This window comes from Dipteris shenzhenensis, chromosome 15 (assembly GCF_047967505.1).
Source record: "Dipteris shenzhenensis isolate YYH24624 ecotype China chromosome 15, Dip_SZ_1.0, whole genome shotgun sequence".
Classification (NCBI taxonomy): domain Eukaryota; kingdom Viridiplantae; phylum Streptophyta; class Polypodiopsida; order Gleicheniales; family Dipteridaceae; genus Dipteris; species Dipteris shenzhenensis.
The window spans coordinates 13,242,810-13,386,988 of record NC_141610.1 but is presented as its reverse complement, the minus strand read 5'-3'; the positions used below and the strand labels follow the sequence as shown (position 1 = coordinate 13,386,988).

Below are 144,179 nucleotides of genomic sequence, written 5' to 3'. Positions count from 1 at the left end.
CTTCCCCAATCAAATATCTCTTTCCAAGAAAATCATATACATGCAACTGTTCACTTTGACACCTTTTGGTATGAGAAGTGGGTATTGGGTTTTGCTAAGTGAGGAGTAATCTAGTGTGGAAAGGGAGGGCACTTCTAGTAACCAAGCAACAAGCAAGGGATCTCCAAGGTGGACGATGAGAGAAAACGTGTGAAGCAAAGCAACAAAAGCAATCTAAACTCGACATGAAAGTTGCTAAGCAATGGGAGTGTACTCCTGGCTGAAACCTGTGGAGTTGATCGGGTTATTAATTTAGAAACTCGTTGCTATTGAACACCATGGTGAACATGGCCTTGGAAAGAAACATCGAGGTCATACCTACACCTTGCAAGAGTGGTGGCAATTCCTAGAGCGTGTTCTTAAAGTTCTGTGTCTAATGTTGAGGGTCTTACATAGTTTTTGCCAGATGCATCAAGAACACCACCAAACTCCAACATTGTTATCAACAGAGCATGGATTCTCCTTCCCAAGTACTCACAACATTTCTTAACAACAGTTGATTACAAAATAGACCTCGTACCAGATGGATTCTGATACTTAGGGGCCAAATTGGCACAAAATCTCAATGTGTTACATGGTGCTAACTAGCAATAGTCCCAACGATACTAGATAAGGAACCAAACAAGGACGTTGATTCAAGACACACAATTATTCCAAGACCTCAGTTTAGCATCTTGAGTCTGTTCGTGCAACTTAGTATGGAACACACAATCAGATCATATGTTAGTTCTAAAATCTCACAAGACCGACCTTGCTTTCTTCAACTTAATCCGAGTATGTATCCTTGGTAAGGATGTACTGCTCATCTGCAGACCTAAAACCTTCAGGAATTAACTTAGTTTTTTTGTAGCTTCGATGTTGGTTTTGCTGATCCCCTCTGACCTGCCAGGCTCGCTGCATCAGACCCTTTTATGATGCGCAGCCTCCTCACCGTGGTGACAAACATTCTGCTCGACAAACAACATTCGTGTTATGAACCTTACAGAATTACAGAGAAAACCGGCAACATTCAAATACAACATTTGTTGGCTGAAACTTATGACAGACCGATCATGCAGAACTGGACATCTGAATAGCTCCTTCAAGATCTATATTGTCAAGAGTACATAAAAAACCAAGCTCGATATAGTTTCCAATGTGTATGCTGAAAGTCATTAACGAAGTCATTTGTCTTGCAAGCCGACAGTCTCTGCCGCTCTGTCGATGATCGAGAGGAAGAAGAACTATCAATTCGTGATCCCTGATTGTATGAATAAGGTTGCCCTGGAGAGAAATCGAGTCCTTCCGCCACACTGCAGATGATCTTGCTTGAAAAGATGGCCCTTTCGATTGAGGAGCCGCTGATGGTGAAGGAAGACACTTCCCGAGGAACACTGTGTAGGACTCCTTGGAAACCAGCACAGCAAGCAACCCCAAAAAGGACGAAGGCGGAGCCGACGACGGCGACGGCAAGGAGGAGCTCGAAAGCCAAATGCCTTTGGTGTAAGTCCATCGCATACATGTCGACCCATTACGCGTGGACAAGCATCGAAATCCTGCATGCACCAATGAGCCTCTTCCACGCGTCGAAACCCCGCATGCCCCAATCAATCGAGCACAAAATCATTTTAAATAACATCATTTTGGCTTCTCAAAAACGCGTTGTCTTCACTTCGGCCTTCACGTAGCAGGCCAAAAACTCAACCCCGCCCTTTTTTGAGCCTATCTCTCGGTAGGCAGGCCGCACCCTCTTTACCGTCCCCTTGCCTTCCCACTCCCTTTTTCACATTTTTGAATTCTTTTCAATTTGGGCGTGTATGGTCCTCCCATATGCTCATAGGATTGAATCTTGTAGCTCAGGAATGGGTGTTACAGAAATGCAAAAGTTTTTTGCTCATCGAGTATACTGATACAAAGACGGCGCTGTGGACTGACCTCTCTTGGAAAGTGAGGTTCGCGTGTACAATGGCAGACGCTGTGAGGTATCGTACTGCACCAACACCTTAAATTGCCTAGAGCTTTCGTAGAGGACGTGTTAACTACCGTAGACTTGCTGTTTGTATTGCTATATTTCTCGCATCTTCATATCTCACTCTTGAAAACAATGTGCCAACCTTTGAAAATTACAGAATCGCTGACGATGGTGGTACCTTGGGATGTGTGGGAAATATACGAAGATTGTGTAAGGAGGAACGGCTGGAAGAGTCACTTCACGCGATCGACATTATGCACCAGCAGGGGTTGCCTATACCCAGGGACATCATCTACCGCCTTCTGCAGGGTTGCATTAAAAAGAAAGATCTTGCAGCTGGTACCCAAATACATTCTCTCCTGACTAGCACAGGAATGGATTCTATTACTTTTTTTGCGGATCATCTTATCCGCATGTTTGCCTCATGCAGCAACTTGCTGGAAGCCAATCGAGTTTTTCGCAAGGTTTCCAAACCAAGCTCATATACATGGAATGCAATTATTTCAGCACATATCAAGCTTGGAGATGGTAAGAAGGCTCTTGAATTATATCACAAAATGCAGCAAGAGGATGTACAACCCAACAAAGTCACATTCCTGGGTATATTGAAAGCATGCAGTAGCATATGGGCCATAGAGCAGGGTAGGCTGTTACACGAACAAATTATCAAAGCTAGACTTGAATCAGATGTGATGGTTGGAAGCACCCTCATCCACATGTATGCCAAATGTGGGAGCCTAAAGGAGGCAGAAAGAGTGTTTGAGGACTTGCCGATTCGAAATGTAGTGTCATGGAATGCAATGATTGCAGGATATGCCGAGCATGCAACCAGTCTTGGGGTTCTTCATCTGTTTGAGAAAATGAAAGAAGAGGGAATCATGCCAAACAGAGTCACATTTACATGCATTTTGAAAGTCTGTAGTAGTATACCAACCACAGAGCATGGGAAGGAGATCCACGATCAGATCATCAGAATTGGACTTGAATCAGATATTGTTGTAGGAAATGCCCTGGTTGACATGTATGCTAAATGTGGAAAGCTAGATGAGGCTTATAGAGTGTTTGTGAAATTGTCAACTCGAGATGTGGTGTCCTGGAATGCTTTAATAGCAGGATATGTCCAGCATGGAAGGGGTCTATGTGCTCTTGCGCTTTTGGATCAAATGCAACAAGAGGACATACAGCCTGAAAAGGTCACGTTCTTGTGCATTTTGAAGGCATGTGGCAGCATTGGAGCCATAATGCAGGGCAAGCTGATACACAAGCAGTTAACGAAAAGTGGGCTTGAATCAGATGTGGCCATTGCGAATACTCTTATTGATATGTACGCCAGATGCGGAAGTGTAGAGGAGGGGCGCAAAGTGTTTGACGAATTGCCAAATCGAGATGTGGTGTCCTGGAATGCAATGATTGCAGGATATGCAGAGCAGGGCAAAGGTCTTTTGGCTCTTGAGCTTTTTGAGAGCATGCACGCAGAAGGTGTAGAGGCAGAAAAGATTACATTCTTTTGCACCTTGAAAGCATGTGGTTGCATAGGTGCCCTCTCGCAGGGTAGGTTGATTCATGACCAGATCATCAGAATTGGACTTCAATCAGCTGTGGTCATTGGTAATACCCTTGTTGACATGTATGCCAAATGTGGAAGTATGAAGGATTCACGCAATGTGTTTGAGCAGCTACCGTATCAAGATGTGGTGTCTTGGAATGTGATGATTGCAGGATATGCCCGACACGGCAACTGCAGCCTTGCATGCCAATGTCTCATGGACATGCAGCAACAAGGCTTGAAGCCTGATGCTAAGACATACACTAGCATTCTTTCGTCCTGTGCCCATGCAGGCCAGGTAGAGGAAGGCCACAAACACTTCAACTCTATGAGAGAAGATTATGGCATCACACCGAGTATTGAGCATCTAACCTGCATGGTCAGTCTCTTTGGCCATACAGGATGTTTGAATGCGGCAGAAAAGTTACTCCAAACCATGCCAAGCCCCCCCTTCCCCACTGGATGGTCATCTCTGCTCTCTGCCTGCAGAACCTATGGCAACTTGGATCTAGGGAGACAATGCTATGATCAAACTATCCATTTGGATCCTGACAATGCCATTGGTTATGTGCGCATGTCAAACATGTATGCTGATGCTTACATGGGGCAGGATGCCCTTAGAATACAAGACGAAAGAAAGTGTGCAGGTGCATGGAAGAAGCCTGGGATAGCTTGGATTGAGCTAGAAGACAAGGTACATGAATTTATTGTTGGAGAACCAGTATTCACACAAAATGTCAGGATTTTTGCCAAGTTAAGGAGCCTAACAAGTTCAATGAAGGAGGAAGGGTATTTGCCACAGTTGGATCTAGTGTTAGCAGATACCAATAAGGAATGCACTCCCTGAGAGGTCAGAGCTTCAGCACCTGCAGCGTAACGATCTAAGCACGAAGAATAGCCATTTATGGATCAGAAATTCAATATCATTGTTTGTTAGTGCTTGCAAGTCTCAAGGGAACATGTGATATAAGGGAGGCAAGGCTTTGCTTAGGCTGCCCAGCAATTGGTTATTGATATTGTCTTGTTGGTTAGGTGCTCATGCCAAAACATCTATTGCGATGCTCACATGGGAAAGTTCAAGAGGCAAGAAACTGTGCTGGTTGATGGGAGAAGCCTGGGATAGGTAGCTTTTGCATGGACAAGGGTACTGATAGAGAGCAACATTCGACAAAATTAGATGTATGTCCAGTTAAAGAAGGTAACTCTAACAACTGTGGAAGGATATTTGCCACAGCTGGGGTGTAATGTCAACAGATACAATAGTAAGGAAATTATATATATATATCGATCACCACAAATTTAGCATCATGGTATGGTAGTATGGCATGCAAAGGAGAGCATGGAGTCGTGGATCTAGCAAGACAATCCTTTGATCAAACTGTTTGATTGGATCTCAGTATCAGTGCAGGTCTTCACATGACCCATGGAAGATTGTCTGTAAAATACAAGCAGGAAAGAAATGTGCCGATCCATGGAAAAAGCCTCAGATAGCTTGCATTGATTCCAGGCACAAGGCCACGAATGCATTGTCAGAGAACAAGACTGCTCGTACAGAGGCTAAGAAATCTTATGAATATGCGAGCAGACGCTGAAAAGGAACGTACTTCTGTCAGACACTGGGAAACAGTTCATGGCTTTGTACTTCCCACCACACCAAAAGTGTAAAAAATACAGATAAAGAAACAGGTGAAAGAAATAACCCTTTGCAAAGCCAATATAATGTGGTGCTTGTATGGCATTTAAGCAAATACAGGGCAGCATACACTTCGGAAGGAAATGCTTTGTTCAAGACGTCCAGTTGTTCTTGACAATGCTTTTATCTTATGTGCACACCAAGCATCCATGCTGATTCCACATGGAAGAACTTCCTTAAGGGAAGGAAAAATGTGCTGGTGCATGGAAGAGGTCTGAGATGATCTTGAATCGAAGTAAAGGACAAGCTACATGAATTTATCTTCAGACGAAATCTGCTCAAAAGATGATGAATAACAAGTCTAATGAAGGAGCGGTAATATTTCCTGCAGTGAAAGCTAGGTGTTGAAGTTCTAAAGGGTAGCAACGTCACATATGGGTCCCACATTACCAACAAAAAACATTAAGTACAAGTTTCAGAAATATGTGTGTGGACAATGTCCCAGGCCCCCCAACAAGGATGAGACTTGTGGATGTTTATCCTTTATTCCGAATAAGAGATACAAACGGACATGATTCTTTGAACATGATTATCTAGAAAGAACTAAACCCTATTGCTTAGTAGACGAAACAAACAGTTTCAAAATGGATTCCTTGCGTAAGAATTGTTTACAACAATGTACAATATCCCAAAACTGAAGATTCAACCAAGAACTTATGCCAAGAAGCACCAATCTCAGTCCAACGGTGATTGAATCAGCAATGATTTTGCAAATCCCCTTCATTGTAGTTTCCACATGCAAACGTAAGCTTCTACAATACCCCCAACCACCAAGGATAGGAAAGTCCAAGCAAATATATCCATTGCAGAGGTTGATGATCCAAGTAGAAACAGAAATCAACATGTAGAAGTGTTGGGGGCAAATCCCAATTTATAGACTACAAATTGTCAACCATTTCAGCATAGTTACGAAGAAGTGAAGTTGAGCACGCACTCCAGAAAACGTATCAAGAATTTAGCGAGCAGGGAGCTACAAGTAAGTTGTCCTGGAAGTGTAAGCGAGGCAATGGACGCTTGCCGAAAGCGGAAAATAGAAAGCTGAGAGCTAATTTGTGCTCCTACTCAACTTTATTGAGCTTTGTAATTTGTATGTGGTTACATAATGGAACTAAAGGTTAACTTTAGTTAAAGGCTAGATTGGATTAACTAGATCTTTAAAAACTTTCCCCACAAAGTTAAGAGTTGACCTAGCTTTTTAAAGCCTAACCAAACGTGACTCGTGAGCTTATGCTGTCACTACTGTGCGACATTGACTAGGATTCACTCGAACTTTTCCCAAGTCCTTTGTAACGTGTGCTAAGTGCTTTAGACTGAGTGAATGCCTAGTATGCGAGAATCACTAGGAGTCACTCGATCAAACATCTCGGAGACCATGTTTGCTAAACTCACATACACTAATGGTCTCGAGTCCTCTCGTAAAAACTGTCTCTCTCCCAAGGTTCACATCCCAAGCCATTGAAGAACGATAGCATAATGAAGCAATGAGTAGTGCAGTCTATACACATGTACATCTGAGTGGCTTATGGATGTATCCATAGCTTGAACTTTACTAAGGGTCGTGTTGTCTGATGTTCGCACTCAAAGATGACAACTCTCTTGGCATAAAATAACAAAATCGGATGTTACATTCCCTCCATCCTTGAAGCCAATATCCTAGCTACCCGCGTTCTTGCACTCCTAGTAGCTTCCGTAGAGCCCTAATTCTGAGATCAAGTCTCTTCCACCCGCCTAGGCCTCATTGGTCGTTCCACTCTCCTTGTTGCAGGAGTAGGTATAAAGTAAGTAGATGGTGTTGAACCTGCATATTCCTTTGCACGTTTCCTCAATACTCAACAGAGCCTCGCAGCCCAAAAGCATGAAAATAGGAACAGACGCGCTCAACCACTCCTGGAAAAGAGGAGGGGCGGGGATAGTGCCACTTGGAGCCAAGTCTCATGGCCCCATGGAGGGGTGCGAGTATCCTGAAATCTCAGGATTCTAGCCTAAGCATTCTCATTGGCCCAAACAAACTTGACACCCATGGGATCGGTTGTGACTGTGTGCCAAACCCTCATTAAATGAGACTAGGGCTGCAATTTTACAAATGCTTTGTGGGCCGAGGGATGCCAACATTTCCAACAGTGGGAGCAGCATAGGGAAACCCTCTAAGAAGGGAAGTTGTCTTAGTTTCATTGGTGAAACCAACTTAGACAACATTTTAAAAGTTACATAGCTTTCATCTAATGTCCTCTCTCTCTCTCTCACTCACACACACACACACACACACACACACACACACACACACACACACACACACACACACACACACACTCTCACACACAATTCTTTTTGTCTCTTTTCTCACTTCATCCTCCTTATCCTCATTGCAACCCTTTATGTCCGTCTATGTCTAACTTGGTCACATCTCTCTCTACCCCTCTCTCATGCTCTCTCTCTCTCTCTCTCTCTCTCTCTCTCTCTCTCTCTCCCTCGCCTTGGTGATTTGTCTTTTTGTCCCACCATTTTGGGAAAAAAAATTAGCACTTTGGGCATTTGTGTGTGTGACTCTCTTGCCTTGATGATTTGCCTTTTTTCCCCACCATTTTGGGTAAAATTTTTTGCATTTGGGCGTTTGTGAGAGAGAGAGAGAGAGAGAGAGAGGGACTAAAAAAAAAAATCAATAAAATTTCTTAAGCTCGAATTGGCATCTAGATGAGGGCGCCGGCACCCTCCTCTAGACACCACTTTGGGCTTTAAAAAATTCACAACTTTGCTAGAAATATCCAAATTTAGTCATGTCTGGTATCAAAACGATCGGAACACATCAAATGATCTCATTTCTCTTGTTAGTTTCATCAAATTCTATCTCTAGTGTGATTCTGTGCATGCTACCTCTCGTCTAGAAGCCCTTTTGGGCTCAAAAATTTACCCACAATGGTGGAACAAAAAGACATAATCATGGATGGAGAGAGAGAGAGAGAGAGAGAGAGAGAGAGAGAGAGAGAGAGAGAGAGAGAGAGAGAGAGAGAGAGAGAGAGTAAAAAAAGAAATCAAAGAACTTTTTAAAAGCCCAAATTGGCATCAGAGGAGGGCTCAATGCCCTCCTCTAGATGCCAATTTGGGGTTTAAAAAAATTCACAACTTTTGCTAGAAATATCCAAATTTAGTCATGTTTGGTATCAAAAGACTAGAACACATCAAATGAGCTCATTTCTCTTGTTAGTTTCATGAAATTCTGTCTCCAGTGTGATTCTATGCACGCTAGCTCTCCTCTAGAAGCCCTTTTGGGCTAAAAAATTTACCCAAAATGGTGGAAAAAAAAGTCAAATTATGATGTAAAAAAGGAGAGAGAGAGAGAGAGAGAGAGAGAGAGAGAGAGAGAGAGAGAGAGAGATGTCATAAGTGGAATAGGTGGAATAAAATATGCTGGTGGCAAAAAAAAACTCGCTTCTTGCCCTTCCCTTTTTGAAAGAATCTCTTGTCTATTGTTTATTGTTCTTCATTTTACTACAGAAAGCTCCATCGTTTGAATTAAGCATGCAACTTTGACCAAGTTGGGTAGCTAAGTATAAGACTAGACACCATCAACAAAGGACAAACATGATTTTAAAAATAGGCAATAACATATCACAAAAAAATAGAGTATTATGAGATTATGGCCCTTTAAATGGAATTTTGAGTAGCACAATGCCCCAAAAGACTGTCACAAATCAAATCTACTTATCATCACATCCCTTGTTCGTCCTTGGCATTCATTCATTCACTGAACGCTCTCCATACTTCACATTCCTTGGCATGTATTCATTTGTTCATGCATTGCTCGCGCCCTATACTTCAGAGTCCCTTTGGAGCACCTAACCTACTGACTTGAAATTGAAATTGAATCCTACCATTTAATGAAATGTTTTAAAAGGAAAAAAAAAGATTGAGTAAAAATTATGGACATGAGACACAACACAGGGCCCATTAGCACCCGATGCTCCTTGCAAATGTGTTTCATTACTTGACTTGGTGATGTGCAAATATTTATGCTTTTTGGCAATTGAAGGCCAACAAAATATGAATGAGGATATGCTCAAAAGAGCTCAAGGGTGGTGTTTTATTATACTGTCTTGGTGATGTGCAAAGATTTATGCCTTTTGGGCCAACAAATATGAATGGGGCTATGCTCAAAAGAGCTCATAATTCATCCTTGGTTGCAACCTATTAAATATTGTTTTTTAAATTAAAAAACTATAAAATATTGTAACATGGCCCAGAACCATATGAACTGTCATCTTTTGATCTTGTATCCAACTTGGCTACCTCTCATGTCTTGCCATTTGATTTGATATGCTAGATAACCCAATTTGGATTTGTCAATCAAATAATACAGGTTGTCATAATTTTGGCTATTTTTAGCAATCAAAATGGAATAAAAATAAAAAAATGAATATCGTCATGCACCTTTTGTCCAAAACCCAAATAAGTGCCTAATTTTGCCTAAAAGAAAAACATTGATGGGATGGTTGGTGGATGCTAACTTGCTTTTTTACAAATAAAAAATGACTGATCAGTTATAGCTCATAGAGAGCAAGGTATGCTAATAAATGAGCAATGTGAACTTGTACAAGCTTCCACTCAACTTGTGAAGGCCATATCCAATTAAATAAGCTGAGAACAACAGTTATTCATCGAGAACATGCATCGCAAGAGAGGGACCCCAATTGCATAGTGCAAGTAAATGCAAATGCTTATATGCATGCATGTGTGCAAGCGCATGTGTGTGTTACAATATAGAGTGTGGAGAAAAAGGTGAAACGTTTTCTTTCTCCATTTATCTATAAGCTGAGGGATTGAGCCCTTCATTGGGAGTCATAATTGATAATGTTGTGGATAATATTCTCATAAAGAATGTCTTGGATAAAGTGTCATCTGACTCCGTCAAGAAAATGTTACTTTGAACGATCTCCCCTTCTTCACCAGCTAGGTCTTTAAGATCAAAAGGATGAAGGCCTTCATTATACACCTGCACTGACGCGAGTACATGATCATATCATTGCAAATGTTGACACTCGAGTGGAGGAGAGGTACAAGGTTGAGTTTCAGAGGTACCCTTACCTCTCCTATGAAGGCAGGGGTAACATGGATTTTAGTGAAAAATGCATAATCTCATACACAATTATTTCTTATTGTTTTCATTAGAAGGCTAGAGGGGGGGAAATAGTCAGATGAGCCTACATGACGGATGAAGCTAGACATGATCGGTTTGATGCACAGAAATCGAATTAAATGAAAGAACATATGCGATCAATTATGTAGGTGTAATTATGATCATGTTGGAGTATGTATATATGGGCTTGGCTCTTGGTCCACCAGCCTGATAGGCTAGCTTGGGCATTGTTGCTTTTTGATGCGCTTATAAGTGCTCGCCTACTACTACAAAGGTCTTCAGGCTTTGATGTGCTTTGGACTTATGATCTTTGTGCATGATCGTTGTTACCTCAAGATGACAAACTGAGAATACATCATGTTCTTCTTGCTGGCAACATAGTAATACAAACTTTTCAAGCAAGCTTCCTCAGCTATGTTAGACTAATCTCATTAAACACAAAAGAATGGCTCGGTCCTTATGATCAACACGCATCAAAAAATTAGGACTAGGTCTGCCAGCTACACCCAATACCTAATGTGCATGGTAACCATAGGAAATCTATAACCGTAATCAAGATTGTCATCACACCCAATGGTTGGTATAATGTTCTTCTATTTGATACTCCCTGCACTTGTCCCCTCACAGATATCGATCAAACTTACAAACATATTAGCTTCATAAGCATATGAAGAATTGTAAGAATGATGATGATCGAAGCTATCAATGATATGTTGAAGAGCACCAAATTAGTGAAGAGTTACAAGAATGATGGTGACCCAAGCTATCAATGAAAGCTATCATTACAGAGATAAAATCTTTGTGTGATGGTTGTCAAGATTACCCCTTCAAAGACAAGGTAGAACCCAATGACATCACTAGATTTTCTATTCTCTGCCATATTAGTACATTGATCAAGTAAGGTTGTGCCATTTGAAGCTAACTAAGAGTTTGTTGAATCAGTTCAAAACCCAATACTATATCCATTTTGGTTGACAACAATTTTGAATCATTCCATTGCTAGAGCTGCTTATTGTGTTATGTGGATACAATGTTCCCAAATCAAAGAATGCGAGGCTATATGAGGTTGCTTATGAGATTAATTATTCCACCTTTGATGAATAAGTTGCAGCAAAAGCTTACTATTCCAAATCTTTTGGAAGGGACTACTTAATTTTTTTGTCCTAGGTTGGCATGTGGAAATGACATGTTTCAATTGGATAGGCCATTGAATAATCGATAGATAATCTAGATCACATAATCACTAGATTAAGTTGAGAGATGAGTTTGTGAGGAACAGGCGTGGAGATCAGACTACTAGTTTTTACAATCTTACTCAAGCCTACCTTCTGATGCAAGTAGATGGTCTCAACAAGAGTTGCTTCTTGCAGGTAATGTAGGGTCTATATTGCTGTCATAATCTTAAGCTCAAGGGCATGAGTCAAGATGCTTGTAGTTGCAAGTGTTATTTTTTGATCCACCACTACCACTATCACGCTCTGAGTTGAGCTCATCCCTGCATCGCAAGAATTCATAGCACCGCTTCCATTCCTTCCCACTTTGTAAGCACGCATTCTTCTAATATTGGCTTGGAGGTTGATGGTTTTTAAGTCTCAAAATCTTTCAAAAATCTATACATCTCTGTGATCCAAGTCTTATTTCTTAAAATGCACAAGATCTCATCTAAGGCCATGGAGTCATACAATACTTACAAATTATTAATGCAACATTCATTATATGATCTCACATTCACCCAAAAGTGCATACTTCATGGACCATAACTACTGGTTCAAGAAGCATGGAAAAATGGTGCGAGGCATTGGAAGATCCTTTATAGATACATCGATGATAATGCCGATATGGGTTATCTTTAAAGAAAACATCTTGCGATCATTCTGTCTCAAGGAGTCTCAACATGCATCCTGTTATGCTTAATATCATTATATAAGTTTGACATATGGAACAACCAAGAAATTGTGATGTATAATGGACCAAAAGTAGCTATGGATGCATTCCATTGAGATTACAATGCTTTTTCAATGAAAAGACTTTTATTAAGTATGAAAAAACCCCAAGAGCAAAAGCTCATGCCAAGAGTACTACATGAAAAAACAAAATACCCCAAGTGGGTCAAAAAATTAGCTCATCAAGAAGAGCCAATACGGCTCCAAGTTTGAGGCTAAAAATGTCACCTCAAAAATATGGTAGCTCCAAGGAAATATGGGAGCTTCTTCACTCCTAAAGATAGTCCTCCTAAAGGAGGATGCTCGGGAAGACCCCTGCATGCTCAATCGAATAGGTATATAGTGTCTATCCAAATATTAGCAAGTGTGAGATAGGTGGATCATGGACCCATCAAGTGCCTTGTGCATATGGATCTATGTCACCCTTAAATGCTTGCTATGATCTCTAGAAAATTATCAATGGAGGAATGTGCGACTAACTCAACGGCGAAAAGTATCAAAGGAGAAGTTTGAACACCATTCAACTAACTCTCCTTGAATCAAAAAAGCCCAAGAGGAGCTATGCATCTCATAAAACCTAAGGCCACAAAAAAGAGAGCCAAGCCACCTAGCCCCCGATCATGAAGAAGGGGGAGGGAACAAAAGTACTCAAAAGTCTAGCTATCCCCTTCTAGATTAACTTTGCTTGCCTGCAATCTCAAAAGAAATGTTGAATGGACTTTTGTACAAAAAGATACTAAGCAAGACTCAACTAACTATCCTCAAATCAAAAGAACCCAAGAGGAGCTATGCATCTCATAAGAAAACTAAGTCCACAAAAAAGAGAGCCAAGCCACCCAACCCCTTGTCATGAAGAAGGGGGAGGGAACAAAAGTAGTCAAAAGTCTAGCTATCTCCTTCCATATTAACTTTGCTCATTTGCAATCCTAAAAACAATGTTGAATGGACTTTTCTACAAAAAGGTAGTGAGGGCAAGTAGGGGTTGACCCCAACTTAGATCTTCACAGGTTCACTCTGATCTCTCCATGATTTGAAAGCTAAAAGAAAATGTGATTTTTCTATTTCCGAGGGACTTCCAGAGCCTTCTCCAAAAGATATTTGCAAGACCGTAAAAGTTTTCTTTGGTGCACTTCTAGCCCCTAAGACTGAACTAAAATGTCCTAGCATCACTAATCGTGTAGCAAAAGAAAGGGTCGCTCTTCTCACGGTTTGATACATTAATCCACTCCCACTTCTTGGAGTCCCACTACAAATATTTTATGGGGACACCTCCATGAAACCAAATCCCCCATGAACCCAAGGGAATGTAATCCATGCTTAGGTTTAACTTTCAACCTGAACTTGAGAAGCACTACTCCACATGACCCAAAATCTAACAGGCTCAAAAACAATGTCCAAAAGGATATTATCATCCCTAGACCTGTTTACTCTACTCCTATAGCTAGCATAAAAACCAAGGCATAGCCATTTGATCCTCATTGAAGCGCTGTGACTTGAAGCAAGGTACCTGATCTCCTAAAGGCACCAAGCCACATAGAGCAATAACGAGGCCTGTCATCTGTGAGAAAGCAGTCCAAGGGGTATGGTTGCCTTAATCTGCTCAATTCTCCTTTTAGTTCCTTGAGGCGACTTACCAATTCAATCTTAGGTTCTTTAGGTCTACCATGATCATCAAGTATGAGGTCATTCCTCCTGACAAGCTTTCGACTATCAATCTCTTATTGTGAAAAGGTTAGGATTCTCTAAAGATTAATCCTAAAGCTGCACCAAGATTTTAGGATAGTAGCCATATAAAAGGGGGGGAAAGTATATGAAAATGTGTAGAGGGAAAGATCCACCTAGTATTGTCCATCCAATCACCACCTGAGGAGGGGGAATAGGTCCAAGGCTCATATTTTGGCAAAAGCCCCTTGATGCAAGGAGAATCAAGGTCTCCTAAGCCACTCTGGTGTTGGTATCTATAGAACCATCGGATTCACTCCAAAGAAATTCCTTATTGGCCCTTTTGAGATCAGTGATGTGTTCCCTAGAGTGGCACCAACAAGAACAAATAAATCAAGGTATGAGTAGCAATATTTGGTTAACAAGTACCACTTTGGATGCAAAGTCAAATTTATCTTAGCTCCAAAAAATGAGTTCTCTCCTAGTACTCTCCAATGGGAGAGGGAATTGCTCTATGAAAAAGAGAGATTCATGCTAAAGTAGCATCCTAACTATCTAAAAGAAACACTTCTCCGAATCCAAATCACACCAAAATTAGCCCCCCATTGTGGGGTGTCCTTGTCACTAATCTAAGAGCCATTGGATTTATTCAAATTGATATGTACATGACATGATACATAACTAATGAAGAGGGCTTCCAATTGCATTACTAGTTATCCAACTTGTCCTATCATCTCTTCCCTAGTATTCTCTTGAGGGATGTGAAGCTCCCTCTAGAGTTCTCCCCTGAACCCAGTGCTTTCCACGTGGAGTTTACTTGGGTGCCATGTGTCCACAATGGACCTTAGTACTTCTATGCCCCTTTAGGTATTGGTATTGCACTCCATTATATTACTTAGGCCTAGGATTATTCCTAAACCCCAAACCTCTAAGCTCCCTTTTATGAAAGCACAACCGAGCCCTCCATTTTCCCACCTCACTATAACCAAGCCTTAGGCTTCCACAACTATGGCTAATGTAACATTCCCTTCCCCTTAAGAATGGTTTATGTCCTTGAAAACAATATTGGGAAATAACCTCTAGAGATTGCTTACCCATTCCCATGTTGAACTCTCTTCAAGTCTATATTTCCACTTTACCAGACATTCTCATGTATGTCTCGTTCATTTTTATTGTCTATCTAAAATTCTTTCTAGTTAATGTGGTAAAGTAGCAGCTTGAATGAGTTCAACTAGGACTTCATTTCCAATGAGATTTTCATCTCCTCCTTTTTTTTTGTGCCTACTTACAAGAAAAACTCGATGCACTCTACATCCCTCTAGTGAGGCTAATTTGTAAGCAGGTTCTCCAATTCTCTTAAGTTTTATGAATGGTCCTTAATACCTAGAAGACAACTTTGGACATTTACCTATTTTTAGGGATTTTGAATATTTGGGCATCCTAAGATAAACTTCCTCAATTTTTCATTTTCTTCAAGCTCCAACCTTCTACGGTGATTTGCATAACTTTTTGCTCTATCTTGAGCCTTTCTCATGCTATCTTTAACTATTTTTAAGAATTTGGTTCATATCCTTAAGAAAGTATCTGGCTCCTTGAATCTTCTCTTTTTTGAGTCCCAGCATAATTGTGGCTCTAGATTGAAATCAATACATCACCATGAATGGACTAAAACCTATACTTGAATGCTTGGCATTGCTATATGCAAATTCTAATATGGGAAAATAATGTTCCCAATTAGTTTTCCTTTTACTTACATATGCTAAAAGCACATCCTCAATGAGATGGTTGACCCTGTCACTTTGACCATCACCCTATGGATGATCCATAGTGCTCATATTCAAAGTAGTTTCCAACCTCATAAGGATAGCCCTCCAAAAATGGATTTAAAATTTAGCAATACTGGCTGGTAGCCCATAAAATCTATATATATTCTCCACAAGTAGCTTTTCTAGTTTAAGAGTTTCAACCTCTTCGATGGTTGTGATAAGCTGAGCCATCTTGGTAAATCAATCCACAATTACCCACATAGAGTCGTGCCCCCTTTATATCCTTGGTAATCTAACAATAAAGTCCACAGAGATACTTTCCTGTTTTCCAAACAGGAGCTCCAAGAGATGTGGAAGACCTCTGACCTTAAGGCATTTTGGAATTTTTTCCACTTCAATAGATAATATTGGACATCCTTATCATTCTAGGCCAAAAGAATTGTCTTTTCAAAAGTGCTTACATATTTGGGATTCTCAAGTGTCTAGCACTTGGACTCTCATGACACTCAAAAAGTATTTGGCACCTGATGCTATTTTTATTTAGGACACATATTCTACCCTTGTAGCCATCTTCAATATTGTATTTTTTCCACTCGAGTACTTTATCACCAACCTATTGTGTGCTACCATTTTCATGTGACTCCTAGATGAAAGCTCCTCAATGTGTTGGATCCCTCCTCATAATTGCTTCTTATATTTCAAAAAGGAGAGGATCAAACTCACATTTTCCTTTTAAGCACTCTTAGAAATCATTTTGGAATTGAATAAAACTCAATTAACTAACCAATGGAATTCAGCTCAGGGAATCTACTATCACATTGAACTTCCCCTTTTGATATGTCAAGTGGATATCAAACTCTTGGATTATTTTAGCCCACCTGGACTTTTTTCCTTGAAACTTTATTGATTCCAAATTCACTTAATGCTTTCTTGATAAAAAATGATTTCAAAGTTAGCAGTTCCTTCTCATATGCCGAGTAATTTTGTTGGGCATTGCCTAACATTTTGCTTTTAAAAACCACTAGTTAACTCTTTGTAAAAGCATCGCCCTACATATAAGTCATTGACATTTATTTCAACCATGAATGGTTCATTGAGATCCACTAAAGTTAAGACTAGAGCTGATGCTATAGCTACTTTTCACTTCTCAAAACTCTTCTTTTAGGGTTCATCCCATAGGAGGGTACTCACCATCCAAACATTAATTTTAGCATAGCCTTGGATTAATCTCCTATAAACTTTAGACAAACCTAAGAATGTATGCAATTCTTCTAGGTTTGTACCAATCTGGAATATTGACACTTCTCAGAGGCTCCCTAACGAGAATTTGCTTCCTGGGGGATTACACAAGGGATTATGCGAGAAGCTGTAGGAATGGCTTCAATGCCCAAGATTCTACCCGTCAAACTTTGAATCTCGAAATAGTGCTCAAGCCAGGATGTGGCCATTCCAAGATGTCCCATACCTTCTCATGATCCATATGAATCCCTTCTTGGGATATAATGTGTCCCAAGTATGTTACTTCTTTTGCAAAGAGTTCACACTTGGATTCTTTAGCAAAATGAGAGTTATCCCTAAGCAATCAGAATACTTTTGTCAAATGTTCCTTCTGCTTTTCTTGGTGTTAATATACAAATGCCCATGATGCAGCAGTATGGCTTGCATCTAACTTATGTACAAGGACACAATTGACATACAATAAATAGAGTCTCAACAATAGCTTAGTGTGAAAAGTGTTCCATCAAGTGAAGGTATGATGAAGTAGGAAGGAGAAACAAATATGACTATAAAATCATCAATGGGACACCATCTACATAGCATATGGGGCTTTTTAAACAACCACCTTTGCTTCAAAACACGATAGCTTTCCTACTTTTGTAGTGCATGCAACTTGGGAGAGTTGTGAGGACATTGCAACTATGAAATAATGGAAGCTATGCTAATAGAAAGCACCAAACTAGGTCGTATAACCAAGGCCATAGCAAGCTGCAAAAGAGTCATGGAATCTGTCCCATGATCTTGTGTGAAAGTGCCTCTAGGCTAAGTGCCATCTTTGAATACTACCATCTGGATTGTACTTCACTTTGTATACCCACTTGTTTGCTATGGCCTTCTTTCCTAGTGGAAGGTCACATAATTCCCAAGTATTATTCTTATACAAAGCATCCATTCTTCATTCATAGCAGTATTATTCTTATACAAAGCATCCATTTCTTAATTCATAGCAGTTTGCCATTCTGGCTTGTTTACTGCGTCTTCAAAGTACACTGGCTCTTTTGTAGCCACGATGGTAGTCATAAGAACATAGTTGGTGGTTTCCACCTGAATTGCTTTGCCTTTCTGAGCATATGTTAATCTAGCTGGAGGTCTGCTTTCCCTAGTAGATCGTCTGAGCTGCTGTGGCTCTGCTTGAGGTATTTTTGGCAATTCTTGCTCTTCTTCATCATCAACCTTTTCTATAGATGACTCTGAAGTCGATGCTTCTTGCTGTTGTAAAAACTCTGGTTGATGTGGTTTCTCAATGTGAGAATCCTGGAAGTGTTCTTTGACTTGTAGAGAGCTGCGAACATATCCCATGCTTCTTTCGATGTCTTGACTATGTTGAGTTGTCCTAGCATGACATCTTGCACATTTTGCTTGATCAGATGATAGGCATACTTATCTTTCTTATCCCATTCTGCTTGAGCTAGGGCAATGGCAGGATCTACTATAGGTGTGAAAACTGTTTGTGTAGCTGTAGATCCCGCTGCTGCTGCTACTGCTGATGCTGTGACAACAGGTGGAGTAGAGCTACCGCTAGCTGGATCGTCCAATGTTCTAGGTGTAGACCCATCAACATAGTCCCACTTGTCCTAAAGTACAAGAATGGTCTCCATTTGGTATTTGCATGTACCATAATTAGAGTTGTCTAACTTAGTAGATGCCTCCAGATTGAGGTTGCTAGTCATAGACATGGTGCAAGAAATGCACTCAAACGTGTCATGAAAATCTCTGTATGAATCAACTGCAAATACAGTGACTGTGCCAAGTGGAATCTGAACTGTTGGTGAAGAATTGCAATATATAAAATCTAATATGTGTTACAATGCTTGTGGCAAATGATGCCGGGAATAGCCAAGAGGCTTTACAAGGCTGAAATGATGTGCACAATGTTGTGAAATAGCCGTGTAGGCTTTACAATAGTGGCATGTGTATGTGAAATCAAATGCTATCTGCCCACTGAACAATTAGCAATGCCTTTGAACTCTAAAGTCTGCTCATTGAACTAATGAACGTCAGGTTTTAGGTAATGTAATGATGTGAAACCATATGTGAGCATATGGACTTAGGTACTAGTCGGGAATTTCGGGCATGGCTTAGATTGGCAACTTGGGGAAATTCAAAGTGTCCCCTCTATGGCGATCTAGTCTACTCTGATCTAGATCTATACCAATCATTGATTGATGAAAAAACAACAAATAATGCATTTTTGTTGTTCTTTTTAAGTGTTGGGTCAGATGCGTCAATGTAGAGGTTGATGTGCATGTAGGAAGTGGATTTGTCGACGAAGCTCAAATGTGAGTGTAACTTGCACCGAAATGTGCACATGATGTTACGAGCATGTAGAGCATAATAAATCGAGCGACTTTCCTTTTTGGAGCACCCTTAAATTCTTCCTGGATCAAGAGCACGACTTGATCTAAGTGGAGGGGCAAAAGGAGTGCAATGGTGCTCAATGATGATGTGTCACTGTGGGTCACATGCAGTGATGATGTGGTACTGTGCCTAGCAAGAGGTGTGCCAGTGGAGCCCTGTGCTGAGGTGGCAGGAGTGGTCACATGCAGTGACTGTGAAGCACTTTGTGTGCCTGCAGAGGTCAGTGATGATTGTGCTACTGATGTGGCACTGGTTGACCTAACCGAAGGTCAGGTAACAGGTTGACCTAACCATGGTTTGATGATGTCAGCAAGGGGTCACATTACCACGTGGTAATGATGACATGGCACAGGTGACATAGCAGATGATGTGGTACAGGTGATGTGACAGCTGATGTGGTAGATCTGACGTGGTAAGGGTGACGTGACTGCTGAGCTGGCAAGCTAACGGGGCACTGAGGATCAAGTTGATGATGTAGCAGATTGGATTTACTTACTGACATGGCATGATAAAGTGCTTATGTGGAGGGATAAGGCCGATGTGGCAATCGATTACCACATGTCAGTGAAGGATGATGTGGCAATGATAAGGTGCCATGTGTTGCCTTTATACCCAATTGTGTATCGACAAAATCTTTGGAGATTTTGTCCGTCAGTTTTGTGATTCCGTTGGCTGGACGTGAGGCCAGTGTGCAACGTTGATGGAGGAGCCCGTTGTCTGTAGGTCCTTGCTCACTGTCATCCGTTGATGACCAAGAGATCGTTGGACTCATGGTGGTTGTGCGTCTAGAGCAGGGAGCCTTCAATGGATGAGGTTGAGTTAGAAGTTGGTGCTATGATGGGTAGATTGTTGGAGCCGAGGTAGCCGAGAGCTTTAGAATCTTCAGACTAGTTGGACATTCGGAGCTTGTTTGCTAAAGAGGCACCGTTGCTAAGGCGCTGCAGCTCGGTGATGATTGGAGTAGGCCCATTGAAGCATGTACCGTCGATGGGTGCCAGGGTTGTAGGTGCCTCGTGGTTGAGCTGGCTGGAGAGGAGGCGACTCGCTAGCTCATCGGGAGCTAAAGAAGATGGAAGTTGATGGCGGTTGCATTTGGAGCTTTGGAGTATCCCGTTGGCGAAGAGCTTTGAAGTAGGAGCAGCCTATTTGTCTCGTGCCTTGCCTTTGTTGAACGTGGAGCAGCCCATGGGCATTGCTTGCACTGACTTCATTGTATCTTTTTTTGGGAGACTTTTCAAAGGCTTCGGTTCATATCATAAAGCTATAAATGTGGTAGGGATTACCTATTCATTCCTTGATATTTGAATAATCTTTGCCACCCAAAATGAGCCACATTGTTCATCCAAGTTTGATGTCCAAACTATATCAAAATGGCCCTCTTGAGTGGCTTGTCACCCTTCCTACCACATTATCAGATTTGAGCAAGAGGCTACATTGCACACAATGTGTTACTTCAATAACAAATAGTGTGTTTCACCAACCTATTGGTTGAGCAAAAGTTTGTGGCGCAACACAGCCTCTTTCTCAAATCAAGAGATTTTGTCAATTTAAGCAACAACTTTTGTTTCACTCCAAGGTACTACTTGAGCAACAAGTTTCATGCAACACACACTAGAGACAACCTATTGTGTGAGGAATAGGTTGGCATATCAAATCAACTTTTCTTTTAAATTTTGAGCACCAACCTATTTCTCATGCAATAGGCTATGCATGTAACCTATTGCTCAAGCAAGACCTTGGAGTGAAGGAATAGGTTGTGCATGCAACCTATTGCTCAAGCAACACCTTGGAGTGAAACAAAGATTATTACTTACATCAACAAAATCTCTTGAAGAGCTTGTGTTGCATCCCAAATTGTTGCTCAAGAAATAGGCTCATGAAAGACCCAACCTTTTTCTCAAGCAAGGTGCAAAGCAACTACTTGCTCAAGTCATGATATTTTGCAAACTATTGTAAGCCATGTAGAGTTTAGGGTTTAGAGTGCTTAGGGTTCCTAGGGTTTTTGATTTAGGGTTTCCAAGGTTTACGATAGTGTTTCTAGGGTTTTGGATTTAGGGTTTCCAAGGTTAGGTGGTTCAAGGGTCAACTCACTGTATAAACCGTCGTGTCACACTATTCAAGGAGATCTCTTTCATCCTTTGGGCATCATCTTGAATTTAAGAGTCCTTTATTTTTTATTGATCATTATATAATCATGGGCATGGTGAAGATATCCATATGTGAGGAATCTGAAAACTTCCCATTACCAAGTTTATTACAAGGGTCTCTATGAAATTATATTGTATGATATAAGGATGATTGATGATAATCGTGATAGTCTATAAAATTATATTGTATGATATAATGATGATTTAATTGTCATGATAGTCATTGAAAATCATGATAGTCGTCATGAATTTTTACACTAAAATATATATCCTAAAAATTTCAAATTTGTAAACCTAAACCTTGGAAAACCTAGAAACTTAAACTTGAAGTAGTAAACCCTAGCTAAGGAATCAAGATAACTTAAGTAGATCAACTAATGAATGAGGCAAGCATAGAATGATATGGAAAAAGTGCTCTAAATGAGTATAACTATATTTAGGATCATAAAGATAAGTCCAAGATACTTCTTTTCCTTTCTTAAGATGGTTCCATTAAATGAATTAGAAAGAGCACATATTATTAGACCCTATATTATGTAATGATCTAATGAAAGACGTATTCTTTTACCCATAAACAACCATAAATTAGAACAGGGTTTGAAGTTGTAGGGATCGTATCTTCTGCTAGCATAGCCTTATTTGCAACAACGGGGCACTAAGGGTATGGATTACCCCCCTTTTCCTAATGTTATGCTGATTTGTTTCTTTCAATTCTTGAGTGCTTGTAGCTAGTATTTATTTTCTTACAGATCTAATTGTTTAGTGATTCATATATTACATATCTTGCCTCTAGTAAAATGGCTTTTCTTCTTATGATATGACATTGAATTATATTTGTACTATTTGCATGTTTGGTATCTAATTTTGTGCACTTCGTTCCCTAGTTAAAATTCATTTTAAGTTCTTTGCTTTGCTATTTGCCTTTCCATATTATGATCTCTTTTTGAATGGGATGGTGTTCCCAAATGATTTTGACAAGTTCTACAAGTTCTCTCTCTCTCTCTCTCTCTCTCTCTCTCTCTCTCTCTCTCTCTCTCTCTCTCTCTCTTCTCTCTCTCTCTCTCTCTCTCTCTCTCTCGACATTCTTCAGGCTCCCTATACCAACATATTGTCCTAGGCTACTTTGATGGATAGTTTCTAATAGAAGATTATCTCAACCATCTCTTAATGGATCTAGTGTGCTTCTTGTAGAATGTCACCATAGGGGAGCTAACGAAAGACACCTATGGCCTTTGTCACAAATCTATATCAATATTATGCTTACTTTAAGCAATGAGTGGGACAATGCATATGAGATTCTCGACGAACTCTATGTAAGGTAGAACATCTCTCAAGGTGTGAGATGGTGGGGACGAGCATTTTCTGAGCGAAATCTTCCGAGCGTCCGAGCGAAGGAAAAAAAAAGCTTCCAACTATTTATAAATATGGCAAAAATCGATCAGAAGAAAACATAGTTTCACTTAGAAATATGCAAAGTATTATAGCAATGCCTATTTTATACAAAAATCTTTAGGTGAATCTGTAGGAATGGTGAGAGCATAATGGGATGGCTTTTGAAGAAACCCACATGTAGAGTAGACTTCTCTATGAAAATTCCCTTATGATCCTTCTTACAACTTTTACTTAATAGGGGGTGACATTGAAAACCCTCTCTCAACCTATCTTCATGAAAGAGTTTCTTCAAAGAAAACTCATTGAAGCAAGCCATCCAGGTAGTTTCGCCAGCGAAACCCCTTTGAAGCAAGTCTCCCAAGGTAGTTTCGCTGGCGAAACTACCTTGGACAGCACTTTTAAAAGTGACATAACTTTCATATCCAATGTCCAAATATAGTCATTCAACCACTCAAATTGATCGGAACACGCCATTTGAGCACATCTATGGACTTATATTTTGGAAAATCTTTCATATATAGTATTAAATATTACATGTATTTTATGAGAGTGATATATAAGCCCAAGTTAATACTTATTTATAGTAATTTAAACTTCTTTAGAAACATGTCCATAAATATGCTATAAAAACACTAAAAAGATATTGCCATATGATATAAATGTGTTAATAAGTAATTATATATGCATAGTATTATTACATTGAGAGTGATTATGAGGAATGTTTCTTAAAGGAATCAACACTTTTTTAAGGTAATAACAGGGGTACAAATGGATGTCTCTAAATAAGAAAATTATGTTGTGTAAAAATGAATGAGTGACTAGTCTGTATATGTTTATGATGAAGGGATCTAGTTCTAGTGAAAATAAAAGTGTAAAAACCATGTTTCCTAAAGAAAAACATTTTTAAAAATCTCTTGAAAAAACGCTCGGATAAACCTGCTCATAGGTTTTTGCTCGTAAAATTGACGCATCCTGAGATGGTTGGTTCAATGACTATAACATAAGAAATTATGTATTCTCCTCATTGTTTCTTGATATTGCTCAATATCAAGAACTCCTATGTGTAGCTCTCAAACCTAAATCACTCAATTGATTTCTCATGCATGTACCTCTCCAACTTGATATACTCAATTGATTTCTCATGCTTAAGTTGGGTTCTACCCCCCATTATATTGACTTTGGGTTTTGAGACAAATTATTGAAGGCTTGCTTGTCACATCTAAGAAAAGGTTTTCCAATCCAATTCTCTTAATCTAGCACATATGAGTTGCCTATGAGTACAATTTCCTTCATTTTACACATCCTAAGGTCTCTATGCATGCTTTTGAAACCTACTATGCCTTTTTGTAGATGATGGAAGTCGAGTTTGGGGCCCTTCTTGTAGCAACAATGGCATTTTGTAGGCTATTAAATTCTGTGAGTTGAAAAAACATAGCAAACTGATACTACTACATATTGTGCAAGGCTTGAATGGAGATTGATATGTAATCACATCATTTCTCATGTCATAGGGGATGCATGGTACACATTCAAATTTTCCTTGTAACATTGTTTCCATGGTCCTATTGATGGAGCCAAATTTTTCTATATTTGCACATGTATTATAAATCATATCTAATAAGTAATAATAATAAAAAAGTTATCTATACATCAATAAAAATACATGCACAATTTCTTGAAATCGTAAAGAAGCATGTCACCATAGAATACTTCTTGTAACATGAATACATGTATGTATCATTTTGATTCTATGAATAAATTCTTGCAAAACCATCAAAGAATGAGAATATAAGGTTGCATTATGAACCTAATTATTTATTAATAAATTTGATCTATACAAACTGGTCTTAGAAAAATAATCCCTTAACAATAAACCAAGCTATAAGAAGCTTTGCAACAAAGACCAAACCCAACCTTAACCTCATCAAGGAGAGAGAAATCATAACTAGTGCACATTATCTATGCATAGTCTAAATGAGCCTAGTTATCTTGCATAATAGGCAAGGAAATACACAAAGCAAAGTTGCAAAAAGATAACCCAAGGTCTCTTATTAAAAGCAATAGGTATGGTGCTAAAATTAAACCTTGTCTCTCATTAGGTATGGTGTTGAAATTAAACCTTGTCTCAAATTATTTGGCTTACTGATCCCACCTACGAGTCATGAAACCTAGCATAATTTTAAAAATGAGGTAGTCAAATGCTTAATGGAGGCATCAAAACCTTTGAGAGCCATGCCGCACATTAAGAGCTCTAAAGAACACTTGATAGTGAATTCACCTCCTAGATCCCTAAGAAGTGCTACAAATGACATCTAGCTAAGATCCACAAGTCTTGATTCAAGAGCTCCAAGGCATTGACTCTAAAACAAAGTTGTTGATGTAAGAAGAAAGTCCTCCTATACAATTTTGTCTCCGTACGTTTATATAACTCTAATCAAAGCCTCTATACTCCCCACCACAAGCCAAACTTAATTGATTAAAAGCAAATCTCATGCCCAAACGACTTCGATGTTTCAAAGTATAGATCTTGAAAGATAAACTTAGGAAACATGGATTGCTTTACAAGAACCCAAAGAAGTGGCCTCTTAAGTTTTTCCATGAATAGAGAAATCTCAACATGAGAGTGCTCTGAATGGAAGCAAGAATGGAAGAAGGAGAGAGAGAGAAACAGAGAGCCACACAAGTTTTTGGTGGGTGCAGAACCACCCTAATCTTCTTTTTCATTCATTTATATATGTGTTTGAGTATTGTACATAATCGGGGTAAAGGCACAGTGACCTTTAACCCCCACAACCTCCCACTTAAAGGACAATGTGCCTTTAAGGGAGAACAACCAGTGTGCATACTATCCAATGCCCATCAATACACGACAATACTCAAAACGCTGACTAGGTGGACTCTTCGTCAACATATTTGCAGGGTTATCATCTGTATGAACCTTGAAAAGATCTACGCGCTTGTCCTCAAGTACCTCCCTGATGAAATGGTACTTGACCTCAATGTGTTTGGTCTTTGCATGAAAGACCGGATTCCGTGCTAGCTGAATAGCACTCACGGAATCACTATGCAATGTCAGTACACCTGTATGAATCCCCAAATCTCCCACTAGCCGATCAAGCCATATAGCCTCCTTGCAACCCTCTGTGGCTGCAACATACTCAGCCTTTGTGGTAGACAAAGCAATGCACTTCTATGCGTGAGACATCCACGACACTGCACCACCTGCAAAGGTGAACACGTAACCAGAAGTGGATCTCCTACTATCCACATGCCCTGCATAGTCTGAATCTGTGTACCCAAGTACACGCATGTCTCCTTTACCAAAGCAGATGCACATCTCCTTGGTACACTTTATGTACCTCATGATGCACTTAACTGCCTCCCAATGCCTTTTTCCTAGATTAGCCATATACCGGCTAACAACTCCCACTGCAAATGCAATGTCTGGTCTAGTAGCTATCATAGCATATATAAGACTCCCAACTGCTGATGCATAAGGAACCTTGGCCATCATGGCCCTTTCCTCATCTGATTTGGGACTATCTGTATGACTCAATTTCACATATGGAGGCAATGGAGTACTCACTGCCTTCCCCCCCTCCATATTGAAATGCTGCAATACTTTTGTAACATACTCTTTTTGTGAAAGCCAAAGGAGTTTTCTACTCCGATCACGCATGATGCGCATACCAAGAATATGACCTGCAAGTCCCAAATCCTTCATATCAAAGGCCTCATGCAACTTGGCCTTTAATGCATCTAGCTCATAAGTATTCTTGCTAGCCAATAGCATATCATCCACATATAGTGCCAAGATTATCAGGCTATTATCCTTAGCCCTTTTAGTGTAGAGGCAGTGATCAATTTCACTCCTTCTAAAACCCTGGGACCGAATGAAAGCATCAAACTTCTGATACCATTCTCTAGGCGCTTGCTTAAGACCATAGAGACTGTTCTTCAGCTTGCAAAAACTAAATGCTATTTGCCCTTTTCTTCAAAGCCTTCCGACTGAACCATGTAAATTTCCTCATGCAAATCCCCATGCAAGAAAGCTGTCTTGACATCCATCTGCATAAGTTCCATATCCTCTGCTGCCACTAGTCCAAGCATGCATCTAAGTGTGGTCATCTTCACAACCGGAGAGAATATGTCATCAAAGTCCACACCCTTCTCTTGTTTGAATCCTTTAGCGACCAAATGGGCCTTGTACCTAGGCACGCCATCACCTGTGACCTTCATTTTGTAGACCCATTTACATGGCAATGCTTTCTTTCCATGTGGCAAAGAAACCAAGTCCCAAGTCTTATTCTTCATAAGTGAACTCATCTCTGATTGCATAGCATACTCCCACTTGCATTGATCCTCCGCATCATAGCCCAATATATAAGCAAGAGAGCATACATCTGTGACATCATCAATGATCTCAGGATGGAATCCTTAGATCCTATAATCACCACTTGATTCTCTCAATCACACTAGAACCTTCTAGCACACCTACACTCACACACTCCTAGCCCATAGGCACACACACCCATACATCAATTTGTCCTTCAATAACATAACGATGTCAATGGTCTACTTTGAGGGATCAATCATGGTTGTCTCTTTCAATTCCTCAATGCTGGATCCAAGTAGGCTAACTTCTCAGAACATATATGTGGGTGTAGATTATTCAAAACTAACCGACAAGCTTAACCTAACTATTCAATATTGCATTCTTGAATAGATTTAGTAAAACCAATTCATAATCAAAATTAGGCATCACAAAACCTTGCTAGTGTAGGAAACCTTGAACTTTTTAAGTCTAAAATACATTTTATGTTTTCCATCATAGTGCAAAGTGTCATCAAACTCCCTTGTTAGTCCCAACTAGGCTATCACGTGTTGGAATAGAGAAGGACTCCCTTGTAATAGAAAGTTGTTTGATGATATAACAAAAAGTACTTCTTCACGTTTGGGATCAACATTCCCAAATATGGTACTAACATTCTTGGGTATGGACTTCAATGGTTTAAGGGTTGCCATTGCATGCCTACAGCACCCGATCATATATCAAAAGATTGTTGAAGGTGGACCAACTCACTTGTATGTAGTAAGAAGGCTCCCCGCAATCAGTAAGCCTCACATAGTCTACCCCTGGAACAAACCTATCAGGTGGTCTAGACACTCTAGATGATCTTCTCAAAGGCATTTCAGCTTGCTATCCCATTTGCATATCAGCCACATTTGGCTCATTATTTCCACTAATAGATGATTCATCATCTACCCTTGATTGTATACCTGTGGGAGTACTTGGTGGTACCATTTCTTGCACATTTGGTGCATGGACAGCTTGCTGTCTATCAACATATGCAGGTGGATTCACATCCTGGAAAGTGATTCTCCTCATTTCCACATCCCTCATCATGCATCTTCTTCTCATTGAAGACTACATCATGGCTGCGTATGATCTTCTTTGCTTCTGGATCCCAGAGACGATAGCCCATCCCTCTACTTTCACCATAACCTAGAAAGATGCATATCCTAGACTTAGGATCTAGCTTCTTTCGAAGCTCTTTTGGCACATGTGCATATGCCTCACACCCAAATATGTGCAAATGAGAGTAATAGGGCTTCTTGCCACTCCATACCTCTTCAGGAATACCACCATCCAAACTCTTACTAGGTGATCTATTGATCACATGCACTGCAGTCTTCATTGCCTCAGCCCAAAAACCACCAGAAAGACTTGCATTGGAAAGCATGCATTGCAACCTTTCTTGAATGGTACGGTTCATCTTTTCTCTGCAACTGGATTTTGCTTTGGAGTACGAGGGGATGTGAGCTCCCTCTTAATCCCACGTGTATCACAGAAATGCTGAAAGTCATGAGAGAGATACTCTCCACCATTGTCAGTCCATAAACATTTAAGCGTTCTACCTGACTGATTCTCAAGCAAGGCCAGCCATTTCTGAAATACCTGGAACACATCACTCTTCCGAGCTATAGCATAAGCCCACACTTTCCTAGTTGCATCATCAATGAATGTCACATAGTATTCAGCCCCACCTAATGACCGTGTAGGCATGGGACCACATACGTCTGAATGCACCAAATCAAGCATTTCAAACTCTTTCTTTCCCCTTCTTTTATGGGCTGATTTAGTCTGCTTCCCATAGAGGCAATGCTCACAAAATTCAAAATCAGAGAAACTCAAATGCGGTACATAACCCAAATGGCATAAGAGTTTCTCTCCATTCTGGCTCTCGTGCCCCAACCTGCAATGCCACCAAGAAGTGCTTGGCTGCTCGGTTATTGCAACAACATGATCAAATACCCCTGATACATGTAAGGGATACAAAGTCCCACACTTGGCACCCCTGGCCAAGAGCATAGAGCCGTTCCGAATTTTCCAACTCTGAAAGCCAAAAGTGGTGTGAAAACCAGCATCATCTAGCTGACCCACTGAAATAACTCTTGGTCAGCTTAGGCACATGTCTCACATGTTTCAAAACAAATGCAGACCCATTTGCAATAGAAAACTTTATGTCACCTGCTCCCACTATGTCACATGCATAGTCATTTCCAAGATGCACACAACCTGTCTTTCCACTGTCTTAAGTGGAAAACCATTCCCTATGGGGAGTAACATAAAATGAAGCACCAGAATCCAAAATCCAATCCTGGGAATATGCATCATCTGAAGTGGCAAGCAACTCTGCAGATAAACTAGACATGAAGAGAACGTCATTGTCACTATCATGTGTGATTGCATTGATCTCCTCGATCTTCACTTTTCCTTTGTCCTCCCTTGGATTCTCTTCCTTTTGATTTGCACACCCCAATTTGCATTCTTTTTCTTATCCTTTTGCTCTCTTTTCAGCTTGTAGCAATCCTTTTTCATATGGCCCTTCTTGCCACAATGGTAACACTCAATGTTCCATGCCCTGGATTTGCTACGAGACTTCCCTCTTTCTTGGGACTTTCCCCTGAACTGTGATTTGCCCCTTCGCACATTTAAGGCTGCATCCTGCTTGTTGCCATCCACAGACTTCCGTCTAATCTCCTCAGCCAACAAGCTACCCACAACATCATCAAATTTCAGTACTCCACCAGGTGCAGAGTTACTGACAGCTGTACAAAAGGTATCCCATGAGGATGGCAATGAACATAAGAGAAATATTGCCTTAGTCTTCACATTAAAATTCATCTTCTGAGCTTGAAGCTGGCTGAAAATAATATTGAATTCATTTAAGTGAGAAGCAATGGAGACCCTTTCCTTCATCTGCAGCTCAAACAACCTCTTCATGAGGTAAACTTTATTAGAGGCAGTTTCCTTCTCATAAGTGGCACACAGTTTCTTCCACAAATCTTCCGTAGTTTGCTCATTTACTACTGTGAAATAAACTGACTCTGCAAGATGAAGTCTAATAGTAGACTTTGCTAATGCATCCAACTCATTCCAATCATCCTCAGACATATTTGCAGGCTTAGCTTCAATCCTTGCCAAGGGTTTAATCTGCTTCTTTTGAATAACCACATCCCTTATTTGTTCTTTCCACAAAGAAAAGTTTGTCCCATCAAACTTTTTAATGCTGAAAAACTCCTTTTCAGACATGGAAGAGGATGCCATGATGCAAATGAAACAAAATTCTAAATGCTAGTACCTGCAAGAGAGAATCACACCAAATACCAAGTGCACCCAAATGTGTATGCCACAATAGAGTGAAATATCACCAAAACTCAAAGCTCAAAGCATTAAAAGATGCATCTGACTCATGTGCATATACTATGCATCGATATGAGCAAATCTGGCCCAAAAGAAAATGCCAATAAGTGCCAAATGACTCAAGCATAAACACCGTCCACTGGCATATGCATCAATAATATCTCATCCAAGAGAGCATAGCACTATCAGTGCATCACTTGCAATGTGTCAAAGCTGTCCCTCAGCATAAAATAGCATCCATGTACAAAGCGTCCATAAAAATAGCATCCCACAAGGTAATTTGGGCCTATCAGCGCATCCAATAAGGACTGCAATGCATCCAAATGGCCTATAAATCATCCATTGCAACCCAATGCATACCACAAATGAGCGCATACTGCTCAAACTGCAACCAGAGTGATTTGCATAAGGTATGCTCAAGAAATCATAGTCCCACGGTAATGACCGCTACTGAAAATAGAACCTGAGATGCCTCAAAACATGGGCGCCATTGCATAATCGGACTCAGCAAGAAAATCTGCAAATATCTCTCTTCTGCCAGAACTCTAAAATCCCAACCGATCAGTGAGAAATGGGAGTCAACACTTATCCACTGCCATGTGGCATAAATCTAAGGTTTCAAAACCTTAGAATGAAAAATGCATAACAGAGAGACGAAATCGAATACACAGAGATCTATAACTCTGAAAATCCTCCACCGAATCGTGCAAGAACTAACAGGTAGGGGTTTTTGGCATCCGGAACACAATGGGACAGACAGTTTTGAAAACCGTGTCTCAATCAGTGGATCCAACACACGAACTGAAAAACGTTTTTGGAAACAGAGCTGTTTGTAGACTCCACCGGAGTGCGAATGATGAGCAACATAAAAGTTTTAGGACCTCCTAAGTCCACCGGAACTAATAGATCTGCAAATGGTTGCTCCAAACTTGAGTTCCAACACCCGAGCGAAAAACGCAGAAACTGACACAGTGAGTTAGAAATCCAATGAAATGATCCCAGATTCAAGAATGAAGGTGTTTCCAAGCTCCTTCCAAATTATTTCAAGGAATATGTAAGTAAATATGAAATACTAATAAATAGATATAGATATAAATATATCTTTATATAATATACATATATAATGTCCAAGTGGTGACTTATTTTATCACTTTCAAAAATCCTTTCTTTTCCTTTCACCATTGGTTGGATCATGAAATTTTGAGCAAATGTCCTCTTTATAGTTCCTCAGGATGACCTAAGAAAATAATATAATACTTTTGTAATAGACCCTCTAAGTGTATTTTTCCAGAGGAATATGGTTTAAAGAGCTTGCCCCCCAATCCTATTCCGCCGGCGGAATACCCTTGGAGAGCCTACGCAGAATGGGTCATAACTTTTGCTCCTTATCTCAGATTGAGGAGCTGTAAAAAGGAAAAATGTTTAAAATTTCATGATCTATGCAATGGTAGGCTTAAAATTATACTTTTGATAGTTATAAAAAATAAAAAGTAAAAATTTCAAGATGTATATGAGAGTTACAACTTCTCCCTTATTCATATTATGGTAGAAAGGAGTTCAATAGAGACCACATTTCCTTAAAAGTACTTAGGTTTGGAGAATTGGGAATATTTTAAAAATTCATTCCTTGCCTTCCCATATTTGATAATGTATTAGAGATTAATTTATGATCGATTATAATGGCCTCAAGTATGAGGTTTCTGATATCTTTTTCCTACTCATCCAAGGAATATGGTATACATTGTTATATGAGAGCTTCAAATATGGGATTGCTAAAGATTAGGGAAACTCTTTTAAATTGATTTAATTACCATAATCCTCAAAAGAGAGTATGGTAGGGAGGTATTTATAGGAGTTTCTAAAGTGTTCACTATTTGTTTATATATAGATGATGTTCTCTAAAATGAGGGTTATAATGAAAAATAAGTAAGTATATGGTTCCATAAATTAGAAATTAAGAAAGAATTGTATATTCCTCTGAGAAATATACAAGCATGGTTGGTGTCAAAAGTTATTGCTCGGACTTTTTTGCTCGTAGGTTTTTGCTCGGAAAGTGTGCACATCCTAGAGACATTTTGCTAGAAATGAGTCCTAAAAATGTACAATATGGCCAACTTTGGGCAAAACAACAAAACTCCACCTTGACAAAAAGAAATATGACATAATCATAAATAGAGTAATCTATTATGCACATTATATATAGATTTTTGGACTCTTTGTTCTTGATTATTTAGGCATTACTATTGAGAGCATTGAAATTTGATTATTAATTTTACTCGAGTCTTTTATATTTCTAGCTACTTTAGAGTCAAGGGAATTTTCTTGTCTGATCATTTTCATTACTTAATTTATGTATCAAGAATTTATAAATAAATGTTAATCTTTAATTTCAATGCTTTCATTTTACACACGTAAGCGCACACGTGCGCACACATAGACACACACACACACACACACATTCACATTAACATTAACAGGAGAGAGAGAGAGAGAGAGAGAGAGAGAGAGAGAGAGAGAGAGAGCATGCATGCGTGCGCACTATGTGCGACATCATCCATAACCCATGAAATCTCGACGTCCTTTATGTAAACTATAGATGATAAGTTAATATACATTATATACTTACATGTATATATCAAGCACAAGACTAGATGAAATGCCCATTAAAATCTCAAAGCATTTTAATGCTTCTTAAGCAACCATGTAGAGTAGACTCCTTTTTATGTAAAATTTTACCCTTGATAAACAAAATTGTAAACTCCCCCCATTCGTACATAAGTTTGGATGCTAAGTCTTTAATTAGTCCCAATGGCACACACGAGACTCCCAACTAAAATTAACATGATATGGTACTTATTTATAGAGTTAATGAGGGGATTTAGAGAGGAAGTTCAAATTGTCAATCCAAGAAAGTGAAGGCAATAAAGACAAAAGTGCGTACGCGCACGTGTGTGTATGTGTGTGTGTGTGTGTGTGTGTGTGTGTGTGAGAGAGAGAGAGAGAGAGAGAGAGAGAGAGAGAGAGAGAGAGGCGATGAGGGATGGGGACGAGGGTAGAGGAACCTTAAAGTGAGAAAAAATAGACGCATTCCTGACTAGCACAATGAGGACATCTACGAGACCTTAGTACTATGTGCTCTATAATAATAAGGTTGATAATGATTGAGGATATACACTATTGCCTCTCAAAAACTAGCGTCCTCCACAAGGTACCGGTGGTTAACATCATTTTTTTAGGATAAGGTCTCGCTCGCACCTCTTATGACCGACCGACTGACCACTCCACTCTTCCAATGAACTATATTGTTGACATGTCAAATGTTCCTCTTATCAAGCCTTGCGACTTCTCACCAAGCTGATTTAGAAAGTATTATTCCCCTCAATACATTTTTATTAAATAACAAAATAAAAAACCATGTGTTGGCTTATCGATACAAAAATAGTTCGAAAGTAGAAAATATTTAATGACACTAGGTAACACAAGTGACTTACTAGCTCAAGAAAATCAAGGCAAGGATTTCCATTGATATACACTACACGTAGAACTCAAGATCAACCTTGCATATAGAAAGAAGCTGAATATGTGAAAAAATCATGCAGTGATTACAAAAAGGTTAAAAGGCACCCTGAAGATCACTCCTTACATATGTATTTAATCTTAGATATGTGCAAATTATGTTGTTAACTAACTCATAAGAAGCTTAGAAGCTTGAACAACTATTCATTATAAGACTTGACCACCAACTTGTAGTTTCAACATACATGTTTTGATAGCTACTTCATTCGGTTTGAATCAAGACCTCCAAACATGAAACAGTTGACTAGTATCACATGCATTTAGTTTTCTAAAAATCCATGACTAGTGTGCATCACACGGATCTAGTTTTCAAACAATCAACTGAAATTGCACGAAACATGCAAATGGTGTGCACTTTCTTGTCATAACATTTAGTAGTGTTTCCATACTTGACATCTTTCTAATCAAATATCCTCACTACTGACCTTGAGGACAAAGTCAATTTCAAAAGACAAGATCAATGTGTATACTTCCTTGGCTGATCCCACAAATCAAAGTAAATATTCACCATAAATAAGGATTCCAAGGCATGTATTATTGGCTAGTATAGATCCAAGCTTCTCTTATAAAACTAGTACAAAAGCATCATAATTTAGCTACCTAAGCCTCCACACATCATGTTAGCTTGAAAGAATATAGATATCAAGTAGGTTTTATCAGCGATATTCATGACAAGTACATCATTTGGAGAACTAGCAACGATCAGGTTTGCTTCCTCACCACTGCACCCAAAAGAGAGCCAATCCTAAATCTTCACTTTTAAGATCTGCATTGAAAATTGAAGTATTGTAGTCTTAAAAGTAACTGACTACACACAACCTTTTGTGCAATATATTATTCAAAATGCTCTTCTAGAACATCTCAATACATGATGTGTAATAATATAGTTAATAAATAAGCTTCTCTATGTTTACCGGCTTGGGAATATAGTCAACCGGGGTGATAGTGACAATTGTCTAATGGAAAACTACCGCGAGGTGGCCACAAAGAACTACGCAAGTCGATCGAAAACAGCACTCCATCACGAGTTTCTCTCTCAGGAGACTTTGGTCCATTTTTCATCATACTTACAAAGGGCAAGCAATTGCCTTGTATAACAGTTGCCACTGGTACACAGAATCTAGGTTACAAGAAAGACAGATGCCTTTTTTAGCCAAGTTGGATGTCTTTGATACGTCCATCTGTATGAAAGAAAATTTTCGGATAGAACACTACTCTAAAAAATAATGCTAGTAATCACTACCATCCAGTCTTAGGGGAATTCAAAGTAGTATCAAAAAACAAGGTTAAAAATTCAATTCTAAAAAAATAAAAATCACCTATGTTTAGACAAGTTTATATCAATGTGAAGTCAAGATAGATGTCAAGTCACAACAGATGCATCAATTTTACAAGCAAAAACCTGAGTAGATTTATTCGAATGTGTTTTTCAAGAGATTTAAAAAATTATATTTCTTTAGGAAACATGGTTTTTACACGATTATTTTCACTAACACTAGATCCCTTTATCATAACAATATACAGACTAGTCACTCATTCATTTTTAAATAAAATAAATTTTCTTATACATCCCTATGTACCCTTGTTATTACCTTTAAAAAGTATTGAAAAATAATTCTTTTAAGAAACATCCCTTATAATCTCTCAATATAATAATATTATGCATACATAATTACATATTAAACACATTTATATCATATGACATCTTTCTAGTGTTTTTATAGCTTAAATAACCAGATGTTTATGGACATGTTTATAAAGAAGTTTAAGTTACTCAAAATAAGTATTAACTTGAGCTTATATATCATTCTCATAAAATACACGTAATATTTAATACTATATATGCAAATTTTTTTTAAATATAACCCACTTAAATGGGATTTTTCGATTAATTTGAGTGGTTAAATGACTATATTTGGACATTGGATGTGAAAGTTATGTCACATTTAAAAGTGCTTTCTAAGGGAAGACCTACTTCAAAGGAGTTTTGCTGAACCCCATAGATGTGCTCAAATGGGGTTTTTCAATTAATTTGAGTGGTTGAATGACTATATTTGGACATTGGATGTGAAAGTTATGTCACTTTTAAAAATGATGTCTAAGGTAGTTTCGTTGGGTTTCGCTAACGAAACTACCTTGAAAGACCTACTTCAAAGGAGTTTCGTTGGCGAAACTAGCTTGATGGCTTGCTTCAATGAGTTTTCTTTAGAGAAACCTTTTCATGAAGATAGGTTGAGAGTTTTTCAATGTCACCCCCTATTAAGTAGAAGTTGTAAGAATGATCATAAGGGAATTTTCATAGAGAAGTCTACTCTACATGTAAGTTTCTTCAAAAGCCATCCCATTATGTTCTCACCATTCCCAAAGATTCACATAAAGATTTTTATATAAATTAGGCATTGCTATAATACTTTGCATATTTCGAAGTGAAACTATGTTTTCTTTCAATCCATTTTTTCCATATTTTTACATAGTTGGAAGGCTTTTTTTTCCTTTGCTCGGACGCTCGGAAGATTTAGCTTGGAAAATGCTCGTCCCCGGTCATAGCAAACTATATGCAAGGCCTATTTCTTCTTCTAGCTTCGACCTTACAAGGGTAAGAAGAGACCCATCCCTATCAAGCTCTTTTGCAAGGCGATGGTCATCAAAAGTGTGTACCACCAATTCAACCTGAATTTCAAGAGAGATTAAATTTGTTATTCGTAAGAATAATGAACATGGGAACAATCAAATAACCTTTAAGGAGGTGAACCAAAAAGGTATCTGCATATTAGACCACCTCTACTGTAAAAAATTTTGTAATCACCTTGTTATCAGGCAACAATTTTGCTTGATATAGATCATGCACCCAGCTCCCACAGTGAACCACGATATGGGCAGAAGAGGCCATGACAGCATCCAACAGCTCCTCTTTGAAAAAGCTGAGCCAGGTGCTTTCTCTTCCTGGTCGAATAGAAGAGGTTGCTAGATCAACCTGAAACATTTCTGAGTTGCCTTACCAAGCAGCAAATTTGTAAACCATCGATTTTATAAAACAGGACTGAACTTACTTGAGGACAAAAGGCAATGACTGAAGTGGCCAAAGGTGAGAACATTAGTGCAGCAGATGCACCCATTGAGTCACCGAGCATAACCACCCGTTTGTAATTTCTCAATGCTTCCTTCAGCTCCTCCTGATAGTATGAACTCAGTCTCATTTCTGTTTTTTGCTTGGTAGTATTACGTAGGTAGGTAGGGCCATCAATTGATGAATCATCCTGAGTAATTGGACAAAGTATTTTGAAATTGTCATAAGCAGTGCTAAAAGATGCAAATATGGACAAGGTGCAACATATTTAACTCGAGGAAGATGCATAAAAATTGTCACAGTTTGAAATGGGAAATACCAACTGTCCATTCTGGTCGCATGAGTTCCCTGAAACATGCCATTGTTTGTCCATTTTATTCTCTGTAAACCAGGAGCGTCTGCTGTCAACCACATACAGAATATCAAAAACAGGCTTTATGTTCCCTGCCACCATAGCCGTTCTCGTTCGTCGCAGTAATCCTCCCCTGGCGAAACAAGTTGTCATTATTTGGGGGAGGGGGAGATACAAAGCCAAATTTGTCTATTTTAAACGAAAACTGCTGAAGACAGCTCCCTCTTGCCTAGTAGGCTAGTACTAAGAATGGTTACAAAGCCCTGACTTTACGAGGAACCTACTACATGACGAACTCTCAAAACAACCCCTATTTGAAAAGAAAACGGGGGAGGCAGTGTTTTTGTTCTTATATTCTCTCACTGTGTGAATGAGGTTCCCAAAGCTCACCTCAGGTCTCAATCCCTTTATGTTTAGAGTTTCTACATCCCTTGTGAGATCCAAGGAGCACTTGGTAGTCCCAAACACAAAGAATATGCCAAGCAGCAAGGCTTCACAAGCTTTCCATTGCTGGGAGAGTGGCCCTGATAACACCCTCACCCATCCTTGTTCGAGATGGTCTTTGTGTGGCCCTTCTATCGGTTGTCAATGCAAGAGATTTAAGAGTGGCTTGAAATTGGAAATTTGGACCTCATTCTCTGAGCCAGTGAGTGCCCATCCTGCTTGTCTAAAGTAGAGTTTTTTGACTGAAAAGCTCGGAATTTCCTCTCCACTCTGTGCTTTCCTTCCCTGCTAAAGACACTAAGTAATTACTTGAATTATTAAATAGCTATTAGCCACAACTGAAAATGAGATTTAGATCATAGGGTTAGAGGAGCTGGGGAAATAAAGAAATCATTTCAGCATAAAGGAAGACTACCACCACCTAGCCATAGCCTCATATATCGTCCACCGAAGCACGAGGGATGAAACCGCAAGAGAACTAGTTGGCCTAACAATAGGAGCACCTGTCTCATACCCATAGTTATGCTGAAACGCCGAAACGGCACAACTTAGGCCTGAAACGGCGTTTCCCCCGTGCCAGACCCCCAAAAACGCGAAACGCGGCCCGAAACGCCGAAACAGCATCTGAAACGCCATTTCAGTCCTAAAACGCGCCGTTTCAGACCCGAAACGTGCCGTTAGTAGAGGAGAATGATGATGAGGAGGAGAAGGAGATAGAGGTTGAGTCTCAGGATGAGGATGAGCTTATTATTTGATCATATCATCCTCGATGTAGCCTTTTTTGGGTTTCAGCTTTCTTTTTGTTACTATGACATTTGGGCTTTGAAAGCTGAATTACCATTTATGAATCATGATTGGTTTCTTAAATATCATGAATCATGAATCATTTTTCCATTTTGTAACTTGTTATAGGATTTATAAATTACCCCACCTTGCGTAATTGAAATTTGCATTGTGTGATTGGTTGAACAATGAAACTTGAATCTTCAAAGTTCAAAGTTACAATCAATATTAACGGTAGGTAGAGCTATAGCTTATTGTGCACTTTTTTTGAAGGTAGAGCACTCTAAATGTGTGGATGCATTACTCTAAACCCCCTTTTGTAAACCCCCTTGATGACGTGGTGTTTCCCCGTTTCACCCCCTCTCAAAAATCCCGAAACGTTTCCGTTTCCCGTTTCCGTTTCCCCGTTTCCCGTAACTCTGCTCATACCACATGCCATCAAAATGACCTTGTCATGACCCAACTACCTTCAGGCTCTGAGATGTATATGCTTGGTAGCTACGATACCAGAACTCCACATCCAATGAGCCTTCGTTTATATTTACAAGCCCATCTCTACTATACATGGCATGCAAATCCTAATAAAGAGTCTTATGTCCTAAATAGCATGTTTAATCCACAAGAGCCTTCCCAAGGGAATGTAGACCTCATTCAACGCTAGCTCCAGTCTTAACATTGATTGTTGCCAGCCCTTCATTGGACTAAACTTGCATCTTTGGATTGATTTGACTTTTGGAAGCACTTCCACTTTACCCTAATGTAGATTAGACCACGACTACATCAATATGAAGATGCGCCACATTAACCCCATTACAAGAAGGTTATATTGTCATAATGTCAAGGTAGAAAATTCCTTTTTACTTTTATTATGAAATAATATATGGACCAGCTGCTCCAAAAACCTTTGGAAAGCACTTTATCCCCGCCATAAACCCCATGTCAACCTAAACACACACTGGTTTGCTGTGGCATCTCTAACATTGCAGGACACCTCAAAGGGGTCGTTTTTGTGTAGATCACCACAAGCTACACTAGCGATCCAAGCTCATCAATGCTCACCTAGAACGAGTGTATGGGCTTAACATGGAAGATCGGTCCTAAATTCTTCAAGCGATTAACAAATTGGTCAGATTTCTCTTCAGTTTTGTTCAATATCAACTCTTAGGCATCACTGTTAGATTCTGTTAATCACGGTTTTCCAGCATCAATTGGGAGTTTTCAATTTTAATATCAAATATTCTTAAGGTATATCTCCCTAATATCCTGGATAAAGCCTTCCAATGGCCCTATGTTCCATCCAAAGCATTCGTAATAACTCTCCTTGCAGTAGCTGATCCTGCCGAGAATCAAAGCTTTATTTTTAGCTATATTACGAATGCACCAATCTTGGTTTACTTTGCTGAAAAATCCATTCCGCTCTATCGATATCAGACTCTGTAAATGTACACTACAACCTATCATGTTTACACTACACCAATCTATCCCCAATTGACCCTTCACTCTCATTGGAGTCCCTGTCCGCATGAAGAAATACAACTTTTTTTTCCATTAAACAAAATACAACTTTTGGGAGACAACAGTCTACAAATAATCGAGAAATACCACCTTTCAAAGACATGCCTTTGAATCACCTTAATCCTTTGAAATAAGGCATAGAGCATATTTCTATTACGCTAACTAAACGTAGGTTACCTGATTGATGTGCTACTCCTTGAGATCAACAAAATTCAGTGTAGCAAAAATTCATTCTAAAAAGCTCTATAGAATATCTTAAGGCAAACAATTTCCCACATGGAAACCTTAACCACTCCTATGCCAATTTATTGATCCAAGTCCCTCCTAGTTACGTTCATTCTAGCTGATATTATATCAAGACATTTCATGAGGACTATCCCCAGATAGAACATATGGTGCCCTTATTGACATGTAGAAGTACTTCCCCACAACTCATGGCACTTAGCTTCCATTGCATACATACACATGCGTGCACATCGTGCATGAACACACTATTTAATAATTGTTGAATTCTTACATACATAGGTATCTTTCAAGCTATAAGAGAATTTGATTTGGACGCATGTAGCTGACTCATGATTTATGAACTCTTTTGCAGAGTACGGCCTTTTGAGAATCGTCTCGGCCCCTATTTTATCAAACTGTCATATTGCTCTCTACTTCATTCTGCAAGGTATCCCAAGGGGACGAGCATTTTCTGAGCGAAATCTTTCGAGCGTCCGAGCGAAGGAAAAAAAAAGCTTCCAACTATGCATAAATATGGCAAAAATTGATCAGAAGAAAACATAGTTTCACTTAGAAATATGCAAAGTATTATAGCAATGCCTATTTTATACAAAAATCTTTAGGTGAATCTGTAGGAATGGTGAGAGCATAATGGGATGGCTTTTGAAGAAACCCACATGTAGAGTAGACTTCTCTATGAAAATTCCCTTATGATCCTTCTTACAACTTTTACTTAATAGGGGGTGACATTGAAAACCCTCTCTCAATCTATCTTCATGAAAGAGTTTCTTCAAAGAAAACTCATTGAAGCAAGCCATCCAGGTAGTTTCGCCAGCGAAACCCCTTTGAAGCAAGTCTCCCAAGGTAGTTTCGCTGGCGAAACTACCTTGGACAGCACTTTTAAAAGTGACATAACTTTCATATCCAATGTCCAAATATAGTCATTCAACCACTCAAATTGATCGGAACACCCCATTTGAGCACATCTATGGAGTTATATTTTGGAAAATCTTTCATATATAGTATTAAATATTACATGTATTTTATGAGAGTGATATATAAGCCCAAGTTAATACTTATTTATAGTAATTTAAACTTCTTTAGAAACATGTCCATAAATATGCTATAAAAACTCTAAAAAGATATTGCCATATGATATAAATGTGTTAATAAGTAATTATATATGCATAGTATTATTACATTGAGAGTGATTATGAGGAATGTTTCTTAAAGGAATCAACACTTTTTTAAGGTAATAACAGGGGTACAAAGGGATGTCTCTAAATAAGAAAATATGTTGTGTAAAAATGAATGAGTGACTAGTCTGTATATTTTTATGATAAAGAGATCTAGTTCTAGTGAAAATAAAAGTGTAAAAACCATGTTTCCTAAAGAAAAAAATTTTAAAAAATCTCTTGAAAAACACGCTCGGATAAACCTGCTCATAGGTTTTTGCTCGTAAAATTGACGCATCCGTATCCCAACACTAGAACCTTAGCTTGATCTTGGGTGACTTCACTAAGCTTATCTTAGTAAATTACTGCTTTGGATTCAAATTTCCAGCTTTCCTATAAAAAAGAAAATATGGATGCCTAAATCCATATTTTTTCACAGACAATTGCAGATTCGTACTTGCAACTATCCCACCTTGGCCTCTAGATTAGTATGTTGTGCTCCCTCTCTATCTTTTTTCCCCTCCTCCCACTGGCCCTTGACCAATCATAGTGAGGCTACAAGGCGTGCCTCTCCTCCATCATTAACCCTGTTGCCCTCCTTCCTCCTCTATCTTTTTTCCCCTCCTCCCATTGGCTGACAAGTGAAAAGAGGGTAAAGCTGGAATATTACCAAGACAACATAAATCCCACATGTTGGTCTACATACATGTCCATAGAGACTCATGCTCAGCCTTATATTAGCACACCTATCCCCCTTCTATATCGCAAAAATATAGCCAGGTTTCATACCAAATTTCATACATTTGCAATTGAGAAGGGAGCTTGGATGCATCAGCCCAGACATGCTAGAGTCTGTACCCTTTGTGACATGCAGACAGTTGAGACGGAGCCACATGTGGCTCTACAGTGCCCCCGATATGCACGTATCAGGGAGGACTACCAACAGATACTGGAGGACTCCACTCAGCTGACATCGGTTCTCTCTACTGCCACTCCGGTAGCATTGGGATCTTTTATCACTCATCTTTTTACCTGGCATCACGAACTCATAGACTCCTGACCCCTTTCGTTGAGGAGACTCTATTTTACATTGTATTGAGACGGGTCCCATGGGTCATTTTTGGCCCCCCGAGGATGTTAATAGACTCTACTTCTACTTCTTCTACTTCTCTTCCCCTTTCCTTCCTCTCCTAGCTTTCCCTTCCCTTGTCATCATTGTTGCTTCCCCCTCCCTTTCAAACCATTCCTCTTTGTTCTTTCTTGCAAAAGCTTCAATGAAGGCTTGAACTTTTTCAATGGTTTTACTGCACCATGACCCTTGATTTGGTAAGAGTACTAGCTCTCTCAACTTCCTCTAGAACCAGAAAAAAAGCAAGAGATCCATATGAGAACTCCACAACAAGAGGAGTCTCCAATTGGCACATAAGACTATGTGAGTTCAGGACAAATACACCCAATGCTCTCTTGTCGATCGACAACTTTGACCCATTGCCAACATCTCCCCTTCAACTAAAAAGGGACTGCAAAGAGCTGCTGCTAAAGGAGAGGCTTTGGCTGATGTGCTCCCCCACCCACCATTCAAAAGAATAGGAGACTGTACATCTCTAGATCGATAATGCCCAAATCCCTTTTTGGCCAGGAAAATGCTACTCTTATTGTCATGGTACCCAACCAAACCAACCCACAAGAAACACATTGCCACATCTGTCCCATGCATGAAAGCACAAACAAGAGGCAATGACCAGGTATGACTAGCAAAACCAAGTTCACCACCGGAACTCTCCTTGTAAGTGAGAGCTTGGCGGAGCATTAGTACAGAAGCTTACGCTGAATACTCTACAAGGCTCGGGCCACCTGCTAATTTAGCTCAACTATCAAATTCCACCTAACATCTTAAGTACCACACCTTTTGAACTTTGAGATTCCATTTGAAACCTAAGCCTAGGACATACCGAAGAGTTTGTAACAAAATCTTCAGACATGTCCTCTTCTTTCGTCATGTCCTCTCTCAGAAATTGGCCTTCCTCCAGGTGCTCCTCCCATGGCGGATGGTCCCTATTTCTTCTCTACTTCTTCCATGTGTTTCCCTTTTTTTAGCATCTCCCTGAACCATATACCTAGATGAATCCAGAAACATTCCCAAACTCATCCTCTAAAAACACAACATAGTGCAATTTCAATCTCACGATAGTCACTCGTAAGATTGAAAACCATAAACTCCATCACGCATAGCAGGGACTAGCTACTATGACATCCAAACTGACGTCATCAGCGCCCAACAGTGGGTGTAGACCATAGTATAAAAATATGCTCTCACACATACAAATCCACACACCCACACATACTTGAGCATCCATTTATACAAAGTCTTAGTACTGAGTTTCTGTCAGTACTCCGGAGGTGAAGGGCAGACTCAACCATGATGAAGGCTAGCACTAAAGGAGGAGGCTAATAAAAAAGTAGTCCAAAATCTCTTCATTCAAGCTACAACTGCATGTGAAGTCTAAATGATTTCATACAACTTGGACGAAAACTCACAAAAGGTGAAATTTGCATGTCCGCTAACACGGCAGAAGCATATACCTAGATGAATCTAGGAACATTCCCAAACTCATCCTCTAAAAACACAACATAGTGCAGTTTCAATCTCACGATAGTCACTCATTAGATTGAAAACCATAAACTCCATCACGCGCTTAGACCTGCTAGATTTGTCATTGGCTTGGGACGTTCTTAGCATGAATCAAGCTCGAAGTGCTTAGACTTGCCAAGTTTGACATTGGCTTTGTGGTATGAAAATCGACTTGTGACCTTTTCTTTTCATCTTCTTCAACCATCCCCTAGTTTCCCACTTCTTGTAGCATAGTAGAAGCATAATGCATTCCAGACACAGGTTCTATGAGCCTAATGATAGGATAGTGAATAGGCCATACTTTGAGCAAAGGCAACCTGCAATGATTAAAATGATCGAGCAACTATGGGTACTGTAGTATGAGCAAATGGTGTGACATGAGTAGGAGTTGGAACAAACACAATATTGTACATGCAACGAAAACTTGGAGTATAAATCACCTGAAGCAGTTAAAGTTTGGACTGAGCCAAATGACACTACTTCAAATATTTATCCAAAAGTATTTGGATTTGGCCTGAAAGATAATACCATAGGTCAATTTTCTTGAAGATATACATTACAACCTTGCTCTGCTTCTTCACTAGAATTAGTTGGAGGAGAAAGATGTGTCATGGAACCAATGCAAGGTTGGAGTATTTTTGGAATGGTCGATGAGCTTGCTTGAGCTGTCATCAGGCATACTCCTCGAGATCAGCATCCTCCTCTTGCAATTGCCAATATTGGAACACCGTGGCCTCACATCAATGCATGTGGTCTTCTCTTGTGTTCAGATGTGGTAAAGCTTGTTGAGCTACTCCTACTCGTAGTGTCATTCCTTATAGCATCTCCAAGAATCCAGACGAATGTTGTAACTTCATGAACCTCATATCCAATACGACAAGACAAGAAGGACTGTACGGAGAAGTACAGAAGCAACAAGCAAGACACAGGACTGTACGGAAAAATACACACAAAAAAGGAGCGTACAGACAAGGAACTGTACGAAGAAGTATAGAAAACAGCAGGCGTGTACGGAGCTGGAGACGGGACTGTACAGAGATGCAGACACGAGACTGTACGGAGGTGCAGACGGGACTGTACGGAACTGCGTGCAGATCTGTACAGAGATGCAGATGGGACTGTACGAACAGCGTACGGAAGTTGTACGGGGACCGTACAGGTGTACGGAAACCTTGACGAGGCTGAAAGGCAGAGGTCGCACCACAACACACACACAAAACGGGGAGCTGCAGGAGGCTCAAACGAAGTGGAAAAGATGCCAGATAGCGCTCTAGAGAGGTGGCTGGTAGCAGCGAGCAAGCTCAGGAGGATGAACAGACCATAGGCAGCAGTAGGGGCAGGTCGAGATCACCAACAGAGCCGACTGAGGGCTGGAATCGTCACCATGACTGGAGCTCTCACTCACACACACTTTTTTTTTTTTTGGTGAAACCAATAAAGTTATATTATGAAACATTCATTTACATCAGGGCAGTGCTCAAGAAAAGAGCCAAAGCCCTATCCATCAGAAGCAGTAAAAGAAAAGCTGAATACAAGAAACATCCAAATCTTCCTCATGTAAGGCATCATATAAAGACTGCCGCAATGAGGCTCGGAAGAACTCATAAGGATGCTGAAGGGGAGAATTCAGATATGTTTGATTTTGCTGCAGCCAGAGGGTCCATAAGGCCCAATATCTGATCCATTGGAAGAAAAGAGAATATTGTGACAAAGGAGCTGATAGTTTGCCATACATCCAGGAAAACCTGTAGCCTGTGTGCAGGAAATCTGAGAGATAAGAAATAGGAGATCTTGTGTAGAAGGTCTCTGGAATATGAACAAAACCACAATAGATGCGGAATACTCTCAGGAGTATGATGACATCTTGGACAAAGAGGTGAAGCAAACCTTCTTTGAGCCAATTTCACTCCCACTGGAAGAATACCAACAATGCATCTCCATAGAAAGAGTCTCTGCTTCAATGGCATTTTCAACTTCCATATCAATTGCAATTTTCCTTTCCACTAGGCTAATGACTTATTCAAATGCCATAGAGAATTAGCATGATGAGCAATCCAAGGAGGTGGTAATATCAATCGATAAGCCTCCTTTGCTTAGGTTGATTAGACAACTTCGGCATCCTGCTCCCTTCGACTAATACAAATATCCATTTTTCAACATCGTGGGCACCTATAGCTAGCATAGGGGAAAGAACAAAGAAACTACTTTCTGAGACCAGCTCATGAATGGTGCATGTAAGACTTGAACTAGAATAGCCTTTATTGTAAGAAAATAGTATGCAGCGGAAGATAACAACAAAACGCAAGTACACGATGGAAAGCTGGAGAGAATACAAAAATTCTGATATACCAAACTGCTGATACAACTGATGGTTGGCTGTCCACCCGTGCGCTCTACAGACAAAGCTTCGATGGTGATCTAGACAGATGCTGGACGGAGGACTATGAGCGTGAAGAACTGGTGATCTGATGATAGGGGGTGGCCACTTATATAGTGTAAGTGGTTGACGGTCGGCCCTGTAATAGGCAGTCGGCCTAATAGACAGTCGGCCTGGAAGACAACACACACACACACACACACACAAACATGCTTAAAATGGAATATCATAGCAATAAGAGTGAGTCCAAAATTCCTGCTAGTACACACCTCTATCCCTTATCTACTTCTCCACCTCTTTTAGATTATAGTGCTCACTTCTTTGTAGAGTCTTGAATCTAGATCCAAAAATACATCTACTAGATTAAAGAAAGAGTGATCGGTAATCAACAAAACCCCCATCCCATCATCACTAGACCTCTAGGCAAACACTTGCTAGCTAACTTCTCAAACCATATGTTGAGGTAGCCTCACAATTTCCCGATGTTGTCATCTAGTGTGTTGGTTGTTTTCTTGATGCTCGTTGGACGATATATATGATCCAGTACTTTGTCAATGGCAAGATAGTTTAAGTCTAGATTCAATAGACCTTGTTGGTTAAGAGTGTTTGAAGAATTAGGCCAATGAGCTATCAACCTCTAAACTTATAGTGACCATACAAACAAGATGAGGTGAAGCTCAAAATTAACTTGGTAGAGTTAAACCAATAGTTGCTCCGGTGGATACCCCATAGGGAATGGTTCTCCACTTATGACAGTGGAAAGATAGGTTGTGTGCATCTTGGAAATAACTATGCATGTGACAGTGTGGGAGCAGGTGACATAAAGTTTTTTTTTGCAAATGGATCTGCATTTGTTTTGAAAAATGTGAGACATGTCCTAAGCTGACCAAGAGTCTCATTTCAGCGGGTCAGCTAGATGATGCTGGTTTTCAAACCACTTTTAGCTTTCAGAATTGAAAAATTCAAAAGGGCTCTATGGTTTTGGCCAGGGGTGCCAGATGTGGGACTTTGTATCCCTTACATGTGTCAGGGGTGTCTGATCATGTTGTTGCAATAACTGAGCAGCCAAGTACTCCTTTGTGGCGTTGCAGGTTGGGGCACATGAGCTAGAATGGGATGAAACTCTTATGCCATTTGGGTTATGTACCGCATTTGAGTTTTTCTGACTTTGACTTTTGTGAGCATTGTCTCTATGGGAAGCATACAAAATCAGCCCATAAAAGAAGGGGAAAGAAAAAGCTTGAAAAGCTTGATCTAGTGCATTAAGATGTATGTGGTCCCATGCCTATACGGTCATTAGGTGGAGCTGAATACTATGTGGTCCCATGCCTACACGGTCATTAGGCTGAATACTATGTGACATTCATTGACGATACAACTAGAAAAGTGTGAGGTTATGCTATAGCTTGGAAGAGCGACGTGTTTCAAGTAATTAAGAATGGTTGGCTTTGGCTGAAAATCAGTCATGTAGAACGCTTAAATGCCTACGGATCAACAATAGTGGAGAGTATATCTCTCATGACTTTTAGCATTTCTGTGATACACATGGGATCAAGAGGGAGCTCACATCTCCTCATACTCCAGAGCAGAATCCAGTTGCAGAGAGAACAGATGAACTGCACCATTCAGGAAAGATTGCAATATATGCTTTCCAATGCAAGTCGTCTTTCTAGTGGTTTTGGGGATGAGGCAATGAAGACTACAATGCATGTGATCAATAGATCACCTAGTAAGAGTTTGGATGGTGGTATTCTTGAAGAGGCATGGAGTGACAAGGAGCCCTCTTACTCTCATTTGCGTATATTTGGGTGTGAGGCATATGCACATGTGCCAAAAGAGCTTCGGAAGAAGCTAGATCCTAAGTCTAGGAAATACATCTTTCTGGGTTATGGTGAAAGTGGAGAGATGGGCTATCATCTCTGGGATCTATAAGCAAAGAAGATCATACAAAGCCATGATGTGGTCTTCAATGAAAAGAAGATGCATAAGATATCCATGAGGGATGTGGAAATGAGGAGAGTCACTTTCTAGGATGTGAATCCACCCGCATATGTTGATAGGCAGCAAGCTTTCCATGCATGTTCATGGGAGTGAAGAACAAATCATCAGCATAAGCTTGTGCAATCATGGGCTTTATTCCATGTATCTTTAGACCATGCAAGACATCTGTAGCCACAAGATGATCAATATAACAGAGCATCGCGTGAGTAGCAATGGCATAAAGCAATGCACTACGAGGGCATCCCTCTCTCACTGATTTATATAAAGTCCATTCATCATAAACATCTCCCGATAAGATGCACGTGGCTTTACTATCACTGTATAACTAGTAGATAACATGCTACATTCAATGTCCAAAGCCCAATGACTGCATAGTCTACGAGATGAAATCCCACAGCACAATATCAAATGCTTTAGCAATGTCCACTTGCAGCAAGAGTACATCCTGCTAGGTGTATTTTGCATATTCTATCCCAATATAAGCATTTGCAATATTATCAGTGACTTGTCTACAGTAACAAAGCCATATTGGGTAGGATGTAGACTATCATGCAGGAAACCTTTTAATCTATCAACCACCATTTTGGCAATCACTTTATAGATTACTAGCATGAGTGTAATAGGCCTCCAATCAGCAAATGATTCACAAAGATGCTTCTTGGGAATCAGTTTAACTAGCCCTTTCTTCCAAGCATGTGGCATTTGCTGATTTTGCCAGGCATTTTTAATCATTTGCAACAAAACATGCTTAAGGGCATCCCAGTAGGCCAAAAAGAACTCTACCGTAAGACCATCCCAGCCAGGAGACTTCCATTTACCACATGACTTCAAAGCATCAAGAATCTCCCTTTCTGCAAAAGGTATCTCAAGTTCAAGAGCCTGACCAGGAGCAATAATGGGAGGAACATGCTGGTAGTAACTGCCTCCGTGCCAAGAAAACCTCTTGCCAAGAGGACTCCGGACTCCCAAAAATGATCAGCACACGAGCTAGACTCAAAAGAGGACATGCCTCATTAGCAAGATTGGAGAGGCAGTGTTTCGAAGCCCATTTTCAGCATATCTCCTCCTTTGTCAAACCAGCAGCATTATATTCAAGAGCCCTTTAGGAGATGGACCTCACAAAACTGAGTGGGCCAGGTTTGACGGACTATGCTCTCCCCCATGATCCGTGGGAAGAGATGCAGTTCACATGATATAATACTTGCAGAGTTTGCTATGTGACCTCGAAACATGTATCTCATTCCAGATCACATATCTGGACAAGATTTGAGAGTATGGCACTACCGTGTGGGTGGATACGTGTGGGTGGATAGAGACTACCATGGAGGTGTATCAGAGGTCAGGCAATTCCGATGCACACTCATGCAACCGACACCTGGTCAAGAGCATGGAGGAGAGTGGATCACAAACTTCTTCACATGAGAGGACGCCACAGCTAGAGGCTGTCACTGAGTAGGCAAGCCTAAGCCCAACAAAGATACATATCCACTTTGCAACCAATATTGATTGTTTTCATGCTCTCTTCTTACAAATAACTGGAAATTGTACTGGTGTTCATAGACTATTTTCACCCAAATAACTTAAGAGGGTATGTCGAAGTTAAGAGCAAAGCACTATAAAAGGATGTACAAATTCAGGCTCCATTTTCCATTACACTTATCTCTAATATGGTTCTGTGGTTGGCACTTTAAAAAACAGCACTCTTTTGTTATTTTGAAAGCTAATGCAATGTACAGCCCAGTAAGAAGCTTTAGATTCTTTTCGTTCGAAACTGAGACTGGATTTGGTGAAGCAGTTTTTCTTTGAAAATCGCAAAAGAAAGTGCATGAATGTACCAGTTAGGAACCCCAGGAGCACTTCCAAAAGCAACCACCACCACCTCTGCTTGAACATGATTCGAAAGGTACTCTGTAGATCGTTGAAGCTGCCCAAATAATTCCAAGCCAATTCCATCATGTGACAAATCCCATCAAATAAGGTCCTTTATGTATGTGTACAATGAGTCCAAATAGTTAATGCTCTAAAATAATATAGATAGCCCTTATCCATCCACACAATGTATAAGACATGTTTTGGCCGGCCTACATGGTGTAATATGCTTTGGACATAAGGAGTATGTTTCATTATGAAAAAACCCTGTGATTTCGACAGTGAACCCCATGTGGCTTGAATATTGCACGAAAGGAGGTGGCCAAAACCAACAACACACAACCCCGCCACCAAAGCCACAGGCAGGGCAACATCAAAATTAGCAGATCCTACCCATTCAGCCACATACTAATCATAACGTCTTACAATGTCAATCAGCTACGTCTTGCATCATCAATCAAGCACTAGGGTCAAGGCATAAGGGAGGAATAGGAAGTCCTCTAGCCTCATCCCTCCTCAAGTTGTGTACTCTTTACACTACATTACACCCTCAAACTCACTTCATTCCCCTAGATGCAATCTCTTTGAATCCCTTGCTTCTTCCCTTTCCCTGATGTAACCATTGAGAAAGCTGGCATCGAATGGAACCTGCCCAGATTAGATAGAACAAGGAGAAGTGCTCCACAACAGATCCAGCAAAAAAGGAGAAAAGGGTCACCTACAAGAAAAAGGTGGTAGAATGCCTCCATTGGCTTCAAAGATAGGGGACATATCCACACAAGGCCACACCTCAAGCTCCAGTCCACGTAGCAGGCAGGAAAGATCCCTTCCATTACCAATCACTAAAGGTGATTCAATAGATGAAAGGCAGCTGAAGTAAATACCACCTAGAACCAAACCCAAGCCCATAGCCTCAGAGTTGTACCACATGAAATGATAAAAAAGGAAAGGAGAAAGGGCTGCTCTAGCAAGACAAACACCCTCAGCCATTCACAAAATGCATGTCAGTGAGAAACTGCCCAGGTGAGTGAGTGCTAGATGAAGATGAACCTGCTGATGCATTCGAACTGAGGCAAGTCTTAAGACAACATATGAAGCCACTGCAACAAGTAGTAAGGACCGACCAAAGGATAAGGCAGCTTCAAGAAAACAAACTGGTGCTCAAAAACGGACTGCCATCACTTCCATGACCAGCTGCTTGCTAAGCAGCGACCTGTTCACGTGTCACCACCAAAAAAACAAGGTTGAAGCTGCTCAAGAACACTGGTGGCACTTCCATGATGGCTTCATGTCCTGCAAACACCTTCAATCGAAATCTACACAGGTTGGCCTCTATCAGCCACAACATCAAAGAAGCCCTGAAATGCTGCAGAAACATCCCCCAGATGAGCCTCATGAACCAAGTAAACAAGATGCCTCAAAAAGTAGCTACTCCACTGCACAAAGGGGTTACCATAGCATGAAAAGTGGCAACACAAACATGAGATGCCCTCAAGTACAGCAATGACAAACACCTGGTTCCTCGTAAGCAAGATTTAAAAAACACCAAAATTGATAGGACACCTACAACGTGCAGCAAGTGAGAAAAGTGGGAGAAAGGTCGCTACCCAACAAAAGAAGAAAGTGATAGGGTCCAGCACATAAATACTTAGGTTGTGGGGGGGAAATGGGGCAAGCTAAGGGCTTGAGTATCTATCCCATTTCAAAATTTTGTGCCTTGTCTAGTCTTTCCCAATCATTACCTATAAGCCCTATTATTAATCTTAAGAACTCACAATAGCAGGATCGTTCTCGGTGGTGCCTTTGGTAATGGGAGGGAAAACCCTTGCACGAGGTGCAATGGGATCCAGACAAGTAGTTTTGTCCATCGCAGGGTGCCCAAAAGATGCAAGTTTGGAGACGAGTCAAGTATTTTTTAGCTCCTAGAATCCCTGTTCTATACACGCTGTGGCTCATTTGTATTTACCAATGTCATGTACCTTGGATAAACAGGCAATGAGTCATATATTATTGATTCTTGAAGTGGTCGACCTCCCAAAATCATCACTTTGGACATGCCTCGAGGCCCCAATTAAATCCTTGTCTAAGAACATACCAAATCATGTGCACAACATAAGGATCTAGTTTATTAGTCTTGTAGATGTCCCAAAGAAAAAGGGTGGACATAAGATAGTGTAGACCACTTGCTCCTCTAATTCTTAGGGACATAAGACACAACTAAAGAGATAGCCATGCTCAGAGCTTGTGAACATGAGAAGGTGAAGGCCGCAAGGCTTGGGCAAGAGAAACAAGAACCCATAGGGGATGATACAAGAGCAAAGAGCAAAAGCGAAAAGGCAATTTAGAGCACTTCAAAGTGATGGTAGATCCAAAGAGTTGGGCTTCTTGAATCATGCTTAAAACACTAGAAAGTGAGAAGGATGAAGTGTAGAAACAAAAGATGAGGGTTATGTGACATGTGGACGCCCTTGACTAGGGGAAAGAAGCTTGAAGTGGGGGGTCACTTTTACAAAGGGATCCTAGTTTCCCCTCCCCCTACAAGTCCTCCTAAGCCAATAGTGAAAGGTATCAAAGTGAGATAAACAAAATACTCCGTGGGTCACTGTAGGATCCAAAAACAAGGGACAAATAGGGATACCAACGTAAAAGTATCATTGCATAGCAACAAACTTCTTCCATAGAAGTATCAATCCTAACTTGGGATGTGATGGAGGGAGAGACACATATAGTACAATCCTTAGTCAAACATAGTCTATTTGCAAATAACAAAGTAAAAGCTAGAAAAATTGAAGCACTTGAGGCCCCCACCTTGGGACTTGAGGGTGGAAACAAGCCTTGTTGGTCACTTCCGAAAAGGGGATAGCTATTTGTTGGTTCCAAACTTGTAGTGCAAGGCCTTTAGGGATGGCTGGGAAAAGATACCTTATTTAAATTGCATGTCAAGGACTACTTGATATACCACCTATGTCTCGCATAACTCTTGTGACACAACCATATTTTTAAAGGAATTGAGTAAACAACAATCCACAACGAGTCGTCCTCTTGAGATGACCTCTCTTAGGTCTAGCCACAGGAGCTCTCATGGTAGAATCCTTGACTCCTACCCCTTATCACATCATACTTTCACCAAAGGACAAGAAGCAAGTTGGGAATGCAGTACATGAGATTAATAATAGAAAACATGTCCAAGAAAGTGGTACAGGCAAGCCTCACTTTGGAAGGTGATCATTTCCAAAAGGTGATGATATCTAGACGTGGGGCCTTTGTGATACAAATGTCCACTCAAAAGGTGGCTCAAACAATTCTCCAAAGCTTCCCTGCACACCTTGGACTACCTTTGGTTTTCTTCACACCTTGGTACCATGGTTTCACAATAGATCATCTCGAAGTTCCCAGGACCTTGAGATTCCCGGCATGCAAGGCTTGGAATGAGATGGAAACCTCAAATCCTATGGATGATGGGCTATCAAAGGTCTATCTTGTAGTCACAAACCCCTTGCCCTACCCTCTTACATTGCTTTGTACAGGAAATGTGTGATGGTCGCAAATGGAAATTGGTCTGGATGTATATAAGGCAATTGCAGCCTGATATAATTGCTTTGTAAGAGCATAATCAGCATATGTATGATGGTCAAATAGGCCATTTTGCTGGTTATGATATCTTCTATGCTGGAGAGCACTCCTTTTCTGGTGTGGCTTTTTTGGTAAAGCACGACCTTCAACCTGTTGTGGCTCTCAATGATCGCCATGGTAGATGGATTATTGTTCAATGCCTTGTTCAAGGGAAAATTTTTGAATTTGCATTGGTTTATGTCCCCCAGTCTTCTCGTGATAGAGCTTTGATTTGGGCTGCCATGCATACTTATCCATGGTGACAACATGCCTTCATTTGTGGTGATTACATCTGCATTTCCACCTCAATGTCCGGGCCTCTCCCTGGGATGAAGCATCAGCCTGAGGAGAGGACAGAAGTGCAACAACTTCTTCTTCAGGAAACAAGGTCCGATCTGCAGTCACAGCAGCCCAGGTCAAGCCAACACCAGAGTTTTCAGCAAGTGTTTTCCCATGAGAGGATGCACCACTCCAAGTCCGAGAAGGCAAAGGTTGCCTGGAGGAGATCACTTTGCGAGGAGTTTGCCATCCATCAGTCATAAAAATTTCCCCCTTCCCCTGAGGTGGAGAGGACAAAGGCACAGGAAAAGAAGCATTATCATGTGAGACAGCCAGGGCTTTGCCTGTGTCTTGAACAAAGAAAAACTGTTTGACCCCTTTATGGATTGGGCTCTCATTATCGTCCTTTGTGGCCACAAATTACTTCTATGCTTTTGCCTTTTGTTCCAATTCCTCCTTTGGAACTCCAGGACCAGCTGGAAGATTGAACTTTGACTTCTCCAGGGTCCTCTTCTCGTCCTTTGAGGCTATCTAAGATTATTGTACTTGCATTGTATAAAATCCTTTTGCCTCAACCTTGGGTTTCAGAGAGAGGTGATTCTGTTTGGCGAATGCATCAAGTGGTGGAGGAAAAGATTACAGCAACTTTGGGCCTATAAAGTACCGCTTCGGCAACAGGTTTTCTTTTGGCGAGTTCTTTTGGGAGTGTTTCCATCTGGACAGCTATTAGCTCATCGATACATTGCTCCTGCACTTTGCCACATATGTTCTGCTTCTTCGAAGACTGTGTGTGCCTCACTTGTTTTGGCATTGTCCGTGCTCTCGTGAATTTTTTAATCTGCTTCGACAGCACCTGCGAGCGAGATTCCCATCCGTTCCGTTTGGAAAGTTCTTCTGGCAATTTGGGTTTCATCCACCGGAGTTTCATCTTTTCTTCGTTTGGGTTCGCTACTGGGCACTATGGACTTTATGGACATATAGGAATTGTAAAGTCTTTGGTGATCCTACTTTCTCTCTATTTGGCTTCTTTAGGCGTTCTCTGCAACAATCTTTCTTTCATTGCTTGTAGACCCGCTGCATAGATCATGAGGTCTTTTCGGCATATATTGAAATTTTCAGTTGATGTGATTGTAGCACCTCATTTTGAGGTTGCTGCTCATATGATATAATCAATCAAAGATTTCACCAAAAAAACAAAGTGTGCGCGATGGAGACCTCCTCCTCTGTCCTACCAACCTCCTCTTCCTCCCCGTTTCCGTCTGTGTAGTCACCCTTGACGTCCCTATTGCCTACCTTGCCTTCCATATAGTTGCTGTCACCTGTACAGCCTTCCGTACAGATTCCATGCACCCTGCAGTCCCCCGTACAGCCTCCCGTACAGCTCTCGTGCTCCCTGCAGTCCGTACAGGCTGTACAGACGTCCATACAAGCCCCGCCTCTTGATTCAGCAACCAATCCCTTCTCTGTTCACTTCTCCCCCGTTGATCCTGTGCGATCTATACACTCCTTGCAGCCATCACCTTCCTCTCCATCTTTTCTTACTGCTGCTCCTCCCTGAAACCTCTTTTGTGTTTTCTGCTTCCTCTGTTCCTCCTGCCCGAGTTTTCATTCGACGGAAACGCGTTGCTTTGCCTTCTTCATCCTCTCTCAAATCAACAAAGCTTGATCTCGCAGATGGCCCTTCTTCTTCCCTTCAATTGGATCTTTTGCGCCACTTATGTTCAGCCTCTATCACAGATGTTCCTTCATCAGGTTCCCCGTTTGTTTGTTCATTGGATTCTGCCCTTCTGGTTTCAAGTCTTTGACAGGCTCAGCAGTTTGGAGTATGTCTCTACTTTATGAGCAGGGTTCTCTCTGCTGCTCATCTTCGTGGTTGGGCTGAAGCTGCAGCGGGTCCGGATTGTATCTCCTCCTTTGTCTTTCTGGGCAAAAGGTTTAATTATGCTCACTATTCTTCGACTAATGTGGTTGAGCGGCTTGTCAGTGGTGCTGGTGTTCCTGGGGCTAGTTTCTTTGCTTATGTGATGCTCTGGGATCCACTTTTCGATCCTTCTGCTACCCTTCCGACACATTGTCCGGTCTGGATTACTCTAAAAGCGCTACCTGTGCCTCTTCTTCAGCATCTTTCTACTCTTGCAGCACTTTTGGGAAGGCCCCTTCATGTTCCAAGACAAGAGTTCTTGCAAGCTTCCTGTGATGTTCGCCTTTGCGTTTTGTGGGATATGACGCAGCTCGTGCCATCTACTCTAGATCTTGATTTGGGATTTGCCCATCTGATGCACATCATGCTGCATTTTGCATCTTTTCCCACTGCATGTTATCGATGCCGACGTGTTGGTCATTTTGCACGTGATTGCTCTTCTGCTTCCAAGCCCACTCCTCCTGCTCCTTCTTCAGCTGTCAAGGTTACTCTCCCTTCTCCTCCGGTTTCTGCTATGGCTTCATTGGAGAAGCCTTCTTCTACTGCTCTGAAGCACTACTGGAGGAAGGTAGATAAATCACAAGCCAATATTTCTCTGGCTGAAGAAGCTCAGGATCCTACCCCTATTGAGCACCATCAGTCTCCTTCTCAAGATTTGGATGTGCCCCTTGTAGAGGGGATTTTACAGGATGATCTGCATGCTCTCTCTCAGGTTGCTATCCCGACTGAAGCTGACATGATGAGTCCTGATTTATCTGATGCAGCTCTTTTGTCAGATGCTCCTTCTTCAGAGAATACAGATATTGATCCAGTTCCTATGTTTGTGAAGACTGTGCTAGAGTCTCTTTCTGTTCAGGATGTAGATGTTTCTTTTTCTCTGGAGTCTTTTCATCCTATGTTGCAACAGGTTTTTGACCCTGTGATTCAAAAATTCCAGCTTCCAGCATATATTAAGAAGAATCACAAGGGCAAAAAACAGGTGGTTTTTACTAATGTTGTAGTTTCTTCACTGCATCAATGTTTACAAAGCAACAATCTGAACCGGAGGATGTTGTGTTTGATCCTCCTCCAGTTTGATCTTGTAACTTTTTACTTGCCTGCCTCATGACTTTTGCTCTGAGGCTTTACTTGTAAATTTTTTCTTTGTACTTATTGGTGGGTTTTTACCTCTTTTTGGGGTTTCCCACAGAAATAAAAGATTTCACTAAAAAGAAAGTGTGTGTGTAAGATTACAATGTATATTTGTCATATAGTGAGATCTTCTATTGATGTACTTTTGAGCTCCCCATTCAGGGGAAGCTATTGTGTGATATAAAGCATCAAATTTTCCAACAAAAAAAAAAAAGAAGTGTTTCCAACGTTTCTTAAGGTTTACGTTTTTTTAGTATTCGACCCTAACATGATTTGTACCTAACGTGCCTGACAACCATGTTGGAAACAAGGGCTAGGTTAAACTCATTAAGCCTACATCTTTACCGCATGAGCCAGGAAAAATTTAAGATAGACAAGAAAAAAGAACAAAACATAAAGTATATCAAGAATATCTGGTTAAGTTGAAGAATAGTCTTCATGAGGATACAACATGGGAAAGTGTAAGCAATCTCCAAAGAAGGTTTCCCAATTTGTTTTTGATGACGCAAACCATTCTTAAGAGGAAGGGAATGTTACGTCAACCATAATCGTGGAAGCCTATGACTTGGTTATGTAAAGGTGGGAAACCAAGAGGGCTTGACAATGTCTAAGACATGTAACAATAAAGGACGAGACCATTAAATTATCGTCTACAATCAAATGAAAAGGGCTAGGGCTTATGGTCATGTCTAGGAATAGCCATTAATGAAGGAATGCAATGGTGAGGCCCAAGAAAGAAAGGCTCTCTCATGTGGACATGTCGCATCAACTAGAGGTTCCACAATTGACACTAGGCATAGGGAGGATTCCAAAGAGAACCCAAAAGTGAAAGAGGTCTGAAGGGATCCACAGGCAGGGTAGTTTTGCAAGGAGATCTTTTTTTTTGTGTGTAAAATTAGCAGAAATGTTTAACAGTTTTGGAATACCTACTGGCCCGTCTCTCACCCAATATTTGTAGTACATTGATAGACTTGATCCTCAGGAAAAGAAATGATAATTCACTAGTCAGCAAACAGGAAAGGGGCACAAATCTGTGCTCCCTAAGTTCTCACTCACCATTGGCAGCTAGATTAATAACCTTTTATCTACATGTATTCATAAGGCAGGGAAAAGACCCAAGTAATCACCCCCCGTCATCTTCACTGGGTATCCCAAGAGGACAAAGACATATATAACAGTTTGCTTTCACGTATTGTAAAACATATGCAAGGAAAAAAATTTGGGACCAGTAACCCATGTCTCATGATCGACACAAGTTAGGGTCCAGTTTCATGTGTCTTACTAGACAGACGGTGAAAGAATATTGACTAGATACTCACATATCAGACTTGATACAATGTGATGGTCACTGTTTTATTATGGACAGCATCACATATGTCCGATGGATGTAGACTGACTTGCTCATCTATGGATGGACATGGAGTAGTCTGGAATGTGTGCCTTGACTAAGTTCCACATTTGCAAAGACCAGTGTGAAATTAATGGGTTAGAGTGGCAAATAGTCTAGGTCTATCTATGGATGCGTATGTTAAGGCTCTCTTACAGCAATATACGGGACAAGGGAAGCCTTAACATTCTTATAGCTGAGAGAATAAAAACGGATTTGATTTTTTGAAATGCAAAAGGGATTTGATCTGACCTGTGCATTCTTTTGACCAACAACTATTAATTAGCCCCTGGTGTATCAGAACAGGGTTGTAAATATAGGATCTCCTGATTCCCTGGGGATGCATCATTTCACTTTCAAACAATATACTGGAAGCCATAGTCAGGAAGGTTCCCCTTGGTATCATCTGCATAGGTAATTGCATACCTACCTCCTTTTTGCATACCATTTGAAAACACAAATACAAAGCTGCAGTCTTCAGAGGGCACCCTTATTCCAAAGCAACAACAGTCTCAGTCTAAATCCAAAACCCTAACTAGACTAGCTGCCTGGACCTCACAGAGGCCATACAGTATATATGAAAAACTGAATTCAAATGGGGTTGCAGAGAAAGGTGCAATGATAGCAAAACAAAAGTAACCATTTGAACAAGGCTTAAATCTCATGAATCTGCCTGCATGCTCACATGCAATATAACGGTGTATAAAGTTTGCATACTTTTGCAAGCATGTGTATGCGTATATCTCAAGGTTTTTAAGAACGCACCTTAAAATACCCTCCCAGTGAAGGAGCACGTCCAGTCCCCATAATTTTACTAACTTTCAAAGCCTTGCCTAGTTCTCCCTGAAACCTTTCTGGAAGACCCTGAAAGAGAAGCAAACAAATGAGCTTCGCAGGAAACTCGCTGTTACATACAAAACTTCAATACTAATGACCTTACAGATTATGATGTCCTTTTGCAATTATCCCAGTGAAAACTCGACTCTAATCCATCCTTATCACAACAACACTCCAACAGAAATGCTCGGGGCATGGGTTTGACTATTTAGAAGAAGCTCACCTTGAACAATGTACTTGTACTTTCACATCAACCCCATAACCCAGTTATTTGCAACCCCCACTTGGTTTCCTCTGTTATCATCACATAACATTCCAATCGCATTTCAACTTACTAAGTTTTTGACGTGTGATGAACTACTTGGGCTAAATTGCTGCCAGACTGCCATTCCTTGGCATCCATATCTTATTTCCCATAAACATGTATATATAACCAAAACATTACTTTTCCACTACATAATGCATTGAGTCTGTGAAGTGTTCTTGTCAAATGGCTTGAGTCTAAAACAGCTCGAAAGTTACACACCCACAACAGATTACACATGTAGCACCTATAGAAAGATATATACCTTTGTAAGACTAGAATATATCCTATAGAAAGAATCTATAATTGAGGGACAAGGTTTATAAATCATATTTACTACCTCATTAATTAATTTACCAAAACCAGAACACTTTGTGCCCAAAGCACCTTTTATAATGAGAACAACCCATAGACGCCTTCACACATTTTCAATTATCAGGGTTTTGCCATGATGGCCAGTATAGCTTCAGTAGATGGATAGCATACTGGGAATTTAACAAGATAATGTGGCCTTATGAGTCGATTCTTTAGATTCCTCACAAGAGTACTTTGTTAACATAAGATTAAGTTGTCATAATCCTTTGAAAATCGCAAGTACAATGTGCACATAGGCCAAAAGTGTTTCTTAAGAGGATTCAAAATCTTGAAAATACTTTGCTCCACTAAGCATACAGTGATTATTTTTATTGCTTTGTTTCTTGAAGGGTCTACTTCTCTTTCATGGCAAGCGGTTGAATGCAAAAAGAAGGGCACATTCAAAACACAGTTTTAGAATCATTTCTTGCCTCACAAATTCGGAAGCGGCATAGTCATGGATTAGATATGTTCAAACAGAAAATGAGGGAGTTGTTGACAGAGTATATTGATTGATGTTGGCCAATCTTGCCCAAACCTTTGAGCATAAATCAAAATCAAAGTAGGTCACTAATAGTTGGGGGGTAGCAGCTCAAGAAGTTTATTTGTTAATCCCTAGAGAATCAAATGGTATAATTTGTTTGGCACTCAAAGTTGAGACTACTGGGTGTAGAAGAGGGAGGTTTGGGAATGAAAGAGACCTCTAGAGAATTCGACAAACAAAAAGAGATTTCAGCCTTGTTCCACAAAAGAGGAAGCCATTTGTAGATCCACCAAGGAATCGGTTAAGCAGGATATAATGAATAGGGACAAAAGAGAAGGTCAATGCATTTGATGTATAAAGGCCCACACCAGTTTCTTGAGTATCCCTTGGGTAAAAAAAGGAAGGGAGGTCCTCAACCACTAAAACTGGAGAGGACAGCTGTTGAACTAATAAAGTTGATGGAGATACACCAAATCCAGATCCAAAACATGCAGTGATAAAGTCTATGGGAGACAATCCAGCTTTGTTCTTATTCGATGCAAGATCCACTCATGACTTTATATCTCAGAGATGATTTCTATTCTTAGAATAGCTCTAGCCATCAATCAGTGCGACAAAGTCTTAAGGAAAATTTGAAGACAAACCAGCTTTAATTTATCTGAGGTGAACTCCTAATATTACCTCACATGGCTCCCATTCTCAAAACTCCTCCAGCCATCGCTTAGAACACCACTACTTTATGAGGTTTTAGGAAAATGTCGTGGTATAGGGCTCTTTCAATGATGGAAAAGCTTCAGGTTCATTTGCTGAAGTTATGTTGACCATGTAGACTCTCTTATGGGACCAATTATGGGATTGACATTATATAGACCCTTGGCATCCTAAAACCCAGCTAGCGATGGACTACATAAGGTTTAAAATTCTTCACATGTCACTTCTGCCTATTTGATTTTTATCTCAGACCAAGTTGATGGGTCCAGGACCAAGAATGATTCAAATCGACAAAAGAAACACCTTTTGAAATTGCATTGAGATTGTTTTCTAAATGAGCTCCTTGCTACTATATCGCTCAGAGAGACTTGAAGGCCTCCAAATTGATTTAGTGTCAAGCGGTTCTACTTTTAATGACTGCCTGATTGTGTTTAGCACAGCACAAAAGAATACGATCTACAGGCAAGTACAAGAATCGTAACTTTTTTAAAGTCAAACTTTCCACTACAAAGGGAGGATCCATGAAGGCTATGGATGGACTACCTGATTCTCAATGGATTTAATGCCAAGAATAAAAGTTTAATACCCCAGATTGATGACATCCTTGAACATTGAAAGGGTGCATCAATATTCATCTGAATTGACCTTAAAAGTGGGTATCATTGGTGCACATTGCTCCACAAGACATCCAAAAGATCATGTTTTGAACATTGCATGGTTTATTTGAATGTCTTAGGTTTCCTTTGGTAATAATATTGCCTTTGCATTTTTAAATCATCTGAGAAGTTGAGATCTTTTAGAATACATCAGGTCTGTTGGTATGATATCATTGTCTTTTGTAAGAATGAATATGAGATTTAAGAACATCTAGAGATAATTTTGGGATTGCACGAAGAAAAATATATACCTTCATAAGACTAGAATATATATGAAAGAAGCGGAAGAACAAAGGAAAGAAGAGAGTTTGTAAGCGGCTTAAACAAAATTATGAATGAATGAGATTAATAACAATAATAACTTAGTAAGAAAAGATACGCTTATGTTTGCACTTTACATCAGTAATAAGTAGAGAGAGGTGTTCTTCGAAGAAATCAGAAACTTAGGTCTCATTGTGTAATGTGGAGAAGTCAAGATGGATACAATATCACAAAGATTCCAGGTGCCTGGTTAGACATATTCACTTCGCCAGATCTCCAAAAGACACTGGAGGCATTAATGCAATCAACACGTAGCAATCGAGAAGATTTTGGAGCAGTATTAAGCTTGGGTATAGTCTCCTAGTCACGATGGCACTATGAACTCCCTGAAACTCATAGCCCGGGGATAGGGAGAGACCGTCTCGACGTCAAGAATAACTAATACCCGGGTGAACATGTAGTAACTAATACCCGGGCGAAAATGTAATAACGGATCTAGAATTGGATCATTCCTCAGATACCGTCATTGATTTTTCTTAGAGAAAAGGAGTTTACGACCCATGGGCCTTCTACCTCCAAGCAGCATTGCTCCATCATGTTGCTCAAACCATCTATGGGGTTTTAGGCATAAAAATTCGGGTCTTTCAGGATATGGAAAAATTATTCCTACTCCCCACCCCTCTCATTCCACCCTCTCCTACTTCCTTGGAGAGTTAAAAACTGCTTATTAGATATTGGGATACATTTGCCGAATTAGCTACAGGCCCTACTTCTATTGGTCTTGGTGTTGGTCAAGGCACTGCCGCAGGTCAATCTAGAGCGCATGGAGCCTTTTATAGGGTTTCAACAAGAAACAAAGCTTTTTGAAAAGCGTTTGACCAGCCTGCGTGTCTTCAGCCATGTCTTCTTGACACTGATTGTCTTAGAATGTTATTTTGGCTTTTTCACTTCATATTTTATAAGGGATCTGCCGGTTAGTCGAGGATCTCCCCCCAAAGTGCACGTGTGACTCTCATTGAATGCAGCTTTCCACCTGTAGTGGTACACGCCCTCATAGCAGTTACATACTTTGGTTTGGGCATCTATTCCGGCCCCGATTCCTTTACTTGCCTACTCAACGGGTGGCCATCTGACAAGACCTGAGCCTCTTGGATAAGCTTAAACTCGATGACAATGAGCTAGTCAACTTAGCCTTATCCATGCCAGAGGGTGCCTCCACACGACATTGCTCTGTCAGGCTCTCACCCACTACGGAAGATTCCCCACTACTGACTCCCATAGGAGTCTAGGCCGTGTCTCAGTCCCAGTGTGGCTGATCATGCTCTCGGTATAATGCTGCATCCTTTGTCTTACCGCAGCTGCTGGCATAGAGTTAGCCGATGCTTGTTCAGCATATACCGTCGTTGCTTCTTCCCTAAGAAAAGGAGTTTACGACCTGTGGGCCTTCTACCTCCAAGCGGCATTGCTCCGTCAGGCCTTGAGAAGGTTAAGTTATTTCAAAAGGCTAGAATCAAAGAAGATGCACAAGGTGAGATTGTTAATGTAATCATATGCATGATACGAAAAGTTTGTTCATCATATATATCTCCATCATTTTCTGATCTCACCCGTAAAATTATAAAGTACATTGGTCAAAAGAGGCCGCTCGATCTTTTCATGAACCCAACGATACGCTTACCTCTTCTACTGTTTCGGTTAAGCCAAATATGGCAAAGCATTTCGTTCTACATGCAAAAGCTTGTGGGACTTGTATTTGTGCTAATTTATTACAGAATCAAGCATGCATTGACTTACGAAGGCTAAAGATTCAAAGTTGAGCAATTTTTTATGAAAAGGAGTTGTGAACTACTGTTAATGCTCCAAAGGTATGGAAACATTGTTTATTGGATGCTGATTTTCTTATTAAAACCATTCAATATTATTTGAAACAGCCCATAGTCGAAGAAAAACATAAACGCTAAGCAAAGGTTCTTTCATAACTCAATTTTCATATTGAACATATCAAAGGAAAGCATATCACTCTAGCTCACACATTGTCCAAATACTCTTCATTTGGAAGTTAAGGATACAACCCGAAGATCACAAACCCACCACCGGAAATACATCTCCTACATTTTCATAGCTTGAGTGAAATTGTATATGCCATAGATGCAAAAGGATGCTTTTCCAAGGATCAAAGGATAAAGTGTCATACATGTTTTAACCACTACCAGTCTCCAACATGACATGGACCATTATTCATAGATTCAATGAACAAGCTCAATTCATTCTTGTCAAAAAAGACTTTGAAGATAGTGAAGGAAAACACTATGTTTTCCTTTTTCTTTCTTTTGAGCATCAGTGTGTGTGTGTGTGTGTGTGTGTGCAATACTGCTTACCTCTCACATAAGCAATTTCAAGAAGCCATCATACTTGCTATACGTCCTCTTCTGTTGCATGCCTATAGGATTTGGATTTTGCATGGGAGAGCTTTGTATGTCGCATTCAAACAAGTGATTAAGGATTATGGTAGGTGGCATATGGCTGATTTACGACAACACATACAATGGGCTAAGAATCCATGTCAAAGCCTCACACAAATTAGCCATGAGAGACATCTTAATCCTCATGAACTAGATGCTCTTTCAACTGCCCACAATATTTTGACTCAGAATACCCAAAGAAAGCTTCGTAAATGGCAAATTCGAGCCATGGTTAAGCCATTGTTGGACAAAGGCTGTTCTTCCAAATCTTTTTTCAAGAGTTTGCATGCAGGAGGACACAGACGATCAATTCAAAGGATTAAATAATAGGATGGTTATTGGACGCACTCTCAATCCCAACTAGAAAATGCATGCGTACATCATTTCAAAAACATTTTCTCGCAGCCTTTGCCTTCTTCTGATCAATTTCAGGCTCAGTGCAGATTTCTAAATTGTGTAAGCCCAATTTTTGATTCAGAGGTTGCTGCAGATCTTGAGAAGCCTTTTTCAAACACTGAACTTGATGATGCTCTGACACATTTGGCAAAAGGTAAATCCCCAAGATGGGATGGCTTAATGGTGGAATTCTTTGTGGTTTTCTCGGTTGATTTGAAAGATATTATTCTTAAAATTATTAATTTGGCCTGGCAAGAACAGCATCTTCCTCGTTCCTGGAAGCATGGTATTGTGAAATTGGTCCCTAAAAAATGCTTATGCGAAACCTTTTTTGATTGGAGGCCAATCACACTTATGCATGTCATTTACAAGCTCCTTGCTAAGATGACTGTACAGAGAGTTTAAGGTATATTGCATCATGGCTTACATCCAAGGCAATATGGTTTTGTGCCCAGGCGGCAAATCAATGGTAACATTTCCAATGCACTTCTTGCCATTGAATATGCTAAATATACTACACAGGATGTTCTGATTATGCAAGTGGATGTTGCCAAAGCTTTTGATATTGTTCACTGGGATTTCATCTCTAAGACTATGTCTAGGATGGGATTTGGACCAAAATTGATCCATGTCATCTATCTTTTACATTCAGCTTCCACTTCTCAATGCATACTTAGCAAACACTTGTCTAGGCCTTGGACTTTGTTCAGATCTATGCGGCAAGGCTGCCCTTTGAGTGCTCTTTTGTATGCAATTGCCACCCATCCACTTTTGTTATATATGGATTATCTGACTGATACGGGACAGCTACATGGTCTTCAACTCCCTGGAACACAATCTTTTCTAGCACAGGCATATGCTGATGATTCCTTTTTCATGCCTCAAAACTGTCCTAATGAACTTAGGCTTCTCATGAGCACTCTTTCTGATTTTGGATTGGCTGTTGGCTTGAATATTAACTTTGACAAATCCAAGCTTTTGCCTTTGAAAGCTTGTGATTGGCGCTCGCTTATTTGGCCTGGTCAAATTTTGCCTCCAGACCAGCTTATCAGGCATCTGGGGTATCCTATGGGCTGGAATATAACAATAAAACAGCAAATCGCATGGGTGTCTGAGAAGCTTGATTAGAAATTGGATTATTGGAAGTTATCCACATGGCCATTGCATGTTCGACTTTGAATTGTTCGATCCATTATTATGGCTCATGTTCAGTTTTATTTACTACTCTTACACTGGACTTCCAAGGACATCACTAGCTTCATGTCTCATGCAATGGAGTTGTTTTGGAAGACAAAATCTTGCACGAAGGCTTTGAGGCTGTTAAAAATGCACTTAGTATGTTCTCCAAAGATGCATGAAGGTCTTAACATACTCAACATCAGATATTATATATTAGCAAGAAAGATTACCATGCTTCCGACTTTTTTTCAATAAAAACAGCCTTGGGCTATCATGTTGGCAGCCATCTGTATATGAACATGAGGACAAAGGCATATGGAGATATTACAAATCTTGGGAGGTAGTCATTGGAAATTTTCAAGGCAACATCCCTGGGTGTCCTTACTCCACTTCTTTATTGCAGGATTGGAAGCGAGTACTCTCCAAGGTTAAATGGTCTCCTGTCAATTCAGCTCTGGCCAACTCTCTTCGCCATGAAAGCATACACTGGAGCTCAATCTTTGATCTTCCTCTAGCTTTACAGGAACCGGTTAGGGCATTGATGATCTAGTAGACACACTACATTGATGATCTAGTAGACACTCAGAGGAATATATTATCATTTCCGGATGCTTGTCGTAGATTTCCTCTTGGTATGCATCATAGACCAATATGGAGGAAAATAAGCACCTTGCTGGAACCCCTCCTCCCAATTCCTCCATATGATGGATCCAACAAACTTCAAGATTGGCAGATCATGCCCTATGTTCAAGGCTTACACCCACTTTCTTTGCAAGCCCTCAATGCTATGAAAACTTATAGGCTGATTTTGCCTCCTCCATGGATTGCACAGCATGGGAATGCCCTTTGGCACCTGCAAAAATCTCTTTCCTGGTGGAAGTCAAATCTTAAATTATTATGGAGAAGTTGGTTGCCTTTGAAGCAAAGATTGTTTCTTTGAAGATGTTTGGTGGGGGTTTTTTCAGTGGGAGTCACTTTGCCAAACGTGGGATTACAGGTTCTCATTGTTTGAGGTGTTCTCTTTCTTCAGAGACAGTCCCACATCTTTTGTGCTTTTATCCTCATTCCAGAGCACTGTCTTCACTTGAGATTTCCGGGTCATTGGTTTGGTCAAATTTTTTGGTTTTTTGGTAGACTTACTACGGCACAAGCCCAATACTCTCTTTTTTTTCATTGGGGCAGATTTTGAGCACTATGGACAATTTGGAAGCAAAGGAATCAAGTTTTCTTAGGGAACCCATTGCTCAAACCGTATGAGTTTTTTCAGAGCATCATTACGGCTATCTCTGTATGATGCTTCTCATGAGAATGACTTGGATGTATCTTCTCTGGATGTGTTTTTCCCACTGCTTTTGATTTTTCAGAATAGTCTTTTCTAGAGACTATTCTTATTGTTAAAACTTTTTTCTAATATAAATACAGTGGTTTCACCCCAAAAAAAAAGTGAGTGTGTGTGTGTATGTGTACATTCAGAAGTGGGGTTGACCAGCTTTTGGTCCTGTTTTGTTGCTCTTGGGGTTTCCTTTTCTGGTACATTCGTCTTCCCCTCTGTCTCTGCAGCCTTTTGCTCTTCTCATGCCGAGTCTTGTACAGTCTTTTCCTAATGTCTCTTCCTCCCCTCTTCCTGCTACTCCGACAAATGGCTCTTTCGTTTTCTCTGCTTCAGCCCCCCCTTCTGCCTCTGCTCCTCCTACACGCGTCTTCTTTCGGCAGAAGCGCGGTGGTTTGCCTCCTTCCACCTTGGTTAAATCGGCAAAGTTGGATATCGCAGATGGTCCTTCGTCTTCCCTTCAACTAGACCTTCTTCACCACGTGTGTTTTGCTTCTGACACAGATGTTCCTTCATCGGGTTCACAGCTTGTTTGTTCTTTGGACTCTGCCCTTCTCGTTTCCGGTCTTCAACAGGCTCAACAGTTTGGGTCTGTCTCTACTTTATGGGCAAGGTTTTATTTGCAACTCAACTTCGTTGTTCGGCTGAAGTTGCAATGGGTCAGGATTGCCTTTCCTCCTTTGTCTTTCTGGGCAAACGTTTTTATTATGCCCACTGCTCTTTGACTGATGTGGTGGAGCGACTTATCAGTCGTGCTGGTATTCATGGGGCTGGTTTCTTTGCTTATGTGATGCCCTGGGATCCACTATTTGATCTGTCTGCCTCTCTTCTGACTCACTATCCGGTCTGGATTACCCTCAAAGAGTTGCCTCTGCCTCTTCTTCAGCATCTTCCTACTCTTGCAGCTTTTTTGGGGAGGCCTCTACATGTTCCGAGACAGGAGTTTTTGCAGGCTATGCGAGATGTTCACCTTTGTATTTTATGGGATATGATGCAGCCCGTGCCCTCTACTCTGGATCTTGATTTGGGATTTGCTCATCCGATGCACATCAGGCTGCATTTTGCCTCTTTTCCTACAGCATGTTATTGGTGCCGGTAGGTTGGTCATTTTGCATGTGCTTGCCCTTCAGCTTCCATGACCACTCCTCCTGCTCCTTCTTCAACAGTAAAGTTTACTCTTCCTTCTCCTCCGGTTTCTGCTAAGGCTTTACTAGATAAGCCTTCTTTTACTGCTCCAAAGCATTACTAAAGAAAGGTAGAAAAATCACAAGTTAATCTTTCTCTTGCTGAAGAAGTTCAGGATCTGACTCCCGTTGAGCATCATCAGCCTCCTCCTCCTCTAGATATGGATGTGCCCCTTGCAGAGGGGATCATAAAAGATGTTGCACATGCTCTTTCTCAGGTTGATCCTCGAAGTGAAGCTGAAATGCCGAGTCCTGCTTTATCAGATGCAGCTCTTTCGTCGGAGGATATAGATGTTGATCTAGCTCCTTTACCCCTGATGCTTATGCCAGAGTCTTCTTCTGTTCGGGATGCAGAAGTGCCTTTTATAATGGAATCTTTTCATCCCATGTTACAACAGGTTTTTGACCCTGTGATTCAGAAAATCCGGGTACCAACCAATATCAAGAAGAATCATAAGGGCAAAAAACAACTGGTTTTTATTGATGGTGTGGTTTCATCACTGCATCAGTTTTTACAGAGCAATAATTTGAAGCTGGAGGATGCTATGCTTGATCCTCCTCCAACTTGATATATAACTTTTTACTTGGCTGCCTCATGACTTTCGCTCTGAGGCTTTACTTGTAAATTTTCTTCTTGTACTTATTTGGTGGGTTTTTACCTCTTTTTGAGGTTTCCCACACAAAAATATAAGATTTCACTAAAAAAAGTGTGTGTGTGTGAGACAGAGAAGCTCTCCTTGGCATCCACCGGCTGCTGCAGCCCCGTCTAGGGCTTCCGTACTCTTGACTCGGGTCTGTTTGCAGCCCCCGGCTTGGCCCGCAACATCCGTATTGCCTGCAACCTTTCGTACCACCTATATGACCATCCGTACAGGCTGTACGGCCCTTCCGTACAGGCTTTGGACCTTCTGCGTTTTCCGTGCAGACTCAGTTCTTTTCGCACTTGCTGTATGGACTTTGGCTGGCTATCCACTCGTGATTGCTGCTCTTGGTCGCTACTTTTTCTGCTGGTCACCTTTCTCTCCTCGTCCTCTCCCCTTTTGCATCAGCCCCTCGGTCTTTTGCTCACCTTTTTTTGTCCTCTCCTTTCCCTTTCCTATGCATAGGCTTTTGCTTTGGTTGTCCTTTTCTTCTCCTCAGCCTTTTCACGTATCATCTATCTCTTTTGCTCCCTCTTTTCCCACTTTCTCTACTTTCTCCTTGTTGCTGTAATTTGCCTTCAGTTTTTCTGTTGTACATGGCTCAATGAAGATTTATTCACACAAGAAGCAGAAGCACGACTCGGGTCAGGATGACCCCGTGCATGCCTCTCCTGAGGCCCAATTGGTCTTTGAAATGATGCATGAGGGATTTGAAGATACTCGCAAGGAATGGAAAGATTCTACTCCCACTGTTGGGATAATGCTGGATGATATTATTGTGGATCCAGTGCGTGAATATGCCAAGCATGCAGTGATTATTTTCTTTACTAGCCGTATGCCAGTTGCGGTTAATGTGGGTAATTGGTTGACACGCACTTTAGATGGTTGTTTTGTACGCAAAGTGCATTATGCTGCCAGGGGCTTCTTTGAAGTTATTATGGTGGATGAACAGCATAAGCAGATGCTCTTGGAACACTCTCCTCTTTTTTATGGACAGCAAATGGTTCATGTTCTCCCATGGTTGTCTACCACGGATTATCAAGCTTTGATCAGACATCGATGTCCGGTGTGGGTGGAAGTAGTGGACTTCCCTCAATGCCTTGCTTCTCTGTTGCCAAAGATTGCAGCTTCTTTGGGTAAGGTGGCATATCCACCAAGACCAAATGGCAACTCTAATAGATTTTGTATTTTTTGGGATACACATAATCCCACTCCAGAATCTTATGCTGTTACTGTCAACAATGTTGCTATGGGAAGTGCTTTCTATAAGCTTAAATGGGAATTATTTGCACGTGCTTGCTTTGAATGCAAGAAGTTTGGGCAGATGGCTTCGCAATGCCCTCTGGTTTTACACAAAATGCTTGCAGATGCTATGCCTACTCAAATGCATTGTAAGGATTCTCCTACCTCTTCTCTGGCTTGCTATGACAGCAAGTCGCACCCTCTTCCCTGAAGAGGAAATTACGGATCTTTTGTCTTCTCCACAGACACTTGTATCATCTCAAGGTCAGGGGCCGGATCCTGAGATTGAAATGCAAACTTGATACTTTTGGTTCTCAGCTGCACGTATGAAGATGCAAGACATGGAATGGAATGGAAAGGAAAAGCAAGACTAGGAAAGCATAATGGAAATGAAATAATGCGAGAAAGAAATATACAACTAAGCAAAGTACTTACATGATTAAGAAAGGCATGAGGCTTGATGAAAATGACAATGAAAGTACAATGCCTTTATAGGATAGGCACACACACTCTAAGTGTCAAATGTATATGGGATAAGTCCCATAGTGACACATGGCACTCTAGGATATAAAGTAGTATAGTACTACTCTAGAACACACTAAAAGTCACTCAAATTGACTCCATTTCCTAACAACGTATTCTATAAATATGTTGTCACATATAAAATGTTTAACTCTCTATGTACAGGGGTTATGTGGTCCCAGGAAATGCAAACTTGCTTGGGGCTATCTCAATCAGTTACAGCCTGATATAGTGGCATTGCAAGAACATAGCCAGCATATGATGCTGGTCATTATGGGCATTTTGCTTGGTATGACATTTTTTATGCAGGTGAGCATTCTTTTTCAGCTGTAGTTTTTTCTAGTGAAACATGAGTTTCAGCAAATTGTTGCGCTCAATGATAGTCAAGGCACATGGCTGATCATACAGTGTCTCATTCAGGGAGAAATCTTTGAATTTGCTTCGGTTTATGCACCCTTCTCACAATAGAGGTTTAATTTGGGCTGAAATGCAAGGCTAGCCCTAGAGACAACATGCCTTTATTTGTGGGGATTTTAACAATGCTCCTCAGCAGGGTGATAATACTTCTGGCCACACTCATACGTTGGCTTCTGAGTGTCATCATTGGTCGAATCTTTTACTTCAGCTCAGTCTTGCTGACCTTTGGAAAGAATCACGACCAATGTTGCCAAGCTCTACTTTTCAACATAATGCTGAGTCTTCTTATCGGGCTCGTCTAGATCATTGGTAAAGGGCTGATCCTCAGCACTATGATTCTCTCATTGCCAAATTATGGTTGGATTATGCTTTTGTCCATTATGCCCCTTTGTCGTTGAGGATCTCTCTTCATGACATGCCTGATGATCGACTGACATAAAGAACAATACTCATTGTTAATATTAGTTATTTGAAGCATGATGCATACAAGGCCATGGTGTATGAGGCTATCCACCCTTTGTCACAACAGTCTCGCTTTGGCATTGAGTATGTTTGGGAAGCCTTCATTGCTAGAATGCAAGCAGTTATTCGCAACTATGTCAAAACTTACATGATGACTTTGAGAATGTTCCTCATGCTAAACACACCTGTCATTACTTCACTTAGATGAGTCATATTAGAAATCTTTCTATGGAATTTTATGCCAGGCTAAACATGTTTTGCAAAGCAATGCCAATAGAAAAATCTCTAAATGGGAGCAAGACAAAGAGCTTTTTTGGATAAAGGATGTTCGTCCAAAGCCTTTTTTAAAGGCTTACATTATAGAAGGCACTCTCAAAGTATTTGTAGGGTTCTTCTCTCTGATGGTGTTTGGACTTCTTCTCGAGCACAACTTGTGTTCAGCATTTTGCTGCTAAGGATCATATTTGGTAATCTTTTCCTTTCCCTTTGATTTGTACTGAAGATTAGGAATTTGTTGCCGATTGATGCATAAATTCTAGAAGGCCATGAGACAACAAGCATATAAACGGGTAAGGCAGCATATCATTTAGTCACAACAATGCTAGCATATCAACACAAAATGGCAACGGAGGGTAGTAGAACATAACAAAGGGGAATAGATGCTTCCAAAATTTAAAAAGGCGAGGATGTAAGCTCATGTGGGTGTTTGGAATAAGGTACGCCTCTTCCCTGGCACATCCTTATGCCATAAAATCCGCTTTGGGTCAGTAATCTTGTCATCATTTGCCTCTTTAGAATTTTTTGTAAGCATAGCATGAGGCACTAGCTGCTAGCTCCAAAGCTTGCCCCGTCTATCATTCTTAACTATGTAGTAGAAGAAGAAGGATCTTCTATAGGAAAGAACCCATCACCACTCTCTGACCCAAGGTAGGTGATGATGGGCATTTATGGTAAACCCAAAGACATCATGGATTACCCATTACAAGAGAGGAATGAAAACTTACGTACCACCATCCATCACTCAAGCCAACCTCTTTGCTCGTATAGAGAATAGCATTTTGAATCGGCTTCTACATTGTCAATGTGATTTGTCTCCAGCCCCTTGCAACCTCATAAAGAACTCTCTCTTCTCCCTAGTCCCAAAGGATGCGGATAACCTGTAAAGAAACACCTACTTGCAAGACATCTAGCTAGTGAATCTATATAACCTATTCCTCGAAGCCAATGAAGGGATTTTATTGTGTCAATATGCAGGGTGTGTCTGCATTCCTCTTATCCTAAGTCTAACAAGAAACTCGTGAGAGGGCTGCTCATATTTGCCACTAGGCTTTGATGATCATTGCCAAGAGGAAAAAGAGGGAAGTCTTATGTGACTGTTGTGAAGATCCATCTCGTGCTCAGCACCCAATCACCATTGGGGTCAGACAAGGTTGCCCACTATCACCAACCTTGTTTGGCCTCTACATAGACGAGCTCGAGACCTTTATGGGATCACTAGGGGGGGCTGGTTGCTCTCTCGCCGGCGCTCTGATTCAGATTCTCTTATGGGCAGATGACATGGTTTTGATGTCCTCATATGCTGAGGGCCTCCAACGACATTTGGATGCACTACAGGTTTTTTGTGAGTCACATGATTTGAAGGTCAACCTTGGCAAGACCAAGGTTATGATCTTCAACACATCTAGAGTTGTCATGCATAGAGAGCAGTTCACATTTTATGTATCACCGGTCGAGATGGTCTCCTCATACACCTACCTGGGGGTCATCTTCTCTAGCCCGATTTTCGCGATGAGACCAGCGATGCAGGCCCGTTTGAGCAAGGGGTATGCCTCACTTGCTCACCTAGAGACACTGCTTCCACTCACATTTTCAAGACCCCCGGACCAAAGCTCTTCTCCTTGTCTCCCTGGTTTGACCAGCAGGCATGTACGGCAACCCTTCTTGGGGGCCAAATCTCTCAGACATAGAGTGGGCTCAGGTGAGGCAACTACAGACCCTCTTGCTCTCGCGGATGATCTGAGGCAAGCCATCAGTGCCACATCACATCATTCAGGCCGAGTTCGGCGTGTCCCCACTGCAGCTAGATGCAACATTCCAGACCATTACCTATCTATACTGTGTCAGATAGTACGGGTCCAGTACAACGAAGCAACACAGGTTGCCATGGCTAGCTCTGTCTTCATCCATGGGCCTCATAGATGGTGGGGATGAGAGAGGTTGGTATGCCCAGACACGTAGGCGGTTCGAGAGATTGGGGCTTCACATAGACAGATTGCCTCCCTTCCAGTACAGCCTAGATGCTCCATCTATCCCACTAGGATACCACGAGGTCAACCAGGTCATTCGAGAGGATCTACTACAGTTACACACATTCAAGACTTGGTTGGAGCCGAGGGAGCTTCCAATGAAACTCAGTTTCTACAAAGACCACTGTCTGCACATCTCTGAGGAGGGCTTCATTGTCCCTCCAGAGTACACTCACATCCACTTGCCACACTCATTGAGGATCTCTATCACGCAGTTTCAAGTTTCATCACACCGACTTCGTATTGAGAGCGGACGAGCTGAGGGGATACCCAAGGAGAGAAGCATGTGCACGTTATGTGATCGACAAGAAGTGAAGTCAGAGGAACACTTCACGTTCAGATGCCCCGTGTACTACGAGATCCGCGGTTGATACCATTGCTTTTTTAGGGACAGTTTTGGGCCATTATCCAGACTACTCTCATACCCAGACTAGGGATGCCTCGCTGCCTTCATCCATGAGGCACCACAGGGAGCACTTACTCAGGACGCAGAGACAGTCTTTAGACATACGGCCAGATCCTTCTCAGAGCAGGACCACAGAGTTCTTCTAGTCAGATCACACGAGCCTCGCAGCCACTGATAGCAGATGCAACAGAGACCCAGAGTTTGAGGCATGCCGCACTTGACAGCGGACGGGCATGCAGATCACACTGAGCGACCTCCCATCCTTGTTCAAGCCTGGAGCACGACCCACAGGGGTTACGATAGCCCTAGTCAGGAGCAGAGTCGTTGCCAGGAGACCGAGACGGGCAGCACCCACAGATAGTCGCCAGCGCTCCATCACTAGCTACATTTCAGTACCTTCCTAACACACATATATCCCTGTGGGGCCTCATCTGACATAACGGGAGAACTTTATTGGAGAAAAAGATAAAGTGAGAGAACCTGCTGCATCATGGTCTGTAGAGTTTGCAAAATTAGAAAGGTATTAGAGGGAAGTCTCAACTGCCAGGGTATGTCACAGATTTTACAATTCATACATAGGATCAAGAGGATTGGGGAGGAGGGTGTTAAATGAAGGACGTGTTGAAAATTGTTACCTTAATGGCACAGAAATTAAATCTTAAGGAGTGGCAAGACCTATTTCAGATCAACGTTTAGAAAGCATTATTAACTAGTTTAATGTAGGCTAGGCTTTTCCACAATTTTTGAAAGTCAGTGTTGAACCAGTTCATAAGCTGTAATTATGCTCAAACATTCGCATTGATTAGCATGGGATGAACAGTATATTAAACATGAACTGAAAGGGTGCAAATAGACTGCAAACAAGAAAATGCAAGCCAGACTAATGCACACAATGGTTGTGGGCTACATGAATGCCTCCTCCCTCTCCATCCGCTTTCCATTTTCCATCTATAAAAAAGGACGGACTGCAACTCAGCGTTACGGTATGAAAGTGTTTGCAGGAACGGAAAGTTGAAAGAGATTGAATATTAAGAAACTTCCAATCATCTATGGTGACCTTAAGGAAAGCAAAGTTAATATTATTATATCCTTACCACATGATAGTCAACCCCTAAAGCTTTCAGATTTGGAGCTAGCAGCAAAGATTCAGGCAAACGCTCAACACACAAAGGATTACCCTGCACTTAGTCAACAATGTGCATAAATATTTTAGGCACAAGCAAAGCAATTAACATACAGAATCCTCCAGCAACTGACTGAAGAAAACATTTTGTGTCAAAGAGATCACCTCTAACCATAGGCTATGTAGCTCCTGCAATGTACCAGCACTGTCAGGCAATTTCGTGATCCTGTTTCCATATCTGGAAGATCGAGTATATGCATATTTGTTTTTCATGGAAGGCACAAAGTAAAACATAGAGATGATCAAGTGAGGTTCAGATCAGGAATCATTCTTTGACTATTTAAAAAACAGCCTTAAACATGCTCCAAAGACTTGAAATTGTAGACAGCATCTGGGTTCACTTTCTTTCACCTCCGCAATTTCCAGAGGAAACAACTGAAAGCTTAAAACTAAAGACACCCCTCAAAAAATTTGCATTGTGCAGATGGATATGCAGTGCTGCCTGTAGTGCAGCCTGTAGTCAGCACACATAGCACAGGTTGTAGAGCTCTATAGCCTCCCTCAAGCCAGACCCTCTCAACCATAGTAACCAGAAACGTTTCTAGAAGCATATTCAGGAGTTCCAAAGAAAAACATCTTGAAAATCTAAGAGGACTTTCACCTAGAAACATGGCAGTAAACCCAAGGAGAGGAAAGCATCTTGGGAAGATATGATACACTATGTCAAAGACCTCGACGAAAGAGATGAAGAAGAGAGAGTCAACCACAACTTTTCTATCAAAAGCAGCAAATGACATCATAACAGAAGAAGATGTGGGAAGGGGACTAAAAAGCTAGCAAATGGAAAGGCTCTAGACACACAAGCCTAGTGGCAGAGGACAGAAAACAAAGAAAATGCTCACTAGACTTATGAATATGGATCTAGACGAAGGGTTTCCCTCAGAATGGCAGCTTAGTAGGATTGTACCAATCCACAAAGCCAGGGGGCGGGGTTTGGAACTGCAAGATGGCAAAAAAGTGAGTTGATGAGGAGAGACTGCACATAAATCTAATATGGTTGTTGATGCGATCATGGTGAGCAGCCTAATGGCCAAGCTATATGGCACTATCATTGAGCAAAAAAACAGCAAATGGGCAGAGACACAAGGGGTCAGGGCACCGTCTCAAGCGAGGTTCCGTCCCAAGCACTCGACAGCTGACCACTTAGTTGCAATAAGGGCTGCATCGGAGGGAGCAACGTTTGTCGTATATATCAACTCTAATCCTATAGTAGATTGAGAAAGTCTAAGATCTAAGAAAACACAAGAATCCCCAGTTGAAGTGCAGTTCAGTTCACAAGAGTCATGCTATCATTACATTCAACTCAGAGACCTACGTATAAAAGTACTACGACAATCTCATAAGCTGAAAGGGACTAAGATATGGATAGCTGAAGAACTCACAAGAGCTCAACTGAAGGATAAGGCAAAGGATTAAATCAAACGGAGCTGCCTTTGCACTCCTTGGGAGCTGCCCTGTGCCCTCCCTAAGCTGATGTACTACTTGGTTTTCATGTTGTCCCATAAACCTCTTGGTCTCCCGTGGACGTTAATAGACTGACTCTCTCTCTCTCTCTCTCTCTCTCTCTCTCTCTCTCTCTCTCTCTCGCGTGCAATACAAACGACTTAAATGGATTAAGGAAGACATACTTACAACCACATGCACTCTATGCTATGTAGTTCTCCTATTGAATTTGGAAGGTAAGACAAATCATTATCTGCCAATGAGAACTGCTTCAAAGATCTCATCCCACTCAAATCAACTGGAAGTGACACAATTCTGTTACCCTGCAACACTTCAAAACAAACCAGAAAACTGTATAGCTTTGAAATGTAATGGATAACCATGAAAATTAAATATCAAATGTTTAAAATAAGTAATACACACTTTGCAAGGTAGCTTCAACCAAATTCATAAACAACAATTAAAGTGTAGGAACATGGAAGGTTACCACAAATTGATAAACTTCTAGACAGCTTTATCTTGTAAGAGACAAAACAACTAATGACCAGGGACAATTAGCATGAATTGATTTTCTGCAGTAAAATAAAATAAACATTGATAAACAATCATGCATTAACCCTATTGATTTCTAGTTCCATACTTGCTACCATGTATGGGATACCAAAAAATCCGATATTGACGCGCTTGGAAACATCTGACTGGGATGTCCCAAACATGTTCTTCCTTTTTAAAGGAAACAATACTTATTACTTCTCAAAATATACGCAAAAAGGGAAAAGACTCATAAGCGAATATCACATTCAAAGGACATACCATTAAAACCATATAGGAAGCTTAAGCCAGCTGATCCCTCCGAATATGTATGGATCATAAAAAATTTTGATATTTAGAATTTAGCGACATCATTAAAATCATACTAAAATCATACAAGAGGCTTACAAAGCCAACCCATCCCTCCGACTATGTATGAAACATCCTGAAGGTACGATACGAAGAGAGAGAGAGAGAGTGCAGGTACAAGACGAGTCGATAGAGCAGTAGTCACGTTAAATCTTAGATAGATGATAACACACAAGTACAAAGTATTTGTACCTAGACCTAGGACTAAGTGCCCTAAGTGTCACATAGGACTAAGTGTCCTATGTGGCCTAAAAGGCACTAACAGTATAAGTGCCTACACTTATGCCTACAAGGCACATACCATGGCCTATAGGGCATCACTAGAACCACCAGAAGATGGCCTACAAACCCCCCTCCATGGGATGGGCTGAAGTACTCTGGAAACGTCTCAGAATACCTGGTAGTTTCTGGTCATGGTGGCACATGTTCATCCAAAAGGATATAGCCACCTATGAATGTACAAGGAATGTCAGATCATGTAACAAAGGGAACCAAGTGTACCAATCGGAAGACTTCGAACTTGGGACGAGGAAGTGCCTTTGTAAACATATCTGCGATTTTGTCCTCTGTGGGAAGATAGGACAACTCTATGTCTCCTGCTGACAACCGCTCCCGAACATAATGATAGTGAACTGAATATGCTTGGTACGCGCATGAAACACTGGGTTATGCGCAATGGCCAAGGCACTCTAGCTGTCAGTGTAGACAATAGTGGAGGATGTCTGGCAAATACCAAGATCTGTAAGAGCCAAACATACTCTACTGTAGCGGTGAAAGCTCCCCTGTACTCAATCTCACAGCTAGACGTGGCAACTGTCGGTTGCTTCTTGCTAAGCCAAGAAATACATGAATTGCCAAGCAAAAAACAATTGCCAGTATGTGACACTCTGGTGTCGGAACATCCTGCCCAGTCACTATCCGTGTAAGCATGCATGGTAAGTGAACCTTGATCACCATAGAAGAGGGCTAAATCCTGAGTGCCTCTGAGATATCTGAAGACTCTCTTCACTGCCTGCCAATGCTGTGAACTGGGCATGTGGATGAATCTGCTGAGCTGAGATACTGCATACTGCAAGTCAGGTCTGGTGTGACATAAATAAATAAGGCATCCAACAGCCTGCTGATAAAGAGTGATATCACATGGTGGGCTCCCATCATGAGCTGCTTCAAACCATAAAGGGCTTTTCTAAGCCGGCATACCTTATTTTCAGAATTAACAACCTCAAAGTCAGGAGGTTGTGTGACATAGACCTCTTCCTGCAAATCCCCATGAAGAAAAGCGGTCTTGATGTCAAGTTGGTGCACTTGCCAATGATGATGGGCTGCAATGGCAATGACACATCGAATGGTAGTAATCCTGGATGTGGGAGCAAATGTCTCCTCAAAGTCAATGCCTTGTTGTTGGGCATACCCTTTTGCAACAAGACGGGCTTTGTATCGATCTATGCTGCCATCAGATTTCCTTTTTAATTTGTAGACCCACCGCGTTCCAATGGCATGCTTGCTAGGTGAGAGATCTACTAATTCCCATGTCTCATTTTTGGCAATAGATTGTAATTCAGCTTTCATTGCATCCATCCACTCTTTGCTGTCAAAAGCATCTTTATGGCACAGAGGCTCTTCATTGCAAGCTGTAGCAAGGAGTGCAAACTCAAGAAAGTGACCATGCTGTCTATTCCCTGATCTTGTCCGGGCAGCAAAAGGCTGATCTTGTTTGCTGTCCCTCAATGTATCAAGAAGCCATCTGGGAACTTGCCTTTGCTGTCTATTGACAGCTCTTTCTTCAATGACTGCATCATGAGTAGTGGGATCATTTTGTGTTGGAAGAGAAACCTGCAAATCAGCATGAGGTTGTGGCTGATTATTGCTTAGTGGAGGGCCTGCAGGAGGCTCATGTTGCTGGTCAAAATCCTCTTCTGATGATGGCAGAGGTAACCAGGATTCAAAGGCATCAAACATGTCAACATCTGGCTTTGCTTTGCAGTCCACAAGAGGAAAAGCCGAATGTTCAGCAAAGATCACATCTCTACTGACAATAATCTTTCCAGTATTTGGTTGATATAACCTATACCCTATGCTCTCCTGGCTGTAACCAATGAATATACATTTGATTGCCTTGTCATCAAGCTTATGTCTCAGCTGAGATGGTACATGAACATTGCAAGAGACCCAAAAACTTTCATGTGTGAAAGTGAAGGCTTCCTGCCTTTCCATGCTTCATAAGGTGTAATAGTCTTCAATGCCCGTGTAGGTGATCTATTCAGCACATAGTTGGCACACATTATTGCATCAAGCCAAAATTTATTGAGCAAAGACTTGGCTTTAAGCATGCATCTGGCCATCTCCATTGTGGACCTGTTTTTCCTTTCAGAAACAGGATTCTACTGAGGAGTATAAGGAGTAGTGCATGAGTGAATAATGCCCCGTGAGGATAGAAATGCACCAAATTCCTTTGACATATACTCAACCCCCCTATCTGTGTTGAGGGTGACAAGCTTGTTTCCTGATTCATTCTCAACCATATTCAGCCATCTCTGAAAGCATAAGAAAACTTTAGATTTGGCCTTCAAAGGATATACGCAGCAATATCTTGTGAAATCATCCATGAGAGTCATGAAATACTTATACCCCCCAATGGCATTTGTCCTCATTGGGCCACAGACATCACTATGTACTAGCTGAATTTTCCTTTGCGAGAGTTTTGGACAATTCTTTTGAAAAGGAAATCGATGCATCTTCCCCAAAAGACAACCCTCACACACATGTTTGGAAACTGTGTGAGTTTGAGGTACATCATTTGCCATCTGCTGTGAATGTAGCTTTGCAAGAGCTCAATATCTTGTGAAATCATCAATGAGAGTCATGAAATACTTATACCCCCCAATGGCATTTGTCCTCATTGGGCCACAGACATCACTGTGTACTAGCTGCAATTTCCTTTGTGAGAGTTTTGGACAATTCTTTTAAAAAGGAAATCGATGCATCTTCCCCAAAAGACAACCCTCACACACATGTTTGGAAACTGTGTGAGTCTGAGGTACATCATTTGCCATCTGCTGTGAATGTAGGTTTGCAAGAGCTCTATAATTGAGATGGCCCATTCTCTCATGCTAAATAGAAAGTGCAGCTGAATGATGATCAAGGTGATAAAGCCCTTTTTGCAAAGTGCCAGTGAGAACTATGGCATTGTCATCACGAAGATCATATACTAGGCATCTATAGCCATCAAAAATTACTCTGAAACCTGAAGTAGCAATTGCTGAAATTGAAATCAAGTTGACTTCAATGCCAGGCACAAAAAGAACATTTGTCAGAGTGACAGGATGGCTGGAAATGGATGTGAGCTGCACATCTCCAACTCCTTTTACAGCATATGAAGCATTATTAGCACATGTAACAGTTCCCCCTCGAGGTGCATCAGCTAGAGAATGAAACAATTGTCTATAGGATGTGACATGCTTGGAAGCACCACTATCAAAGTACCAGGATTGAGCATCATTAGCAGTAAAGAGTGCATCAGCTTTGGAGGGATCAAATGAGCAATGGACAGCCCATGCCCAATCATCCTGAAGAGCATGTGCATGTGAAGCATCTGCTGGCTCATGGGATTCAATGGCATGTGAGGCATTAACTGTCAATCATGCTTTCTTTTTCTCCGAAGCAATGTGCTTCCTGCATTCTGAAATGTCATGTCTAGGCTTGCGACAATAGTTGCATCTTTTCTTCTTTCCCTTTTCTGCTGTATTTTTAGATGCATGGGAGGAATTGCAGCTGCTATGCGTAGAGGAATTGCAGCTGCTATGCGCAGATTTTGGCTTGCCCATAGGCTTGGAAGCCTTGCCTCTTCCTGTCGGCTGTGAAGCAAATGCATGATCAGGAATAATGGCTTGTCTGTTAGCTCTACTTTGCTCTTCCTGCAAAAGCAAAGTAACTAGCTGGTCAAAAGAATAGTGGTCTGGATTACCCATGGCCACTAATCAAAGGGTTGTAGCAAACCCTTGATATGTATCTGGCAGTCCATTCAATGTGGTACTGACAAGCTGTGATTCTCTTGCATGATAAAGCAATGCATGAATGTGCATTTGCATCTCTTGCATCCCATCTTGACTGTTCTTGAGTTGGAAGAGCAGCAGCAGGAGTGCTAGAGGAAGAGGCATCAGGAGGAGTACCCCCTGCAGAAGGACCAGCAGTAGAAACAACCACTGTAGCATTGGCTGGCCTCAGATCAGCCCCAAAAACAATATTCCACAAATGCTTTGCAACAAGAATATGTTTCATGAGATAAGACCACATCGGATGGTTGGTGCCATCCAACTTATCATCTTCACGAAGAACTCCAAATAAATCTTGATTGTTCCCAGCCATAGCAACTGTGAAGAGGGCAAATGTAAAAAAGCCCGAAATTTTGCTGAAATTTTGCAAATGTGACCCAATGTATGATAATTTGACCCAATGTCATGCAAATCTGACTCAATATCCTGCAAAAAAAGACTCAATGTCCTGCAAATGTGACTCAATGCACTGCAATCAAGCTGTACAGACAGCTCAAGTACAACGTACGGCTGTACTGTCAGCTCAAGTACGGACGTACGGACGTACGGTTAACCCCAAAGATACGGAGATTTGCGTAGAACTTGTACTGCAGGTACGGGAGATCTACGTAGGTCAGTACAAACAGTACGACGATGCAGGTACTGGTCTGTACGGGCAATGCAAGTACGGATCGTGTGTACGGATCAGGTACCACTGAAGGTACGATGATGCAGATGTACGACGACGCAGTTGTACAGCGACGTAGATGTACGACGACGTGGATGTATGGCGACCCGCGATGCAGATGTATGACAACGCACGATTCAGTACGGCGATGCAATGTATGACGACGCGCAGGTACACTGAAGGTACGGTACAATATCCATACTGGTTGTACGGAGGTCCGTACTCTTGTACGGGCAGTACGGACAAGAGGCCAACCCATCCCTCCGACTATGTATGAAACATCCTGAAGGTACGATACGAAGAGAGAGAGAGAGAGTGCAGGTACAAGACGAGTCGATAGAGCAGTAGTCACATCAAATCTTAGATAGATGATAACACACAAGTACAAAGTACTTGTACCTAGACCTAGGACTAAGTGTCCTAGGTGTCACATAGGACTAAGTGTCCTATGTGGCCTAAAAGGCACTAACACTATAATGCCTACACTTACCTACAAGGCACATACCATGGCCTATAGGGCATCACTAGAACCACCAGAAGATGGCCTACACATCCAAATTTTTGTACGGAAGATCCAAATTTGTTTAGTTTAAACTTTGGAAACATTCAATTGGAATGTCCCAAATATATCCTTTATTTTCAGACAAAAGAAGACATTACTTCTCAAAATAGTACAGCTCGAGAAGGGGCTCATTAGCAAATAACCCATTCAAAGGACACACAATTAAAGCCACAAGGAAGGCTACACAAGCCAACCCATCCCTCTTGCAAAACACAAGCAAGAAAATAAATAGGGGGCCAAGGAACCCCACATTGAGCTTACTATTGTGTTTTATTTGAACTTAAATAATTAGGAGTACATTACATATTTGTGAATCTAGAAACAGAGAATACACACACAGGGTGTAACCTACAAAATTCAGATATACATGTTCTACATGAATCAAAAGCAGAGTATCTACATGGTCTTCACGCTCTACCACTCTCTATTGTATATCTATAATGTAAGTTACATTTCTCAAAACACGCCCTTAAAAAGCACTTCATAAAATGAGGGTGTGTTATGACACAATTAGCACTTAATACTAGATAGGATCAAAAGGAGCATAGGGCATTTTAAATTGTTAGGTAATAACTATTAATTTGATTATTTGTATTGTTAGGGCATATAGATTGACATTGTCAAGATCGCATATTTTATGTTTATATTGCGACTGAGGTTTTTAATCAAGACCTTATAGTCGTAATGGGAACACTAAACTGCCAATGTGGTGAACATTCATTGTATTGACCAATTTATAATTAATAAAGACTGCAGGCATATGCATGAGGCACCTAGGATATTGGCAGTGCGATAGGCGGGTGCATATGGGTCCAAGAGATCTTAGTCTAGCCTTGCATTAAAAACGGGTTGTAAATGCCCCCCCGCCCCCCCCTCCTCTGAGATCTCGCAAGTGGGAAGAACCCTTAAAAACTGAGAGCTCCACTTCCATTTGCACTTTGTGTTTGCTATGAACTTTTTGCTTAAATGGGTAATTGGATGACTTCAAGCCTTACTCCACGCCCCCACCCCAATCACGAGAATAGACTTTAAATCGATGCTGTCCTCAAAATAATAGGGAACTTAACAAGCTCCATTCTCCATTTTATTGAAAAATCTTTTTTTAATACAAATTTCCAGAGGGTGCTTGGCAGCATATGTTACCACTACTAGGTTCTCAAACCCATCAAAACTCATTTCCGAGGCGAAAATCAAACGCCTAGTTTTGGCTGCTGAAAACACATAAAGAATTGAGGGAAACAAGAGGCAAACATCTCAAATGAAGAGTCATCTGCGAGCCTATCTTAGTAAGAACTGCAGAAACTAAGACTCTCTTGGTCAATGACTTCAGGTCTACTTCTAAGCATCTCAAATGAAGAGTTTTATGTAAATCTATCTTCAAAGGCACTCGAGTTAAGTACCTCTTGTGGTCAATTTAAAGAACGGTCTTTATAATCCTTTGCTTTCACTAGAAGTGGATACCCTTTTCGAATAATCAATCACCGCTGCCATCTTAATTATGCCATGCAAGGTAGTAAGGCCATGGACTTCCACCTCATACCTTGTATCAGTTTTGAGTGAGGTGAGATATGTTGTTAACTTAACACTCTCAGATTTACCCTTGAATTCAAGTGAAAGTTTTCAAAAGCAAGCTATAAAATCAGCTGCTTTTTTCTTTTCAATTTGCTAAAGCTTCTTTCATTTATATAAGATGTTCTCTTAATGACCCAGGGGAAGGAAGTTAGCTTTGGTGACATCTACATGAATTTGCCATTCCTTCATAGGATTCTCTTCACTTCGGTGAACTGACCACCATAATAAGGCATCCCCACCTAAGTTCAAGATTGCTAATGACAATTTATCCGGGTCACTCCTGTCTTGAGTAGAGAAATATAGTATACAATGCTTCATCAGGTTCAAGAGTTTCTAGATCAGTCATATTTTGGAAAGTCAATCCTTTCCCTTCTCTCAAACCTAGACGTCTTCCGGACTGGCGGCTTTGTCTCATGCTCTATCTAAGGAAATTCGACGCTTGGTAAATTTCTTCTTCAAGGACGGGTTGTAGCACTTACTTCTATATTTGAGAGCAAGATGACTCATTTTATGACAACTTGAAATAATTGAAATGGTGGTTGTGACGAATTGGCTTTCATGAGCACAAGTGTTTAGAAAGACTCTTCTTTGGAAAAAAAAAAAAAAAAAGTGTTTAGAAAGATTCATTTGGAGAGTTTGGACTGTTTAGAAAGACTCATTTGGAGAGTTTGGACTGCATCTAGAGAAGGTGGAGGTGTAGGTGGAGGCTCAAGAGGTAATGGGACTGGATCTAAAGAAGGTGGAGGTTGAGGCTCAAGGGGTAATGGAGGTTCACATTCGTTATTATTCCTGCCCTTCTTATTAATCGATGCCATTGTTTCAAAGGAAATGCTGAAAGAAATCAGGAACTTCCTAAACTGAAGATCATTCCCTAGAACTGCAACTAGAAGCAAGTACTTCTTGTAAAACCCCTTATAGGATGAATCCAATTGAGATGAAGTTGGCAAAACAAATTCAAACCTACTCAAGCAAGAGTTAACATGACCTCACAGTTCACCATTTGGAGCTCTTGTTCTTCTTGTCAAAGATTACAACAAGGTATAACTGAAGGGCTTGAAGGTACTCCATAGTCAATGTATACCTTCAACTAGGAAAGTAAAAATGTGTACCCAAATTCCATCGAGCCCTTCTCATGACTAAACTACACAGCAGCCGATATGCTAGCCATAGAAGTATTCAAGAAACCATTACCAATATCGAGAGAAATTTTCATTAGCCACTCGACGAGTGATGTCACTCCAACAATGAATTGTATGTCAAAAGATCAGAGTGACATAAATTAAAGCCATGAACTTTAACAAACCCTACGCATGCCTTCAAAAAGATGGAGACACATTACAATGGATTTAGGTTCAACGAGTGGTAGACGCGATGTGGCATGCATGTCTCCTCATACATCCCTCATGGGGAAGGGATAAGTGACATATAGCACTATCTCATTGGTCAATCATAGGTGGTTATGCCACATCACGCATGGAGAGCATTCAATGACATATTTTGACCCCAGGTCTAAGGCCATCCTTGGCCTACTAGAGGTCCTTCCATCTCTCTCATTTCATGGCATTGTGTTATAGTTGCTCATTCACTAGTGTTCACATTCTACTCATTTGTACTGAGATTCTCCTCTTGATACGGTCCTTACTATCTTTGGCACTCATTGCCTTGTAGTTACGCACCAAAGCTCTTACTCTAAGGCCATTCTTGTGCATTGATTGAATTCCAGCTTAGTTGGAGTGTAAGAGAGGTGAGGGAGAGGAGAGACCACATCATTTGGTATCAGATCTTGCATAGGGATGCATGTTTTCGAGCCTCTTCTGTCATCCAACAAAAGCAGTGTTATATTGCTCTTGAGCCTACTCTAAATCCTTACTCCACCCTCCAGGTGATTTGGCCCTAAGGATTGTATATTTCTCACGTGATCATGTGCTATGGTCACTCCTTTTTTTGCAAGAAGTGTGCTATGGTCGCTCCTTCCATGCAATCATGGACACAATCACGTGTTTGTGCTATCCAATGCCAATAACTTGCAGCTGGACATATTACTGCTGGTACTGCCAGCACATCCAACAATAATCAACAAACCACCAATGCCGAGAATGTTATGAGGGAAGCAGCATGCAGGTCTCATCATATATCCCTGATGGATGGAAGGGATGAGTGATGCTTAGCACTACCTCATTAGCCAATCAAGGTGGTTACGCAATGCCATGCATGGAAAGGACTAGCCACCATTAAAAACTCTAGGAGCACCAATTAGATAAGAACTGTCACCCTCATTAGTCAATCATAGGTGGTGAAGCAATATCATGCATTGGAAAGAACTCGCCACCATTAAAAAACTTGAGGACCACCAATTAGATAAGAACTGGCATCCATGCATGTGGTTTAAGGTGTTTTTATTGTCACTGCCATATCGAGAGGCTAAAACCCTAGCTTCTTGGTGAAGCCTCAGGTTGGCTTGTCCCTCATAATTGCTCCATAAACGTGTTGAGGGCCAAGGTTTAGGGCAGTGGCCATGTAAATCAAACGTGGCATTACCCACGCATTTGAGTCATGGCAATCCAATGGATGAAAGGAGGTTTCGAATGTTAAGCATCAAGGCAATGTGGCAATCCTATACATGAAGCTACTTACTCTACATGGTGGTTCTCTCTCTTTGGATGTGCTCACAAGGGTTGTATGTTTGCCAACTGGTCATCTGAGTCGAGGAGGTTCTTGGAGCTTAGGTGTAGTGTCTTTGAGTCTTCAAGTCATGCCTTGTATCAGGCAAAGAGCCCTAATGAGTTGCAAATTGTTTTTCATGATCTTTCTATCTACAATTCGTTGATTGAGAGAGTGATAATTCTTCTTCACTTTTAAAGCTTGAATTAATGCTTCAAATATCCAACAGTGGTATCAGAGCAAGAGGTCTTGAGAGTCCGAGCAATGGAGAGTCTGCGACAGTTGAAGTCTGATTTGCAAATTGTCTAGAGAGTCGAATTTTGTATGCATTGTTCCCTATGGAAGCCTAGTGCGAGATGGATATTTTGGTTGGAGAAATCTGTAATTAGTTTTGTAGACAAGAGGCTCACGGTTTTAATTTTAGCGGCAACAGAACGGGACTCAACCATCCGGTGTTAGCTCATGCAGCAATGGAATAATCACTTTCGATTGAAAATGTTGCAAGATTGGTAGTGGTAGATGAAGGTTCAATTGTCCAAGATGACTATGCACTTTGACATCAAACGGACAGTGTTTTCCTTTGTCTTGCCCTATGTCAATGACCAAAGGTTTGTTAGCCTTGCCTGTGTGGGTGGCCAGGATTTTGTTTGTTAATCTTGGTTTGTGTGAATAACTTGGCTTTTCTTTTTTGGAGATATTTTATCTGGCCCTTTGTGGGCAGATTTTTTTCAGTGATTGACACTCTGTGTGGGCGGATAGCTTCTACAACAAGTATTTTCTGCATCGTATTCCAATGTCTTCTACAATCTGTTCAGGTATCTTCTATAGCAGATGGCTTCTCTACTAGGTTCTGGATCTGATCCCCTCCACAGATTATGGGGGGTATGTTGGGTAGTCATTGTAGGGATCCATGCCTAACATTTAGGGTGGTGACCATGCAAATCAAGCATAGCATCATCCCCGCATGTGTGAGTTGTGGCAGTCCAATGGATAAAAAGGAGGTTTTGAATCTTAAGCATCAAAGGGGTGTGGTGATCCTATATCTCAACCTACTCCACGTGGTGGTTCTCTCTCTATGGATGTGCTCATGAGTCATTTGAGCCTTTGAGATTTTCAAGTTGTTAGCAGTTTGTTGACTGCTCGTCTGAGTCGAGGAAGTTCTTGGAAGTTAGGTATAGTGCTTTGAGTGTTCAAGTCATGTCTCGTATCAAGTAACAAACCCTGTATGGATGAGCCTTTGATCAATATCAAATTAAGAGTTTTTGGTTTGTCTATTGAATTGCAAACAGCGTTTCATTATCAATTCGTTGCGTGAAAGAGTGATAGTACTTAGCGAGTTTCTACACTCTTAAAGCTTGAATTAATTGCTTCGAATATCCAACAAAACATTCTACTACATACAAGTTAGTTGCTATTTTCTTATGTGCACTCATCTCCCAAAGACAATGCAAGTTCTCAACGGCTTCCTATGTGACTTGTTGGGGCAAGATTGCAATCTGAAATAGTGTTTTTGGAGCTCTTCATGTGAGAAATGGGATCGATCTTTGTCTCATGCCTCATATGTCAAAGTCATATTGAGGCAAAAGCGCAATTTGTAGTTAAATAACTTAAATTGCAAATAGCCATTACTTAGAAATTAACAATTACACACATATCATTCAAAATTCCACACAATGGATACAATAAACTCTAGAGAGAAGCAAAAGAGAGGACTCTGGCACCCGATGGGGTGTGAATGAGGTATGTCCCCTCCCTAGGCGGATCCTAGGTATTCATCAGAAAAACTGTGTTTTTTTTTTTTTTGGGGGGGGGGGGGGGGTTGGTTGGTTGGTGTGTGGGTGGGGGGGGGTGCGGGGGACACTAGGGTTTCATACCCCCAAAAGATTTTTACCCTCAACAAACAAGGTGTAGGTATGTTGTGTCATTGTCTCTGACATGGAGGATCTACAGATGACTGTCCTCAAGCATGATACCTCCATGTTCTTGAATACCAATAGATCCCTCTCTTCTATGTTAGAGAAGATTCAAAAGAAGTGGGTATTGCCACAAGGCTCTTTCTTCTCCTACCTATGGAAAGGTACGTTCTGTGGGTTTGAGAAGAAGCACTTGCAACACAAGCCTTCTGAACAGTTGATGAAATATATAAAAGTGATGGAAGATGTGTGTGGACTATAGGAAGACAACTATCAAGAATCGTTTTCCTATCCCACCGATTGATGAGATTCTAGATAGTTTGAAGAGTGCCAAAGAAATTCAGCAGGATAGACCTTAAGCGTGGGTACTATCAAGTACGGATTGCCCCTCAGAATATTTACAAAACAACCTTTTCAACAACACAAGGGCTTTATGGATAGCTGATAGTTACATTTAGGTTGAGTAATGCACCGGATGTATTCAGCCGTAAGATGAGCCGTGTTTGGAGAGCATTTGAGGATTGTGTACGAACTATTGAAGAAGCACCTATTATTCACAAATGCCAAGAAAAATGAAATTTTCCTTTCTAAAATAAGGTTTTTGGGACACATAGTTTTAGAAGGTGAAATTAAAATGGGATCTTGACAAATTGAAGGTAATTCTTGAATGGCCTGATTTGAATGAGGCGAGATCATTTCTTTGGTGATGCTCATTTTATAGGAGGTTTATACACCACTTTACGCACAAATCATCCCCGTTGTGCGACTTAACGAAGCAGAGAAAAACTCACACATGGGGGGGATAGAAATTTCAGTTTTTGAGCAATTGAAGAAGCTCGAACATCAGCATTGTCTTAGTGATGCCCGACGTGCATAAGTCATTTGTAGTTCAAGCTGATGCCAATGGCTATCTTCTATTACTTTGGATTCTCATCTCCCATTTTCTTTCCTTGGGAAGATCATTGTAATACGTCGGGATATCTATTTATGTTTTAGGACTTCTAGGTTACCTTGGGTTCTATCCAAGGATCTGAAATACTATTGTAATTAAATCCTTGCATCACTGTAACAAATAAATAAACCTGGGATTAGCCCAGGTAGGGCATGTACCTCATTTACACTCCATCGGGTGCCGGTGTCCTTGCTTTTTCTTATCTTTATCTATTCCTTGTGTGAAATTTTGAATGATATGTGTGTGATTGTTAATTTTTTAGTAATGGCTATTTGAATTCTAAATTCATTAAGTGGAAATTGCTTCCGCTCCAGCATGACTCTCACACATGAGCAGGCTTTGAGACCACTCCACCACTGATGTACTTGAGTTTTGGAGTTTTTGTGGCAGATTGGGATGGAGATAACTCTCCCACCTCATATGTAATGCTTGTACTTCAATACTTTGTTGTAAATGGAATATATTACTTTTCGGTGAAAAAAAAAGTGTCAGTCTCTGGAGATATTATCAGTAGTAGTCAAACTACCAGTGGTAATGCTTGTACTACCAGCATTAATAGACCCCTCGCAAGTACTTAGGTTTCTAGTGGAGCTCATTTTAAGAGGAAAATTTTCTACACTACTCTCCAAGCCCTAGCCAAGGGCTTTGGTTTGGAGAGTGGTACCTTCTTCTATGGAGAGGGGGCTGGTTGGGACCACAACCTAGGTCTGGGTTTTTGGGATCTCCCAATTCAAGGGGAGACTGTTTCACCATTTTTTATTACGTCTATCTATTCCATATATTGCACGCATAGTGTTTTTCTCAATGAGGCTTTCTGCAAGGGATTTCCCACTAATGAATCATTCCAATCCACGAGGCAAGGCTTCCCATGAATGCAAGCAACACTACCGACCCGTCACGATTAGTTATTTGATAGTCAAAGTATATGGGCGAGCCTTCACATACGCGTCAATGAGTTAGATGAGTGGGTACTCTTGCATGCAAATGGTAAGGTAGGCTTCAATAACAACTTTCCTAAGAGCTTTCAAAGAGCACCCTAGACGCAAGAAACAAAGAGCATATTTTTGCTTTCTAGATTTTTGAAAGAGCTTCGACTCTGTACCTTGGGCTTGTCTCATCTCACAACTCAATCCTAGGTATCGCACATGTGACATGATGTTATACGGGCAATTATGGATCTCTATGAGAGATTCATAGGCAGAGTGCGTACCACACAGGGATTTTTTAAGGAGGTGAGCAGCACTATTAACAAGAAACAAGGGTGCCCTTTATCCCCCACCCTCACATCAAATACATCAATAAGGCACCTGAATGCAAAAGCTGGCTGCTGTATATGACGGTATGTTTGATGTAATTTTGGGGGATAGATGCCAAGGACCTTCTAGTTAAGGATATGGTAGTTAGGGACTCGTTGGTAGTACAAGAACTCAAGGAAAGATCTAATAGGGCTGCATACCCATTCCCTTAACTAGTGATCCATGTTGGGCTAGTCCCACCATGGATTGAATAATGCCCTCATGGTTATACTATCGAGTCTAGACAACGTAACCAGTGTACATGGTCCTAGACAATTTGTAAAGTTTAGATCTAAAATCTCACTCCAACTCAATGGAGCCTTAGCATCCCCCATCGGTTTGTACTTAATTGTTTGCACCATGCCTATAGCAGTATGCCATGTGTCACTCTAAAACGTAATCTAGTTCCAAGATTTAGGGTTATACGGACCCATATTTCTTTTGTATTTGAAAGTGTGTGCAGTTTATTTCAGCCTTCTCAAGCTTTCTCCAATGTTGTGTATTGTCGCCGCTCTCACAAACTTCACGAGTAATATCAAAGCCATCCTCCTAGAGCAATCCCACACAAAGACATGAACCTATGAATCCCTAGAGGCCACTCGGAGAAGACAATAGCAAGTAGGAAAAGTTTGATCACCAGAACTTGCTCCAAAATGGAGTCACACAGTTGTGGTAATGCAAGAGCTCTCCACACAGCTCGAAGCAACAAGCTTGCAGCCCGAAACTCCGTATGCACTCCAAAGCAAATTTACAACAGTGAAGCATGGGTTTCAGATTCTAATGAGTTGGGGGGACTACAAGAATAGACACGCATAATCACAAAGCTATTAAAAAGAATGGAAATAATGTAGATCTACATGCAACAACCACTTGGTTTTGCAGAGGGAAGGAACAAGAGCACAGGTTTGCAAATTTCTCAACTTAGGCAGGCACCCAAGTTGTGGTACACCAAGATAGATGCCTTCTTTTAGACATTTGATATGTAAAGACCAACTACAATCCAAATATTTACAAAATCTTGTCATTCTCTATGTGGATGATCTCATCATTATAGGCAATAATCAAACTCTCATAGATCAACTCAAGGTAACATTAGCAATGAGTTTGAGATAATTAATTTAGGACAGCTGCACTATTTTTTGGGCGTAGAAGTATGGTAGCACACTAATGGCATTTTTGTCAGTTAGACAAAGTATGTAAGCTTCTTGGAAAAAACCCAAATGCAAGACAGCAAACCAGTTTCCACTCCTATTGAGACAGAAAGTCGGTGTGAACGAGCCAGATATGGATGCCACTTTGTACACAGAGTTAGTGAGCAGCTTGTTTATCTTATGACCACTAGGCTTGTCATTTCATATGAAATGAGTGAGTCAATACATGGCACATCCTAAGGCCAGCCATTGGCTAGAAGCCAAAAGAATCCTCAGGTACATCAAAGTAGTACAGATTTCAGCATTTTTTACAGGCAGTCCAAAACTCTACAGCTGCAAGGCTTTTATGAAGATGGTTGGGCAATTAGCAAAAGATAGAAAGTCTACTACAGGCTACACTTTTTCACTCAGCATTGGCAGTATTATATGGGTGACCAAGTGGCAAGAAGACAAACACTATCGCTCTTTCCTCCGTTGAGGCTGAGTACATGGCAGCAAATGCAGCAGTATGTGAAGCAATTTGGCTCAAAAGGTCACTTGGTGATCTAGGAATAGCACACGAGGTTGCAGCCCCTATTGGTTGTGACAATCAGTCATGCATTGCTTTGGCCAAGAATCCTGTAGAGCATTTCAGGACTGAGTACATGGATATCAGATACCACTACATCCTTGAAAAGGTGGAAAATCAGCAGATCGAGACGATCTATCATTCTACCAAGGACAATTCATCAGACATATTCGCCAAGGCTTTACCAAAGAATTTTTTTTTCCTATGCAAGCATCATCTTGCATACAGCTTGTTTTACAAAGAGCGATTGACGATGCATGATGATGCATCTGTAAGAATCAAGTCAGACTATTCCTAGAGCCATTTCGCATTATGAGGAAATTGTTGGGCTATGCCCACCATGGATTAGATAATGCCCTCATGTGTAACCAATGTAGAGGGTCCTAGATGATTTATAGAGTTTAGATTGAGAATCTGGTGCAATAATAGTTTTTCGCACTACACATGTGGTGTGTTGCTCTAGGACTTGATCTTGGTCTAGGGTTGTGAATCTTCTACAGAACACAACCCTAGCCACATTGTCACTGGATTACATCACTTTGTCGAGTTAATCAAAATGATTGCCTAGATGAGTCCGAACAGGAGTTTCTTCTTGATTCCAATCATGAGTAAGCACATAGATCAAAATGCACTTGGCTTTGTCAACTTAACAATATTGCTTCCCAAAGACTAGCAGGCAAGAATGTCGCTCATACTACATACTGCTCTAATAGTCTCACATTGCTAGTTTGAGAATTTTTTAAAGGGTCTACAACAAATGAGCACCATTTGGACAGAGGGAACCCAAAACAAAGATCCTGTTTCATCATGAGTGTCAAAAACATTGATATAAAGTACTCAAGATTATGACAAAACTTATTTCAAATCTGAAAGGAAGAGTTTCCGAGTTCGATGTTCCATGTCAATATCACCTAAAGAAGCTATGCTCCTTTCAATCCTATGATGACAGGTTTTCACATTATATGAGCACAATAAATCCATCTAGGCTAAAAAATCAGCAAGACACACAATTATATACCCTGTACACAACTTGAAAAAACTACTAAATCACAAATGTTTTCCGTTTTCTCCCCATAAATCACATCTTCCAAAGATTAATATATCAAATCCTAGCATTAAGAGAGTTTCTTGCCTGCAACCAAAGATCTTCTAAAGATGAAAGTGCGCATAGACTCAGAGGCAGCGATTGCAAATTGTTTCCATTTAAAGCCAAGACCTTAAGTGCTCCCAATTTCCCTATGTCTGCCATAGTTAAAACATGATTTTCCCAATTACAACATTTTGGATCAATACTGAAGTGTTAACAAGACTAAATCAAATTTACAGATATAAAGCAGATGTGCATTGAGATATTCTCTGCCTGGGAATTTTTTAAAGAATTGGACCAGCATTAATCAGCCAGCCTCAAGTCAAAAATTTATAAATTTTAATTATATTCAATGATAAAGTAGTATCATACGGCTGATTTCTATCTTGGCTGATCTTGTCAAAAAAGCAGACCAGAAATGATATTGTAATCTATAAGTCGAACCAGTCTATCAAGTTCAGCCTTCCGCTGCCTCCATCATTTAATTATTGTAGGATCCAACACAGACCCCTAGCTATTTTATACCGAGCCCCTGGACATACCCGTTACTATATACTTCTTATCAACACTTAGCATCCAGATATGTCTCAGACTCTCCAATAAACATTCATGCTATTTTAAGCTGTCTGATTGCCTACCAGAAGGTATTTGCTGCAGTTTGTTTCCAGCGATTGACAGACCCTGAAAAGCCACATAAGCAAAAAGGGTATTAAGAAGAATGGTACAAGATTCAAAAATGACCAGCAAATAGGAACCAACAATACTTACATTGAATTTGCAGATACCCGTGTATCCTTCTAGTCATAACAATCACATTGAAAGAGACCAACTTTAAGCCAGCCTCACCTGAAGATTGGTGAGGCAACCAATGGAGTCAGGAATTTCTTCAAGCATGTTTCCCGCTAATGCAAATGTGGTAAGCTTCCCAAGGTGACCAATCTGCAAAGCAAGCAAAACTTTAATCACTTCATTGATATTTGTGTCCATGAAAGAATTGACAAAAGCTCATTCAGAAATTAATGAGCTTCTGCCTGCAAGAGGAATCCTATCCTTGATCTCTTGGCATTGTCTGCCACAATTTTCAGTTGGAGGAAATTTGTTATACTTTAAGGAAATTATATCTTGGTACATCTCTGTCAATGATATACCATTTCTCTACTTACTACCGCATAGTGCATAGCAAAAATAAGCATGGAGGAGGATAAAATATATAACAACAGAAAGATCCATGGGAAACTTCACTGCTCTAACTAGATGTGAGTACACAAAAACAACTAGTTTACAATCAAGCAGTGTGTACTTGTCTTCCTCTATTTTAGCATAGTGGTATCCCTGAAGAAGATAGGATTCAGCAGAAATACAATTGCCCCATCCATCCTTTTGCGCTTTGATTGTCAACACCTTTGCCACAAGGCATTTAAGAATATAAAAATCTGCCTCTTCTTGATGATTCACCTCTAGGAAGACTGCAAAATTATTTCCATGCATTGTGTTAGTGGAAACTTTGTATGCGACACATGTGCAATCAAAACCAGGAGGCTGTCATGGTTTTGTTATTGGTGTATGCAACTACATAAAAGGAGATCCACCAGTTGAACACGTGGAGAATTGGGAGTACCACACTCGTCCCCTTGCAAGACATGAACCGTGGCAAAGATGCAGATAAGTCTCATCAAAGGAGGACATGCCCACTCCATTCACAATTCCCAACTTCATCTTTACCAATGTTCCCCAACTATTACAAAATGGTGCCCTTGGAGAACTCATAAACAAGACGCTTTAGAGGTATGGGGATTCTTTTTTTTTGGGGGGCAAAAAATATGTATTTGATATATTGATAAAAGATCTTACATTACAGTTCCAGATCTCCATCTATTAAAATAACCTTGAAGAGCAAAACCAGCAAAAAACTTCAGCTGATAAGCTACTGAGCTAATTACAACAGAAGGCTCATCATAAGACAAAGTATTAATGACTTCTGGGCTACATCTCAGAACACTTGTAAGAGGCAGCACTTCACACGGGTTCTTTGTTGACATGTGTAGCAAGAGTACTGGTTGTGGCAGTAAAAGTTTGACCATCAAGGGCAATCTGAGCTGCAGGAGCACTGGTTGCAGCAGCACCATTATAAGTGCAATTAGTTGTGGCAGCATTCTCAGTAGTGATGAAGCAATTTCATGTCCTCTACTGGTAAAAGCTTCAGTTTCATCCTGTAGTTGATCAAGAGAGTTGTTAAAGATCATAACAGCTCCACTGGGTCTTTCCTATTCCTGAACCACCAAGATGCAACGGCCAATTCTGGGTTAGTATCAACTTGGTTGAGCTGATAATTATTTCAAGTGATCCATATATTCCACAAGGCATGTGCTCTAATGTGTGCCCTGTCTTCCTGTTTAGTTTTGGAAGCATCCCCCAGTAGAATACTTTCCAGTTTGGAGGCTCTCCTATGTGAATCTGGACAAACTTCCAAACTCTCCTTGCTTGAGGGCAAGCTACAAAGAGGTAAAAAAGGTCCTCCTTGCAACCTTTGCACCTCTTGCAACAGCCATGCCCTTTGCCTATGAGCTGACTCTTAGATTTGTCCATACTGCCATGTGGAGTACGAGCCAAAGAAGGAAGGATTGTTTTACAGATATGGCTCTATGCCAAATTTTAGCAAATCTGGTTTTCCATTGGTCTCTGCTGTCCTGCATCTTCCATCTATCATTCAACACCCTAAATACTTCTTCAAAAGAGGAGGGGATGGGAATAGGAAAAGAGTGATAGCTGCCTACCCAGGTAAACTCCTTGTTGTAATTAAGGGAGGACCCCCTCTCCCTTGCTTTCCCCATTCCACAACTCTATCCTTTCCATAACTAAAACTTGGTAGGCATTTGACAAGGCAAATTCCCTTCTTATTTATGGCCATGTCTTCCACCTTAAGTTTGTTTTGTCCCAAGCCTGACATCAGCTCTTTAAACCCTTTCTGAATGGTAGTCTTGCTGCTTCAATTCATTATCTGAAAGAGGTTTGTCTTTGTGTACCACAGAAACCCACATGGAGTCAAGTGTCATAAATGCCCCCTTCCCTGAAAAAACAATCTGACACTTTATCTCTTCAAAGGCCTTCCATAAAGACTTTCCATAAAGGACTTCCCTTTGTGAAGCAAAGTTCTGAGCCACACAGGGCAGATAAGAGGGAGAAGTTCTTCACCTTGGGCCCTCTAACAAGTCTAATATGGTTACCATTCTTGAGGAGAAGCTGAGACAGTTTTTTTGGCACCTTGAGTATGTTCACCATCCCCAGACCTCCCTCTGTTTTGGAAGTTGTGCATAAGGACCACCTTACCTTTGAAATCCTCTTTTCACCACCCCACTAAAATATTTGCACATTCTGATAAGCTTGTCGAGGCCAACTTGGGAAGGAGACCAGCACGAAAGGTAAACACACAGGGCAGATAAGAGGGAGAAGTTCTTCCACTTGGGCCCTCTAACAAGTCTAATATGGTTACCATTCCTGAGGAGAAGCCGAGACAGTTTTTTTGGCACCTTGAGTCAATGTTCACCATCCCCACACCTCCCTCTGTTTTGGGAGTTGTGCATAAGGACCACCTTACCTTTGAAATCCTCTTTTCACCACCCCACTAAAATATTTGCACATTCTGATAAGCTTGTCAAGGCCAACTTGGGAAGGAGACCAGCAGGAAAGGTAAAAAATTCCAATAGGGTAAATGAGTAATTAAGGACCATTTTCCTCCCAACAAGGTTGGCTTGAAAACCTCCCTCTCCATTTATCCAATTTCTTTCTGAATCTTTCTAAGAACTCTATTACATTGTAATGTCAAATCCCAAGGGGATACCCAGGAGCCTGAAAACTGTGCCTTTGCTGATCTTGTGACATCCTTATTGTCCAGTAAGGGTTGGTTTAGTCTAGACAAGGTGGATCACCCAGTCTTGGTGTGGTTGATAAAAGAACTAGATGACTTGCAAAAAACATCTGGGTAGTCCATGTTAGAAGTGCCTCACCACAGCTTCAGATATTCCCACATTCCGCCCCACTCACCCCGTCACCTCCTACTATTCAGTTTGTACTAGGCCTTTTCCACTTCCAGATCCCACGAGGCCATACTTCTTATAAGCTGATCTGCCAGGCACTTGGGAGTCCCCTCCTGATGGAGGTGTATAGCATACGAGCACGTGAAAAGTTGCCTCTCTCACACAGAGGGTATCGTGCAGGCGGAAGACTGATAGTTAGACCAGAAATTACATGCAGAAGTGTTCACTATGGAATCAATGCTTCAGCAAGTGTGTGCGCTTCACAATATTCATGTGTATGTGCAGACTAGCAAATAGACAATGCTCAGAGACAAATATAGAAGCAACACTTTATATTTCTGTCTGTCAACAAACTGGACAAGATATATCATATAATACCAAAAGGTTCTTCTGCTAAATGCCTAGCACCTCTAGATCAGAAATTACATGCAGAAGTGTTCACTATGGAATCAATGCTTCAGCAAGTGTGTGCGCTTCACAATATTCATGTGTATGTGCAGACTAGCAAATAGACAATGCTCAGAGACAAATATAGAAGCAACACTTTATATTTCTGTCTGTCAACAAACTGGACAAGATATAATACCAAAAGGTTCTTCTGCTAAATGCCTAGCACCTCTAGATCTCTGAGCCCGCATGCTCCACTGAGCGTATGTAGGTCCAAAGGATCCCTTCACCTTGCCATCTGAAACCTCAGTCTAGGTGGGCACCTCCGTCAAGCCAAGTCTGCAGCTCTTCAGCCCTCTTCTCTCCTCCAAGATGAGTGCAGATGATGCTGATCTGCTGCTCCTTGATTTTCCTTGGATGGCTGCTCTAGGTGATGTGATATGAGGTCCCAAGGGCCACCTTTTATAGGCCCAAGGGCCTGCTCAAAAAACCGAACAGGAGAGGAGGATCTGGCCGACCCAATCAGCCCCTCCCTAGCCGACTCTGCTGCATCAAAAACCGGCCCAAAGGGAAACAAGGTCCTTTGGCCCACACTTCCATGCAGGGCCCAGCCTTGTACCAGCCTATAAATAGGCCTGGTTGGCTGGCTATACCCAGCCCACCAGCCTGTCTAAACAGGCCGACACCTCTGCTGCTGTCCCGCCATAACCTTTGCCTGTTGCAGGCCCGTTTCGCCACGTGGCTCAGTGCAACACCATACCCTCCTGACATCGCCAGCTCATCACCTCTATTCCAGCCTGGTTCTCTTGCACAGATCTGCCTCAGCCAATCCCAGACAGCCACATGGCCTTTCCAAGCCCCTGCTGTCCTCCATGGTGTCTTCCATCTGCCAGCTTCTCTCTTTGGCTTGCTGCCCACATGGCAGCCCATGTGCTGCCCATGAGGCAGCCCCATGCTTTTCTTCTCTCTCTGGTCCAACCCCCCAATGCACACCTGGAAGAAGAAGCTTCCAGGATAAATCCTGTAGAGTCGAGAGTCCGGCCGACCCCGCAGGTGTTGCGTCCAGCATACATTGTCTGGCAGAATTGCAATGTTAGAGGATGCCTTGCAACAGATTTTAGCACAGCACTTACAAACAATCTGGTCGGATGTCTGACCGTAGTTCCAATATCATGGATACCTGGTTACACAAATGGGACGAGACATTTGCCATTTGTGAAATCAGGAATGATATGAAGAAAATCCGGGAGGCCACCCATATGTTTAATGAGGCAGCGGATAGGTGGTGGATAAAACAACAGAAAGATGGAGTAGCATCCACTACCTGGGAGGGGTTTAAAAAGGAATTTAGAAAACACTTCCTACCTCCTGACGAAGCATCCCGAGCTTGGGATCAATATCGAAACCTTCAACAGAGAAATTTATCAGTGGCGGAATACACTGATAAGTTTAGAGAAAGTGTAATGAAGGTTAATGAACCCCTACCTCAATCAATCCAAGTAAAAGATTTTATCATTGGATTGAATGATCGGATAAAGATGGAAGTCCGGGCTAAGTATGCGAACACGCTCGATGAAGCAATTGCCATAGCCCTAAACTATGAAGATGCAAAAGGGAACAGACCAAGTGGGTTTGTGCAGGTTGGGACTCAGTATGGGTACTCGAAGAAAATTGGGTTTAAGAAGAAGTGGATTAGCAAAGGGGGTGCCTCACAGCCTCGTGGTCAAGCCAAGCAGGCGAAACCAGTTGAGACTCCTAAATCAAGTACCACCATTGGAATGAAAAGAAAAGTATCACCAATGGCAGCCCGGGCTTGGTCGGAGTCCTCTTTGAACCCAGAGCAAAGGGAAAAAGCGAGGAGAGAAGGCTTGTGTTTCGGTTGCCTTCAGTCTCTTCAGTGGAAAGATTGTCCACGGAACAAAGATCGTCGGATGGCTGAGATGATGGTCTCAGAAGAGGGAAGTCCCAGAGCAGAACAGATGCAGGTTCAACTAGCGGGATCTTCTCAAAGGTCAGTACCTTTTTTGTTATGTGTGTATGTTGCTAAGTTACTAACCAGTGCACCTGATAATATCATGTCAAAGCCCGCAGCAACGGGATATACAGCCTTTAGTGATACGGAGTTAATTAAGATGAAAGGGCAAGTAGCTAATCATCAGGTCTTTGTGTTGTTTGACTCAGCGTCAACGCACAATGTAATTAACTCCAAGCTCGTAAAGAGGCTGAAACAAAAAACTAGTCCATCTGACTATGCATATACAGTCAGGATGGCAGATGGAAGTTCAACTGAAGTATGGGACCAAAGGATTACCCAGTTGGAGCTTCGAATTTAGGACTATGCTGAGAAGCTTGATTTTGAAATGACTAAGCTTGCTCATGCAGATATAGCCCTGGGTAAGGCTTGGCATTCTAGGAAGAATCCAGCCATAGATTGAAAAAAGCACATTTATCAATTCAAGATGAATGATGTGCTGTATGTCTTACGAGGTGAAAGGGATATACCTCAAGGACCGTTGGTTTCCGTGATGGAAATTCAAAAAGCTCAAGAAGAGTTTTTGTTTCTTTGTACAGAGTATCGGTAGAGCCGATTGATGATTCTTCAACTAGCACTGATGTTGCTCAAAATAAAGAGATGGCCAAGCTGGCTGATCAAATAACAGAGGAGTTCTCTGATTGTTTTAGGGATGAGCTACCTTATGGGTTACCTCCAAAAAGGAATGTTCAGCATAAGATTGAACTAATCCCGGGGACAGAACCTGTAAATAGACCTCCCTATAGGTTGAGTTTTATTGAAGAGGCGGAGGTGCGAAGAGAACTGGAAGAATACCTCAAGTTGGGGCAGATTCAACCAAGTTTTTCACCTTTTGCTTCGCCAGTGATATTAAAGAAGAAGAAAGATGATACTTTTCGTCTCTGTATAGATTACAGAGGATTGAATAATATCACTATTAAGCACAGGTATCCGATGGCTCGGATCGATGATTTGCTAGATGCATTACATGGGGCCGTAGTTTTCAGTAAGATAGATCTTAAGTGTGGCTACCATCAGATCCGTATTAGAGCCGAGGATGTGCATAAAACCGCTTTTAAAAGCAGGTTTGGACATTATGAGTTTTTGGTAATGCCCTTTGGACTTACCAATGCTCCAGCTACATTCGTCATGCTTATGAACGATTTACTACGTCCATATATCGGAAAGTTTGTAGTACATTTTATTGACGATATTCTCGTGTTCAGTAAAAGTATTACTGAGCATCATGAACACTTAAGAATAGTGTTCAGTACTTTGAGGAAAGCCAATCTTTATGTAAATAAAAAGAAAACTATAATGTGTATGGTAAGACTTAAATATTTAGGATTCATAATTACTCCTGAGGGGGTAGAAATGGATCCAAAGAAAGTGGTTGCGATATTGACTTAGCCAATCCCTTAGAGTTTGACCGCTTTGCGATCATTCTTGGGATTTGTCCAATTTTATCGAAGGCATATCAAAGGATATTCTGAAATAGTATCACCATTGACTGATCTGACCTCAGATAAAGTATCTTTTATATGGGGACAGAATCAACAGGAAAGTTTTAACACCATAAAACAAGCTGTGGTCACAGGACCGATGTTAAAAATAGTTGATCCCCAGAAACTATTTTTTCTTGAAACCGATGCAAGTGGCATTGCGGTAGGAGCAGTTCTCCTCCAAGAGGGAAGGCCAGTAGCTCAACGAAATTAGCCAGCTCATGAATTGGAGATGTATGCTGTTGTCCATGCTTTGAAAACATGGAGACATTATTTGTATGGATCAGAGTTTTATGTGGATGTTGATCATGATACTCTGAAAACATTTTTGCAAACAACGTGACCTAAGAGACCGCCAAGCTAGGTGGGCAAAACTCATGCAAGAGTTTAATTTGACGATTCGGTACCGAAGAGGGAAGGATAATAAAGTTGCTAATGCATTGTCACGCATTATGCATAACATGAGTTTCACAGTGTTAGAGAGTGCTCTAATGACCGAGATTAGAGAAACTCAAAAGGTGGACGAGTTCGTCCAGAGCCTTTGGCCTAAGGCTCATGTGTTCAAACCCGGGAAAAAGGATGACCTGGCATCCAGAAAAGGCCAAACTTATGCAAGATATGCCATAAGGGATGGTATGCTGAAAAGAAATGGCCAAGGTAGTAGTACCTAATCAGAATGATCTCAGGCAGAGAGTCATTCAACAAAGCCATGATAGCCCATGTGCGGGACATCCACGAGTCGAGAAGACATATGATCTCATGAAGCGAGATTTCTTTTGGCCAAAGATGAAAAAGCATATTCATGAATATGTGACACGTTTTTCGTGTCAGGTAAGTAAGGCAGAACGGGTAAAGCCACCCGGACTTTTACAGCTCTTGGAGATACCACTAAGTGGGAGAGCATTTCCATGGACTTTATTGTAGGTTTGCCTACGACACAAGGTGGATATGATTCTATCCTTGTGGTGATTGATATTGAGGCAACATACATGGGACAAGTGGTTGCCATTGTTAGAGTTTGCCTACAATGATAGAAAACATTCCTCTACAGGGTTCAGTCCGTTTGAGCTGAACTATGGTTATAGGCCAGCGAACCCAACTATAGTTGGAGTATCTCAAAAAGTGCCTAGTGCCGCAAACTTTGTGGTTCAGATGCGGGAGATGCTAGCACTTGCGAGAGCTAACATCCGCCAAGCTATGGATAGAGCTAAGGCGTATGCGGATGAAAACCGATCCACTAGAGAATTTAAGGAGGAGAAAAAGTTTTTCTCAGAGTTCCTTCACACTCTAAGTCTTTGACTGCAGGAGAGTGTGCTAAGTTATCGCCTCGATATTGTGGGCCATGGTTAATTCTAAAAAGAATAGGCAAGGTAGCCTATAAATTAGAATTTCCACAGGGTTGTAAGGTGCACCCAGTGTTTCATGTTTCTCGTTTAAAGAAATTTTTGCATACAGGTGACTCACTAATCGAGGGTGTTGTTTTGTTTCAGGAGATAGAGGATAATGCAAGATGCAAACCAACAGGAATCCTGGACCGAGGAGCAATGCAAGTACACAATCGGAAGATACCCACGGTGTTGGTTGCATGGCATAGTCTACCTCTATCAGAAGCTACCTGGGAATCCATATATCAGTTACGGAGAGTGTTCCTAGACTTTATCATCGAGGACGCTGATGCTGAAGAGGGAAGGAATGTTACGCTCAAGTCGAGGTAACACGACCTCGGAAGGGTCAGTCGACATTTTCCTTTAAAGGATCAATGTTTGTATTATATTTGTTTGGGCTTCATGTAAAAGATAAAAAAGGAATAAAGGTCAAGGTCCTTGATGTGGGTGACATGGCACTAGACTAGGTGGATCTAAGGCTAAGGGACCTAAATGCATGAAATGTGCCTAGGGGCAAATGTTTCATAGATATCCCAAGAGAGGGGTAAATAATGCATTAAGGAAGGACCCTAAATTTCAGACATGTGGCATACTAGATCCATCTAGGGAGTTTGGGGCTCGTTGGAATTAAGCAAGCAAAAGCTGTTACGAAAACGAATCCTTCTGGATTTTTAGCAGATAAGCTTGCAACCAATGAGGTTGGCTGGAAGGATAAACCAAGTGCCTGTGCCCGTGATTCAACGAAAATCTGGAAGAAAACGGATTGGAATGTATCATCCAACCCTTCCCAAACATTAAAGATTGCTTCAAGTAAGTGTCTACCCTTGATAAATACTTTATGTTCCTGAAGAATCCAAATTTTCATTCTTTTTTGTACCTTGAGAGCTAGAGCCTTGGCAAAAAACTTTTAGCTGTAATTGAGCATAGTGAGGGGTCTCAAGTTCTTGATTTCCTTCTTGTTCCGTTCTTTAGGAATTAGTTTGATAATACCCCCATTGATGTGGTGGGGCCATTGTTGATTTAGCTACAGTGATAAGGCCTCTTTCTTAGACTTTAGAGATCGGATGGCTTCTTCCTTGTCCTCACTCTCCTCCATGTTCTTCTTTGTCTTTTCCTTGTCTGTGCCACTCTTTTCACAAGCAATTTATCAATTGAGAAGTTCGTCATACGTTCTCATGAGTCATGGGTTTCGCAATATCCATGGGCCTAAGGTCCATCAATGTCTCGCTTGGTAATGAGGCTAACTTTACGTAGCACTCAGCTTGAATATATACGTTCTTCATCAAGATACCCTATACCATCAATTGTCAAGGCTACCGACCATCCCCCCAAATGACTTATACACTCCTTGACCCACAATGGTTGGGTCAGATTCATAAAAGATCTATGCTCAATCCATTGCTAGATTCCAGAAAATTAAAAAACATGATCTTCTCTTCTCTGCCTCATAAAAGAACAAGGTGAATGATATACATCATTCATGAGGCCTGTCCAAATGAAATGCTCGCAAATGCATATTGCAATGCTTCTCTCGCACACGAAGCGAAATAAGATACTACTACCTTCGGACAAGAGTTTCAGGAAGGAGGCAGTGACATTGGACACACAAAATGACATGATCAAAACACTAATATGAAGACAGAGAAGAAGCGTGGGTGAAAAAAAATGAGGCACAGTTGTAAGAGGGTTTGAGGCATCAATCAAGGCTGAGACAAGCCAATGAAAAGGCAAAACCCTTAGGGAGAACAAAGCCCAAAACAGCAAAAGAATTGTGGCATGATAGGGTTTCGAAATTGTTTATACACTGGAGTGGAGAAAATGTGCAAGCAGGCGAGATACAAACAGAGAGACCCACCGTACTGTGGCATCCTTGAAGGAAAGATGTAATGATGCCGTGAGTTGACAACAGAAAACCCACCGCTCCGTCGCTGCATTGGACAATGTCAACAGAGGGATTCAAAGGAATGAACCTTGGACACGCTCAGATTTGTGCTCCTACTCCTGCTTCACGTAGTCCACCACAGTAACTTTGTCCTTACAGCTGACCTCATGCTTATGGCCGACAAGTAGTGGCTGCGAGCGAAAGCCAGCTCATTTGAAGCAGTCCAGGTGGTTGGTTCAAAGGCAGTGTCCAAAGAACAATTCAATACTTTTTTGGGTTTCCCAGAAGAAATTTTGGGTCAATTGAGAGCCACTGAGCACTCCACCTTCTGCTGCTGCCTTGCCTGCCCTTTCATCAACCACTTCTAGCACCACACACCTGCTTTTGGTTGCAGATCAAACTCCTGCCCCGGGAAGATGACCTGAGTTCTTCAATAAGTTGCTATCATTTACAGATTTTGTTGGCTCAAGGTTGAAGAAGTCGTCGTGAGGTTTGAAGATGGTATCAATTTGTGGACATGGGCACCTAGTCAAAGGTTGATAAGCTAATACTTGTCGAGCCCTCAGTATCAAAATTAAATGGTCACAATTTTCCTTCTTGGCAGTTAACAATAGCCTGGAATTCGAATGGGGACCGTACTATAACTCTCTCAAAGCAGGGGACAGACCTATAAGGTTCTATCAATAATTAGAAAAATGGAGTGGAAATAATGGTTGCTTGGTCAATTCTGTTGCAGTCGTGACTGCCTGCTTGCGCCTTTCGCACACCCGAGTTGTGTGTGTATACTTTGAGTCTCCTGGGGAGGCAATTCTTTCGGTTGCAAGGTTATTAAAGAAAGAGAGATGCAAAGGAATCACACCTGTAAGACGGCAGATAAGGTGGAGATTGCACGACCACAGAGAGAGAGAGAGAGAGAGAGAGAGAGAGAGAGAGAGAAAGAAAGAAAGAAAGAAAGTTTATTAAAGTCTTCGGGAGACCGTGAAGGTCTATGAGACTAAAGATAACTGATACAATGAGCATAACGGTGGTGGTCTCAAAACAGGCCAGCCAACCGTTTCTACAAAAAAAGAGGTTATGAAGGACGGTGTGTCTAGTCCTGATACAACCCCCCAAAAAAAAAAAAAAAGAGAGAGGTTATAAGAGAGAGAGAGAGCAATTAGAGTTGCCAAAGTCCAGATACTTTCTGCTACAATAGATCGTAGTATTGAAGCTCATGGACGCCTGCTTCTACTTTGTTGTGAAGCCGCCCCTGCTCTTATGGCCTTCCCCTCACACGCAAAACCGATATAGATGTACCTCGAAGTTCCTATAGGAGCTCATTCCCAGCCAACAGATAGCACTTTTTCTTACTATGGTGAGAAATCTGAGAATGAACCCAACAAAACGTCATCCATCTCTCTCTCTCTCTCTCTCTCTCTCTCTCTCTATCTATCTATCTATTTATCTATAAAAATATAAAACATCATCCCCCTCTCTCTCTCTCTCTCTCTCTCTCTCTCTCTCTCTCTCTCTCTCTCTATCTATCTATTATTAAAAATATAAAACACACCCTTCGACTGCAAAGGCATCTTGCTCCACTCACATGGAGTTGATCAGCAACCTTCTCCACCCACATAGAGGTTGATATCCCTCGCCAATCTTTGCCTCTACCGACACGTAGAAGCAAGGACTAGCAACTAACTTGAGGACCGCCTCATCGCCGCCCGCTCTCGTCGCCTCTTATCGTGCTCATTTCGTCATCCTGACTTTCCCTTCCTCACCGAAAAGGGCCTTCACTAAAGCCTTCCCCCCCAGGGCAGGCCAATAATAGTAGGGCTTTCCCGACCAATATCACACCCATACACACTAGCCTTCACAACAAGAGGTAGGGGGTGACAACTTAGTCAAGACCTCAACTTGACTGCTCAATGTCCAGCTGGACATGAGATTCCCTCCATGTCGGTTTCAAACATCAACTTTTAATCTTTTCCATGTATCTTCAAGATGCAAAAAAGTAGATTTTCTACCATGTCAACTATGACATGTAAATCCAAGCCAAACATGTCTATACAAGGCTACTAATTAGAGTTCATAGAAGGTAACCAATAATTCTTTCATTTAAAGCTCTAGGAGCTGGCTGTTGCTGCTCCTTGGCTGCCCCGCTGCCCCGGCCCTTCCACAGCCCCATCACCTCCCCTCCGCACTCTACCCCATCTACCTTCCCCTCCGTCAGCTCCGCCCCCCGCCATCTCGCCTCCCCCCTATCATCTCCGCCCCTCTTCCTCCTCGGCCCCTTCTGCCTTCTCCTCCGCTCCCTCCTCTCCCTCTCTGGCTCTCCTCCCCCGCCTCCTCTCCGCTCCTTCACAATCTCCTCCACTCCCTTCTTCTCCTCCGCCGCCCCGCCACTTCTTCCACCTCCTCGCCTTCTCGTCCCCTCTCCTCTTCCGCCTTCCGTCGTCCCCCCCTCGCCTTCCTTGGCTTCCCTCCCACCCTCTCCACCTCTCTCACCCGCCTCTTTTCCTTCTCTTCCCCGCCCCCCCGCCTCCCCTCTTCCAGCGACCGCACCCACCCTTGCATCAACAACGAGTCCCAAGAGCTCCTGATGCAGCGGAAGCTGCGGACGTTAGCCCATCAGCAGCTGAGGAGGAGCGAGTCCAGAGCCTCGGCGAGCCTAATCAACAAGGGGAGCCTGTGGCTGCCCCTACTCCCCCCGCCCCCCTCCCCCTCCAGATCCCGCTCCCTCTCCACTACCCCCCATCCTCCTGGTTTCCCCCCACCCCCTCCCCTCACCCCTCCTTCCCTCCCCTTCACCCTCCGCTCCCCCCCCCCCCCCCAACCTCCTCAGCAGTTTCTTCAGCCTCCCACCCCTCCCCTGCCTCGACACCCATGCCAGCAGGCAAGGGTAAGATGACGTCCCCTTTCACTTCCTCACCGCAGCATCCTAACCAGTCCAAGAAGGAGCTAAAGGGAAGGGGTTCTCGGCCTCCCAGTCTGCAGCTCCCAATCTTCAACCTGGGCGTCCCTTATCGCAGGACATCTAGAGATTGGGACCCTCGAACTATCTAGAGATTCCGAACTCTTACCCTCTACCCCTGGAGGTAACACTAGTGGTCTTACAGCCCCGAAAAGGGAGTTCGATCAGCATAGTGGGCTCCTAGACACACCCCGTTTGCAGATTCCAGTTCGCATCCACAAGGTTGGAGAAGTGGTCCCCGGTGGTGTTTGATGCCATTATGGGAGATCCGATTTCACGCATGATGGACGAGTGGATGGAGCCACAGGGACTAGACCTTTGGCACGCCCATGGTGCGGAGGTGAGTTTTCAGCTGAGCTTCACGCGAGAGGAGCCGATGTGTGGTTTGGCAGTGGGAGTTATCAGATTGCCGCTTGAGGCAAAAGGGGATCAGGCATACTACTGGCCACTCCAAAAGTGTGCAGAGTTGTTTGGGGTGGAAGTCTCCTTCATGATGAAGTGGGCATGGAAGATTGGTATTGAGCCAATGTCCACTTTAGCACACCGTCGTACAGACACGGACTACTCACCCTCCAAACCCCGACAAAGTCACATAAGATACTCTTTCTGGAACAAGAACCCACTCACAAGAGAGCCTTGTTTTCTGCATCCCTGTCCTCATGAGTTGGACCATAGTGAGTTGGAACGTGCACGGGCTCCATGATCGTGCTCGTAGTAGTCAACCGCAGTAGCTGATCCTTCGGCAGGAGTTACAGAGGGCAGTGGTAGGGCAGACAATGGACTTCCTTTTGATTCAAGAGCATATGTTCTCATCATCAAACATCAGACGGCGACACCACCTCCTCCCAGGGAGAGGTCCGGAGGTGTGGTCCCCTGTAGTCGGATGGAGTGGAGGGTCTGCATCTCAGTCTCACAGACAGTGGCTCCTGAGGTCTATGATCAGGGGGAGCTTATCCCAAGACAGGCAGTTTGGATGGGAGTTAGGATGGGAGAGTCCAAGATTAGGCTCCTAAACGTGTATGCCCCAGCGTGCAGACAGCACCGTCTGGCTTTTTGGAGGAGGCTCTCAAAGTGTCTTCCGGATGTAGATTCCTAGATTGTTGGAGGGGACTTCAACAACCTGGAGTTTGGGGAGGACAAGCAAGGCGGCGCCGCCTTCTCTAAGATGCCAGTAGTAGAGCGGAGCACCTGGGAGCAGTTCATTTTCATGTTCAGTGGCGTGAGCCGGAATTCAGCAGGATACCTGGCAGCAGCCTCCTCTCTTTCGGACAAAGGAGATAGGATGGACTGCTTGAGAGGCTAGACCGCTTCTACATTGGGGATTGGGCACTATACAAATGCGGCTCTATTGGGATTCTAGCAGGTACCACGATGTCACATCACTCTCCAATAGTACTTCACTTAGAGTAGCCCCGCAGAGGTCTCCCCTAAAAGGGGGTCCGCATTCCAGAGGACCTCCTGCAGGACGAGGAGATCTAGCAGGTCATGGCAGGGATTTGGCAGCAGCCAGAGACGGCACCGTGTGAGGGCTGGGCTTCGTGGGTGGCCGATGCGATCCAGAGGAGCAGTGAGGAACTGTAGGCTTATGCTGTTAGGCGGAGGATGGTTCTTCAGGAGCGTGAGCGGGCACTGAGGAGAGACCTGGCCTCCATAAAGCGGCTCAAGGAGCAAGACTCGGGATCTCAATGGCTTAGAGACAGGTTTGAGAGCACTCGCCACAAGGAGATTCGGCGGGCTGAGTTCTAACACTCTTCCCGGGCCCGATGGGTGCAGCAGGAAGACATGATGACGAAGCAATTTTTTAAGACCACTGGGCCACGATCGGCAAGCACGCAACTGCAGCGTCTCCGAGATCCGCAAGGCATTATGCACACTGACCCGCAGGAGATTTTAGACCTGACCACATGTTTCTACAGATGCGGGGAGCTCTAGCCAGATGCTTACCAGAGGACACACAGGCGAGGCCTTTCCTCTCTCTCGCTCGGTCCGCCAAGGCTGCCCCCTCGCTCCCTTCCTCCTCTTGTTTGTGGCGGAGGCTCTCGACTACTACTTGAGATCACAGGTGGCGGGCCTCACAAGGTTGAGGCACCCAATCAAGAAGGAGGAGGAGCTGCTCGACTCTGAGTTGCAGATGACACGGCCTTGTATGTAGAGGGTACCACAGCAAGCTTGGAGAGAGTCACGAGAGCCCTGGCTATCTACTGTGAGGCCTCGTTGCGCTGATCAACTGGACAAAGTCCATAGGTTTCTTCACAGGCTCTGAGGAGAGACAGGAGATTCGTGAGTAGGGGAGCGACTTTGGCTTCAAATGGATACCGCGGGGCCAGACAACGAGATACCTCGGATGCCAGGTCGGTATTGACATTACAGCAGAGCAGCACATCGCCCAAGTCCTTGATAGTGTTCGGCGCAAGCTTCTCTACTAGAGCTCAGCCAAACTCTCCCTAGCAGGTCGTGCCTTAGGGGCAAACCAGGTCCTCCTTGCCATAGCCTGGTATATCGCCTCCTGCTGGTATTTTCACAAAGGGTACATTTGGCAGCTCCGACGGTTGGTTCGGAACTTTCTATAGGCAGGTTCGGATGGCACGGGGAATAGTAGAGCCTGGGTCGCTTGGCAAACGGTGATCATGCCGCAGGAACTGCGAGGCTTGGGTATCATAGATCCGGAGATGCCCTTTTGGGCAAGTTGGTTGTTCGCGGCCTCACCCCAGGTGCAGAGCCTTGGAAGCTCCTCTAACAATGAGGGCTTCTCAGGAACAACCCACGCACTGGGGGGCAGTGGCAGCTTTCACACAAATGGATCTTCTCAAAGGCCCCCCTTACGGGAAAGGGTTCCCCTTGATGAGGAGCCTCCATAGGGTCTGGCAGAGATTAGTAGGGAACCTCATTCATGCTCAACCCAGATGCAGAGACGAGTTCGAGCGTCAGCCCCTTGTTTGGCATCCTGAGATCCGGGATCAAGAGGGGCGTATGCTCGGACAGCGGACTCACATTGATTGGGCACAGTGGGACAATGGACCGGACGGTTCCTTTGGCAGATGGAGCAGATTAAAAGGCGAGGCTTAGAGCCATAGCGCATCTGCGAGGGGGCAGGGTAGCGGATGAGAGAGATTGACCTAGCCATCCCTGAGTCCTAGAGGGAGGGACTTAGCATGTGGATGGACAACAGATGGTTGGGCCACTTTTCTCGGACTGGTGTCCCCTTGAGGAGGAGAATGCAGCGAGACAGCACGCAGCCGGATTTTTTCTGTATAGAACCTGGAGGCCTACTCCAGGCGCTCACAGAGAGTAACCCAGAGATGGATGGGAGTCTTGATGGGATTCACTGGCAAATGATCAGAGTGGTGGGACATTTGGGGAAGGAGTGGCACATTGACCCTCCTAGTATTTCAGAGCAGGATGCCCCTAGATGGCACCTCTGGCTTTGGGAGGGTAGGCCCTTGCGGGAGGTCCAGTGGGATCCGCGAGAGTGGTTCTAGCCCTCCAGGGGCGGCCTTGCTGAGCAAGTGGACGAGATGCCCTTCTTTTCCTCCACCACACGGATTGGCAAGAGGCTTCAAATGGACTCTTTGATGTGGACCCCTTCAACGGAGAGGCATTGGGTGGCCCAGAGAGTGCTCCGGGACAGTGAGCTGGGTTTCTCTGGAACAGGCCAGTTTTTCTTTCAGCCTTTTCCCGGTTTTTTCCACACTCAGCACCTTCAGGGCTGCTGTTTTGTATGAAGTTTTCAAGCATTAATAGAAGGTTATTTTCTTTGGGAAAAAAAAAATCTTTCATTTAATGCCTTAACATATAAACCTCTCAATTTAGTTGAGACTCCAGTGGCTAACCACTCCAGAGTTATAACCTATTATACTTGTCACCTTTGAGCAAGGTTTCCTTGATGCCTTAGCATGTGAATCTCTCAATTTAGTGGAGACTCCAGTTACTTATCACTCCAAAGTAACTTATTCGATTTAGTCACCTTTGAGCAAGGTTTTCAGCTAATTGGTTTCTCCATAGTAGATATACAAAGCAATGTAATCCAACCCATATAGCTCACCCATCTTCAGCACCCTAAAGAAGGTAGCCATCTCCTTGACTAAAGAAAGTAATTCTACTTGAAGCTAAACCACTTTCAGACTCTGTTCGATTACTAACCTAAGAAACAAAAATGAATGAGATAACTTCTTCATGATATTGAAACATGCATTCTTGTAAGCAGGATTTATTAGCACAAGCTCTTGGTTAATATGCAATCCAAAAATATATATATGGATATTTTATCCTCACAAAAAGAAAAGGCGGTAGCCTCAATAGACTGTAAAAATTGTAGGATTCAAGTCCACGTCAGTAGTATTTGGCTCATTAATATCAGCTGCTAAATATGCCCATCCCTCTCTAGATAGGGTAGACCATCCTTCTAAATATGTGGCATACAAAGGATTCTCGTGGTTTAACGGATGAGTAAACTCTTCTTTTGAATCATCCTCACTAACTACCTAACCATTGCCTGCTGTTGGCTTTGCACAAGCCATATGAGCTAAAGAGGCTGTTAGCTTATCTTGAAGATGATCAATCTCCTTCAGAATTACATGAGGAGCTCCAATGCTTCCTCTCTCAAGTGATTTCACCCTTAATCTAGATTAAACAGTCTACCAAGGATGGAGTATCATTGCTTCCATGAGCTGCCATCATCATTAAGTCAAGGTAGATGGATTGAGCATGCACTAAACATGCATAAAGTGCTCCTTGCTGGATAAATATGTGTGCAAAAGAAGCTGCTGACAACAATGAATTTGCACTGTGTGGGAGAACTTGCTTCTGACAGCAACACATTGCACCATGTGGGAAGAGCTTCCGGATCGCAAGGCTATGATGGAAAGCCAAATGGTGTTTTACTACAGCCTATATGACAGGACCATGAAGTGTTCGCTGAGGCTATGAAGAGAGATCGACCAAAAATAGGCACTGACGTGTATGCAGAGAGCATGTGCAACCAGCTAGTAATCTTTCAAGATGATGACCAGCATGAAGTCTCCCTATGCTTCACCCACACTTTTGGTCAAGAAAAGGGTGGATCCCCTTTAGCTCTTTTTGATGAGTAGTTGTTTGCTCACCTAGGGTATTTTCTCATGATTTGCACGATGTATTTCTGCCATGACCATTGCGCTTGGGATATTTTTCATACTAAATAGAAGTCTTTTCATTTTAATAAAAATCAATGTAATTTTTTTCGAAAATGGTAGTAGTGAGAAAAAGAAGGGCCAAGGTAGGGGCCAATGGTAGTACTGAGAAGGGAAAGAGCCAATGTGGGAAAATGGTGAGTAGAGATGAAAGCAAGAGATGGCAACTGGCAAAAGAAAAAAACTTCCATTAGGGTATTATGAGTGTCCATTGCTTTCCCTATCTACCTGTAAAGCACTCTGATCTAATCTCTACTTCGTACCACGGGAGCAGCACCATGAATCACCTCCCAGCCAAATCTCGCTGAGGCTAACAAGCAGACAGAGTTTTTCCGTTCGAAATCATACGTGAATAAATTCCTTCTCTTCTCTCTCTAGCCTCAACAAGCCCCAATTCCCTAGATAGATCTAGATGCCACATGTCATCCATATAGGGCCTTCCTAATGCAACATTTCACCCCTCTCTTGGGATGCATTAAATTCTTTGCCCCTAGGCACAACCTTTGCATTAGTCCCTTGGCCTTAGATCTACCTAGTCTGGTGCTATCAACCCTCACCTAGGACCTTGACATTAATTTCCTCCCGATCATTTACATGAAGCGCAAACAAATATATTACAAAGATAGATCCTTTAAGGGAAATGTCGACTGATTCTTCCGAGGTCAGGCTACCTCAGCTAGAGCGTAACATTCCTTCCCTCTTCAGACATCAGCGTCCTCGATGATAAAGTCTGGGAACACTCTCCGCAACTGATATACGGATTCCCAGGTAGCTTTGGATAGAGGCTGACCATGCCATGCAACCAACACCGTGGGTATTTTCCGATTTCATATTTGCATTGTTCCTCGGTCCAGGATTCTTGTTGCCTTGCAATATCCTCTATCTCCTGAAACAAAACCACACCTTCGATTAGTGAGTCACCTATATGTAAAAATTTCTTTAAGCGCGAAACTTGAAAAACCGGGTGCACCTTACACCCCTGTGGCAATTCTAATTTATAGGCTACACTGCCTATTCTCTTTAGAATTAACCACGGCCCACAGTATCGAGGTGATAACTTAGCACACTCTCCTGAAGTCAACGACTTCGAGTGCGAAGGAACTCTCAGAAAAACTTTTTCTCCTTCCTTAAAGACTCTTATAGACCGGTTTTCATCTGCATATACCTTGGCTCTATCCATAGCCTGGCGGATATTAGCTCTCGCAAGTGCTAGCATCTCCCGCATCTGAACTACAAAGTTCGCGGCACTAGGCACTTTCTGAGGTACTCCAACTATAGTTGGATTGGCTGGTCTATAACCATAGTTCAGCTCAAAGGGACTGAACCCGGTAGAGGAATGTTTTCTATCATTGTAAGCAAACTCCAACAATGGCAACCACTTGTCCCATGTATGTTGCCTCAATGACACATATGCCCTCAACATATCCTCTAAGGTCTGGTTGACTCTCTCCGTCTGACCATCCGTCTCAAGATGATCCGCACTACTCATTCCCAACTCAGTCCTTAGTGTCTCAAATACCGCTGTCCAAAAATGACCGGTAAATCTGACATCTCTGTCTGACACTATGGATCTAGGCAATCCATGCAGACAAAATATATGTTTAATGAACAAATCCGCCACTTGCGGGGCACTAACAAACTCTCTAGTCGGAATGAAGTGAGCCATCTTGGTTAGACGATCAACCACCACAAGGATAACACTGGTCCTGTGACCACAGCTTGTTTTATGGTGTTAAAACTTTCTTGTTGATTCTGTCCCTAAATAAAAAGTACTTTATCTGAGGTCAGATCAGTCAATGGCGATACTATTCCGGAATATCCTTTGATATGCCTTCTATAAACTGGACGAATCCCAAGAATGATCGCATCGCGGTCAGACTCTGAGGGATTGGCCAAGTTAGTATCGCAGCCACTTTCTTCGGATCCATTTCTACCCCCTGTGGAGTAATTATGAATCCTAAATATTCAAGCCTAACCATACACAGTATAGTTTTCTTTTTATTTACATAAAGACTGGCTTTTCTCAGAGTACTGAACACTACTCTTAAGTGTTCACGATGCTCAATAATACTTTTACTGAATATCAGGATATCGTCAATAATGTACTACGAACTTTCCGATATACGGACGTAGTAAATCGTTCATAAGCATGATGAATGTGGCCGGAGCATTGGTAAGTTCGAAGGGCATTACCAAGAACTCATAATGAACAAACCTGCTTCTGAAAGCGGTTTTATGCACATCCTCCGCTCTAATCCGAATCTGATGGTAGCGACACTTAAGATCTATCTTGCTGAAAATCACGGCTCCATGTAATGCATCTAGCAAATCATCAATCTGAGCCATCGAGACCTGTGCTTAACAGTGATATTATTTAATGCTCTGTAATCTATACAGAGGCGAAACGTATCATCCTTTTTCTTCTTTAATATCACTGGCGAAGCAAAAGGTGAGAAACTTGGTTGAATCTGCCCCAACTTGAGGTATTCTTCCAGTTGTCTACGCACCTCCGCCTCTTCAGTAAAACTCATTCTATAGGGAGGTCTATTTACAGGTTCTGCCCCCGGGATCAGTTCAATCTTATGCTGAACTTTCCGCTCTGGAGGTAACCCATAAGGTAGTTCATCCCTAAAACATTCAGAGAACTCCTCTGTTATAAGATTAGCCAGCTTGGCCATCTCACCACTTTGCATAACATCAGTGCTAGCCGACGAATCATCAACCGGCTCTACCGATGCTGTGCAAAGGAATAAAAACTCTACTTGAGCTTTTCGGATTTCCATCACGGAAACCAACGGTCCCTGAGGTATATCTTTCTCACCTCGCAAGACATAAAGCACATCATTCATCTTGAATTGATATACGTGCTTTTTCCAATCAATGGTTGGATTCTTTCTAGAATGCCACGCCATACCCAGGGCTATATCTGCATGAGCAAGCTTGGTCATTTCAAAATCAAGCTTCTCAGCATAGTCCTGAATCCGAAGCTCCAACTGGGTAACCCTTTGGTCCCATACTTCAGTTGAACTTCCATCTACCATTCTGACTGTATACGCATAGTCAGATGGACTTGTCTTTAATTTCAGCCTCTTCACGAGCTTGGAGTTAATTACATTGTGAGTTGACGCTGAGTCAAACAACACAATGACATCATGATTGGCCACTTGTCCTTTCATTTTAATTAACTCCGTATCATTAAAGGCTGTATACTCCGTTGCTGCGGGCTTAGATAGGATGTTATCAGGTGCACTCGTCACTAGCTTAGCAACAGACACACATAACAAACAAGGTACTAACCTCCGAGAAGATCCCGCTAGCTGAATCTGCATCTCTTCCGCTTTGGGACTTCCCTTCATCTCCACGTTGCACTCTGAGATCACCATCTCAGCCATCCAACGATCTTTGTTACGTGGACAATCCTTCCACTGATGAGGCTGAAGGCAATCAAAACATAAGCCTTCTCTCCTCGCTTTTTCCCTTTTTTCTGGGTTCAAGGGAGACTTAGACCAAGCCCGAGCTGCCATTGGGATTACTTTCCTCTTCACTCCAATGGTGGTACTTGGTTTAGGAGTTTCAACCGGTCTCACCTGCTTGGCTTGACCACTCGGCTGCGAACCACTCCCTCTACTAGCCCACTTCTTCTTAAACCCAGATTTCTTCGGATACCCATACTGGGTTCCGACCTGTGCAAACCCACTTGGCTTGCTGCCCTTGGCATCCTCATAGTTCAGGGCTATAGCTATTGCATCATCTAATGTGTTCGCGTACTTAGCCCAAACTTCCATTTTTATTCGATCATTCAATCCAAATATGAAATCTTTCACTTGGATTGATTGAGGCAGGGGTTCGTCAACCTTCATTACACTCTCTCGAAACTTATCAGTGTATTCTGCCACTGATAAATTTCTCTGACGAAGGTTCCTATATTGATCCCAAGCTCGGGATGCTTCGTCAGGAGGTAAGAAGTGTTTCCTAAACTCTCTTTTAAACCCCTTCCAGGTAGTGGATGCTATACCATCTTTTTGTTGTTTAATCCACCACCAATCCGCTACCTCACTAAACATGTGGGTGGCCTCGCGGATCTTCTTGATGTCATTTCTGATTTCACAAATGGCGAACGCCTCGTCCCATTTGTGTAACCAGGTCTCAATGACATCGGAGCTACGGTCGTTCATCCGACCAGAATACTTTTCCGGTCTGTAATTGGCAATATTTAGCACTTTAGCCTTCCTAGGCTCGACTGTATGGACACTAGACTCCGGTTCCATTGGAGCCTTTCCCTTCTCCTCTCGAGAAGGTCTGGCAGACATACTATGTATCGCTCTCCTAAGTTCGGACTGCCTTGCATTGGCCTGTAATTGCTGCGCTAACAATTGTTGCAAGGCATCCTCCAGCAATGCAATTCTGCCAAATAAAGTATGAGCTACTGGGCGCGACACCTGCTGGGTCGGCCGGACTCCTGATTCACCAGGGTCCCTCCTGGAAGCTCCTTCTTCTGCTTCCATTCTGTTCAATGGGTGTTTTGGTTTGTTTTGTTTTGTTTTGATTGGGTTTTTTTTTTTTTTTTAACACCACTCGAAAGCTGTATTACAAGCTGACACAATTCAGTGTACTAACAGTCTGACACAATTCCCTATACTAGGAAATTCATGCAATCCCACATTCACTTTTTTTTTTTTGGGTAAAATCCAGTGCAGTGTATTTATAATGTCATAACTTTACAAGAGGGAAAGTCTCCAAGATGGAGAGTATTCCATAGATCAGAAGCATAGAAAGAAAAGCTCAATGCAAGATGCATGTATATCACCCTCATGGCAGGCATCATATAAAGATTGCCGCAATGAGGCTCTAAAGGATTCATATGACTTTTGAAACTGACAGCCCAAATATGCCAAATTATGTTCTTCCCAGATTGTCCAAATTATGTTCTTCCTGCAATCCCACATTCACACTGATCAGACATTTGAACCAGGCATATATCTCAGATGACGCTTTTCCCTATACTAGGGAAATTCCTGCAATCTGACTCTGACTGAAGCACACAGGCATATGCACAGGCATAATCTGTCCCTGCTACAACATTGAAGCCTCATGCATGCTGATCATTCACGTTATCCTGTCTATGAAAGTAGCGCATCACCCTAGTAAATCGAGAAGAAGAAAAAAAAAACAACACAAAACTAATGGAGATCAAAGAAAGCTCCCTGGTCATCAACGATTTCACCACTGCTTGGTTCCATGTAAATCCCGCCAACAGTCCGCAGTCACAGCCTTGGATTTCCTTCGATACGGATCTGTGTTTACGTGGCCTCTTCTCCTTGCCTATCGTGCGCTCCAGATCGCCGCTCACATATTCGCTGCCCACATCCTGATTTCGGCCACCTGCTTGTCGACTAGCGCTCCACGCTATCGTCCGCTGCGTCGTTGCAGTCTGCCCGTCGCGTGGGGTTTATGACCAATAGTTGAGGCTAGATACAACTATGCCCCACTTCCCGTCGCAATCTGCGTCAACCCAAGCTCCAGGCCTGCTGTCCGTCATTGCCTTACGGGACCGCCAAGCTCCAACAACAACTCAGAAGCCTCCGTCAACGTAGATCGCTTCAATATTCGTCGATTGCCCCACATGGGATCTCCATTGATATGAGGTCGATCGTGGACTGTCAACATCAAAGGGCCTACCTAATTCCCGAGTTCCAGCTATGCCCCCCTTCCGTTGTAGTTACGGGAGCGCCATCGATCACGGGCATCGTCAGCAGCTTCATCACGGTCAGCCCATCGCCTCGCCACCTATACTCCACTCTCTACGTCGAAGACCTTCTTATCCCCTATACTAGCTTGCGTAGGCCCGTTCGTAGGCCAGCGTCGATCGATGCTTCAGCCAGTCCGTAAGCCGGCGCCAGATGATCACCGCACTATTCGTCAATCCCATCCCAATCGTAGCCTTGTGCTCTGATACCAAATGTAAAGCACTCTGATCCAATCTCTACCTCGAATCACGGGAGCAGCACCATGAATCACCTCCCAGCCAAATCTCGCTGAGGCTAACAAGCAGACAGAGTTTTTCCGTTCAAAATCATACGTGAATAAATTCCTTCTCTTCTCTCTCTAGCCTCAACAAGCCCCAATTCCCTAGATAGATCTAGATGCCACATGTCATCCATATAGGGCCTTCCTAATGCAACATTTCACCCCTCTCTTCGGATGCATTAAATTCTTTGCCCCTGGGCACAACCTTTGCATTAGGCCCTTGGCCTTAGATCTACCTAGTCTGGTGCTATCAGCCCTCACCTAGGACCTTGACATTAATTCCCTCCCGATCATTTACATGAAGCGCAAACAAATATATTACAAAGATGGATCCTTTAAGGGAAATGTCGACTGATTCTTCCGAGGTCATGCTACCTCGGCTAGAGCGTAACACTACCCGATGCTCTAATCCTCTGCCATTGCAGTGCATCCAAAAATTGACCCTCCCATGAATCTCTAGAGACACACAGGCTCAAGAAGCAGGGCCATATACAAGCATATACTTAAGTAGACAGGTGAGAGCATGTAGCAGAGGACAACCACATTCTTGTACCATCTATAATGATAGCCACTATAAAGGGCTCCAAAAAGGACTCCGATCCTAGAAACCTATCCCCTGCATCAGGCCTAGGTGGTACCCTCATTTTCTCGTTTGCAAGCCCTCCCTCCATGTCTTTCGAATATCCCCCACATCACGCCTTGGTGGTGCCCTCATTTTCTCGTTGTGCAAGCCCTCCCTCCATGTCTTTGGAATGGCAGCCTCTATATACTCAATCCAGCTTCAAATACGCCAAAATCCCAAGGCACTCCAACTATTGCAGGAGGCCACTCTATGCTCCAATGGACCTATCCAGACCACAATCCTGCTATGCCCAACTTATATATGACCTATGGCCAATCAGATCATTGTTTGCCAAGCCATTTTACCCCTAATATCACTTGTGCCATTGAATAAGCCTAGAGGAAGGCGCGAACCAGTGGCCACCTCACTTTCCGCATGCATTCTTTGTGAAAGCACTATAGAAGCAATGCACCAAGCCATACAAGCAAAACCTGATCACCACTACATATACAAAAGCTTCCGATGCACTCACCAAAGCCAAAGCCACCTTCTACTCCGCCATCCCAACCTAACATTCGAGATATATGTGTAGCACGTGACGATGAGAAGTATATCATCACCGCATTAACAGAGATGTGCCTTGGTAGTCAGAAGCACCTCAGCATACATCATCACTGAAATTTAGACATAGCTAAGAGTCTTCCATTAAGGGCTGAAAATTCAAAGGTCCTTGACAGACATTTCAGGACAATGAAGGGACTGTCAAACAGAGGTTTCAATGTCTAGACTTAAAACATTAGAGAAGTACAGAAACCACAGCATGAAAGAAAAACAATTTTCAATGTTCCCTGAGGAAATACAGGAAGAAACACAGAGTATCATTTTACTGAGCAATTTACTCAACACACCTCATCTGGTAAAGAACAAAGTAAGTTTCCTTGCACCCACAGACCTGCAAGCTGCTTTAACTTTCCAATGCTTGCAGGAAGTTCAGAGATCCAATTACCAGCAAGTCCAAGCCTCCGTAACTGTATACAGAGAACAGATAAGGCACTTTAAACATAGAACATTATAACTCTAAATAGAAAAACAGAACCAGAAAGGACATGTTACATAAGTATTCATTCACAAAACAGTGAAAGAGTAAATGAGAAGTGTGATCACATGCCCCTAAAAATCAAACTCCAAGCTCCTGCGAACTCCCTCCCCTCCCTCGCTCCCGTCTACCCCCCCCTCGCGCTGCGCGGCCCTCCCCTCCCCCTCCTCCCTCACCGTCGCCTTCCGCGCAGCCATCCGCCCCCCTCTCCTCCCCCTCCGCCCGTCGCTCCCCCCCCGCTCCGCTCCTCCCCTCTCCACTCCCCGCTCCCTCCCGCTTCCCCGCCCACCCCCCCCGCTCCACTCCTCCCCTCTCCGCTCTCAGCTCCCCCACCTGCCTCCCCCCCCTCGCGTTGCACTACCACCCCCCCGCCCCCTCCTGCCCCCCCCCGCTGCGGCGCAACGCTGTCCCCCCTTTCTCCCCCTCCTTCCTCGCCTCTCCTCCCCACCCCCTCTCGTGCGGCGCTGCCACACCTCCCCCTTTCCCCTTCCTCTCACCCTCCCTGCGCTGCGCTGCCCCCCCCCCCTTTTTCTCCTCCTCCTTCCCTCCGCCACCCGCCCCTTCGTCACCACCTCTCCCCCCCCGCTTCCCCGTACCTCTCCATCCCTCCCTCTTCCCTCCCCCGCCTCCGTACCAATCCCCCCATCCTCATCTCTTCCGTTTCCTTCTCTTTCCCCCGACTTTGGAGCATTCACAGTTTGTCAATGCGGTATGGTGGCCACGAGCCCGGAACCGGTGGCCCAGACGGACCCCCCCCCTCCATCAGCCTATCGCGTAACACTGACAGAGCACCAGGTCTCCTTGGTGAAGCAGGCCGCCACGGACTTCTCCCAGACATCCGTTTATGGGAGAGTCATTGGCTACTCCCCTTCACAAGCAGACATCAGGGACTGGTTGCAGTCCACCCTCTACCTTGAGGACAGCCACATTGAGGAGGTTGCACTCATGCGACGTGGTATCTTCTGGCTCAAGCTCTCCTTAGCACAGGCTGCGAGTGATATGGTCAGGCGATCCCCTACTTCTGTGGGTGGGAAGATCATCCTTATGGTCCCATGGTATAGGGGTTTCAGTGTAGTGGACTTCGATGCCCGCTTTCGCATTCCTTGCCATCCAGTTACCCTCATCTTCCCAGGTCTCCAATCCGAGCTTCGCCCGATCATCAAGGACCTGGGGGCGCACTTTGGCTGGCCTATGCAGGACACCTATGTTGATGCGGCGGCAGCCCAAGGGGTGCCACGTGTCAAAGTGGCAGTCCTAGATCCGCAGAGCATCCCCTCGGAGTTCGAGATCGAGACGAACACAGGTGTGGTGACGCAGCGCATTGACGCAGCGCATTCTGGTCACTGGTCGCCCAAATCAGTGTCTGAGATGCCATGGCTTCGGGCACCAGGCGCGCTCCCGCCCTCGCTTCACGGGTATAGAACCTCAGAAGGCACCCATCCAGGCAACTCAGGATCCCCCCCACCAGTCAGCGACACCCCCTCCCGAAGGGGAAGGCTAGACGGAGGACAAAAGAAAACGGAAGGGAAACAAAGCAGGACCCAAAAAGCCTTCCCATCCACAGCAAGAGCCCCCCCCTGTGATCACTACTCATCAGCAGCCCGGTAAGGGGAAGGAGAAAGGGAAGGAGAAGATCAGCCAACCTCCCCCTCATCCTTCACCCCGCCCTCCTTCCCCTCCCCCCTCCTCCTCGGTCCCCCGACCCCCACCCCCTCCAGGATCCCCCCTAGCACCGGTGGTTTCCGCTCCCCTCTCTTCCTCGAGCATGATCCAGAGGGAACCCCCCCCTCCGCCTGAACCACCTGCAGCCCCGAAGCCAGCACAGACCCCCCCCGCGCCTATCCCTCCTGGCCCGGCGGAGGGGAGAGGCCCTTCCCCATAGAAGGCTAGCACCCCTCTCTCTCGTTCAGACTCCTCATCCTCGTCCCCACACCCAAGGGCTGCTCCTAGAGCTCTACCTTTGGAGTTTTATCGAGTAGGACCTTGGGATCATCTGGATGTAGCGGGTATTGGCTCCTTCCCTGCATGCCTAGACATTAGCATCTTCTTCCTCCGCAAGGGGGCCGAGGGTAAGGTGTCCGTCCTTGCCCCTCACGATGGTCCTAGCTATTCCTTCACTATCTCCAGTGAAGGGAATGAGCAATGGACGAATGAAAATGTTTGGGAGACGATACAAGATCAGTCCCAGGAGCAGGTGCAGGACTGGATCGGTAGCAGAGCAAAGGAGCTTCTTCAGCAGCAGTGGAAGGAGGGTGATGTTCGTCTAAGATGGCACCACAGCGCCAAACGTTTCCGCCTCTTGGTCATTATTCGGCCACCTCTGGAGTGGGTCTACGCGGAAGGGCTCCGCCCGTGGAGGACCTCAGAGGTAGCGGGCTTCTACAGTATTTCCCTGGCAGAGGCGTCGAGCTGGTTAGAGAGAGCCTACCACCATGGGACGAAGGGCCTCTCCCCTCTGTTGAAGGTTTTAGAGGATGGGTCCGATGATCCGGCCTCTCCTTCGAAACCCTCACAGAAGCGCCTTCGTCTGCACACTGGACATCCTCCGACCACCTCGACATCGACCGCAAGCAGACAGCTGTTTGTGGCCCACCTTCCCTCCTCATGAGTATACGCATTATCTCTTGGAACGTCAATGGGTTCCACTCATCAGGAACCCGCGGCCCCAGGAAGATGGTGCTCAAACAGGAGCTCCAGCCAGCCTTGGTGGGAAGGGTAGATGTGCTCCTATTACACGAACACAAGCTTTCGGCTTCTCAGAGCAGTATTTGTGGGAAGGTCCTCACAAGACGCTCCCACACCTACTGGGAACCTTCGATTGGCGAGCAGGGGAGGAGCGGGGGTGTCTGTACCTCCATCGACGCTTCTCTAGTTCAGCATGTGTGTGGTTTTGGCACTCTGATCCGAGGACGCGCGCTTTGGGTGGGCTTGAATATTAAGGGATCCCGTATCGGCATCCTCAATATCTATGCCCTGACCGATCTCAGACGGAGAGCCGCTTTTTGGAGATCCTTGACAGACTTGTTGCCAGAGATGGATTCTTGGATTGTAGGAGGGGACTTCAACAACCTTGAGACCCTAGAGGATCAGCAGGGACGGGGCCCAGAGTTCCTCAGTATAGCTCAGGCAAAGCAGGCAGATTGGGACTCCTTCCTATTCGCAGTGGGAGGTCGGGACAGTTGGAGGGAGCCTTCCTTTCGCAGATGGACAAGGAGTCTGGACTTCTCTTGGGATTACAGGAGGGAGGGAGGCAGACTTCTGGAGCGGCTGGACCGTTTCTATGTCAGCGATTGGGCGCTTGGCAGAGGTGGAGAGTCAAGAGTGGTTCCAGGGACGACACTCTCAGACCATGCCCCAGTCATCCTACTCCTGGACTCAGCCTCTCACTCCTCACCTCCACGCTCATGCCGGATCCCAGACTCCATCTACTTTAGAGCAGCGGTTCGCAGCAGGATAGTGGACCTGTGGGAGTAGGATTGGGACCCCTCCGGGGATATGGCAGCACAGGTAGCTCAGGGGCTTGCTGAGTCTAGCCTCATCTGTCAGCAGGAGGCGATTCAGGTCAGTTTCTTGCTTCCAAGTCCTTCTAGGCTAGGAAAGGCGACAGGATGTGCAGAGAGTTCTTCAGGACTCATGGTCAGAGGTCAGCAGGGGAACAACTCCGATCTCTTAGAGCGCAGGATGGTAGTATCAGGACAGATCCAGACGAGGTCCGGGACTTGGCAACAGATTTCTACAGAACATTGTTCCAGCAGGAGCCCCCAGACCCTCGTGGCCGCCTATGCAGGGAGGAGGTGTGGAGGTCTACACCGCGGCTCGTGCAGCCTAGCATGAGTGACTCCCTTCTCGCCCCTTTCACCGTGGCGGAGATGCAGGATGCGGTGAGCGCTATTGATGGGCAGAAATGCCCAGGTGAGGATGGCCTCTCCAGAGCTTTCTTCACCACCTTTTGGGAGCAGATCCACCGGCCCTTGCTCGCAGCCTTCAAGCATATCTTCTCTAGCAGACAGATGCCAGAGAGCCTTGCGACAGGCTTGATATGCCTCATCCCCAAAGGGGGGGACCGTCAGGAGATCAAACAGTGGCGCCCTATCACCCTCCTCCCGACCGCCTACAAAATCCTCGCCAAGATGATCAATAGCCGCATTCGCCCCCTGCTACACGACTTGATCCATGACACCCAGACTAGTTTTGTCCAAGATCGCAGCATTTTGAACAACATCTTCACTTTCTCAGAGGCGACGGAGTGGGCCCAGCACAGTGGCCAGCACCTTGCCATACTCCTCCTTGACTTTGAGAAGGCGTACGACAGGGTAGACTGGTCCTTCTTGGAAGGTACACTCTCTCGGTTCGGTTTCCCACACGAGTGGATCAAAGGTATTGCTAGCCTCTAGAGGTCGGCCTCCAGCCGGGTTATCATCAGCGGCAAGATGGGAGAGAGATTCACCCTCGAGTGCTCGGTGCGTCAGGGCTGTCCGCTAGCGCCCTACCTCTTCCTATTTTTTGCGGAGGCCATGACCCACTTCCTACGAGCCCGTACCACTGGTCTTCGCGGGATGCGTCTCCCTATTCGAGACGATGCAGAACTTCCGGACTCCGAGTATGCAGACGACACAGCCCTATATGTGCAGGATGATATCGAGTCACTGGAGCGAGTGAGACTGTCCCTAGAGGTTTTTTGCCTAGCCGCTGGGGCGAAAATCAACTGACATAAGTCAGTTGGTTTTCTTACGGATCCGAGAGCCAGCTCACAATGGGGTATTTTCCAGGGGTTTCGCTGGATCCCTAGAGGACAGACGACACGTTACCTGGGATTCCAGGTAGGCCTGGACATCACGCCGGCTCAGCAGTTCTTGCCGGTCCTAGCCTCCATACGACTTTCTAGAGCACGGCTCAGCTATCCTTGGCAGGCAGGGCCCTTGTGGTCAACCAGGTCCTTCTTGCCACTGCTTGGTATGTGGCCTCTTGCTGGTGTTTCTCAAGATCATGTGTAGCCCAGTTGAGGAGACTGGTGCGGAACTTCCTTTGGTCTGGTTCAGATGGTTCCGGCACCACCAGAGCCCGGGTCGCCTGGCAGACGGTCATTCTCCCCCAGACAAAGGGCGGCCTTGGCATCATAGATCCAGAACTACAGAGTCAAGCACTACTTGGCAAGTTAGTCATCCACGGTCTGACCCCAGGAGGGCAGACGTGGAAGCTCTTACTTCAGCATAGTCTCAGCGTGTGTACCCCCCAGAGAGGGGGTCATTGGCAGCCATCTATCCGGTAAATCTTCACTTCTGCCCCATTGACTCAGCCCCGTTCCCCCTTCCTCCGTAGCCTCGTCTCGGTCTGGAGGAAGTTGCGACACAGCCTCTCCCAGGTTCCCCCTAGTTGCCAAGAGGAGATAGACAGACAGCCCCTGATCTGGAGCAGCCAGGTGACAGATGATACAGGTCGCCAGCTTGGAGAGAGATCCCATATCCCTTGGGCGCTCTGGGCGCGTGGGCCCGCGCGCTCGCTCCAGGTTTGGAGGGACGTCTACAGCCAGCTGAGCCCAGGCGAGCTGGCAGCAGCAATAGGTATGGCACGTGGGATCCAGGCTCGGCGAGCGGAGATCGATGCTGCCATTCCTGTAGGTTGGAGGATTCCCATGGTCACCGGACAGCTCTTCCCGGGAGATGAGAGGTGGCTAGGACAGCTCACTCCACGGGGCATTCCTTTGGTGGTTGCAGGCCTTCTCTCGGACTCCTCGATCCACTTCTTCTCTGTCGCCGATGATAGCCGCCTACAGAGCAAAGAGGCCGTGATCGACCCCCAGCTTCCCTGGCAACGCCTTCGCGTCGTAGGGCTGCAAAGGAAAACGTGGCATATAGACCCCCTGATTATGTAGGACCAGGACTGGAGACTCTGGATATGGGAGGGCCGTTACTTGACAGAGGTGGAGTGGGACCCAGGGGAGTGGCGCTGGCCACCATTGGAGACCTCAGAGAACCCTACCCCCTTCTTCTCTTACAGTGCGCGTACTAGTACGCGTGCTCTTGGGGCTCTCCAGCGCGGGCTACGCACACACGCACATAGTTGGTATGCCCAGGGGATATCTCTGGTCTTTCTTCGCACTTTCTGGAAGACTCTTTGGGCAAGCTGGCGGCCAAGGAAGATCTCTTACTTTCTTTGGATGGTGGCACACAAGGGGCTACCAGTTGGCAGCTGGCTGAGGCAGATGGGACAAGAGGGGCACTGCCAGATGTGTTTTCAGGAGGAGTCGTCCCCGAAGCACTGCCTTTGGAGCTGCTCGCATGCGCAGACAGTTTGGAAGGGAGTCATGAGGATCTTAGCGAGGGCTGCCGAGCTAGGACCGATCACCTGGGGAGCCGTTTGCTGGTGCAGCACTGAGATGGGACATCACTTGGCTTATGAGTTCTCTAGGTAGGATCCCATCTTCTTCATCACGCAGGCCACCTGGGCATACATGGACAGCTTCCCTTGGCATCTGACAGAGACAGATGCAGGAGCGATGACTCAGCACCCAGTTTGGGAGATCATAGGGAGCATTACAGGCTAGCATATCTGGACTTCCAGATGCGCGCAGACCGTAGGAGATCAGGTTTCTTTTGCTACCCAGACCCTAGCAAACATTTGGAGCACGATCATTCACACACTCAAGGGTCAGTGGGATCAGATTCAGGGGGAGTCATGGGCAGGGAAGGAAAAGAGACGGCGCTTCCTTCATGACTGGGACCACCGGGAGCTGTTCTTCCAGCACTCTGCTCAGAGTCTTCAGTGGCATTACGCCCCCCCACCGTGGCTGCTTGTCCACTCTCCGATGATTATGCCCTGAGAGGCTTGTAATTAGCATTTTGGCTCCTCGGGCTGTATCCATTTTGTGATTGCAGCCCGCTGGCCTTTAGGCCCTCTTGTACTCTCGCTTTCAAGTAATATAACTAGCACTACTTTTTGCGCAAAAAAAAAGAAGTGTGATCACATAAATTACATCTTAAACGAAAGACATGCAGGACGCAGGGTGAGCTCTCTACCCTATCTCCATCCCTCTGACTTTCCACCCTGCCTCCCCTCCCCTTCCCTCCCCTCAGCCTTCCGAATCCCTTCTACCTTCCACCCTGCCTCCCCTTCCCTCCCCATTTGTCTCCTCAATTCCTTCCACCCTTCTCTTGCTTACACCTTCATGACCTTCTCACCCCCTCTCCCAGCCCCTTGCCCACCCCCCCGCAACACCCTTCTTTCTCTGTTTGCCCCTCCCCTAGGGCTGTTGCTGCACCCCCTTGCGGCCCCCCACTGCTGGGTTGTGGTCCTTCCCACCTCCGGTTGGAGAGTGCTGTGCCTTGCAATACCCTCCCCCCCCCCTTTTCTCTGCTGCCTCCTGTAGTGGTCAAGCAAGCTACAAACATCAGTAATAGGTTAAACAAAGGAAAAAATATATTTTTTAAGACAAACTATTTATTGATTTTAAATTACAAAAAGATGGCCACTAGCATGACCGAAGAGAGTTAGGTTCTTTAATAGTGAGGGCCCTCAAGGGTACGAAGCCGAGAACTTCTGCCAATTGGATAGGACCGAAGACGTCAACATCAGCCAATTGGATAGGACCGAAGGTGTCAACAAAATCATCGGCCATTATCAAAAGCACTTATTTAATCGAGATCTTGCCTGATAGCCTGATTAGTTACATAGGTTGGTTAGGTGTAGCCTAAGGAGGAAGCATAAGAGACATTGTACATAATAAGAGCAAAGCAGTGGTGTGAGAACTTGTGAGCTCACTATGGAGACCATCTCTAAGAGAGAGCTCTCCTAGAAGGTGAAGGTGGCTAACTTGCTAAGATAACGCCTCAATCGCAAAAGCATTTGTGATTTAACAAACACATGTCCTTAATTTTCAATCGCCCTCACCTCACAAGGATGGGATATAGCACGATCAAAGCAACCAACTCCGACCCCCTTCCCCCCATCGTGCCTAGCAATAATCCTAATAGCCACCATCAAGAGCTAGTGGATAGTGGCATCATTGATATTCTAAAGCTTTAAGACACAAGGTATCCCCAAAAGAGCCACAACAGCAAGATCTCCTATGTCCAGTGGAGGCACTTCAATCTAGTCCCCGATAATTGGCCACAACGGAGTAGCATGAATGTTAGTTAGGCCGATTGGCCTCTAAGATCCTCAACTAGGGCATCTCGGTAGAGTAGTCTGGATTGAAGCCTACGCTCATTGCTCGGGACTTGAGCATTGGAGCTTGACCATTTTATGCATTCGGGCAAAAGCTCACAAGCCTTCTACATGATGTGAATATCTTGGAAGAGATTCAACTGTTGGACAATATAATCATGTACATCTAGCACTTCTTACACCATGTCATGATACACAGCGGAAAATAAGTTGCCCACAAGACCACACTTGAGAACTCTAGATCTTACTCAGGATGTGCACGCAACCATACAAATGAACATCACACTCAGACCTGAAGTAGACAGCAAGATATGGCAATCAATAACTCAATAACAATTTCCAAAGATAGGACCCGAAATAGATATAGAAAGTACACTCACAAACCGCACTACGTGGACACTAGTGCTGAAACGGAGACAACGCTGCCTAATCTATAGCTCTCTCCTGCTGTCCGCCTCTTTTATTGAGTGTGGAGTTTCTAGGACTGCGTCTAGGAAACTCCCTTTTCGATTGCCCATTTCTTCTAAGTTGGTATAAATCTCGGAACAAAACTAGTTTGTTCCACTTTTAAATCTTCCAGTTATATCATCATAAATTTGGGCATACTTAATAGATTCTGCAAAAGTTTTGGGAGAATTTATTCTCACCTCTCTACCTTGTAATTGTCTTACTAGGCATCTGAAAACCAACAGGCTAACTCACATACACTTCTTCCTGCAAGTGCTCATTGAAAAAGGATGTTTTTATATCCAACTGATGTAGTTTCCAACCAAATGAGCGCAGCCAATGAAACAACATCCTGGAAGTGGGGAAAACATTTCATAATCATCTATCCTCTTCTGGTGAGACTAGCCTTTGGCAATCAACCTTGTCTTGTATACCAAACGCAGTCATGGACTGATCTCCGCAAAAATCACATCTTCACTTATAAAAATCGTTCTTGTTTGAGGATTGTAGAACTGCTGTAACGAACAAAAATGCATTTTATTACCTTATCATCCAGCTTGCTTCTCAACTGACTAGGCATATGTGGATAGGAAACACAGCCAAACACCATGAGGTAGTCCACCTTAGGTTTTATGTTATACCGACGCTCAAAGGGAGTAGCAGTTTTCAAGGCCTTAGTGGGCATCTATTCAAAACATGTGCTGCACAGATTATTGTCTCCAACCAAAATCTGTGGCAACCTCTTCCCTCTGATCATGCATCTGGCCATCAAAGACCTGTTCTTGCTCTCAGCAACACCATTTGATGCATAATCCCTCTTTCCTTCAAGAATTATTTGAAGGCATCTGACATGTATTACCCCCTCTGTTTGTTCTCAGAGCCTGCACTTTGCACCAAGACTCATTCTCAGCCATAGCAACAAACGGCTGAAAGACATCAGATTTTTCTTTCAAAAGATACACCCATGAAAATATAGAATGTTCATTATGAAGGTAACAAAAAATAGATGTGATCTCAAAGATGGTGTCCTTACAAGACCACACAATCGCTATGTATGAGCTGCAATTTTCTCTCAGCTCTAATAGATCCATCTCTAGGAAAGGCATTCTGTGCATTTGCACCCTTCACAGACATGTCTAGGAGTCGTCTCCAAAGAAGGTTTATCATGTTCCATCCCATGACTCTGTAACAATTGCTAACTTCCGTAGTTCACATGACAAGTTTCAGTGCTATAATTCTGCATTCTCCATTTCTGCAGTCACTGTTGCCACACACATGCATGAGAAAATTGTTGTCATGTTTGTCCAGCTGATACAAACCTTGATTCAAAGTGCCTCTAATGACTACTTGATAGCCTTTTTCTCTATCCCTGACAATGCACTCTATCATCTTCAAAAATGACAGCCAAGCCTCTTTTCCCAAAAGAGGACACAGAAAGTAAATTCTTCTTTAGCCCTAGCACATACAGGACAACTGGAAGGCATAAATCAGTCCCATCAACTGAATACAGAAAAATCCTCCCAACTCCTTTCACGATATATGAAGAATTGTTGGCACAAGACATTATTTTGCCAATAAGAGCAGGCTACGAACTTGCAAATGAATATTCCTGGAACTAATGTGCCTGGAAGCGCCACTATCAAAGTACCATACAGCATCTAAGGTATGACTCACACTGAGTGAGGCAACCTCATGGTTGGCACCACACTTGGCATCATAACAGAGGGCTGCACAAGAGCCAGGAGCAAAAGGCGCAGGTAATAGAGGCTTGTAAGAGCTACAGGAGCAGATTGGGTCACCCAGACAAGGTCGGGGGCAGTGCAGATCACAGTAGCATGGAGCAAACCTGCCAGACAGCAGTTAGGCGCCCAGAATTGGCCAGCAGAAAGCAGCATTGCAGGGTTGGGTCAGTCTGCAGACCTTTTGAAGCACAGCAGGAGCTGATCAGGCCACACAATCAGGGCAGAATCATTCGGAACAAAGTTATCTGGAGCTGGGCTGACATGTGGCAGTCAGGGGACTGTCTCTGGAACAGATCGGAGCTCGTCTGCGAGCAGCAAAAAGAGCAGAGGGCTGTGCAGCAGCCAGGAGCAAAAGGCACAGGTAATAAAGGCTTCTCGGAGCTACAGGAGCAGGTCAGGTCACCTAGACAGGGGCGCAGCAGTGCAGATCAGAGTCACATGGAGAAGATCTGCCACGCACAGTTAGTTGCCCTGAATGGGCCAGCAGAAAGAAGCATTGCAAGGGCGAGCCAGTCTGCAGGCTGGTCAGGCAGATTTCCAGAGACTCCAACCTATAAAAGGGCCCCTAAAGGGGGCATTCATTATTCCAAATTGCCAAGCCACTGGTGCCTCAACTTGGGTTGCCACCACTGCGACAGGGAGGTCCAAAACTACCGCAAAAGGTCTTCACAAGAGGCTGCCTTCACAGCAGCAAGAGAAGATAGAATCACGGGAATCTTGTGCCTCACTAGTTGGCTGCCTACCACAGCAGAAAGGAGGTCAAGGTTCAACAGAGTAGACTCTGCCTTACAGAGGGCTGCACATTGAAGCAGCAGGAAGGTGTGTTTGCGGGGTACCATTATGAAGCCCACATAAGCTCTAGGAGAGCAACACAGGCTGAGTGCTTTGAAGGTGCCACAAGGAGGTGACATAGTTGCAACGAAACGCATTTGGTAACATACCAAACGTAATGAGATCCATGTATACGAAACAAGCACATAGGGAGAGGGAGCTGCATAATTTTTTACAAGTGTAATCTGTCTTTCCATGTAGCAAAAACAATGCAATGGTTAGAGCCATTTCTCGCATTGGTAAGGAATGGGAGGGCCCTTCATGCAAGGCCTTGCACAGAAGATAATTGTGGGAGGAGGTCGATCTTCTTCAATCAGAGCTGAAACCCATGTGGCAAGCTTAGGTAAAGTATGGCTGCAGCATCCTGATCAGATGGATGGAGTGACGTGAGGCATAGGCATGTCATTAATATAGTAGTATCCTATTGCAAGGGCACCACCTGTTGCGTGTTGTGGATGCATCAGTTGCAGGTACCACTATCACGAGAGTTTTTTTTATCGTCGCATCAAGCAAGTGATCTTGGATGTGGGTGTTGATAATGTGATACAGGTTGTGACAGACAATGCAAGCAATTGTGGGTCAATGAGGCGAATGGTGGAGGAAGAATTTTCTATTGTCTGAAGCCCATGTGCACCCCATTGGTTTAGGATTTGTTGATTGAGAATATTGGGAAGTCAGAGCCAAAAAAGACTTGGAGTTATTCAAACCCTCAAAAACCCCCTTTGCACATGTGCATCATTCTAGAGAGGCTCATTAGGATGCACGATGGCCTTCTTTGCACCGTGGTTTCATGGGGCATGGGGTGGCCATACTGATCGGAAGGCAGTTGCATTCAGTACGACAGTGATGGGCACAGCCTTTTAGCACGATGCTTCAGCCTTGACAGCTGCTTTGAGGCCCATCTTTTGTGTGCTGAGGTTGATAGATCAAGAAGGGTCTACTCTTGGCTTATTGTAGAGAGAGTTCATGGATCGGATTGGTAGAAGCCTCGACAACAATACAACATTGAGTGCAGAGAGGTAAGCTAATTTCTAAATTCTGAATCCTCACTTTATGTAAGTTTTAACAGTAGAAGTTAGAACAGCAAGTTAGCAAGGTGCAACTCTCTTCTTCATTTGCCATTTATGTTAGAAATTGGGGAGTTGAAGGAAATCGAAATGCTAGATGAGATAAAAGACATACGGGAGAGGCAGTGGAATTGGTTTCACAAGTCAATACATGCTAATACATGCTGCAGAAAATGTATTGCATCCTTTATCGAGGTCAAGGAGCACAACATTGATGAGGAGTTGAGAGTGGCTGGAATACATATGTAGATCTTGTTTCAAAAAATGACACTGCACTTGTGGGGCAGCTAGAGGATGAGCTGCTGGTATTTAGAAACTCAACCTTGACATTGAGGAGGGCCACTGCCATGAACATAGACACTCTTCTTTCTCCTGTGTCTTGGTGGGAGAAGTATGGAGCTGCAACTCCTAAATTAAGGAGTGTTGCTATGAGGATCCTCTCACAGGACTGCACTGCTGCAGCTTGTGAGAAGAATTGGAGTACATGTGCTTTGTTCCATACAAAGAAAAGAAACCATCTCTCCACACCTCAGTTAGAGAGTTTGGTGTTTGCTCATAGCAACCTGCATCTAGTGGAGAAGTTCAAAGGCTTAAAGGAGCCTCTGCAGGTAAACTTGCAAGTTGCAACCTTGAAGTTCCAATTTCCTAATTTACAGTGCTCTTACAAGTTATTGCACACTTCAAATTGTTCAAAACTTCAATGTTTATGACAAGTAATAATGAATTCTTGCCCTTTACTTTCAAGTATGTTTAATGAAGTGAACCCAAATACCGTGGAGATAGACCTCCCAATATACCGGAGCTTCCATGAGGGGAGCATGATAAATACATGCAGCTGTTTGAGGAGCTGATCAGAGAGGATCACACCAGAGAGCTCGCACTATGGCTGAGGATGTGCATCCCAGCCAGCCAGTGGAGGAGGCTTCAGCTTCCGAATCAAAAGCTTCCACAAAGAGCAAGGAGGAGGAGGACATTGATGAGGAGGCAATAGTGGCCATGTCTGATAATGAAAGGAGTGACTGATTAGTCTCTAGTATCTACTATGTAGAGTCTAGACAGTAATTAGTACTCAATAGACTAGAGTCTAATACAGTAGTTAGGCTTACTAGTGACTACTTTGAGCTTTCAAGTGTATGCTCCTGGCTATTGGGCTCTACTTTTTTAGGGCTGGACCTGGCTACTTTGGTTTTACGATATATGTTTTACCATTTATGGTTCTCAATGCTTATTATGTAAAAACTTTTGCATGACATCTTTTAATGATTGCTTAAATAGGGCGTTTTTGAATCTTTAGCATGAATCATACTTAAATCAGGGCAGTTGAAACCGGCCTTCAATAAATCAAAGGGCATTAAACTACAAATGACCAGCAAGTATTATTCACAGCAAGTACGCAGCAAATACACAATTAACAAATTGGGAGCTAGAGTGCCCCTGCACCAAGACAAAGACACAGATTGGCCCCAAACCTTGGTGCCCCTTTCGGTATTTCTTTAATTAAGTGAGAGACCCAGAATTCCAGGCTACAAAAGGATACTTCCTTCTTACAACTGAGGCATTCCACATCCCATTGGGCATCCACATACCCTGCATAGCCTTGACTGTTCACTGCTCTCGCCACTCCTGGCAATAGGTCTCCATCCCTAGTCCAGGAAGCTTGCACACAGCCCGGAACCGTCACTAGCAGCCCACTAACCACTGAGTTCCCCACAGCTGCCACTAGTGCCCAATTAGTCATCCAACTGCTCAAACCAGAGAAAGAAAGCATACAGGAGCTTTCTCCACTGTCCAGGACTGCCATGACCAATAGTCTCTCACCCTATGGGTCGCACATATCCCGATACATCAACTTGTTTCTTATAAGAGAACTAGCATCACAACAGAGCAAACACTATGGCAGTCACATCTGTACCCTCCCTCTCGGGGTTCGAGGGATACTTCCCATTCCAAGCATGGATTCTCAACCCCTGCCTACTCAACAATGAGGCTGTACTCAAGATGTGCCATCTGCCTAGCAACCACTGCCTGCATGTGACCTATCTCCTGAAGAAACCAAAAAAACATATTCCCACACGGAACATGTTACCTGCCAAAGCTAGCAAATAGGTTACACTGAATTCGACCACAAATGCATTCAATGCTCTTCACACTTTCAGTAGGTGTCAATATCCCAAACACTGGCCCTGCTGGGCCCTACTCTCACACCCTAGTGACAACAGGCATCCACATCAGTGCTAACATGTGCATAAGAACCCGAAGTTGTTGTTAGCAGCCCAAGCGGGGTCACACAACTCCCCAAACTGCAGCAGGTGTCTACTGCCTCACTGAGATACCCAAGCTATGGGTAAGAGCATCACTGGCCTGCCCACAAGCTTCAAAAGCATGAATTTGAACTGCAAAAATCCACAGTGGGCCTCTCTGCCAACTAGACCTCTCCAAACACAGTTCAAAGAACTATGCAATCACTGCTAAGCATGAGTGGACTTTTAACCAGCCCGGAGCTCAAACCAAGCTCATCCCCGAGCTAATGCAACCCAGTCTCAATGATGCATTATCATGCATGTACTTCAGCATAACCAGACCGTACAACAGCGAAGTCCAAGGAAGAAAAAGAGAAAGAAAGGATGGAATACAACCAGCCCCTTCCGGATCAATTCATGGGCTGTGAACTTGACCCTATGAGCAGCTAAGACCTCCTCCATCAATGGAGCTGACAACCCAGGAGACTCCTTAGCACTGGTTGTTCATTGTACAAACAACCCACAAGTCCACTACTTGGCCAAACCTACCGTACAAACAGCCCAAGACCTCAACTTTGAGCAGCCTTGGAGACCTTGACCAGTCCACGTACCAACCTTCATACGTTCTTCTTGCCCATGACCTGCACACAGCTCCGTTCGTACATCGTACAGCTGTTCCATGCACAGTCGTATGATGGTACAACCACGAAAAGATGTGCTGCTCCAGCCAAAGATTGCGTGCAGACCATCCAGCCCGTGAAGCCGTACCACCAGCTCATCCCTTTTCCACAAAGGATCCCGTGTCTCTTCTTTCTCTGCCGCCTCATCAACATTACTAGCTCTAGGACCTTCCTCTGGCAACCTTGCCAAAATGATCCAAGGCATGGGGAAATGCCACATGGCATCCCCCCTTCAATTGCCCCTTGCCCCCTCTAATGGGACCTTTTTAAGCTCAACCAATGACCAACTTTGGATTCTAAGGTTCTTTGACCCCTCTTGGGCCCAAACCTCTCAAAATTCACCCCCAAAGCACAAATGCTAGGGATTCTAGCACATCAAGCAACCCATGACCTCGCTCTTTGTTTTCCAGGGTCCTACCCACATGCATGCGCTAGAAATCACGCCCTCGTGATAGCAGTGCTTATTACTTACGTTTTGATGTCGAGAGTCTACAACTCATATGATGTGCTATTCAAGCAAATCCATGCATGTTTCATGTTTACAACAAATGAACATTTCGTTTTAGTCCCTAGAAAACATCAGTCTCCTAGACACCTTGGATACTGAGCCCCGGGCTTGTATATATAAGCCTAGCTTGGCTACCTTTGAAGCCATGCCTAATAGCTCACTTTCCTTAAAGCCCCCTGGTTAGCTTCTCCTTCGGTAATGGCTGCTCTTGCTCACCTGTTGCTACCTCATCTCCACACCCCCCCCGCCATAGCCTGACTCGTTGCGCCTCCCTTCCCTCGTCATCGCCCTCGCCTTTGCATGGTGATGCCCCCTGCCATAGCCCCGTCTACGTAGCCTCTCCCCCCAGTTCTCCGTGCCCATCTCACATGTGGAGTAGTCATCCCTAGTGGCAGCGCACGTCTCCAGCCCGCACAGACCCACCTCGTCATAACACTAGCTATCCGACCACCGCACAGCCCTAGGTCGTGGAGGAGTTACGGGCTCCCTTCGCATCTGCTGGCTGCTCAAGCAGATAGGAGCAAGCGGCGCCCAACCCCATTCGCTGGTCACAAGGATACAAGGGAGAGGCAAGCACCCTTGAGGCCTCTCGCTATTGGAATAGGGGAGGGTGGCTATAGCTCTCCTGAATTGCTGCCCGTACGGTTGCTCCAGCCATAAATGGCCCTCCTAGGGGCCATTTGACTTGGGGTCAACCTCGGGAAAGGCTCCGGGCCTCCAGATAGACTCAACCCGGTGTGCTAGGCCAAATAGCTCATACCTCAAGCCCATTCCAATGTGGTCTGTAAGCAACGGTTTTTTTGGGTGACGGTCATTTCAGGTTCTCGCAAGGTGTTCACCCTAAAGCCAGGCTCCGATTTTTCCTGTCTTGGACTGCACTTGCAGCCCAACCAGCTTGCATTCCTCCAGTAAGCTGGTTTTTCTTTGATTTGTTCTTCCTTCCTTCCCTGTGTGTGGTAGCAGAGTGTTAGCGGTTGTTTTTCGGGGAGCAAAGTCTTAACAGTGACCCCTTGGTCTAGCCAAAGGAGCTCTCATGGCAGCATCATGGACTCCCAAAATGGAGACCTCACGGCAGAAATGCTGTCAGCAAGCAGTATCTCGGGTAAGACAATAGGTGCCACCAAGCGATCTCCAGATACATGAGCAATCTGAATCAAGGAAGGGGAGGTGCCACCCTCCTCTCGAGCACCAGGCAATGCTCCAAATCTCTGCTCTGTTGAACCTGTAGGAGCCTGTACCACAGTGCACGCAAGCTAGAACGCATCCAGGTAGAGCTGTAAAATCTGAGGTGACTCTGCCAGGTCACACTTCTTCATCCACCTCGCATCCAGTGCAGGATAATTCCTGAAGTTCACCAAGTAGCAACGGGAAACTCTACCTTTCACTTTTTTTTCCATATGTGCCAAAATCTGTTCCAGAACCAAGATTTCATCGAACTCTTCCACCTCGGGCTGATCCCCATGAAGCAGGTCAACAGGCACATCACCGAATCGCCCTCTTTCAAGACGGCGATGCTTAAAAGCTGCCCATTTGTGCTTCTCTTGGCTTTTTGGAGGGCTGTTTTGACCTTCTGGTAAGCAACATCCAAACTTTCCACAAATCTATCCGCTTCAAAAATCTTATCTTTCGTATGCAGAATGGGAGGTACCTTCCGTTCTCCTACCACAATTTCAAAGGGGGCTTTCCCCGTGGATGAGTGTACAGTGTTGTTATAGGCGAACTCAACAAGTGGCAAAAATTGCTCCCATTTCGATTGCTGATCTGAAACATAGCATTTTAGAAGATCAAGGGCAGTGGAATTGGCTTCTTCGGACTGCCCATCAGATTCAGGATGGAAAGAGGATGAGAAATTCAGCGTGGTATCCATATTCTCAAAGATACCTCAAGACTTGTCATCCGCGGGTCTCTATCACTGACAATTGATTGAGGCATCCCGTGATGTTTAAACACATGAGACATAAAGAGTCTCGCCATCTGGTCTGCTGTAATTTTCTTCCTTACGGGAATGAAGTGGACCTGCTTGCTGAATCTGCAAATAATGGTCCATATCCCATCATGTCCCGATGGTGTACAAGGAAGATCAAAGATAAAATCCATGGCAATGCTTTGCCAGGGTCGATCAGGAATAGGTAGAGGCTGCAGCAGTCCAGCCGGCTTCACAAAAGTGGAATGTGCTATTGCATTGTCCCTATTGCATTTCTTTTCATTTCTAAATTGCCGGCAGGCTGATCTTGGACAGCCAGGCCTTTCTCTTTGTATTTACCATCATCAGCCCTTCTTGGCAGCTGATTCTTATGGGGGTTTTTTAAGCATTAATAGAAGGTTCCTTTCTTTGCAAAAAAATGCCCCCCCTGGTTTTGCTTGAAAGCCTAGCTTTTTCTAAAATAGCTCAATTCTCTTGGATTAGCCTTGCCTTTCTTGGATCTGCTCTATATCCACAGGATCTTAACCTCATCCACTCTAGCTCCAATCTCAACCTTAGGTCGATCCAAACACTTGATTAGATTGTGCTTTAACCCTCAACCAACACCCCTAGGTTGGTCCTGTTGGCGACCTAGCAGCCGGCTTGCTTGTAAAGCAATTTTGTGACTTCGATAGATAACACTTGATTAGATTGTGCTTTAACCCTCAACCAACACCCCTAGGTTGGTCCTGTTGGCGACCTAGCAGCCGGCTTGCTTGTAAAGCAATTTTGTGACTCCGATAGATAGAACACAACCCCTAAACCAAAGGAGTGGGTGGACCTCATTCGCACCCAGTTGTGTGTGGTCCCACAAGTAATTCATCTTAAAATTCAATGCTCATGGTTGCCTATGTAGACAATGTGCATGCTATTTCCAGCTTTTAATTAGGAGAATGGCACGCTTTGAATTCCAATTTCTCAATTGTTACTAAACTAGGTAAGAATTTTTTTAAATTGTTTACAGGTATTTAGACTTCCATGAATAGAACAGGGATTGGACTTGACTTAATATACATTTGTAAGACTAGAATATACCTAGATGAATCCAGGAACATTCCCAAACTCATCCTCTAAAAACACAACATAGTGCAGTTTCAATCTCATGATAGTCACTCACAAGGTTGAAAACCATAAACTCCATCATGCATAGCAGGGACTAGCTACTATGACATCCCCACTGACGTCATCAAGGCCCAACATTGGGTGTAGACCATAGTATAAAAATATGCTCTCACATATACAAATCCACACACCCACACATACTTGAGCATCCATTTATACAAAGTCTTTGTACTGAGTTTCTGTCAGCACTCCGGAGGTGAAGGACAGACTCAGCCATGACGAAGGCTATCACTAAAGGAGAAGGCTAATCAAAAGGTAGTCCAAAATCTCTTCATTCAAGCTACAACTACTTGTGAAGTCTATAAACGTTTTCATTTTAGTCTCTTCCCAACGAGCATCTAAATCTAAATCTAGCTGATAGGGCAATGCACGATTTAAGATAGAAAGAATTGTCACAATACCAACTGATACATTTGTAAGACTAGAATATAACCAATCATACAAATTCAGATTTTTGTTGTTCTAAAGTCCGAAATTCTACAAAGAAAATAAAAAAGAAAACAAAAGAGAATAAAAATGAGGTAACCAACAATTTTGAAAAACAAGGTAAATGATAATAAATCATTCATAAGGCCTGCCCAAAATCTAAAATACCAAAGAAGAAGAAGAATTGGATTTGCAGCTCGGAAAAGAGGGTGGAGAGATGATGAATTGAAAGCGAGAGAGAGAGAGAGCGAGAGAGAGAGGGGGGGGGGGGAGGGAGGAAGGGGGAGAGAGAGAGTGGGTAATAATATGGAGGATTTGTAGAAAAGAAAATAGTAAGTGGATCATAAAATAACTCATGACTTTCTGAAAATAAAAAAATGACGATTTTTCTCTTCTTGGGAATCGTCTTCACTAAGACCTACCTCACGGCAGACAACAAAAGGTAGACATACTTACCAAGCATATGTCATCATCTTTGCCCAAGCATAAGCAGCTAAACTCGGTTTCTAAAGACCCGTGGAGTCTATTGGACTTGACTTAACCATAAGACACAACTGCCAAATGTTAAAGGGCAAATGCAGCGAGGTGTACATAGCTCTAAACAAGTGGCCACTAAGGCTCGAAAGCTGAATTCAGAAAAGTGATCGGTCAGATTTTGAAGGCAAACAATCTGAGCTGAAGCATCTGGACATGACCGTGAGCTCCGTATATTGCACAAAATAAGCAAACGAGGACTGGAAGAGAAGACAATGGGCATCAAACATGCTCGTTACGTAAGGATTGCATCTCCATGTTCATTTTGAAATATCGCTCTAAAGCGGTATCCAACCTACCAGATCATTAGAGATGACTTGGTGACGAGCCTTACTTTGCTTGACAAAGCCGTTGGTCGGAAAATTTAGCTCTTTTATCACAACAATGTTGTCGCGATGAAAACGCATTTCATTTGTTTCGATCGAGCCTTGTGTATTTGAGAATTATACATAACAGTTGCGACACAAAAGCGACAAAAAGCGCCGATTGCTTATGAAGATAAGGAGTAAGCACTTACGTTTGTTAGCTTTTGGATGTCATCTTGTATGTGAGTAATGTTATTCCCAGCCAGAGACAGTTCCGCGAGGCCAGTCAAAGAGAACACTTGTAATGGCACTTCCTCCAAGCCTACAATTTCACAATGCTCAAAGAGAGTGTAGTATGGTGCAGCGACCGGACTTTCAAATACTCACAAAAAAATTGCGATAGTTTTGGGGATGAACTTTTCTGACCACAATCGCTCAGGTCCAACAGTCCCGTGTGGGAAGCAGCCGATATGCGCGCCTGCACTTGTGCTGGTTTCAACATGCAGGCATCGATGGCGTCATGGAAAGCAAAAAGAAAAGCGCCAAGCAGGATAATTAGCGAATCGCGAATGAAGGAAGGGGGAAGGGCGCACTCGAAGAAGAGAGGGAAGCCAGGGCTGTGGTGCATTGTCGAGGGGAGTGTATGCGAGGGTGAGCAACATAATGCAGTCGAAAGGAGGAGGAGCTGTTGTTGATGAGCGAATATTGCAAAGCCTGAACAGGGAATGTAGACGAAGAAGCGGGTGGCATCCTAGTCCAGCTCATTCCTCTTTCCTTTCCTCTAGGTGGCTTTTATACGCCTCCCATTCCATGGAGAATCTCTCCAACCTTTGGATCAAGCCATTTATATTTATATTTTCTATTGTCTAATAATAGAGAAGTTTCCACTTAGCACTCCGAGGAGATTCAGTTTCTAGGCAAAGGAGGGCTTCAAGTGGCAAGAGAGAGAGAGAGAGAGAGAGAGAGAGAGAGGAGAGAGAGGAAGGCCATCGTAGACATGTCCATTTACTCATTTTCAGAATAGAAGAGGAAGCTTGGCGGTATTAAGGGCAAGAGCGTAGAAAGCGTAGCTGCAAAGCTTTTGGAATTTAGTGTGAAGTCGGAGGTGCCGATGTCAACGTTAGCCGATTGCTTCCCAAAGTCGAGCGATTTTTGGGAGAGGCTTGCACGTCTGATCTTTATGGTGTCGAAAGGGGTGTTGCCCTAAATCATCTACATTTTCAAATGATCATACATATAACTGCACGCAACATTCAAAGTGTGAATCGACTGATCCAGAAGGATCTCGCTCGAGTGGGATACCAATCGCCCAGCTGGGGTCTAATCATGTGTCGTGCTCTTAAACAAATGAACCTTGATGCATATCAAGATATGTTAGGATATTGTCTCAAGGATTTAGGTCAGCCGCCTTTTAAGAGTGTCTGCAAAGGTGTAGCGCGGGATGACATGCAAGCTGGAATTGAGCTATATATGCAATATGGGGCGGACGAGATTAAGAACTGGGTATGTCTGACTAGTGCAAACATCTTTGATCGTGCCTTCATGTTCTGGAAATTCAAGATAAGGTATACATTGCCACACTCCGTGTCTCCTGAAAATGTTGCAATTTGGGACCTATTGCCTCGGGTAATTCCCTATCAAGGGAAAGGAATGGATGTGCATACAGCAGAGTGCCTATGGAAGGCCATAGTGTCGCCCTGCTCAATTACACCTCACGACATAACTGATATCTTTTTTTGTGGTGATGCTACAATAAGCCAGCCAAATGTTGATAAGCATATTAAAGGATTGATCGATGGGCGCTCTCGCCGATATTTCAGTTTTGGGTCCATGGTTCACGAAAAAGAAAAGGGAAGTGATGATGTCCTTCTCTGCATCAAAAGCCCATTAGGGAATAGTCATGACAACACTCGATCAGTCTAGAAAAATGCTTTAGACAAGGAGAATATTCCTCTAGAATTGTCAACCAACGACTGAATTGCATTGAGCGTTGAGAATTCTCGACCTGCGATGAAGCATTGATCAAA

General features: G+C 43.0%; 2 protein-coding genes across 6 annotated transcripts; one reads left to right on the top strand and one right to left on the bottom strand.

Annotated features, from left to right (window-relative positions):
• Positions 1-1,251: 1,251 nt before the first annotated feature.
• LOC147893390 (pentatricopeptide repeat-containing protein At5g27110-like) lies at positions 1,252-5,673 on the top strand. Of its 2 annotated transcripts, XM_087385475.1 has the most exons (3): positions 1,252-1,521; positions 1,879-2,000; positions 2,148-5,673. In XM_087385475.1, exons 2-3 carry the CDS (start codon positions 1,984-1,986, stop codon positions 4,381-4,383), a joined length of 2,253 nt encoding a protein of 750 aa, XP_087241601.1. In that variant the 5' UTR covers positions 1,252-1,521; positions 1,879-1,983; the 3' UTR covers positions 4,384-5,673. The 2 variants fall into 2 exon arrangements, with proteins under 2 accessions (XP_087241601.1, XP_087241600.1); XM_087385474.1 differs by lacking the exon at positions 1,252-1,521 and having other exon boundaries at positions 1,843-2,000.
• A 30,846-nt stretch (positions 5,674-36,519) lies between these two features.
• LOC147893389 (uncharacterized) lies at positions 36,520-142,914 on the bottom strand. 4 transcript variants are annotated; one of them, XM_087386162.1, is made up of 16 exons: positions 142,746-142,914; positions 142,579-142,641; positions 142,365-142,474; positions 121,937-122,056; positions 95,967-96,059; positions 95,759-95,801; positions 95,166-95,275; positions 77,930-78,063; positions 76,403-76,475; positions 76,209-76,292; positions 59,726-59,824; positions 50,597-50,685; positions 37,577-37,742; positions 37,241-37,447; positions 36,997-37,164; positions 36,520-36,860 (listed from the first exon to the last, which is right to left on the bottom strand). In XM_087386162.1, exons 1-16 carry the CDS (start codon positions 142,900-142,902, stop codon positions 36,732-36,734), a joined length of 1,845 nt encoding a protein of 614 aa, XP_087242288.1. In that variant the 5' UTR covers positions 142,903-142,914; the 3' UTR covers positions 36,520-36,731. The 4 variants fall into 4 exon arrangements, with proteins under 4 accessions (XP_087242288.1, XP_087242289.1, XP_087242290.1 ...); XM_087386163.1 differs by having other exon boundaries at positions 36,997-37,133; XM_087386164.1 differs by having other exon boundaries at positions 37,577-37,658.
• Positions 142,915-144,179: the final 1,265 nt, after the last annotated feature.

Bases quoted from the DNA above. Each gene is read 5' to 3' on its own strand.
- LOC147893389 (XM_087386162.1), bottom strand. From the start codon at position 142,902: ATGCCACCCGCTTCTTCGTCTACATTCCCTGTTCAGGCTTTGCAATAT. The intron at 37,743-50,596 runs GTACATTCATGC...TTGTTTCGCCAG, and splicing joins GCTCCTGGGGTTCCTAACTG to GGGAGGATTACTGCGACGAA. The intron at 37,448-37,576 runs GTATTTCCCATT...CCAATTACTCAG, and splicing joins GCGACCAGAATGGACAGTTG to GATGATTCATCAATTGATGG.
- LOC147893390 (XM_087385474.1), top strand. From the start codon at position 1,849: ATGCTCATAGGATTGAATCTTGTAGCTCAGGAATGGGTGTTACAGAAA. The intron at 2,001-2,147 runs GTATCGTACTGC...TGAAAATTACAG, and splicing joins ACAATGGCAGACGCTGTGAG to AATCGCTGACGATGGTGGTA.